The 140,818-nt window shown below is 46.0% G+C and overlaps 7 protein-coding genes and 1 pseudogene across 20 annotated transcripts in view; 4 read left to right on the top strand and 4 right to left on the bottom strand.

Moving 5' to 3' along the window:
• LOC311612903 (chymosin-like) overlaps positions 1-6,625 on the top strand; it is a 188,406-nt gene extending 181,781 nt beyond the window's left edge. The window contains exon 10 of the transcript XR_014793373.1: positions 6,611-6,625. The gene's annotated coding sequence lies outside the window, so the exon portion shown is untranslated. The remainder of the gene's footprint in view (positions 1-6,610) is intronic.
• On the bottom strand, positions 15-615 carry LOC311612926 (large ribosomal subunit protein eL24-like; annotated as a pseudogene). The gene has a single exon. The product of its transcript is annotated as a large ribosomal subunit protein eL24-like (transcript).
• LOC311612910 (olfactory receptor 11A1-like) lies at positions 1,272-2,538 on the top strand. Its single transcript, XM_084866280.1, has one exon. The coding sequence runs from the start codon at positions 1,356-1,358 to the stop codon at positions 2,304-2,306; it is 951 nt and encodes a 316-aa protein (XP_084722406.1). The 5' UTR covers positions 1,272-1,355; the 3' UTR covers positions 2,307-2,538.
• A 1,947-nt stretch (positions 6,626-8,572) lies between the features above and the next one.
• On the top strand, positions 8,573-24,151 carry CD53 (CD53 molecule). Its single transcript, XM_084866293.1, has 8 exons — positions 8,573-8,715; positions 16,525-16,604; positions 17,468-17,656; positions 18,857-18,931; positions 19,486-19,581; positions 21,043-21,123; positions 22,175-22,258; positions 23,328-24,151. The coding sequence occupies exons 2-8, from the start codon at positions 16,542-16,544 to the stop codon at positions 23,397-23,399; spliced, it is 660 nt and encodes a 219-aa protein (XP_084722419.1). The 5' UTR covers positions 8,573-8,715; positions 16,525-16,541; the 3' UTR covers positions 23,400-24,151.
• Positions 24,152-31,812: 7,661 nt separating this feature from the next.
• LRIF1 (ligand dependent nuclear receptor interacting factor 1) lies at positions 31,813-49,817 on the bottom strand. Of its 6 annotated transcripts, none has more exons than XM_084866199.1 (4): positions 49,270-49,817; positions 37,751-39,263; positions 36,347-36,607; positions 31,813-34,932 (listed from the first exon to the last, which is right to left on the bottom strand). In XM_084866199.1, exons 2-4 carry the CDS (start codon positions 39,248-39,250, stop codon positions 34,504-34,506), a joined length of 2,190 nt encoding a protein of 729 aa, XP_084722325.1. In that variant the 5' UTR covers positions 39,251-39,263; positions 49,270-49,817; the 3' UTR covers positions 31,813-34,503. The 6 variants fall into 6 exon arrangements, with proteins under 6 accessions (XP_084722325.1, XP_084722323.1, XP_084722324.1 ...); XM_084866197.1 differs by lacking the exon at positions 49,270-49,817 and adding an exon at positions 48,902-49,263; XM_084866198.1 differs by lacking the exon at positions 49,270-49,817 and adding an exon at positions 48,614-48,851.
• Positions 49,818-71,253: 21,436 nt separating this feature from the next.
• Positions 71,254-90,481, bottom strand: DRAM2 (DNA damage regulated autophagy modulator 2). 5 transcript variants are annotated; one of them, XM_084866282.1, is made up of 12 exons: positions 90,365-90,481; positions 89,004-89,125; positions 87,809-87,860; positions 83,810-83,913; positions 82,610-82,754; positions 79,174-79,241; positions 78,228-78,367; positions 75,336-75,513; positions 74,674-74,756; positions 73,573-73,665; positions 72,153-73,057; positions 71,254-72,110 (listed from the first exon to the last, which is right to left on the bottom strand). In XM_084866282.1, the coding sequence occupies exons 5-11, from the start codon at positions 82,738-82,740 to the stop codon at positions 72,950-72,952; spliced, it is 801 nt and encodes a 266-aa protein (XP_084722408.1). In that variant the 5' UTR covers positions 82,741-82,754; positions 83,810-83,913; positions 87,809-87,860; positions 89,004-89,125; positions 90,365-90,481; the 3' UTR covers positions 71,254-72,110; positions 72,153-72,949. The 5 variants fall into 5 exon arrangements, with proteins under 5 accessions (XP_084722408.1, XP_084722409.1, XP_084722410.1 ...); XM_084866283.1 differs by having other exon boundaries at positions 71,254-72,084; positions 72,523-73,057; XM_084866284.1 differs by having other exon boundaries at positions 89,004-89,122; positions 90,365-90,466.
• Positions 90,482-90,531: 50 nt separating this feature from the next.
• On the top strand, positions 90,532-120,773 carry CEPT1 (choline/ethanolamine phosphotransferase 1). 2 transcript variants are annotated; one of them, XM_084866248.1, is made up of 9 exons: positions 90,532-90,629; positions 97,230-97,639; positions 99,799-99,946; positions 102,137-102,278; positions 107,009-107,093; positions 117,857-117,988; positions 118,654-118,812; positions 119,310-119,435; positions 119,998-120,773. In XM_084866248.1, the coding sequence occupies exons 2-9, from the start codon at positions 97,301-97,303 to the stop codon at positions 120,115-120,117; spliced, it is 1,251 nt and encodes a 416-aa protein (XP_084722374.1). In that variant the 5' UTR covers positions 90,532-90,629; positions 97,230-97,300; the 3' UTR covers positions 120,118-120,773. The 2 variants fall into 2 exon arrangements, with proteins under 2 accessions (XP_084722374.1, XP_084722375.1); XM_084866249.1 differs by lacking the exon at positions 107,009-107,093 and adding an exon at positions 111,984-112,068 and having other exon boundaries at positions 90,542-90,629.
• A 1,091-nt stretch (positions 120,774-121,864) lies between these two features.
• Positions 121,865-140,526, bottom strand: DENND2D (DENN domain containing 2D). Of its 3 annotated transcripts, none has more exons than XM_084866240.1 (12): positions 140,351-140,526; positions 135,457-135,632; positions 134,159-134,271; positions 133,672-133,741; positions 133,040-133,117; positions 131,507-131,647; positions 130,188-130,336; positions 127,194-127,371; positions 124,323-124,364; positions 123,828-123,912; positions 123,044-123,283; positions 121,865-122,390 (listed from the first exon to the last, which is right to left on the bottom strand). In XM_084866240.1, the coding sequence occupies exons 1-12, from the start codon at positions 140,481-140,483 to the stop codon at positions 122,314-122,316; spliced, it is 1,482 nt and encodes a 493-aa protein (XP_084722366.1). In that variant the 5' UTR covers positions 140,484-140,526; the 3' UTR covers positions 121,865-122,313. The 3 variants fall into 3 exon arrangements, with proteins under 3 accessions (XP_084722366.1, XP_084722368.1, XP_084722367.1); XM_084866242.1 differs by lacking the exon at positions 140,351-140,526 and adding an exon at positions 139,998-140,229; XM_084866241.1 differs by lacking the exon at positions 140,351-140,526 and adding an exon at positions 136,160-137,458.
• Positions 140,527-140,818: the final 292 nt, after the last annotated feature.

Here is a 140,818-nt window from a genome sequence, read left to right as displayed (position 1 = left end):
TTGCAATGGCCTGCTTTTACTTTATTATTATTTTATTTTATTTTATTTTATTTTTAGTTATAGTCAGGTCTTTATTAAGAATTTCATCTGCCAACTTAGCGTTTTCCACCAACACGGGGAGCAGAAACCTTCACCGGCTTCACAATCTTTTGCTTAGGCGCTGCCTTTGTGGGAGCCTTAGCAGCAGCCATTGCTGTCTTTTTAGATGCCTGCTTAGCCTTTTTTGCTTCCTTGGCAACCCTGATAGCTTGCTCTCTCTGAGCTTTCCTAACTTCAGGCTTCTGGTTCCTCTTGGCCATTATATCAGCAAGAGATGATATAAATCCCTCTGGAATTTGACTGCACGGCGGGTTCTTTTCTTCTGAATTTCTTCCGACTGCCCCTTTTTGTGCTTCCTTCTGTAGAGCACAGTCCAGTTTATCTGCTGAGGATTCCTCTTGGAAAGGAATGCCGACTCGCATTTTGCGTTAAGAAACTGGAAAACCTTCCAGTCGGTCCTGGTGTAGCGCCTCCCGTGTCCGGGGTAGATCTTGTAGCCACTGAAGCTGCACAGCTCGACCTTCATGGCTGTGGCCGCCGGGGAGCAGGAGGTATGGTGAAGAGGAAGGAGAGCTTATTATTATTATTATTATTATTATTATTATTATTAGAAAAAGCACTCCTGCCCTTGTGTGACACTGGCGTGGGCTGTGACCTAAAAGTCAGAGAATCTCAAATCTTGCACCCAGGAGGATTTTTTCTTGATAGGATCATGGAAAACAAACAGAATGCACCAAGACGCTGACAGGAGAGGAATACATACTGGCTGTGCTGGGGACCATTTCCCTAAAGATAAACGTGCTTGAAGAGGGGGAGTAGGAAATTGGGGGAGTGGGGGGTGGGTCTCCTGTCAGGGAGTTTGCAAACCCTCAGAGCATCCCCACCTCCCTTTTAGATTTTCTTCCGTTCCTTCCACAGCTCCCCAGGCTGCCGAGCTCAGTCAGGAAGGGCAGAGAGCAGGGGTTCTCCTTCTTTCTTTTTCCTTCCTCCTTTCTCCTCTTTGCATTCCTCTTCCTGTTTCTTCCATCTCCTGCCAACCTGGTCCCTGATGAAGAGGAAAACAAAACAAACAAACAAAGCAGGTGGGAGAAGGTGGGGAATTTGAAGTGCTCACAAGTTCTAGTCCAAATTCTTTTGTTTCCCACTTCAGGCCTTGAGAACAAAGATGCTACTTCTCTGCCAAAGTCAAAAGAACTGCCAAACACCTGAGTGGGGATTGACCTTCATCGACCATCGGCCCCGGCTCTGCGTGTGAGCCAGCGGCGTCTGCATCCTGCGTGTTCGCTCCTGATGCTCTGCCCCCGGGGAAGCCAGGCATGGTGGCCCTGCCCTCGGAGAACCAGACGGCGCCGGTGCAGTTCATGCTCAGAGGATTCTCGTCCACTCGAGAGCTAAATGTTTTCCTCTTCCTGATGTTCCTCCTTTTCTACATCCTAATCGTTTCTGGGAACACCCTCATTGTCCTGCTGGTTGTGTTCAGCCATCACCTCCACACCCCCATGTACTTCCTCCTGGCGAACCTGTCCTTTCTGGAGATCTGGTATACCTCCAACATCGTCCCCAAGATGCTGCTGGTCATCATAGCTGAGCAGAAGGCCATCTCTGTGGCTGGATGCCTGGCACAATTCTACTTCTTCGGGTCGCTGGCCGCCACTGAGTGTCTGCTGCTTGCTGTGATGTCCTATGACCGCTACCTGGCCATCTGTCAACCTCTCCACTACCCCATCCTCATGACCGGCCCCCTCTGCGTGGGGCTGGCTGCCGGCTCTTGGCTCTGCTGCTTCCTCCTGACAGCAATCAGTATGGTTTTGCTGTCTAGACTGACCTTCTGTGGACCCAACGAAATCGACCACTTCTTCTGCGACTTCACCCCTCTGGTGCATCTCTCCTGCACGGACACCTCCCTGACCGAGACCATTGCTTACGCCACCTCTTCGGCGGTGACTCTGGTCCCATTTCTTCTCATCACAGCTTCTTACTCCTGCATCCTGGCCACCATCCTGAGAATCCCATCCGGCACAGGCCGGCAAAAGGCCTTCTCCACCTGCTCTTCCCACCTCACCATGGTCGCGCTGTTTTATGGGACACTGATCGCCACGTACCTCGTACCCTCGGCCAATTCAGCTCAGCTCCTGCGCAAAGGGTCCTCTCTGCTCTACACCATCCTGACGCCCATGTTCAACCCGATCGTCTACAGCCTGAGGAACAGGGACATCCATGAAGCCCTGAAAAACTGCTTGAGGAAGAAGCCAGGTTTCCTCAGGTGAAGCAAAAGGGGAAAGGGCCACATTGGCCCAAGGGCTGATGAACTGGATTGGAGAGCCAGTCACTTAGATTCTTCCTAAAGGGCCACTACCCAAACCAGGTGGCCAGGTGCCTCTGACTATGCTGAGGACACTGTCGAGTTCTGGCAGCTTCAGGTGAACTGATGTCCCAGAACTTACCAAAATGATCTACGTAGGACAAATTCTGCTCCATCATCCTCGAAAGAGCTGGAGCCTTCTATGACCAGAATGAGCTGGTAAAGCTGGGTACTCACTCATTCAAACATTCATTCGAGGTCTGTTCTACCCAGGGCATCATACCACATCTCAGTCATAAAAAAACAAAAACAGAGGCAGTCTTAGTTCTCACTGAACTCTCAGTCAATAGAGAGAAGACGGACATACATCTAATAGCTAATGTGAAACTACATACATAAATATAAAATTAATTCAAAATTTACAATAATAAAAGGACCACTATACACTTATTAGAATGACCAAAACTCGGAACACTGACAACACCAGATGCTGGCGGGGATGTGGAGCACCCGGAACGCTCATTCGTTGCTGCTGGGAATGCAAAATGGTACGGACACTCTGGAAGACAGATCGTAAGTTTCTTACAAAAATGAAACATACTTTGACCATATGATTCAGCAACTGCACTCCTTGGCATTTACCAAAATGAGCTAAAAACTTATGTCTACACAAAAACTGCACATGGGTGCTTCTAACAACTTTATCCATAATGCCCCAGACTTGGAAGCAACCAAGATGTCCCTCCGTAGAGGAGTGGAAAAATAACCGGACACGTCAGACAATGAAATATTACCCAGCATTAAAAAGAAACGAAAGAAACGAGCTGTGAAGCCATAAAAAGACATAGAGGAAACTTAAGTGCATATAGCACTAAGTGAAAGATCAGCCAACCTGTAAAGGCTACACACCATGTGATCCCAACTCCATGACGTTCTGGAAAAGGCCAAACTCTGGAGATGGTAAAAAGATCAGTGGGTGCCAGAGGTTGGGGTTTGGGGGAAGATAACTGGGCAGAGCATAGAGGACTTTTAGGGCACTGAAACTCTGTATGATGTTATAATGGTGGGTACATGTCACATGTTTGTCAAAATCTCTGGAATGCACAACACCAAGAGTGACCCCTCATGTAAACTGTGGAGTTCAGCGATTAGGATGTGTCCAAGTGAATTCATTGATTGTAACAAATGGGCCACTGTGGTGGGGGGTGTGGCTAGTGGGGGAGTGTGTGTGTGGAAAGTGGGGGTGCAGAGAGGGTATGGAAAGTCTCTGTACTTTCCACTCGATATTGTATTCTATACTTTCTCTTGCTGAGAACCTAAAACTACTCTAAAAAAAATAAACTTGCTTAAACCTAATAGTAGTCATCATAATTACAAGATGGTAATTATACATCAAGTATGTGGAGCCTGGCTGGCATGGCTCAGTGGTTAAACATCGACCTAGGAACCAGGAGGTCATGGTTCGATTCCGGATCAGGGCACATGCCCAGGTTGTGGGCTCCATCCCCTGTGTGGGGCGTGCAAGAGGCAGCCAATCAGTAATTCTCTCTCTTCATTGATGTTTATATCTCTCTCTCCCTCTCCTCTCTCCCTTCCTCTCTGAAATCAATAAAAATACACTAAAAAAGAAGGAGAAGGAGGAGAAGGAGGAGGAGGAGAGGTCTTGGGACTTCAACCTAAAATATATATATATATATGTGTGTGTGTGTGTGTGTGTGTGTGTGTGTGTGTGTGTTGCTTCAGTTCTTCCGCTGGAGTAGACTTGGCATGTCCTAATCTTTTGCTCTCTAGGACCTGGAAGTGGAAATGGAGATTTGAGGAAAGGAAGCGGGCAAAGGGCCCACACCAACCTCCGCCTCCCCTGCTGCTGTGGGGGCAGACTCCGCGGGCAGGGGGGGGCAGGGAAGGGGGCCTTCATTTTAATTAAGTGCCATCTCTTTGCCAGGCTCTCTGCCAGGCTCTTGCTCGGACTCGCTCCCGTGCTGCTGGCATCGGGTGTGGTGGACATGTGTCTGTTCTTTGTGCAACTCGGCAGAGCTGAGTCTACTTCAAAGCAGAGCAGCTGATGTCAGCGTCACTGGCGGAGGCGCCTGCCTCCTGCTGTGGCTCCTACAAGATGGGAGAGTCTCTTCCTAGACTTCCCCACCGAAGCTCTCTTCCTTCTTTTGAGTTAAGCAGAGAGATGATGTTGGCCGCTCCCGGGGGTTCCTCAGGGCCCTGGCTGAAATGGCACCCGCCCTCCTGGGTGTGTCTGCAAACACTCTCAGGCTGGGCCTCATGAAGTTAACAATGGCCCTCTTCTTGCTCCTCTTGTAAACAAGGAAAGTCAGAGTCAGCTCTCGGTTACCCGTCAGAGACTCCTCTGTGGCAGGTGTGCGTGTCCGATCAGCTCGGGGGAGCTGGGAGGCTGGATGGCACAGCAGGCTTCTGTTCGCGGGCAAGTGTACCCGTAAAGTCCGGGCGCTGCCACCTGCGGAGCTCAGAGCCCAGCCTCTCTCCTCTGTGGAGGAGGGAAGGCCACGCCTGTCTCACGGCCACCAAGCGAGAGCGTGGACAGCGCAGTCAGGCCCACAGGAAAGAGGAGGTCTAGTGCTAGTGCCCGGCTAGTGTGGCTCAGTGGTTGAGCATTGACCTATAAGCCAGGAGGTCATGGTTTGATTCCTGGGCAGGTCGCGGGAGGCAGCCTATCAGTGATTCTCTCTCATCATTGATGTTTCTATCTCTCTCTTTCTCTCCTTTCCTTCCTAAAATCAATAAAATATGTATTTTTTTTTTTTAAAAAAAAAAGGTCTTGAAACTCTTCCTGTAGCAAGAATTCATGTTTTACATTATAAAGTGATAAACCTTCAGAACGTTTAAGGCCCGGAGAGGATGTATGAAGTGGCTGGTCTCTCTTCTCTCGTGGAGAGGGAAGTGGTCCCTGGGGTGAGGGGTGGACTTTCGCTGGTTAATTATAAAAAGAGACTAGAATCTGGCACTTCCGCTTCTGAGTGCAGGCCTCTCTCCCCTGCACCACACCGCCTGCCGGTGGTGGCTCTTCTCCGTGGCCGGTGAGCGGAAGGAACTCCGCTGCAAACGCCCGGACTCCCTGAGGATCCCTGTCTGCTTACCTGTGGCCAGGAGCGGGGCCGTGCACCATGGCACCTGCCAGAGCCCTTGACCACCCCCCCTCCCCGGGCAGTCCCCAGTGCCACGCTGCACCTCCTCCGAGCTCACGGACTCCCATGGGTGGCACAGGCGCAGGATGCGGCGGCCAGCACGGTGGGCCTGGGCCGCAGCTAGGGGAGCACCCCCCGCCCTCCCTCCGCGGGAAACCACCCGCCGGCCTCCCAGGTGGGAAGAGGGCTCGCGGGGTGCAGAACTGGCTCCTTACTTCCGCTGAGACCTGTCTCGCAGCTGAAACACAACCCAGTCGCACCGCTGTCATTGAACCCGGACGCCGCAGGCAAAGAACCAGCGCCCTGGCCGCCTGACAGCGGTTTTCTGTCCTCAGAGCTGGGCCAAGGTGCCCAGCCAAGGTGCCTGGCCAAGGTGCCCAGCCAAGGTGCCCGAGGAGCCAGCAAAGAGCGGGGTGCAGCCTGAGCCCCGCCCCTGCGCTCCCCGAGCAGTTCCGCTTTATCTCTCTTACTTACTGCTGTGCTATTTACAACGCTATTTGAATAAAGACTTCTGCTGCTATAGATAGAGACAACACACACATGCGTCTTATTTTTAACGAGGCCTTCGTCATAGCTTCCCTTATTTTTCTTTCTGGAAAAGTATGCAAAAACACAGAGGTCCTGTTTGGCTAAATGTGTGTCCGGTGGGGTCAGGGAGAGCTGGTGTGGCCTAGGACCGCGGTCGGCAAACGGCGGCTCGCGAGCCACATGCGGCTCTTTGGCCCCTTGAGTGCGGCTCTTCCACAAAATGCCATGGCCTGGGCGAGTCTATGTTGAAGAAGTGGCGTTAGAAGAAGTTTAAGTTTAAAAAATGTGGCTCTCCAAAGCAATTTCAGTCGTTGTCCTGTTGATATTTGGCTCTGTGGACTAATGAGTTTGCCAACTGCTGGCCTAGGAGGAGGAGGAGGAGGAGGAGGAGGAGGAGGAGGAGGAGGAGGAGGAGGAGGAGGAGGAGGGGGTATTTAGAGAAGGCCACAGCTCCTGTGGTTGAGTGTGTGTTACGATCATCTCCCTGCCCTGCATTTACTAAGCCCCTGAGTCTCTATAACTGACTTCTCTTCTGTAAGTTGCACCTCACAGTGACACTTGCCAATGACTTCCCTGCACTTAGGAAGGATGCCCGCACTCGCCGGGCCCTGGACACCCCCCGTTAGCGTGGCCACCCCCTGGCGTGTTTGTTCTTGGAGGCTCACGAGTGGGTGGCTAACAAAAGGAGCCTCTTGTTGTCCAGACTTAGATCCCTTCTGAGGAGAAGCAAAGGGAAGGCTACACTGCGAACCGAGAGTTCCTGATGCGTGTCCCAGGGCTGCGCAGTCCTTTGCTGACGGAGAGGAGGGGCTAGAGATGTACATTCAGTCAAGGCTGGAGGGGGAATGGCGGGGTCAGGAGGAGATCACGGCCACTTCCATGGGTTGATTCCTGGTCAGGGCACATGCCTAGGTTGCAGGTTCAATCCCTGGTTGGGAGATTGATGTTACTCTCTCACATCAATGTTTCTCTCTCCCTCTCTCTCTCTCTCTCTCTCTCTCTCTCTCTCTCTCTCTCTCCCTCTCTCTCTCTCTCTCTCAAAAACATATCCTCCAAAACTACCATCATAGTGTTCTTGGAGTAGCATTTCTTGTGACCTTGACCTTGAGTCCCCAACTCTGCCATTTCTTAGTTGTAGCATCTGGAGGAAAGTAGCTCACTTCTTTGAGCCTCTATTTTTCCCCTGTAAGTGGGGTATTAACAGGAACTATTCAGTAGGGTTATAATTAGATGTTACTGTTAACCTAAAAATAAAGGCCAAGGTGAGAGGCAACAAGCGTTTATTGGCGATCCAATAGATCAGCTCTCTGGGGAGCACTGATTCAGGCAGAAACACAGGTAGGATTCTGCTTAGGGAATAAAGGTGAAGGGCATACATGAGAAAGGGCAGGGGACCATGTACATCAATAAAAGGAAGGGATTTCTATGGGTGCAGAGAAGCCAACATAGTGGTGCTATTTTTTATTTTATTTTTTTGGTGCTATGTTTTTAAATGTGTTTTTACTGATTATTTTAGAGGGAGAGAGAGAAACATTGATATGAGAGAGAAGACTCCATACAACTCCCATACACTCCCCAACCCCGACTGGCTTCTGAATCCACAACCAGGGCATGTGCCCTGACCCGGGAATCAAGCCGGAGACCTTCCGGTGCTTGGACGAAGCTCAGCCACTGGGCCACAGGGGCCAGGATGTTCAGGATGCCGTTTCTAAAGAATGTCTTTAACTTTCTGTCGGAGGCCAGGTTATCTTCCCTGTTATCTCAAACAATTGTTAGAGGTCAGACTGCCCAGTCCCATCATTCCAAAGGTGGAGGAGTAAGACGTGCGAGGCAGTCCCTCGGGGAGGGCAGCTCCGGTTCCATTTTAGAGTGGCTCCCTTCATAGTATTGTTATTTTTATATTAGAATGAATAACCTGAAGCCGAGAGGCTGAGATCTGCTTGGTCTCACTTGGTCTCTCATGGCTAACAGGTGAAGCTGGGACTGAGACCCAGCTCTTTGGGCTCTCCATCCAGGCTTCCCTCTCTGCACCCCATCTTTTCGACCCGTGTCCCTTGGATTGTGCCTTGGGGCTTCCCTCCAGCCTGAGAGGCAGATCTGGGAATGCCGTCCCATCGAACTGGAGACAGGGAGCTCCCGAAAGGCAGCTGGAAGGAGGGCGGGCGGGGAGAAGGCCGAGTGGCTGAACAGACATTCCTGTCTCAGTCTCAGACAACGTTCTAAAATACTGATTTCTGGTCTGAATGGAAACTGCTGGTGAGGCCAAACTCCTTCTCGAACAGATCCCTGGGTCACTCTGAGCTGCCACCTTGATTGAGCTTTTCCAGACAAAAATTCCAAACATCATCCAAGCGCCCACCGTGCTCGCGGCCTCATGCCTGAACCAACCCGGTCTTGGCGTTTTCCGGTTTCATAAAAGCCCGGTGCCGGCATGGGGTGGGTCACGGAGCAGATTTCTGAAAAGCCACGGGGAAGGAGCGCATCTCTGAGCCTCCGGGGGGCGGGCCCGCCTCACTTCCTCCCTCGCCCGCTCTGGGCTTCCTGTCCTCACAATGTGATGACATCCATCCCCCTTCACTTCTCCTTTCGCTCACACAGCCCCGGACAGCCTTGTCACCAGCTTGTCGCCGCCACCTCACAGACAGCCATCGGACCTGCCCGGGGCCGGAGGAGCAGCACCTGCAGGAGGTGAGACTCGGGACACGGTGGGCTGGGCTTGGGAGCAGAGGCCTGAGCCAGGCCACATGGGGTAAGGTATTATACCTTCTCCGGAGCCTCCAGGCCCCGCTCTGGTCACCCTGCCATCCCCTGCTTCACGGATATTGCACAGGAAGTGGAAAGATCAGCCAGATCCCGGTAACCTCCCCAGGCAAACCACGGCCAGGAAGGCTTTTCATGAATCCGGTTCCCAGGATCTGACCTGGCTTTGGGCGGGTTCCTGACACTTGGGGCCCTGGGTGGGAGAGGAAGCGGGGCCACCTCCCGGGGCCTTGGGAGGTAGGTGGGTCTTGTGATGTTCAAGGGAGCAGAGAGCCACGGCCAGAGCCGTCTGGGAAGGCAGCCGGGAGCGCAGGTCTTCTGCGGGTGGGAAATTTCCAAAGTCAAGTCAGCGGCTCCCACCACCCTGATGCCTCAGAGCCGCTAAGTGGCAGGACCACCTCGAACCCCAGCGCCCGGCTCAGCTTCTGGGTCTCACAGTGAAAGGTGGCATCCCTCAGGGGCGCTTAGATGGGCGGTTTTCCAGTGGCAGCAAGGGCGCTGTGGCCTCAGAGTCTCAGAAACTTCTCCGCGGGGCACAGAACGTGACTGCGAGTACATCTGCCATGGGCCTGCCAGGGGGACGGGACGTGGCAAAGACACGCCCATCACTGAGGACGGGGTCTCGCGGACGCAGAGAGGCACAGGGTGTGACCGCCGTCCCGGGGGGTCAGGGCACTGTGGGGAGCTCTAGACCAGAGCCCTCTCCCTCCAGGACCTCAGGGGTGTCTCCTGGCGGGCAGAGCGGAGTTCCCTGGGACGGCCACCTGACCCCGCACCTAGAGGGAGGGGAGCTATTGAACGTTGAATTAAAAATAAAGACTGGACTGTTTAACGAAGTTACTGAATCGTCAGGAGTTAGGAACATTCTGGGCCAGGCACTGTGCTTCGGAAGATGCTGGGGGGAGAAGAGGGTGGGGGTGGGGGTGCCTGGCCAGGTGGAGGGTGTTTGTCCAGACTAGCGCCCCGCCCGTAAGGCCCGCCCAGAGGCGATAAGAGACATTCCTGACTTTGCTGGTGTTTTGGAGGCCAGTTGAGCAGAAGCAGAATCTTAGCCGCCGGCTACACAGAAGTTTTGCTTTCTCAATCGCCCCCAGAGCCTGCCCTGTTTTGAAACTGCGGTTGAATCGGCGCAGAGGCTGAGCTAAAACTTGATTTCCTGTGGAGTTTCCTGTGGGGCCGGGTAACAATGTTTAGCCTTAACATGGGAGGATCGGGCTCCTGTACACCCCGGGGGAACGGCTCAAAGCCCCTCTCCTCACAATCCCCCGCTCCCGAGGCTCCACCTTTGGGAACCGAGGCGGAGACACCGCCTGGGACACACACTGTGGTCCTTGCTTCTTCCGTCCTCAGTCCGACCTCTGACTTCGGGCCGAGGCCTGTTCCTCGCCTCACTCCCAGGGCCTGGGCACAGTGCTCGGTGCTGGAGACAAGGCTGACTGATGCATGTGGATCTCAGGTACAAGGCGTTCGTAGAGTCTGGCTCGGAGGACAGACACACACACCCCACAGGGTGTGATCTTTCCGACAATAAGGGGGACAGTGCGCCCAGGATGGAGGCGTTGGGGAGCGTGCCCCAGACTCCCTGGGACAGGGGGGGCGCTTGGGTCCCTTTTCAAAGCAGCCTGGGTCTGCTGCGGAGCCTGGGAATGCATTCCAGACAGAGCCCGCCACCGGCAGCTCAGAGATGGGAGAGCCCCAGGCCTGCGAGAAAGGAGAGCAAGCCAGGCTGGGACGTAAGGAGCCATGGTTGTGGCCTCGGGAAGTGGGAATCTCTTACTCTTACTTGGGTTCTAGCATCCCAGCCCCTGGGGGAAGGCAAGGTCGCTAGCCAGGCAGGTCCTCCGCCTCGCCCTGGGGTCTTCCCTGAGGCAGCCACGGGGCAGCACGATGGGCTGTGGGCTGACCGGAGGGTGAAGAGGCAGGTGCTTTCCTTCTCGACCCAGATTCGGCCTCGGTGGAGCGAAGGGCGGAGCCGTGTGTGAGGTCACAGCCACTCTCTCCCTCGGCTGCTGCTCCAGGAAGCGGTGCTGGTTCGGTTCCGGTGGTTTGGTTCAGGCTCCCACATCCCTCAGTCCACAGCCCTTCCTGTACCGAGTGAGCGGTGATGCATGCCCGTCACCCTGCGCACTTGTCCGAGGGAAGCTCCAGGGCCCAGCTGCCGCTGCAGGTGCAGGCGCCGAAGCCAAGACACAGGGAGAAAACGAGATGGCAATGCGGAGTGGCCGCCGGTGGCTGCAGGGGCACAGGAGCAGAGATGGCAGCCGGAGGGGGTGGGGGAGGGAGGGGCTTGACAGACGAAGGTGGGAAAGAGGCAGACGATGGGTGTCTCAAACCAGTGGGTAAGATGCAGAGGCAACCCTCGCCCACTCCCCATGTCACCAGCACACACGGACATAGAGAAAGGAAGCCACCAGGATTCACTTCTAGAATTATTTAACATAGCGGTGTTGTCGTCCAGGTGTTTATTAGGATGTGGTTACTTAGTTTGGAGATGGTATAGGTTCAAATAAAAGCACCCAACTCATAGTGAGAGCCCAGCACCGATTAGCCAGGAGGACATTCCAATGGACTGACTTTTCAGTTAAGGTGAGTTGTCCAGAGCCATAAAATCCCTTAACTATTTAGGATATTCCGAGTGTCCGTGGACCGCCCGTTCCTCCACACAAACGCTGCTCCCTTTCCTCACAGGCTTCTCACCAAATAGGCATCACTGGACTGCATTCCTTGCTCACATAAAGGCATTTCCCATGCATTTTGACATAAGCAAAATAAAAATATAACCTAACTATAAATCCAGCTGATTTGAGATTGATATTTTTAATAAGTTAAGATCCTATATTTAATGTAGATTTAATCTGTCCAACTTCTGTTTGACATTTCCCATCTCAGAACTAGTTGAGGAAGGATTCTGACATCTCACAGCTTTTGAAAGGTGTTCAAGTAAATTTGAGCTCATGGCTTCGTATCACTCTGTATCACAAGCAAACGGAGGCATTAAAGAACGATCCCACGGCTTGTCCTCCTAAAAGAAGGTTCTAGGGTAGAATCTCAGTCTTTTAATCCCACTGACTTCTAAGATTATTTGACTGGTCCATCCCTCTCATTCCCTAGTGCTGGTTTGTCTGTGTTAGAGGGACACCTATGAACATCTCACAAATGTCAGTCAGCGTGACCCCACGGCTGTCTTGCTGTGACTCAAGACTGGGCTCTAAGATTAGATCACATAGGGCTGGAGATCAAGGACCGTTAGTTTCTCAAAACTTCTGTCCAACCTTAGCCACAGCTAAACTGGGTTAAACTCAAGACCCAGATTAGAGGGAGCAGGGAGGGGTCAGAGAAAAGACAGAGATTGGGCTAGAAGGCCACAAGAGTCTGCCTGCCCCAGCTCTCTGCGTGGAGGAAAGCATGGGTAACTTCCTCTGTGGCCTCCAAGCCGGGCCGTGGGCGGTGACCACAGCTGGCAGCCGTTCAGTCTCGGAGCTTTCCTGGAAACTGATGTCACAGAATTACTTTGCAGAGCCCTGGGTCATGGGGCTGGGTGTGGCGTCCTTGACTGTGGAGAGCGTGGGTCTTCCAGGCAGTGGGGTTGGCAGAGTGAAAGGGCGGAAGCTCAATAACTGGCCCGTCACAGTGAAGGAAGGCCAGGGGTTAAGGAGGGGCCCCGTCTCTGGGTTAACCAGAGAACTGGGGCCATCAGTGCTGATGGTGGCAACAGCAATGCTGATCTTCACCAAATGGGCAGCCTTCCTCCTTCAGTTCACGTGCGTCTGAGTAAGTGGGAAAACCAGAGAGGAGAAAGTAGAGGTCCTTCTTCCCATCTGTGAAGGAAAGAATCAGAGAGGATAGTCCCAGGTTTTGGGCACTTCCTCAGCAGGTACTCCGTGGACAAGGCGATGACAGGGACCTGGAGCAGTTGTAACAGGATCCCAGGTTGATGGGGAGGAGGTGATTCCAGGGGGCATCTGGCCCCATCTCCTTCTGGGTAAGCTATTTGCCCGTGCCCAGAAGGTTAGCTTGCTGGCAGAGTAAATCTCAAGCTCCTGAGGCTGCAATGTCATGGTCATCCCACTCACCAGATTACTTAGGGTCAATGAAGAAAATATTATACCAGTCATTTCTTCAAGCAACAATCTTATTTTTAAGAGTAATCGGGTTCTGTGCTAGGCCTTGAGGGTTCGAACGTAGATAAACTAGCTCCTCTGCTCGAGGAGCCCCCATTCTAGTGACGGGAGAGATCATTACAAGGCAAGGTAGACGCTCAGGACGGAAACGGAGCTGCATGGGGAGATGGCGCGCGCGCTGTGGGAGTGGGGGTTGGGCACGAAGAATCAGGCAGAATCGGAGAAGGCTTCCTGGGAAAGTGACAACACGTGGCCTGAGTCTCAGGGTGATTAACTGCTAACCCAGTTGAGTGTCAGAGAGAGAGAAAGAAGGGGGCAGTTCCAGGAAACTGGTGAGCAAAGCTAAGGAAGGAGGGGTAGTGACAGTCAATGTCCCTTGTTGAATTAGAAAGGGTAAGACAGGGACTGTTGCCACAAGTTTAGAGAGATGGGCAGGTGCACATTAGGAAGGGCCTTTGACATATGTGTACATGCTAAAACCATCCCTACAGTCAAGATAGCATGCATCCCTCCCCAAGGAGTATTTGTGGTCTTTTGTAACCCTTTCTCTTGCTCTTCTTACTCCCCCTCTGCTTACCTCTCCCCACTCTTCTTTACCTCCACCTCCCAAGCAATTATTTATCTGCCCTTTGTTGCTACCGGTTAGCTTTCATTTTCTAAAATTTTATGTAATTGGAATCACAGAGTATGTATTTTTTTATGGCGAGCCTCTTTCATTCACCATAGTTATTTCTGAGTTCATCTATGCCAGTGGTCGGCAAACTCATTAGTCAACAGAGTCAAATATCAACAGTACAACAATTGACATTTCTTTGGAGAACCAAATTTTTTAAACTTAAACATCTTCTAACGCCACTTCTCCAAAATAGACACGCCCAGGCCGTGGTATTTTGTGGAAGAGCCACACTCAAGGGGCCAAAGAGCCGCATGTGGCTCGCGATCCGCAGTTTGCCGACCACGGATCTATGCGGTAGCATGTGTCGGTAGTTCATTCTTTCTTATTCCCGAATAGTTTACCTTTATATAGTTGTACCACAGTTCATCTGTCCCCTCGCCTATCGATGGGCCTTCTGGTTGTTTCCAGATTTGGGCTCCCACAAATAAAGCTGCTATAAACATTTCTATACAAGTCTTTGTATGGCCATATGTCTTCATTTCTCTTCGGTAAGGACCTTAAGTAGGGCTAGATCAGCTCAATAACTGGGCTAGATCCTGTGGTAAAAGTTACCTTTCACTTTTTACTAAGCTGGCCAACGGTTTTTCAAAGTGGGCGTACCCTTTTCCCATTCTCACCACAGTGCATGAGTCCAGTCCCACCACATCCTCATCTACACCTGGTCTGCTCAGCTGTTTTTCTTTTCTCTCCTTCTAGTCATTCTAGGAGGTGGGTCCTGGTACCTCGCTGTGGTTTTAATTTACATTTCCTGAATGACTGACTGAGTAGAGTGCTTTGTCATTTATACTTATTTGCCATCCGAGTATCTTTGGTGAAGTGTCTGTTCAGCCCTTTTGCCCATGTTTAAATGGCGTTGTTGGCTTTCTTGCCGTTGAGTTTTGAGGGATGTCTGATGGCCAGTGTCTTGCAAGCAGTCATTGTATATCTTGTACCTTCATTGGTTGCCTTAGGCAAGAGAGTTTCACTTGCCATGGTGTCAGCTACCTATGGTCAACCACGGTCTAGACATATTAAATGGGAAATTCCAGAAATAAGTGATTCGTGAGTTTTTCAATGCACGCTATTCTGGTAGCATCCCACTCTGTCTGCCTGGGGCATGACTCATCCCTTTGTCCAGTGTGTTCGCACTGTGTCTGCCACCTGCCCATTAGTCTCTTGGTAGACATCTCAATTATCAGATCGACTGGCACAGTATGGGAGTGCTTGTGTTTAAGTCACCCTAACATTATGTCACATTATGTATGTCATTCACCTCACTTCCTCTCAGCACATAGGCATTGTATCATCTCATATCGTCATGAGAAGAAGGATAAAATACAGTACAATTCAGGCATTTTCAGAGAGAGAGACCACTTTAACATAACCTTTGTTACAACATATTGTTATAATTGTCCTATTTTATTATTTTATTGTTGTTAGCCTCTTACTGTGCTTAATTTTAAATTAAACTTCATCCTAGATATGTATGTATTTAAAAAAAAAAAGCCATAGTATAAATAAAGTTCAGTACAATCTGGGATTTCAGGTATCCACTGGGAGTCTCAGAACATATTCCCTGAGGCTAAGGGAAACCACTGTACATCCAAACACCCTCATAATTTAATTAACTTTATTTTAACTTGATTAAAGTAATGGTGATGAACTAAGAATAATTTTGAGGGTCAAGACAAGAAGGAAATAAAAAGAGGACAAAGTAAAGAAAAAGGAAAACAGTATGAAATAGAATTTGATCTTTTCAATGGAGAGGATTACTCTACCGTGGAACAGAAGTAGCTGCTCCACAGCCTGGAAGAACCATCTGATGAGCCTCGAGACCATCTGCTTTCTGGGCACCTTGACACTGCAAAGAGGGTGCAAAGAATTGTACAAGCAATATGTGAGCTGAAAAAGGCATAGTTCTAATGTAAAAAAAAATTACATTCTGTTTCTATATTAGTCTCATGTATAGTTTTATAATATGAATCACTCTATGAACCCCATTACCACTAAGAGAAATCAAAAATTGTGTATCTGAATCTCTAGAATTGAGGACCAGACTTTGGACACTGATGACCTCATCAAGAAAAATACAACCACAAACATTTATTTTTTAAAAGTTCAAGTTTCGCCTGGCCAGCATGGCTCAGTGGTTGAACGTTGACCTATGAACCAGGAGGTCATGGTTCAATTCCCTGCTGGGACATATGCCTGGGTTTCAGGCTTGATCCCAGTAGCGCTCACTCGCTCGCTCTCTCTCCCCCTTCTTCTTTGAAATCAATAAATTAAAAAGTTCAAGTTTACATAGCTGTCTTCCTTCATAGTTCCTCTGGACAGCTGTTGGCCAGTTTTAGCTCTACTGTAAGATTGACAGCTCCTGAAGGGTAGTTACTGCTTGGTTACAGTTGCTTCTCCCACAGCATCTTAGAACAAAAAACACCATCAATGTCTTCAGTAAAAGAATAAGTGAGGCGTAGTATGTTCCCCCACTTCCATGTGAAGAGGTATGGAGACTACATGTAGTTTATAGGTGCGTTTCATAGCACCTGAGGGACTGGTTGATCAAGGCACCAGCCATGTCCACAGCTAATTGATCAGCTTCGCCCTGACCTCAGGGCTGCCTTCTTGAGTAAGTGTCCAGGCACTAGTCGCTGAGCACTGGCTTGGTGTGTGTCCCCGTGACTTGCCCTTCTGGCTCCATTGCTTACTCCTTCAGTGCTTAATTCAATGGTAAGCATCCTTGGCTTGATGAATTGAAGCAAAAGTGAGTGTCCAAGATGAGCCAATTGGTACCTCAGTTCAGAGAGTAGGATGGCAGGAGGTTTGGGGAAACTTCCCGGAGAAGGTCACAGCTCAAACCCGAGGTGAATGGTAGAGATCCTTGAACTGAATGTTTGTGCCCCTTTAGAACCAACCTACAGAGCCAGGTCACTTACGTTGTCTCTATTTCCTTCCACTTTTTAGTGCAAGAATATCCCAGGATGGGCATGAGTAGCTTGAAATTGCTGAAGTATGTCCTGTTTTTCTTCAACTTGCTCTTTTGGGTAAGTGAGTCTCTCCTGAGCATGGCTGAGTGCACCTCGCCCCAGGTATGCTCTGTTTCTCACTCCTCTGCTGAAGAGCGTCATGCGGAGGGAACCCATGTGCGCCTGGGTCATGTGCAGTCCGCCTAGCCTGAGAAGAAGAGAATGACCCTTTTCTCCCCTCTCCGCATCCTGCCACGGTATAACCCTGCAGCACGGAGAGGCATCAGTGCAGTTCGTTAGGAAGGGGACGCTGTTTCTCTGGGGACATTAGGTTATTACAGCTCACTGCTGCCATCTATGCATGAGAAACCAGAGACTCTACCCTGTGTGTAGCATGCCTCTTTTTCCCTAGATGTTATTGTATATGCCCCCTGGACATCTTAGAAGAGCTGATGGAGAGGAAAGCCACCTTTTCTGGGGAGGTTTCACTACCACACTTAGCAAATGAATTTCCGAGATGAGTCAGTACTTGTGTTTCTGTGAGAATATGCTTAGAAGTGGGCTTCTCCAGTTTTCCGCCTTGCAAGGTGAACTTCTGAACCAGGGCCTCCACTCCACATGGTCGTGGTTCCCAAAGGGAAGACCATGTGCAAGCAGCTGAGGGGCAAGGAGTGGGAATCGGAAGCATGAGAATGCTGTGCTCCCCACAGTAGTGAGCTTCCCCTGGTACTGACATGGGTAGGATGAGGCATGCATGGGGCGTGGCAGGAGGAGGCTGGGACCACCCCTTTTCCGGGGGAAAGCTGGGGACAGAGGTTGTTCACCAGAGACCTGAGGAAGCCAATGGAAAAAGGTGATTCCAATCTCAAGTAAGGGAGACGATGAGGAGATCCCCGAGAGCCATGCTTTCTCTCGGAACGTTGTGGGCTTCCTCCTTTCAGTTCTGCGGCTGCTGCATCTTGGGCTTCGGGATATACTTCCTGGTCCACAACAACTTCGGGGCCCTCTTCCACAACATGCCGTCCCTCACGCTGGGCAACGTGCTCATCATCGTGGGCTCCATCATCATGGTGGTCGCTTTCCTGGGCTGCATGGGCTCCATCAAGGAGAACAAGTGCCTGCTGATGTCGGTGAGTCTCTCGCAGGAGACGTGGTGCCCTGAGGAGGGGTGGGGTGGGGACATCATGGCTTAAGGCCCAAGCAAGATGTTTTTTGGCAGCTCACCTATGGGCACAGGGAAATCAGGGGAGCGGGAGATTGGCACCTCGGAAACCCAAGATTGGCATCAGTCTATGTTTTCAGTCACTAACTAATGGAAGATCTAGTCACTAAATTCTTCTGAGTGCTGTGACCCTCCTAAGAGGGCAGCGATGCTTCCCTATCTCCTGTCTGCACGAGATGCGCCGCAGCGGGCATGGCCTGGTTTGGGCGTGGCCTGGTTTAGGCGTGGCCTGGTTTGGGCGTGGCCTGGTTTGGGCGAGGGCCTAGGCTGCAGCCACGTGAGGGCGAGCAGAGCTCTCAGTCATCCTTGGTCTGCTAACTCCCCAGAGGAGCACCTTTAAGCTCAGGGGTAGCCTCTAAGCTCTTGGAAAGAAGAGCTCCTTGTTTCTCTTGCGTGCCCAGATCAGAGCCTCGTATGATTCCCAATCACTTAAAGAAGAATCACTTCTTCGTTAAGTCATCTGGCTCATCTTCTTTCCCTTAGGGGTCAGCTCTGAAACTGGAGTCCAGCGATAGAATAAGAAAGCCCCAGTTCTCAGATAGTTCCCAGACTAATGGCAAAAGGCGGAACCTACCAGGCATGGGGAAAGGTTTTGAGTAATCAGAATTCATGTTGGGGGAAAGAGGTAAAGGAAAGAGAATAAGTAAAAGTGTGAATGTGGTTAACACAAAGGGAATTGGCATCTAAAGTTGGAGATAAATATGAGTTAGAACCAGGATTACAGGTTGTAATTCACATCCTCCCATCTGTACAAATAGCCCTGCTCTTGCAGAAAGGACCAGGCCCCAAACTCTAAAGACACTGTTTAGCCAAAATGGTTTCATTGCTTTGACAAACGGTATTGCCTAATACCTGGAGCTCAATACACACCTGGGAGGGATGGGAACAACAAAGAAGACAGCTGATCTGCCCTCTAGAGTCTTGGAATCTAGTTGCAGGAAAAGAATACGTGTTCCTCACAAGGCAGGAGGGGGCTTGTGAAGGCCCAGCAGGCAGGAACGAGAACCTCCCGCACATGGGTAGAGAGGTGACTGGATGCTCCCAGGATGCAGTGGGAATCCGGGGAGAACTGGGATCTGTGCTATGAGCATGTCTCTGCTTCCCCCAGTTCTTTATCCTGCTGTTGATCATCCTCCTCGCTGAGGTGACCCTGGCCATCCTGCTCTTCGTGTATGAGCAGAAGGTAAGTGACACAGAGCACAGCTCCCTGTCCTATTGCAGAGAATGGGGAGCGGGCCGCGGAGAAGAAGTTGGCACGAAATAAGTTCTACAATTGGAGGTAGAAGCAAAGTGGGAGGATGGAGGAAAGGGATTAATCATAATTGGGAAGATAAAAAAAAAAATTCATGAAGGATATTGCATTTGTGTGGTTCTTGGAAGGATAAGAAGGAAAAAGAGTGAAAGCCAGTCTATCTTCCTCCTGCCTACTTTTCTCCATGTGTTGGCAATATGGAATGGGGCCTGGGAGCCACGGCTCTGACTGGCCCTTTCCACCTTAAAAAATCAGAGTTCCGGAAGCACAAGTGACCGCTGTGCTTCCTCTTTCACAGCCATCTCACCCTCAGCACTTCTTCCCATGCAAAAAAAATCCAGGACCTCCCCGCTCCCTTCCTTAGCGCTGAGAGACCATTCGGAAGGGAGGGGTAAATGGGACTGCTCAACTGTCCTAGAAATTCCTTGTTCCTTAAACTCACCTGCTTTTTACACTGTCTCCCTGCTGGCGTGTGCCCTGTACAGTTGGGCGAGACGGTGAGGGAGGGCCTGACTGACAGCATCCAGCGCTATCACTCGGACAACAGCACCAGGGCAGCGTGGGACTCCATCCAGACATTTGTGAGTGCCGATGGGCCCCTCCCCAGCTCAACCCTGACTCCATTCTCTCACCTCGGTCCCGGAGGCTAAAAAGCACCTCCTTCCCTGGGAGTTTCAGAATCTAAGGCCCGTTGCCCCTAGGTCAGGTCCAGAATATGCTTGCCAAGAATCACCTTGGTTCTTCCTTAAGTCATCTGGGTAATCTTAGTTATGTTGTGGGTCATAACATAAAGATTAATTGGGTTGTCTGCTGTCTCTCTCTCTCTCATCCTTCACCACTCAGATAGACTCATGGTTTAAGTCCTACTAAGGAAGACCCAAACATGTCATACTTGATTAGTTTGCACCTTTTCCAAAATTTCCCTGGAAACAGAAATGATATAATACAAGAAATCTCTTTTGAATTCCTAAGTAGCCCAAATCCTGCTTGATACCTACCCCATCAGCATGCCATTCCTCATTCCCCCTCCCATCCACAAACACCCGCAGTAACTCTGCATCCCTGCCGTGGTGTGTTGGGGGACAAAGAAGGGCGAGGGAGCCAGCCCGGCGCTGGCATAGTCTGTGTCGCACACACCACTGTGGCCACACGGGCCGTGGCCCTGCTGTGCCTGCTCAGGGTGACGCAGCAGCAGCACAGGAAGTAGAGCCAGACCAGGTTTGGGTGACCTTGTGGAAGTCACGTAACCTCTCCGAGTCCCCACTTCTTTATTTTTCAATTCGCTTTAGAAGTCTCTTTATTAGAGAGTTTTCTGGCATATCTAAACACTCACAGAATAATAGCAAAATGGGTACATATCACCCAGCTTCAATAGTTAATGTTTTGCCACTGTCTCAGCTAATCCCCTCTGCTTTTTTTTTGCTAGAATATATTAAAGCAAATACTAGATGTTACCTCATCTTACCCACTCAAATATAAATAGTCTCTTTTTTTTTAAGAACTTAATTTTTTTAGAGCAGTTTTAGGTTTAAACAGGACAGAGAGAGGTACAGGGATTTCCCATATACCTTCTGTCCCTTCACATGCATTTCCCCCGTTATCAACAGAATTATTCTTTAAAAAAAAAAAAAGAATCAATCTATATTTACACCTCACTATCACCCATAGTCCATGGTTTACATTAGAGTTCACTCTGTCTTGTATATTCTATGGGTACGGACAAACGCATAATGACACATATCCATCATTCTAGTATCATACAGAGTAATTTCACTGCCCTGATCCCTCCGTATTAGAGTCCCCTGTGTGTCTAATTTTGGATCTATAAAGTGTGAATAAAGTAAACGTGCCCTCTCAACTTCAAGGAGTCTATGTGAATGAAATGGTGTAATGGACTTGAAAGCATTTTGTCTCAGGAGCTAGAGTAGTCAGGCCAATTCTGGATTCTCTGCTCTTCAGTCAGATATGAAGGGCCCACTTTTCATTCCTTTTCATTTTGTTGACTTTCTAACTATCATATCTTCGGGGGGCTTGGTTTTCAGCTGCACTGTTGTGGTGTCAATGGCACAAGTGATTGGACCGGCGGCCCACCAGCTACTTGCCCTACAGATCCACAAGTTAAGGTAATTTGGGACAACTTTTCTGTTATTGCCTCTTCACTAGAATGTTTAATTACCTTAGAAACTCCAGTCACATAGGACCTAGTCTTCCCAGCCAGAAACAGGGAACCTTGAACAAAATAGAGACCAGGGAGACAACCAAGGTAACTAGACAAATCAGAAGACAAAATAACAAAAACACAAACTCACTCAGACTAGAGACATCATTAAGAATTGTGCTGTCCTACCCTATTACATTAGAGGGCCACATTTATGTGCTGGTGGCAGAGGATTATGTCTAGATTCCTCTTGAGCAAGAAGAACATCTCCTTAAGGTTGAAAGTGAAGCTTCTCCCCCTACCAGTTTCTCTGCTCTCCTTCCTTGGAGATGGCAGCATCCAGCCCCTTAGTGAAATGAGTCATCAGGGAAGGAGTCCGGAGTTGGGGGAGACAGAGTTGGCGCAACTGTTGAAACAACCTGCCCACTTGATTCGGACCTCCAGACTAGGCCCAGAGAAGCAGCCAAAATCATCTTCCAACCCAACCAAGTTGTCCTTAAGGTCCCGTTACCCCATGTTACCCACTCTTGGGGTTGTTTGGAAATCTCTGGAATTTTTTAGGTGTCTGAAGAAAGACTGGGACACCTCCCAACCAGCAACTGCCCTGGAGCTTGGTAGGACCCTGATAGGTTTTACTGGCTTTTGAAGCAGAAGCTGAAACACAACCAATCCTAACATTGCATTGCCTACATTTCTGTTTGTTGATTCCAAGTCAGCAGTAAATTTTCAAAGAACACAAAGACATCTGTTGCTGACATACTTTTCAGGAGTTAGTTGGACTCACATGTAAGGATTTAAGACTTCTACTTAAGGTATCATTGTAATAACAACACCACCAAAAAAGTCCTTAATATTCTCTAGTTTATGACTGTATTTTTATATATAAAGGAAAAAATATATAACAACTGGCTTAAGTCTCTTGGCATAAAGCAAAAGAAAAAAATATCTTCCCAAATAAGCCCCTTGATAAAGTTGAATAATATAGTGGTATCATTTGTACCTGTAATTTTTTCTAGGGTTGCTACATAAAAGCAAAATCGTGGTTTCAGTCCAACTTCCTGTATATCGGCATCATCACTATCTGTGTATGTGTAATCCAGGTAAGAGCTTAACCATAGAACTACTTTCAGGATTAAATGAGTTATGCCATATAAAGTCTTGAACAGTACCAGTTACATAGTATGTACTCAATAAATGTGAGCTCCACAAGTCAAGTAGCAAATAATGTTATTAGCAATTTCAAGCAGACAGAAAATACGCTATAAGAGCTATCTGGTCAACTTATCCTTAAGAGAAACACTTGTAATAGACTGGAAAAATTTGGCTTTATATGCTAAGAAGGAATTGGTGATGAAAAGTATAGTTAACTAGTAGCCCTGCACACGAATCCATGCGCCAGTAGCTCTCTGCGGGGCCTGGCCACTCTGTGCCCAGTGCCCAGAGGCTCTCTGCCAGGCCACTCTCGCTGCCTGCTCTCAGCAGCCGCCCCCTGGGACTAGGGGACTTCTGCGGGGCTGAGAGGACTGGGTGCCACCATCTTGTGCCTGTGGGCACCGCCATCTTTGTGACAGTGATGGCTAATTTGTATGTTACCCTTTTATTAGATAGGATTTCCTTGTTTCTCTGCTTAGTTTGACAAGTCAGGAATCAACTGGAGATAGTTCTGTCCTCTTTTATATTATGTGATATTTCTACCATTTTTATACCCCAGTGTTTTGGGTATGCTAAGACTTAATCGAGAAGCTCAGAGAAAAACCAGTTTTCTCTGCTTGGAAACCAAGGAGGATTAGAGCACAAGAAGAGAAGACTCATTGCATGAAGCACTGACTTGTGCAGAACATGCCTATTCCAGCAGCAGGGCTTCTTAAGCTTTCATATATATAATTTTATTGATTTTTTTACAGAGAGGAAGGGAGAGGGAGCGTTAGAAACATCAATGAGAGAGAAACATCGATCAGCTGTCTCCTGCACACCTCCCACTGGGGATGTGCCCACAATTAAGGTACATGCCCAAGGAGACAACACCCGAGAAGGAATTTGAAGTGATAGCAGGAAAGATGGTCTCAGTATAACGGATATTTCTTTTACTTTGGGGCTGATGCCAGAGGTTGTGGGGGAGATGGCTCCTTCTATTATATAAAGATCTCCTATTTTCCCAACTCTTCTCAGGTGTTGGGGATGTCCTTTGCGCTGACTCTGAACTGCCAGATTGATAAAACCAGCCAGGCCCTGGGGCTGTGACCTGCTACTGCCTTTGCCGAAAAGACTTGTTTCATCTCTGGAAATCCCAAACCACCTACAGCATGAAGGCCTAAATGATCACCTCCCGGACTGACATCTTTGTCCCCCTCTCATCTCTTCCCTGTTTTGGTACCTTTCTCACACAACCGGAGAAGAGGGTGTTGGACAGGCATTTCCCATCTCTGGAAGCAGGATATCATTCACCCACTCATGGGGCAGCCATGCCACTCGAAGTGGTGACACTAATACCTAAGCATTTTTCAGACACGAGAGACCAGGAGAACCTGTGGCGCCAATGGCTAAAGATCAAAGAATGGGTCTAGGACTCGAATTTCTGCATCTTCCCATTGTCAGGTCCCTAGTCTCCAAATCATGCCCAGTTCACTCCAAAGTCAAGCAAGAGACAAGCTGAAGGGACACCTGGGCCCAGACTTACTGGATCATTGTCTGTGGGCCGTGGCTACGGAAATGACAGAGTATTCTCTCTTCACAAACAGTGGGGCTTCATTTCAATTTCATATTCATTCATTCTGTCTTTCCAAAAGGAACTATGCAGTTATTCATATCTTGACTTCAGCCAATTTCTTAGCCTCTGATTTATGCAACTGTGGAAGAATTCACCAGGACCAGTATCTCTGGTGGTTCAGATGATAATCACATTCAGAAGAGTTCTGATATTTTTTTTCATCACATAAGGTTTTGTTAATGCGCTATTTTAACTCTTTAATAAATAAAAGAGCATTTGATTTTGATCACTTATGTTCCCATTCCCTTATCTTAAATGCATGTTCCATGGATCAGACTGATTGCCTTGCCAGTAAGCCAGGAATACTAGTTATCTATTGCTGCATACAAATTCCTACCAAGGTTTCTCTAGTACTATAAAGTTTAATATTACTGAGGTCTTTCCAAGTATGAGACAATGTCTTGACAACTTTACATGTTCCCATTTAAATATTCCCATTTAAATAATGACAAAATGTCGCCTGTGTGCACCTCCATAACTAGCACACACATAGAAACTTTATAGATCTCATCACATCTTATTTGAATAATTTATATATTTTCCTCTTAACCTTTGGCCTGATCAAGTCAGAAAGAGGAAAAAAAAATGTACAAATGAACTGTAAATAAAAATTGGACCATAACCTCAGATACAGCTAAGATTTTAAATCCTGTAACAGAATATGATTTTTTAAATTTCGGCCAATCACTTTTTTAAATATAAGTGCTACAGACAGTTTTCTAAAATAATAAAAATCATATAAATAGATTAAGAAAAGGAGTTCTGTTTCTGGTAAGACAACAGACAGTATTACTAGACTAAGCTTCCCATCATAAACAACTAAAATGCTAGATTTAAGCTTTGAAACATTTTATGAGGACCACTGTTGTGCTAGAAATAAAATAAGAAATACACAAACCAGAGACCTACTGATGGTGTGAACCAGAGAGGTAAAAGAAATTTGAGGGCATTTGCCAAATTGGGTCAACATGGGTGTCCGTTTTCATGGCTCATGGCACATAAAGTGTGGAAGGCAAATTTCAGTGTCACTTAAGGTGGGGAGTTTAAGTAGAGATCTTTTCTCTTTTAAGTCAGAGGCCCCAAAGGCCTCCACTTGAGTGTAAGAGTGAACTATAAATACCACTCCTTTTCACCAAAGATGACATAAAAATTTGTTTATAAGTTAGCAAATTAGCAGAGGAAGGGTAACATCTTAAGAAGTGGAATCCATAGTCTGGTTATCATGTTGATGTAAAGTGTAAATGTACAGTGTCTGCATCCTCCTCAAATTCTCAAACTAAAAATGTAAAGTATCCCCAAACCAGAAGTTATCCCAGGCTTCGGCAAAAACGAAAGTCACACATTTTCTGAAGGAACCAACTTAATACCAGGTTTCCATAAACATCAAAAAGCAAATTTTTTTCATTTCATTAAAAAATGAACTTAAACTACTCGGTCAAATTCACTAAACACACGAGAAAATTAGACACTATGAGTAGTATGTTCCCTTTTCTCCACATCCTCTCCAACATTTGTCACTTCTTGTTTTATTGAGAATAACCGTTTTAACAGGTATGAGGTGGTATCTCATTGTAGTTTGCATTCCCCTAATAGCTAGTGAAGTTGAGTGTCTTTTCATGTCTGTTGGTCATCTGTATGTCTTCTTGGAAAAAGTGTCTGTTCAAGCCCTCTGTTCATTTTTAAAAGATTCTTTGTTTTTTGTTGTTGCTGAGCTGTGTGAGATCTTCATATAAATTGGATACTAGCTCCTTATCAGAGCACCTTTTGTAAATAGAATCCTCATACACTACTGATAGGAATGTAAATGGGTACAGGCTCTATGGAAAACAATATGGAAGTTCCTCAAAACATTAAGAATAGAGCTACCATATGCCCAGCAATTCCTCTTCTGGGTATCTACCAGAAAATTTGAAAACACTCATATACCCCTATGTATTTATTGCAGTATTATTCACAATAGCTAAGATAGGAAAATAACCTAAATGTCCTTTGACCAATGATTGGATAAATAAAATGTGGTACTTATATACAATGGAATACTACACAGCCATAAAAAAGATGAAATATTGTCATTTGTGACAACATGGATGGGTCTTGAAAGTATCGTGCTAAGTAAAACAAGTCGTATGAAAAAGTATCAGATCTACATAATTTTACCCATGTGTGAGATATAAAACAAAAAGCAACAAGTGAACAAACAAAACAAACTCATAGACACAGACAACAGTATGGTGGTTACTATAGGGAAAAGTGGTGGGGGTTGATAAAGAAGGTAATACATACAGTGACAAAAGTAGACTAGACTTTGGGTGACTAGCACACAATGTAATATAGAGATGATATATTATAGAGTTGTTCAACTGAAACTAAATAATGTTAATAAGCAATGTTACTCCAATCTATAATAATAAAAGCATAATATGCTAATTAGACCAGTCAGCTGAGCAGCGGAACGACCAACTGTCCGGATGACCTTCCAGATGAAGCCGGGGCTGCAAGGACCTAGCCCCTTGCACAAATTTTGTGCATCAGGCCTCTAGTAAATTTAAATAAAAATGGGAAAATAAGGCCCTATGAACCAAGGGAAACAACAAATGATAGAAAAGGACCCACAGAATATAATAGCAGTATTTTTCTATTTACAAAAATAAAGAACAACCTTAAAATATGTGCACAGAAGGAACTAAAGACTAAACATTTTGAAAACCGAAAATATAAAGTTAGAAACTCAAATGAATATGTGAATCAGATTGGATACAACTAAAGAGAGATTAACAAAAAGAAACATGTGTATGAGGAAATTAATCAGAATGTAGCTGAAGTGTTTTAAGTTATGTCCTCAAAAAGATATGTCCAAACGTACAACCAAGACAACGTTACCCAGTAAGGCTATCATTTAAAATGGAAGGAGAAATAAAGAGCTTCCCAGGTAAGAAAAAAACAAAGGAAATTTATTACCATCAAATCAGTATGACAAGAAACATTAAAGGGCTTGGTTTAAGAAGAAAGAAAAGGGAAGAAAAATAAAACAGAAGAACATAGTTAAAAGAATAAAATGGCAATAAATATGTACCTATCAATAAACTTTAAATGTAAATGGCCTAAATGCTCCAATCAAAAGACATGGTATATCTGAAGGAATACAAAAAAAGACCCATATATATATATGCTATCTACAAGAGAGCCATCTCATAACTAAAGATATACAGAGACCGAGAGTAAGTGGATGGAAAAAGATATTTCATGCAAGTGGAAATGGGGGAGAAAGCTGGGATAGCAATAATTATATCAGTCAAAATAGGCTTCAAAACAAAGGCCATCACAAAAGACAATGAAGGATATTACACCTGTGGCCAATGTGACGCAGTGGTTAGAGCATCAGCCTGCACACTGAAGGGTCGAAGGTTCAACTCATGGTCAAGGGCAGCGTGTACGGCTTGCAGATTCAATCCCCAGCTCCAGTCTGGGAGTGTGTAGGCGGCAACCAATTGATGTGTCTCTCTCGCATCAATGTTCCTCTCCCTTTCTCCCTCCCTCCCTCTCTCCCATCACTCTCCCTAGAAATCAATGGAAAAATTGTCCTGATCTGGCTCAGTAGCTGAGGTTCAACTTATGAACCAGAAATCTGGCCATCTCACCTTCTTGTGAGGGGCTGTTCTCTTTCGATCTGATTCTGGAACTTGAAGTCCGCAGGGCAGAAAGTCAAAAAGAAAAAATGAATGCCGCATGAGGGAGAAGAACTAGCTGGAACACACTGGGACAAGCTGAAGGCCATGGGGCAGATTGATATCTGTGCCATTTCTTGGTGTCTATGACCTAGATGGTAGGCATGTCCTTCAGAAGACTGGATTCTTTGTTACAGAGATAAGCACAGTCAACTGACCAAGATGTAAGAGAGGCTAAAGAAAAATCCAGATGTCCTTTCAGACTTGGTCATGCCTCAGGCCAAAAAAATGAGCTAGTAGATCAGAGACAATGTGTGTTAGCTACAGAATGCTGCTTCATTTTGCCCTTCAAGTCTTCCACAAGTGTCTCGAACTAGAAATATATGCAAAGGGGAATTCTTGGAAATGTAGTTCAACCTAGCCAAACTGACAATACAAGACTCCCAGAGGTAGAAATATTTTTCTTAAAGAAGACATAATGAACAGTTGTATAGTAATAGTACATGTTTAAGTCGTTTTATTTAAGAAAGTAGGTAAGCATATGTCCAAGGCTCTTGAATATTTGAGAATATCTTTTTTTCTCTTTTTCTTCAATCCTTACCCAAGGATATTTTCTTCCATTGTCTTTTAGAGAGTGGAAGGTAGAAAGAGAGGAAGGGAGGGAAAGACAGACAGAGAGAATGAGAAACATTGATGTGAAAGAAAGAAACAGATTGGTTGCCTCCCACACAAGCCCCCACTGGCGCCGGGATTGAACCTGCAACCCTTAACCAGGAATTGAACCAGAGACCATTCAGCACTCAGGCTGGTGCTCTAATCCATGCTGGCCAGGGGGAGAATATCTTTTTCTTGATACTATCATATATCATTCAAAACTTAGATATTTAGTAAAGTCTCTACTTACATTTTACATCTCAGAACTCTGTAAAAGTTGTTTTTTTCCCTTAGTGTCATTGAAACAAAAGTAGAAACTCAAGAATGATTCTTACTCCCTTTTAGGTAACATTAAGGTTTTTTGTCTGAATAGTTCATATTGATTCATTCTTTGTTCTTATAGCCTAAACCTTTCATCAGAACCTTACACAGCCCAGTAATCCAACACTATATGAAAGGCTCTGCTTTCCTAATGTTTCACCTCCTTATTACTTTTTTCCTGTTCTTGAAACTAGAATGAGACATTTGGAGGTAAAGTGCCTTCATATGACTATATTGTTGTCAATCGCTACCTGAAAATCCTCTAACAGCGTTTTTATATATTTCAGTGCTCCCATATGGGGGGCACATATATTTACCAGGGTTATATCCTGTGCATCACTCCCTTTAGTATTATGTAGTGATCTTTATTGTCTCTTCTTATGGCCTTCCTTTTGAAGTCTATTTTTTAGATATAGGTATTGCTACCCCAGTTTTTTTTTCATTTCCATGGGAAAAAAATTGCCATCCTTTCACTCTCGTCCCTGAGGTGGGTCTCTTGTAGACAGTATATTTATGGGTAATGTTTTCTTATCCATTCAGCTACCCTATGTCTTTTGACTGGAGCATTTACATTTAAGTTATTGATAGGTACCATTTTTATTCTTTAAATCTATTTTTCTCTCTCTCTATATATATATATATGTGTGTGTGTGTGTGTGTGTGTGTGTGTGTGTGTGCGCGCGCGCACACACACACACACACACACACACACTAGAAGCCTGGTGCACAAAATTCATGCACTCGGAGGCAGGGGGGAGTCTCCTCAACCCAGATTGCAAGAGGGCATAAGCCAGGCCAAGGGACCCCACCATTGCATGAGGGCTGGGGAGGGCCAGAGAAGGTGGGCCAGGGGAGGGCTCGAAGGCGTGTCTGGCCTGTCTCATTCAGTCCTGATTGGCTGGACCTCAGCAGCAAGTGTTTGCCTCCTGGTGGTCAGTGCACATCATAGCAAGCGGCTGAGCAGCCTTAGCATATCATTAGCATATTACACTTTGATTGGCTGAATGGATGACCAGACTGGACATTTAGCATGTTAGGCTTTTATTATATTTATAAAAGACTAATATGCAAATCGACCCAATGGCAGAGCGACCAGTAGCTATGGTGCTCACTGATCATCAGGGGACAGACGCTCAGCACAGAAGCTACCCCTGGTGGTCACTGTGCTCCCACAGGGGGAGTGCCGCTCAGCCAGAGGCTGGGCTCACCGCTGGCGAGCACAGTGGCAGTGGTAGGAGCCTCTCCTGCCTCTGAGGTAATTAGTGCTAAGGACCCTTTGGGGGATCCCAGACTGCGAGAGGGCGCAGGCCAGGCTGAGAGACGCCCCCACCCCTCAGTGCATGAATGTTGTGTATCAGACTTCCAGTGTGTGTGTGTGTGTGTGTGTGTGTGTGTGTGTGAATTAGTCCTTTTAACATCTTTTGCAATGCTCATTTGGTGGTAATAAACTCCTTTAGCATTGTTTTTGTCTGGGAAGTCCTTTATTTCACTATATATTTTTGAATGACAGCCTTTCTGAATGGTCTAAGTTTCAGATCTTTGCTTTTCATTACCTTGAATACTTTATACCATTCCCACTGACCTGTAGTTTCTGATGATAAATCAGATGGCAGCCATATGGGAGCTCCTTGCTGTGTTCTCTCCTCATGTGGCCTTTCTTCGGTGAGCATGCTCGCTCCGCAGGGCATTCATGACGATGGTGGTTGGTAGTGGAGGCACTCTAATGTCTCGTAAGGACACTAATCCTATTTCATCAGGGCCCCATCCTTCTGATCTCATTTAACCTCAGTTACTGCCTTACAGGCTACATTTCCAAGTACATGTTAATATCTGCATTCTGGTTTGGGTTCCCCTTCCATTTCCTAGTTGGTTTTAATAATTTGCTTGGGAGTATGGGAAGGGTATGCAACACATTACTGTGATTTTTGAGTTGGAACTATAGAAAAAGTTTAGAGAAATGTTGCTCTACAACATAATCCCTGCTAACCTATTCCCAGCCCCCTATTCGGTCTCTTTTCCTTTGTCAGTCTCATTAGTTTTTCATTTATCTTTTCTGTATTTCTTTCACATAAATGAACATATTTTTTATGGCTTTTTTTTTTATATGAAGGGCAGCATGCTGTAGCCTCTTTTGTACTTTGCTTTTTTCATTTTACAGTATATCTTGGAGAATTATTACATATCAGCTCATAGAGCTCTTCCTCATTCTTATAGGTACTTAGTATTCTACTGTGTAGACATACCATGGATTTTTCAACCACTCTCCTATCAATGGGCATTGGAGCTGTTTTCAATACTTCGCAAAAACAAAATTGTAATAAACTTTTATATATTTTTTTTTCATATTGTTGGAGGCATGTCTTAAAAATACGATTGGTGGTCTTATTGGTTGAACGGTAAATACATTGCTTTGTTAAGACATTGCCTAATTTCCTTCCCAAAGGATGTACCAAATTGTATTCCCATAGCAGTGTCCTCACAGCCTCGCAAACACAATGTGTTGTCATATTCTTAAATCTTTTCCAGCTGACTGAGAAATGGCATCTGATGAATACCATTAAATCTTTTCCAGCTGACTGAGAAATGGCATCTGATGAATACCATTTATCCAATTTTTAACTTGCCTTTATGCAATTTTGAATTCATTTTAAACATTTTCATGCTTGAAGACCATTTTTATACCTTTTATGATGAATTATCTGTTCATGTATTTTTCTCATTTTTCTGTTGGGTTTCAGTCCTTTTCCCTTCCTTATACTTTTAACAAAATCATATGGCTATCTTGGTTGAGGCAAATTTTGGGTGTGGATGATAATTGGAAGCTGGTCCGTGTTAACTTGGAGATACCCATTAGACTTTTAAGTGGAAATGTCAAGAAGGCTGTTGGAAATACAATGTTGGGAGTTCCCAGATAGAGATGGCATTTTGATCCATGTGAACCAGATGAGATCAACACATGAGTGAGTACAGATGTAAAATAAACTCCAACATTACCAAGATCATGGAAAAGGGAAGGAACCAGCCAGAGATTAAGAAGGACCAATATGGTAGAAGGAAAACAAGAATTTGGTGTCACAGAAACAGAGCAAATAACAAATTTCAAAGACAGTCTGATAAAGTGTCAATTGACCATATGATAGCAATTGTTAGAGACTTTGAGGGGGGAAAAAAGCTTTAGTGGGGTGGTAAAGATAAAACCCAATTTAAGTAAAATTCAGAATGAGGAATAGGAGTTTGAGACCATCAGCATATTTAGGGAATTTTGTTGTAAAGTATTCAAGCCACATTTTGGATTATAAAGTACAATGGAAAGAATTATGAGTGATTGAGGATTTCATGAGCAGCAAAACCGTAATAAAGAAGCAGAAAACTCAAAAGGAGAAAGTAGGCTGAAACAAATGAGTTAAATAAAAAGAAGAAATCAAATGGAAAGTGGATGCAATGTCCTTAGGATAATTTTAGTTTAATTTTTTTAAACGAATACTGATATATTAATCAGGAACTATTCAAGATATAATTATAATTCATTTAATATTCTCTTCTTCTAATCTTCAAAATTCATTTCATTGGGTGTTTTTGTTTTTTTCCAATTTTTAAATGTACTCAGACATTAGATGAGCCCACAGTTTTATTGTATTTATCCTATTCTCCTAAGGGATGTTTATCCATATTTATGACTTTCATTAATATTTATTTACTGATAGCCTTTAATATCTACTAATATTTTTAGTTTAGTGGGAATATAAAGTTCCAACTTTTAATACTTTAGCTTATTGTATTTTCTATAACATACATGTGTTGCTTCTTTAATAAAAAAAAAAAATGTATTTTTTTTAAAAGGAAGTAATGACTCATGAAACTATGTCCTCCCTGATGGATAAATTAAGATGATGAATTGAGAAGACTGACAATTGATCACTAGACCTAGCTACATGGAAGTCACTGGTGTCCTTGACAAGATCCATTTTAACACAACCTGACTGGAATAGTTTGGTGGCTTCTCAAAATGTTAAACAAAAGTTAGGATATAATCTAGTAATTACTCTCTCAGATACCCGAGAGAATTGAAAATTTATGTCCACACAAAAACTTCTACCCAAACTTTCATGGCAACATAACATCCTAGTAGCTAAAAGTGTAAACGATCCAAATATCCGTGAGTAAGTAAACAGAGTATGGTATATATCTATACAATGAAATATTATTCAGCAATTTAAAAAATTAAGCACTGCTCTAGCTGGGTGGCCTGGTTGGCTGGAGTGACATCCTGTAAACCAAAAGGTTGTAGGTTCAATTCTCAGTCAGGGCACATAATTAGATTGTGGGTTCAATCCCGTCGGGCATGTACAAAAGGCAATCAATGTTTCTCTTTCACATCGATGTCTCTCTCTCTTCCTCTCTCTAAAATCAGTACATATATCTTTGAATGAGGATTTTTTTTTTAATCTAAACAAAGAATTTAAAAAATTAAGTACTAAAGCATGCTAGAGAATAGATGGACCTTGACATTAGCTGAGAGAAATAAACCAGTCACTAAATAAAATATTTTGAATGATTCATTGCATGTATATGAAATGTCCAGAACAAGCAAATCTATAGAGATAAGGAAGTGTGTTCATTGTTGCTAAGGCTGGAGGAAGGGGGTTCTGGGGAGTGATTGCTAATTCATATGAGGTTTAGGGTGGGGGGAGGTGGCAGTGATGAAAATATTCTAAAATTAGATGTCTATGTTGCAAACTGTGAATATAGTAAAAGCCACTGAAGCATATACTTTAAAAGAGTGAATTTTATGATACATAAATTATCTCAATAGAACTATTACAAAAAATAAAAGGCAGGAGAATCTAGTTGATGATCACTTTGTATTTGTTCTGATCTACCACCAAAATCTAAGCCGTTTGTGAAGAATCTAAGAATTGAACTCACAACCTAGTTATGTATCCTGATTGTGAATATTAGAAGAGAATATTAAATGCATTATATTATATCTTGAATAGTTCCTGACTAATATATGAGTATTTTCTGTTTTCTATTTGTCAATGTACAGGTTTTATTTGACCTTACTTCTAGGGATTTATTTATCATTTTTTAAATAACATTTTCTTCTTTCTCCCTTATCCCTCAAAGATAACCAAACAAAGATAACCAGATAGAAAACTGTTTGACTCTTTTAAGAAAAACCACAGTTTACATTTTAAAAAAGTATTAAATGTGGCCATTGTTCACATTTACTTTTCACACAGTCCAAGTTACATATTTCAAAAAAAGCAGCATTTGCTTAGAAATAATGATACATCATGTTAAGCAAACAATACATTATATAGCCTGAATTCTAAAAAGTTTGGATTATGTAAAACTATTTTGTAAAAGTTACAAAACAGGTATCCCTCAGTCTTGGAAAAAAAAAAAAAAAAGTTGTAATTTTTAAATAATGCTGCTCTATTTTTTTCATGATTTAAAACAAATTTACAGTGGTAAGCAGAAGATATCATCATTTCATGGGTGAAGAAACTAAGTGAGCACATACACAAGCCCAGTGGCAAAACTAAGTAAGTTTTGGAACTGATTTTCTCTATTGGATTGTATAATTTCAATAGTATACCTTAGCAATTTAACTAAAGATACAAACAATAATAAAAATCCTGCACAATTATTCAAATTTTGGGAGTTCTAGTTAAAAATAACAAAACAAAAACATTAGGCAAATTTTCCTGCCAAAAAAAAGGATAAAAATTTAGATAGCCCATGAACATGATTGAAGTTATATGTGAATCAATCTTTTCTGCATTCCTTAAACAAAATTTTATAGTCACCTGATGAAAAAACAAACTTCATATTCAATGACACTTTCAGAATGTATCTATAGTTAACTTAATGCAAAAACGTCTGGTAAAAACAGAGTTAATTCACTGAAGTCTTTAAGTATGGCAACATTTTATTATTTTTGGTGCATCTTCTTACGCATTTCTTCAAGGGCTGCTTCTTTCTCTCTCAGCATCTGTTTAAGTCTTCTTATTTTTTCATCTCGAATGGTTTCTTCTAACTCCGGTGGTCTCATGGGAAAAATATCTTCAGTATAATTTCTGGTAAAGGAATGGCTTTGTCCAAAATCTGCATGTGAACTCAAAGCGACTGTCTCCTGGTTTTCACGGGTACAGTGTTCTACTTCAGTTCTTTCTTCTCTGGTTTTATTGCAATTTGTGATAACATTATGATGTGATACATCTGAAGTTGGTAAAATACAGCTAATTCCTCCATTTACAGCTGTGTTATAAGCACTCTCGATTTTTCTCTTCTTTGCACGATCCATCTTCTTCACGGTTTTTGCTTTTCTTTTCTTATCAAAACCCTGTTGCAATGCTGAGTACTATTCCAATGGAAAAGCAAATTATTAGTGCCATATATAGAGTGTGCTCTGAAATTTAACAAGTTTGAAGATACAAATATACAGCAATTAAATTCAACTCAACAAAATATATTGAGAACAACTACAGCAAGAGATTAATATTTATGATACCAAAAAACCAGCAATATCCTAATGATTTTAATTGAGAATGAATTGCTGAATTCACATTTTCCTTATGTTAAGTATTGGAATCTATACTGATCTACCACCAAAATATAACAGCCATTTGTGAAGAACCTGAGAATTAACTTACATTTTTCCCCCCTTGCATGGTAGGCACATATTGAAGACTTTCATTGGAAAAGATAGAATGATCTCTGATCTTATAAGTAGAATGACAGTAGGCAAAGTTACGGGGATGCTTCTTTTTATCATCATTGATCATGAAGATTTCTTAAGATGTTAGTAGTAAGAGTAATATTGTAATAAACATCTGCATGCTTATACTTTCCCTACACTTGGATTATTTATTGTAGACAGGGTCTTCAAAGTAGTATAATTAACCCTTTGCACTCCGAACCATTCTGGACATTGGCCACCAGCTACTCGATGCTAACGGCGGAAACGTGCGTTGAATTAACTCAATTCCCCGTAATCACTAATAAACTGCAATGTCCCCTGAGAGGGGACATCCGAGTGATATGCTAGAATTCTGATGTCCCCTGAGAGGGGACAGCGGAGTGCAAAGGGTTAAAAAGCTATGGCCATTTTCTTATAACTTTATGATGAAAAATAAACAGGTGAATAAAAACACTTGAAACATCATCATTAATTAACCATGGATGCATTTTTACCTATGCATATATAGTTCTTTTTAACACCATTTTGGTATAATATAAATATATGCCAAGTTGGTAACTATTATTTATATTAATACATAAAAAAATTAATACAGCCGAAACTGGTTTGGCTCAATGGATAGAGCATCGGCCTGTGGTCTGAAAGGTCCCAGCTACAATTCCGGTCAAGGGCATGTACCTTGGTTGCGGGCACATTCCCAGTAGGAGGTGTGCAGGAGGCAGCTAATCCATGTTTCTCTCTCATGGATGTTTCTAACTCTCTATCCCTCTCCCTTCCTCTCTCTGTAAAAAATCAATAAAATAGCCGAAACCGGTTTGGCTCAATGGATAGAGCGTCGGCTTGGGGACTGAAAGGTCCCGGGTTCGATTCTGGTCAAGGGCATGTACCTTGGTGGCAGGCATATCCCCAGTAGGGGATGTGCAAGAGGCAGCTGATCAATGACTCTCTCTCATTGATGTTTCTAACTCTCTATCTCTTTAAAAAAAAAAAATCAATAAAATATATATATTTTTTAAAAATTAATACACTCATGCCTCTGTGGAGTACCTACAAAGAATACTTTAAAATCTATTACCTGTTTTTTCTCTTCCTCCTTCACTGTAAACTTTGTCTCTTTGTCACTCTTTACCAAATTCCTAAAGGAATCAAAATCTCCGGCACCCAAATGGTCAGGAATCCGAGTAAGTCTTATTCTCAAATCTTTAGTGAGACCAAACAGCTTTTTAAATTCAGCATCAGTCTTCAGATGTGCCCTACTGCTGCTCCCTTGAGAATTTTTCTTGTCATTTCTTTCTTGAGCATCTTTTTGTAATGTTGATGCCATCTCATTCTGGATCTGAAATTAGGAAAAGAAAACACACAAACAATACTACCCATTACTTAAGCTATTTTAACAGACTGGTAACTAAGTGATTTCCTCATCTTACTTCAAGCATGCTTTAAAGTCCTAAATGATTGGTTTGCATTACCCTTGCCTTACCACCCACTGCACTGAACTGAGTCAAATAAATAATGTTTCCATGCACTTTCTTACTTTATTTCACTTTCTTGCACTAGAAAGGTTATTAAATTCTCAAACAACTGAAATGAGAACACACACTAATAACAAGTTAAAATAATCTAAGTGACATTAGAAATTGGAGTAGTCTGAAAAAGTCTTATGCCTTTAACCAATCTTATAGTCAAATCAGAATTTACTTCCTTATATCTCTCGAGTTCAATAAATTCTGTACTGAAAGAGAAGAAACACTGACATTAAGTAGATCTCTAAGTAAGAAAAAAGTGTGGGTACAAATATTTAATGAGCACAGAAACACACATCTTAAGTAGAACAGAAAGATTCCTATGTGGATATGTTGGATCATTGGATGCAGAGTCAAAAAGTAGGGCTAAAAAAGGGGGGGAAATTTATCTACTAAAAAAATAATTCAATCGAAGATGTTGATAAATCCTATTTCCACAAATGACTTAAAAGGTACTGTATGGCCCTGTCCTACTCCTTACCCCTTCCACTATCTAGCTTTAAAAATATTGACACACATACCACCACAAAACAAACCCCCAGCTCTTCTATATGCATAATATTGATCTCATTACTAAAAAGTAGGCTATTAAATATGTATGTATACATGCATATGTAGGAATGTGTACAAATGTATGCATGTATGCACACATAATTTTACTAAGCTTTTAATTCATTTTATCCTTTCCCAACTCTTCTAAACCCTGTTGCTCTGTGATTTTGTTTTGACTTCATTTTAAAGACAAAGATACCGCGTGGTTTCTCTCTCAATTATATTCCTCCTCAAACATTTCCTTTGGATAAAAGCTCTGACTTAGCATTCACATGTGTATGGTGTGTGTGATGAAGTGAAGGATGGGAGAAGAGGGGAGAAAGATATAATAGAGAACTTTTGAGAATGAAAAAAGAAAACTTTTCTATACAAATAAAAAGAACACCCTGACATGGGAAAATTACCTTTGGTTCTTGGTCTCTGAAAACACACTGTTGTGAAGGAATACTTGTTGCACCAACAGAGGAATTTATTTTCTCTATGCTTTGGATGGTATTTTCTTTTGGGGGGGCATTTTGTCCTGTACTAAGTCCATGTGGAAAGTCTGCCTTTAGGAATAAAGTCTTACTCTGGTTTAAGTAGTTAATGGATGGGTTCGTATTATTTGGGTGTAGGATAGAAAGAGATGGTGTCTCCACTTTTTTATTCTTCTCTGCCCTTAGATTGGCCATGGAAGCAGGCTGGGTATTTGAAAATGATTTTGTCTCCATCTGGGAAGATTTATTTTTAGCCAAAACAAAGTTTACAACCTCTCTGGATAGTTCTGTTACTGGACTTGAACTCACTATCTGTGATATATCTTTTCTTGGTGGAATATCAGGAGAAACAGAATTCTGTTGATCAATTTGTGATGACAAAACATCTGTCCCCTTTTTAGCCAACAGATAGATTTTCCCATTACACATAACCAACGCGTTATCTTTAATAGGCATACTTTTGGACTGTGCCCCACTAGGACTGCTGGTACTCAATGGTGGCATCTTTATAGCATTACCTCCCACACTTTTCTTTTCTACAAAACTTTTTAAAATCTGTGAAGCCACATTATTTGAAGACTTAACAGGAACAAGAGATGGAGTACAAGGCTGTCGATTGTCTTGAAAAATCCATTTCACTGGAGCAGCTTGAGAATGCTGACCACCTTTTAATTGTGTCTCTTGTGCAACATTCACTGGAATTTGTGTGGCATTTAGTATCACTGGCTTGGCTATTTCTGTAACAGGTTTTGGATAAATGTGTTGCAAGTTCTTGGTAGCTACATTTTTCACTGTTTTTACAGGAGATACGTAAATAACAGAAGGTATTTGGGAGGCCTCCACTGTTCCTGAGGAGCTTGTGGTTGCCGTTGGAAGTATCTTTTGCTGAACTGAAGGAGGTAATGATGTCGCTGGTACAGATTTCACTTCAGCATGGGCTGGAATCTGTAAATGATGCTCAGAAGGCAAAACTGGAGGTTTCACAGTCATTGGAAGGCTCTGAGTATTTACTAAAATATAAGATGAATCTTTTTGTGTTGAGGAGGAAGTGACAGCCAATGTTTGCATGGGGAGTCCATCAATTTTCACACCATGACTCTGAACTTTAGAAATTGATGAGGTAAAAGTCTCAGTTCCCACAGTAGTAACTCTAACTTTTTCTGCTGTATCTACTGTTCTTGTAAGTAAATAGTTTGGAGAACTGGCTGGCTGAAAAATGGGCAATTGAGCTGTTGATGAACTTGTGGAAGAGCTGGAAATCTGAGTCTGAAAAGTAACTTGAACTGGGCTTCCTGTATTCCCTTTCAAAGCATCAGACATAACTGAAGATTGAACTAGTGGTACAAGATTTCCAGAGAAATTAGGAATTGGAAGTAATTGCAGGAGATTTTTTCCATCCGAGCCAATCGTCTGAACTACTTGGTACATGCAGCCTGAAACACTTAAAAGAATACGAGTAATAAATACAAAATACTTCATGATACATACATTTTATTTAAAACCAAATTATTTTCAAATATTTTCAAATATTTATATATAAAATATAATGAAAGTATATCATTTGTCACTTTGATTTTTCAAAGTGACATATTACAAAGTAAAAGTTTTGAAGAAAAAAATAGTCAAAGAAATGATCACAAACTTTAGATTTCACATTAGGCAATACATATGAGATAGGAACATTTACTCTAAAACTGTATTTCCCACTGTTTCACCCTATATAAAGTCATGTCTGCTACTAGAATATGCTCCTCTTAAACTACTGGCATCCTCCCTCCTCCTTTTCCTTGAATTCGTTCCTTTTGTCCGCCTTTTATTGACGAGAATTCTCATTTCACTACCATTTATGCTTATCCTATTTCCCTCACTCTTCCCAACCCAATCTGTTGTATTCTTCCCACTGACAATGACTTCCAAGTTCTACTGTTAGCCATCCTTCTTTTGCTAAGGCATCTCTATGGTAATACCTTGGTGTGCCACATTTTCAGAGACTAAGCTGAGTTACTCTTGTGGGAACCATTTTCTTCTTTGATTTGTTGGCTCAGCACATCTGAAATTTGGTGCTAAGCAGTCCTTAGTATGGCAATTACTCATATGAGTTCCAATTGCCTACCAGTTCATATATAACTGAAATGACATTTTAGCTGAATGGTTTTCAATGAACATGGAACACATTAAAAGTAACTTTTTACAAATTTTTTTATTTACTTATTTTAGTAATATTTTTTCATCTAACCAATTTTGATCTGGATAATTATGAGCTATTTTTTAGTACAGATTGTAACATTTTTTAAAAATCCCATATCAATCGCTATATAATCAATTATTTGTAGATTTCTTAAATGTAGGCTCCTCAAACTATTTAGATCTAAAACTACCTTTCAGTTCCTGAAAAATATTAAGACCTCATGGAACTCAAGGCCATCACACATACTGTTTCTCAACCTAGATACTCCTCTCCCACCCACATAACTCAGATCTCAGCATGAGTGATCTTCCCAAACATCTGTCCACCTTAATTACCCTTTCCCTCCTTCACAGTCTACAATACTACCCCTGCTGATTTCCTTCATGGTACTTATTACAAGTTGTCATTAAGTCTTAATCTCATGCTCAATTCTAGCAACATGAGTACAGATCCATGTCCTATAAAACTATCAATAGTATGCCTTTATATGACTAGGATCAAATAAAGAAAAAAATGTTAAGGGCAAAAGAGTTCTCAAAAGTGTAAAGCTGTGTATTACTGCATATACTAGTATATGTTTTTAAACCTCAGGTATTAACAAAAAGGAAAGCCAAAATTGTATGCAGCCTAGAAAGCACTGGCTCAGTTTTATCTTTCTCTAAACCAAAATAACATAACTGCAGCTTACAAATATTTGAAACAGCTTTCTGGCTACTTGATATTGCTTCAATAGGTTATATTTACTTTTAGTAAGTGAAAAGTTAATCTCTAAAGAGAAGCACAAACATAAAGTATAAGTTGTTGCATTCAGGGCTTGAAGAGGAAAACCAACCTTACTTTCCCACCCCCAAAAGTACATATAAACTGGATCAGAACCTAATGCCTGTTAAGGTTCAGGCACCAGCCTCAGTTTTAGGGAAAGGGTCAGTAAAATAGCCTTTGGACCCCTGATTTTATATAGTCCACAAGCTAAGAATGGTTTTTAAATTATGATATTTAAAAAACTCTCAATATTTTGTTATGTGAAAATTTTATGAGATTCAAATTTCGTGGTCCATAAAGTTTTATTAGTACGCAGATGCACTATTTTTTTTTTCATGTACTGTATATGGCTGCTTTCCTGCTGCAACAGTAGAATTGAGTAGTCACGGCAGAAATCATATGGCCTGCAAAGCCTAAAATATTTAATATCTGGCCCTTCACAGAAAATGTTTACTTGCCTCCAACCTAGTTCATCCCACAATCCCTATGAGAACTTAAACTTCCTGGTTTATAGACATGTAACTACCCTGTTTCCCCGAAAATAAGACAGTGTCTTATATTAACTTTTGCTCCCAAAGATGAGCTAGGTCTTATTTTCAGGGGATGTCTTATTTTTCCATGAAGAAGAATACGGTACACATCTATTGTTAAATGAAAATAAAGGAAATTTATTACCTCTATACAGTACGGTAGAACGGTAGTTGTCAACACAAACCAGACAAACTGTGAATCCTACAATATCAAGAATTTACTCATTTATTCAATGACAATCATGTCATCATGTTCTGGAACATCATAACAATCCAATTCCTGAATGTCCTGGTGAATTTCTTGTGACTCCATTTCTTTCAGAATCAGTGGACCAAATCTCTCATGGTTAGTCAAGGGGGGGTCTTATTTTCGGGGGGATGCCTTATATTTCATTCAGAAGGAAACCTGTAAGTAGGTCTTATTTTCGGAGGATGTCTTATTTTCGGGGAAATACGGTAGATGAGTAGAACTGAGGTAAATGATGTATTTGGATGAGTATAAAAATGCCTGCTGCACCTTTTCTTAAAACATTCTCTTCCCAAGGCTTCCTAAATATGACACTCTCCTACTTGTGTAGTGACTTCTTTGGTCTTCTTTGCTAATTCATCCTACTTGAATCAACCTTCAAATGTTGGAATTCACCAAAGCTTAAACTGAATTCTTTCTACTCTGTAAGATTTCCCTAGATGATTTCTTTTACATGTATGGCTTCAATTAAATTACCAATTATATATCAACAAATCAAATATTCATACCTTAGCTTGCTCTTTTGAAATTCAGACTTAATATCCACCTTCCCTCATGACATTTCCATTCAGAATCTCAAATGTACCTAGAACTCAACATGGCCTTTTCCAATGTCTCCCTCTGCCCTTTTTGATAAACAATATCCATTTACCTTATATGTTAAAGTCAGACCAACTAATTCCTGCTTTCTTACCATCTATGTTTAATTATGAAATTCTGTTGCTATTATCTTCTCTATCTCCCTTGATCTTCATTTCTTTTCAAATTAACTTTCTTCACTCTAGTCCAAGCAAACATAATCTCTGGCCTCGACTATGATAGTAGCTTCATAACTGGTCCTTTCTTCTGTCAAATAAGTAGTCCCTTCCCTGCTCAAAACATTTCAAAAGCTTCCCACTTTCCTTGAGGAGTAGAAAAAAACAACACACCAAAACACAAAGAGAGTTTGATGCAATGGAAGCCAAAGGAAGAATTTCAAGAACACTGGGGAATTCTTACTTGGAGAGGCCAAGTAGGATACAGATTAAAAATGTACACTGGAGCCCTAATTGGTTTGGCTCAGTGGATGGAGTGTCAACATATCAAAGGGTCCCCGGTTCGATTCCCGTCAAAGGCATGTATTTAGGTTGCAGACTTGATCTCTGGCCAGGGTGGGTGTGGGAGCAATCAATCGATGTGTCTCTCTCACAACAATGTTTTTCTCTCCGCCTCCCTTCTACTCTTTCTAAAAATCAATAGGAAAATATCCTCAGGAGAGGATTAACAAAAATAGAAAAGAAAGAAGAAAGCAAGAAAAGCAAGGGGGGGGCGGGGGACGGAGGGGAGAAGGAAGGAAGGAAGGAAGGAAGGAAGGAAGGAAGGAAGGAAGGAAGGAAGGAAGGAAGGAAGGAAAGGAGAGAGGAAAAAAAAGAAGAAACAAACTTTAAAAAAGGATATTTTAAAAAAGTACACTGGCATGAATGACATGTGTCATTGATGGCCTTAAAGAGCACTTTAGTGGAGAGAGAAGTTGCTGAGGCGTGAATAGGAAAAAAAATTGGAGATAGCAAGTATAGACAACTCTCTTATGAACTTTGACTATAAAAGGGAAGAGAAAGACTGGAAAGCAGCTGAAGGCTAAAAACAGGGTCAAAGAAGACATCTTTTTAAAAAAGCTTAGATGAACCAGAGCATGTGTAAATGCTCAGGTGAGTCATCAAGAGGAAGAGACTGGCACTAAAAGAAGAACGCAGGATAATTAAGTACAAGGATTGGTGAGGAGATAGAAAATGGGAACCAGAAGACAGGGTGGAGGGACTGAACCTTAGAGAGAGCTGGAGAAACATCTCCTTCCACTGGAACTGAAGAAAGGTTAGGTGCACTTTCAGGTAAGTTTATAGCTTTGGGATCAGAAGGTTGAAGTAATTCTGATCTAAAGACTTTTTTTCCCCTCTCTATAAAAAGGGCATGATATCATCTGTTAAGAAAAAAGAGCAAAAACGCAGAGATCTGAGGAGAATAAAATGATTTGGATGGTCTTTGTGTAAGAAAAAGATGAACTAAGAAAATCTATTTCCAAATGTCATCATTTTCTCTCCTCTCTTCCCCTCCAAAAGGGAAAGAAAAATACAGCTTCTTCTATTTTAGTAGAGATTCACATAATCTACCAGAGACCATAAATTCCTTAAAAGTAGATTATCCAATTTAATCTATATCCTCTACACCTCATACAGCTACTGGCATACTGTAGACACTGTTAGCTAAATTCAATTCTACAAGCTATAATTTTAAAAAATCCATGATTTCCTAGTAACAAATGGAATGAGTTCTAAAAAATTACACTGAAATGCAAAATGCTAAAGAGATAAATGATAAATCAGGGTGAAATTTGTACTTCTTCAATCAATATCTTTTTTTCAGATCTAGAAGAGACATTCCATTTAAGAGATTAACGAAAAACCCTATAAAGATTCTGTTTTCTTAAAGATCATATTCTGTTAGCTAAAGTCAGAACTAAAACTAGATTGATTCTGCATCCCATGCTCTGGTTGGCCACTTAAAAAGAATAATCAACAGGCTAATTATCTTAAACCAGCTGGGTTTGAACTGAGATACTACATTGGAAAAATAATTCAGTTTAAGGCTTTAAAAGAGAAAATAGGAATAATCTTAGAAAGATTATGGGTTTCTAATCTTGGCTCATCCAATTACTAGTAGATTGGTAAATTTACTTAACCTCTTCGAATCTCTGTCTCTTCATCTGTAAAATGGGAAAAATGGGCTTGCTATGAGAAGTAAATGAAGGAACTGACTGGGATTATAAGCACCCAATATATGCTAGTTATCATCTTTCATTAAAATATTTAATTGGTGCCCAAGAATAAGCAAATGAATCAGGTAGTCTTGAAAATGTGAGAAATTAAAAGAAGTTTAATAAAAGGTATACTAAACATATTTACAATATTATAAAACTGACCTTTTTACAGTTAAATAATATTGTAATACTGATGTGAAGCATTTACATATTAGAAATGAAATGATAAAAATTTTTCAGGCTAATGAACATTTTGTAGATACTTTTGCAAAATATATTTTTTCAACTACTAGGAGACCTTTTTTCATCTTACTATCTATGATTTCACTTTATTTTATTTTTTTAAATATATATTTTATTGATTTTTAATGGAGAGGCAGGGAGAGGGATAGAGCATTAGAAACATCAATGAGAGAGAAACATTGATCAGCTGCCTCCTGCACACCCCTGACTAGGGAGATGCCCACAACCAAGGTACATGCCCTTGACCAGAATTGAACCTAGAACCTCTCAATCTGCAGGCCGATGCCCTATCCACTGAGCCAAACCAGTCAGGGCTGATTTAACTTTAATATACATATATAATATATATAAATACATAATGTAATTATATATACCATATTATATATATATGTATATATACATATTGGAATCTATTATAAGTAGCCCAGCAAGGTGGGTATTGCTGTTCCTATTTTATAGTTGAGAAAATGGAGGTTGTTCTGAATAATCTATTCAGAAATACATGCTCTCTAGGGCAACCCCATCCATTTTTTGTTTTGTTTACTTTAGCATAAGCCCAACATACCAGGGTCCAAAAATTCAATTGCACGAATTGAGAAATTAATGAAAAATAGATTTCAGATAGTCTGTAATGGTATGTCTGTCTCTGTCTCTGTCTCTCTCTCTCTCTCTTACATACACACACACACACAAAAAAAAAAAAATCAATCACAAAAGAAAACATAATACCTACACTGTATATAAAACAAAATACACACTGAATTCACAATAGAGCATTATCTAACCAAAGCAAGCCACCTGCTAAGGACACTAGTTTTTAACTTCCCATTTTAGAACAAAGGGTTAAGGGCGGATAGAAGCCAACTGACAATCACAGGACACCCTAATTCCTATTATTACAGGATGCATTATCATAGGCTTTTATTATAATACTTCTAAGCTGATGATTCACATCTTTATTTTCAGCTCCGAGCCTTGAGTTTCAGATTCAAATATCTCTCAGATGGCTTTCCTGGTGTGTTCATCTCAATTTACCAGTATCTACCCAGAAAACTGGCATCATAATTGATGGTCTTTTCTTCGAGTCAATTCACTGGCAAGGTCTGACTATTTTCCCTTCTGTATTCTTTGAATCCAACCCTTACTGTGTATCAGGCAATTCAAGCCCAAGCATCTCTGAAAGGATAACTAACATGGAATCTCTAGATGCCTGATCCCTCGCCCCCAAATATAGATAACACTGGTTATCTAAAACGCACAGGTGACCAAGTAGTCCTTTTCTTAAATCTCTTCAGCAGGGCAAACAGAATCAAACAATAAATGCCAACTGTTAGTAATAAAGACATACTGGTACTTTATTTTACCAATTCTCTCTGCCTAGACATAGCCCGTACTCTTTTCATGTTAATCCTCACCCGAGGATATTTTCTCCCCATTGATTTTTTATAGAGAGAGTGGAAGGGAGGGAGGGAGAAGGGAAGAGAGACAGAGAAAAGCATCAATGTGAGAGAGACACGTCGATTGGTTGCCTCCCACACACACCCCAATCGAACCTGCAACCTAGGTACGTGCACTTGACGAGGAATGGAACCCCAGACTCACAGCCTTTCAATATGCAGCCAATGTTATAACCATTGAGCACACTTGCCAGGGCGCCTGTATTCATCTTTAAATTAATGGCTGATACTTACATTCCCCAACTCAACTGCTCCAGAAACCTTTCCTACAATTCCTGTTCTCGATGCCCTCACAATACCCTGTGCACAACACTTAAAAAATATAACACATCATCTCCCTTCTAGACTGTAAAGTTTTTCACAATCATGGCCCATATCGTATTTTTTAGTTTGTCTCTCCATTTTGCACAGTCTATCAGAGTAGGCACTCATTGAATGCTACCAGATGTTTGAACTATACTGATAGTATTAAACTAGGTCTCAATACCTTCTTTCCACTATCCTTTTCTGACTCCTGCTGGGCTCTTTGTTAATAAAGCCCAAGTCAAAATAAACGCCATATTTACTATCTCAAATATCTTCCAGATTTTTCCATTGTATACAATTAAATGTGAGTTTTACATTTTAAGCACTGATGAATTAGAAATACTTTAAACAATAAACTTTTTGTATCACATTAGTAAAAATATTATAAAAGAAAAGCAGTAACTCAAGAAAATTCAAGTAACTGTAGAAAAATATCATAGTAATTTAAAGGTTTTTTTACTACCATAAAAAATATCAGAAAAATAAAACACTAAGTTCCCAATAAAGAACCTTAATCAGCCAAAACCGGTTTGGCTCAATGGATAGAGCGTTGGCTTGGGGACTGAAAGGTCCCGGGTTCGATTCCAGTCAAGGGCATGTACCTTGGTTGCGGGCATATCCCCAGTAGGGGGTGTGCAAGAGGCAGCTGATCAATGACTCTCTCTCATCGATGTTTCTAACTCTCTATCTCTCTCCCTTCCTCTCTGTACAAAATCAATAAAATATATTAAAAAAAAAAAAAAAAAAAAAGAACCTTAATCAAATGTCTTACAAAATTCTATTTGGAATGCAGATTGTTACTTACAAAACAGAATAGAAATTAATATGTAACCAATAACCAAAGTAAATGGTTTGAGAAAAAAAAATGCATTTGAAGATGATGAAAAGAATGCATAAATCAATGAGTTAATGAACTCCAAATGATTTATGAATGTAATAAAAACGTGGTTCAATCGGTAATGTGTTATAAAATGCCAAAAATAGATAGCCAAAGGGTTAAAAACAGGATTAAAAAGTTCAAGTACACAATAAATAAAAATACAAAGTTCTTCCTCTATCTTATTTCTGATATTAAAAACAAATGCAATCCTGAAACAAACAGATGTCATCAATATACAGATACTAAAACTCGAAGACAGTCATTAAAAAGTAATCCTACTTCTGCATATCCATACAGAGCACTGCCTCTGCCACTCCACCGAACTTCCACCAAAAATAGCCCAATAAGCAACATACATACACAAAAGCTGGCTCTTTTCACGATTCGAAACACAATGCAATCATTCTTTTTGGCAGTTCCTCAAAATCATATTGTTTCAGCGCACCCCATTTAGTGGCGGTCTCATTTTAGAATACTACGCATGTCTTTTCAAAGTCTTTATTACAATTCAGGTTTTGAATCTACTTATCATGAAAGGAAACCTACTCCGTGAGCCCCATTTCTACAGAAGTTGTGTTCTTCTAACATTTTAACAGTGCTTCGCTATTTCTCCTGTTTTACATGTATCCACTCTTTTCATCCTTAACCTACCTCTAGGTGGCCATATTTCAATAACGAAAACTGAGGTCCTTAGCCTCATGAAGCTAGAATCCCACCTAGGCGGTCTGATTTTCTTCATAAATCCTCTTCCATGAATTTTACATCTTAACTTCCATGCTTCCTTCTTCACCTTTTCCTTCTGCAGAGACCCGTTACCTTTTCCTCACCACTCATTCCTCATACCACCTTCAATATTCTATCGGAGCTAACAATTCTGTTCCCGTTTCATTTGCCGATTAACAGAAGCTTCCAGAAAAAACCAAAAACCCTACTGAGTCAGGGATAAACCATTTTCTACATTTACGAACAAGGAGGTCTTTAATCCCGGAATCTCCCTACATCAAATATCCTTCTTTACACAGATATCCAGGGAGAGACGGCATTCGCACTACCCCCGCTTCAAACACGCAGTTCCAAAAGATTGATTTTACAGGCGCATTTCCGGTTTTTCCTTTTTTTTTTTTTTCTTTCCTTTCTCTCCAAATAAAGCTGTGATTCGAAAATTTAAAATATTCGATTCCCTTATTCTAGGAAAAAAAAAAAAATTCGGTTCTGAATGTATAGACTCCTATCAATGACATAACTCTATCCTCACTCTTAAATTATGGTTATTTCCACGGAAGGTCCAGCGCCCCCTGGGTTGCACTTGCCGCGCAGATCGCTGCCTTTTTTTTTTTTTTTTCCTGCGAGTGCGCGCGAGAACCTTCCAGAAGGGTTTGCTCACACGGGCGCGTCGGCCATGTTGGTTTTCCTCTCCCGTGGAGCTCTATTCCGTCCGCCTAGGAGGTCGGAGACGCCGGCCGCGGCAGAGGCTGCCCGCGGAGGGTTGGGTCGCCGAGCAGGACGCGCTCTGAGGGCTCTAACCTCCAGGAAGACGGCGCGGAAGGCGGGGCTCCCCCCGCGGGGCGCCCCCTCGGGGCCGCGGTGACAGGAAACGACGGCCGACTCGACATCCTGCCGAGGGACGGGCGCGGGGCGGGCGTGTCCGGGGACGTGGGAGGCCCGTACTTACCAGGGCGAGGCGCTGCCTGGCTTCTCGTCGGCCGCTTTCAGGAAGACTCCCTGGAGGTTATGGGACATTTTACTGCTGGGGGGGGAGGGGCCCGCGCATCCAGGAGGGGGCAGTGTGGGCCTGGGGTCCCCTCAGGGGCGGAACCAGAGCGAGGAGAGGTGGGGCGGCAGTTGCCCCGGAGCGACTCGGAAGGGGTTCGAAGCTGAGAGGAGGGAGGACAACGGCGAGCTCTCCGCAGGGTGTAGCTCCGAACCTCGGAGGGAGGCGGCGCGGCCACCGGAAACCGGAAGAGTGGACGCCGAGGACAGAGACGGCCGAGCCCTAAGCTCAGAAAGGACCGGCCCGAGTCCCCGCCCCCCGAGGCTTACCCTTCGCTCCGCAGCCTCTCGGCGCCGGCGCGGGAGGTGTGGCCTGCGTGGCACCGCCCCTCGCAGTGCCGGGTCCCCGCGAAAGGCCGCGCCCACCGCAGCCGCCAGCCCTAGGAGAGCTCTGCCGGCGTCTCCGGGGACGTCATATCCGGTCGCTAACGTGATTGGCTGGCAGAAGCTCCGCCTTTGTAACGCGACCCAATCGCAAGTGACGTTTGGTATCTCTTCTTCCGGATCAAGGAGTGAATCGCCAAAGAAATGCCTCCAGTTACCTACGCGAATGAAATGTTTCCGGGGTCAATTGTAAATTTTCTGCCTTTGTGTTCTCCGCTAGTGTAGCTTTTCCTCGCCTGCCAGAGGCTGAAGGGCTCTTGGAATCGTCACGCGCTGGTGGCGTGAGGGAATTGTAGCCGCGTGACTGCAGCCAGCGCTGTATTATTGCTATTTTTGGAGGATTTATGGGTTATTTCCTCTGTCTTGAAGCTTTGCGTCTACACTTAACCTAATCACTTTCTGCACGCCCCTGCCTTGGTCAAAATTATTTGTCATATAGTAACTCATTCTCTGAAAGTTTCATTTCCCACATAGTTGGGGTTTTTTTGTTTTGTTTTCTTGTGGGTTTTTTGCATCTTTATTTGGATCTCCATAGAAAAGCTTTTCAGAAGTCTCTTGATCCCTGCCATTCAATCACATATCCAAGAAAGGTTCAGTCTTTGGTTTAAGGCAGTGGTCGGCAAACTCATTAGTCAACAGAGCCAAATATCAGCATTACAACGATTGAAATTTCTTTTGAGAGCCAAATGTTTTAAACTTAAACTTCTTCTAAGGCCACTTCTTCAAAACAGACTCTCCTGGGCTGCGGTATTTTGTGGAAGAGCCACACTCAAGGGGCCAAAGAGCCGCATGTGGCTCGCAAGCCGCAGTTTTCTGACCATGGGTTTAAGGGTCGGACAGTAGTTCAGCTGGGGCTAGAAGGAGGTTGTGGGGAGTGGTTTAAAGATCCAGTTTTATTAGGTACAGACTGGACCTATTTAAACTGACTCACTATTTAAATTTAGGAGACTGACATAAGGTAGCCAATTTTAAAGTTTATGTCGATCTTTAAACATGTTGGCTACTCATAACGTAATTCCTTAGCGATCTAATACTGATTAAAGGACTTTGTGTCCTGATACATTAACACGTTAAGCGCCAAACCTGTTTTGTCTTCCTTTACCCCGAGATACCTGATTTCACGGATATGCTGGTGGCTGGAGATTGTAGCGATCTAAATGGAAAGTATAGTGTCAGTCACCGGTGACTGACAATGCTCTTAATGTGTTAACAGAAAGTATGCCCTAGTTGGTTTGTCTCAGTGGATACAGCATCCACTGCTGGCAGACTGAAGGGTCCTGAGTTCGATTCCAATCAAGGGCAGATAGGTTGGTTGCAGGCTTGACCCCCACCCCTGTTGGGGGTGTGTGGAAGGCAACCAGTCGATGTGCCTCTCATGTTGATGTTTCTCTCTCCCTCCCTTTTACTCTAAAAATCAATGGGAAAATATCCTGCCCTAGCCAGTTTGGCTCAGTGGATAGAGCGTCAGCCTGCAGTCTGAAGGGTCCCAGGTTCAATTTCAGTCAAGGGAATGTGCCTGAGTTGTGGGCTCCTTCCCCAGAATGGAGTGTGCAGGAAGCAGCTGATCAATGATTCTCTCTCATCGATGTTTCTGTCTCTCTCTTCTGCTCTAAAATCAATAAAATACACACACACACACACACACATATATATATATATATATAGATAGATAGATAGATAGATATAGATAGATAGATGAAAAATATCATTGGGTGAGGATTCACAGCAACAACAAAAACACACCAGAAAGTAATACTTTCTAACTAGTCTTCTCTCCTTATTAAGGGTTAATTTCAATTATATAGAATCCTCTTTGTGTAACTGGCATCTATCTTTCAGTCAAATAGCTCCTATACTAAAGAGGGAGTGGGCGGTGAGCCCTAATACTGTCTTGTTTTTGATCATGCTCTTATCTGTGAAAGCAAAATTAAAAGTTACCCATTTTTGCTTTTTTCATTCTCCTTACTATTTATTTCTTTTTAATTTTTTAAATTTCTTTTTAAAAAGAATGTTTTTCTTGATTTTTAGAGAGAGAGGAAGGAAGGGGGACAGAGAGATAGAAACATCGATGAGAGCAAAACCTCATCAATTAGAAACCGGTTTGACTCAGTGGATAAAGTGTTGGTCTGCGGACTGAGGGTTCCTGGGTTTGATTCTGGTCAAGGGCATGTACATTGGTTGCAGGCATATCTCCGGTCGGGGGTAGGTGGGGGGATTGTAGGAGGCAGCTGATCGATGTTTCTCACTCATCGATGTTTCTAGCTCTCTATCCCTCTCCCTTCCTCTCTGTAAAAAGCCTCATCAATCAGCTACCTCCTGCATGCCCCCTACTGGGGATACGCCTCCTACTGGGGATTGAGCCTGAAACTTGGAAATAGAAACAACCACGTCTGATTCATGGGTGGATGCTCAATCACTGAGCACACCAGCCGGGCTTACCATTTATTTCCCACCTTTTGCAGATTGGCTTCTCATGTCCCCCATTACTTCCTATAAATAAAACTCATTGTCAGAATTGGGTTCTCTGGAAAGTAAACTCTTGCAATGGAGTTTAGTATGCAAGAAGTTTATTAGGAATCAGAATCCGTGGAAGAGAAGGAGAGGAGGCAAAAATGGGCAGAGGGATAAGTTAGGTTGTAATGCCCAGTCTTAACAATGCCATAGCCTAACCCACATTTCTAAAACTGGAGTTAACGTTCTTGTTTTTTTTTGTTTTTTTTGGTTTTTTTTTTTTTTTTTTTTTTGAGAGAGAGGAAGGGGAAAACAGAAATAATGATGTGAGAAACATCAATCAGCTGCCTTCCTAGAATGCATCCTGACGCAGGGGTCAAACCCACAACCTAGGTTCTGACCAGGATCAAACCCGACAGCTTTTGATGTATGGCAGTGGTTGGCAAACTCATTAGTCAACAGAGCCAAATAGCAACAGTACAACGATTGAAATTCCTTTTGAGAGCCGAAAACCGGCTTCTGCGCATGGGCCACGAAGTTTCAATCACACTGAACCTGCTCGCCCCCAGGTGGTATTTTGTGGAAGAGCCACACTCAAGGGGCCAAAGAGCCGCAGGTGGCTTGCGGGTCACCATTTGCCCACCACTGGTGATGGGATGATGCTCCAACCAACTTAGCCACTTAGCCAGGGCCTGAAGTAAACTTTCCAACTGCTTCCCAGTGGGGATTCAGGTTTTTCCAAGGAAGGTTGTAGGAACTTAGGCACTGAGCATCTCTTTAACCAAGGCAACTACTCAAGTAGGCTGATAACTGAGGCAAGTCTGCTGGCAGCACTCCAGCAAATGGTGGAATAAGATCATTCCTGAGAGGAGGACAGGGGAATGCATCACAGCATCCACTGTACTCATGAAATCACTCCTCCCAGCGGTTGCAATTAATATTTATCTCCCATCCATTCAAATCTTCCCTCGGTAGCACTTTTAATTATTCGTTTACTCTTGATGCTGTTGGCAATATATTTTGTTGGTTTTCCTCCTATTTTTAAATTATATATATATATATATATATATATATATATATATATATATATATATATATTTCATAGAGAGGAAGGGAGAGAAAGAGGAAGAGAAAAATAGAAACATCAATGGTGAAAGAGTCATTGATCAGCTGCCTCCTGCACGCCCCCTACTGGGCATGTGCCCTGACCAGGAATTTCTACCTCCTGGTTCATGGGTTAACACTCAACCACTTGAGCCACACTTACTGGGCTCTTCTTATCTTTTTGTCTATTCCTAATCAGTCTCTTTTGAGGATTATTCCTCCCTCCTCAGCCATTAAATAAGAAAGTTCCTTAGATATTGTTTTTTTGATCTGAGTATTTTTTTAAATACAATCTTTTAAATATATATATATATATATATATATATATATATATTATTGATTTTTCTCAAATCAATAAAATATATAGAGAGAGCTAGAAACATTAATGAGAGAGAAACATTGACCAGCTGCCTCCTGCACAACCCCCACCGGGGATGCGCCCGCAACCAAGGTACATGCCCTTGACTGGAATCGAACCTGGGACCTTTCAGTCTGCAGACTACGCTCTATCCACTGAGCCAAACCGGTTTGGGATATTTTTCTTTTTTAAAAACTAAATCTTTAGCCGAAACCGGTTTGGCTCAGTGGATAGAGCATCGGCCTGCAGACTGAAGGGTCCCGGGTTCGATTCCAGTCGGGGGCATGTACCTTGGTTGCGGGCACATCCCTGGGAGGGGGTGTGCAGAAGGCAGCTGATTAGTGTTTCTTTCTCATCGATGTTTCTATTTCTCTATCCCTTTCTCTTCCTTTCTGTAAAAAAATCAATAAAATATATTTTTAAAAAATAAATCTTTATTGTTCAGATTATTACAGTTGTTCCTCTTTTTCCCCCCAATAGTTTCCCTCCACCCAATTCCCATCCCACCTCATGCACTTAAATAAATTCCATTAGTTTTTTCTTATCTGGAAAGCTCTTTATTTCTCCTTCAATTTTATTTTATTTTATTTTATTTTATTTTAATAAATCTTTATTGTTCAGATTATTACAATTGTTCCTCTTTTTTCCCCCCATAGCTCCCCTCCACCTGGTTATGAATGGTCGTGACCCCTCTCGTCCACCTGTGGCACCTGGTACTCACCTTTCCCCTGTTTTATCAGCTGCCTAAAGAGCAAAAAACTAACAAAACAAAAACCTCATAGATACAGAAAACAGAATGGTGATTATAGAGGGGAAGAGGGTGAGAGAAGGACGACAGGGGAAGGGGGTCAAACACCATGATGAAAGGAGTCTAGACTCGGATGGCATGTTGCTCTTTTTTTAACAATTTGTATGGCAATTGCTCCTCGCCCATCTGTGCTCGCACTGCCCCCTGCAGTCGGACTAGAAGCTGCCTGTGCTGTTACTTTATATTTTTTTGGTCCCCCTTTTCCATTAAATGCTCGGGGTACCCTCGGGGAATGAGGCACACACTTCAGGCACATTTCTATACTACGGCGCCTGCACACTGTGGGCTCAGCACCCGAGTCTATTCTCCTTTCATCACAGTGTTTGACCCCCTTCCCCTGTCGTCCTTCTCTCACCCTCTTCCCCTCTATAATCACCATTCTGTTTTCTGTATCTATGAGGTTTTTGTTTTGTTAGTTTGTTGCTCTTTTTTTCATTTTCTTTATTAAGGTATTATATGTGTACATATCTTACCATTGCCCCCCCACTATACATGCCCTCCCTCCCCAGATTTTTCGTCCATTGGTTATGCTTATATGTATGCATACAAGTCCTTCGGTTGATCTCTTATCTCCCCCCATATCTCCCTACCCTCCCCGCTGTAATTTGATAGTCTGTTTGTTGCTTTACTGTCTCTGTGCCTATCTTTTTGTACATCCGTTTATAATGTTCTTTATTACCCATAAATGAGTGAGAACATGTGGGGTTTTTCTTTCATTGCCTGGCTTATTTCACTCAGCATAATGTTCTCCAATTCCATCCAGGTTGCTGCAAATGATAAGAATTCCTTCTTTTTTATGGCAGCATAGTATTCCATTGTGTAGATGTACCATAGTTTTTTAATCCAATCATCTGCTGACGGGCACCTAGGCTGTTTCCAAATCCTAGCTATTGTGAATTGTGCTGCTATGAACACAGGGGTGCATATATCTTTTCTGATTGGTGTTTCTAGTTTCTTAGGATATATTCCTAGGGGTGGGATTACTGGGTCAAATGGGAGTTCCATTTTCAGTTTTTTGAGGAAACTCCATACTGTTCTCCACAGTGGTTGCACCAGTCTGCATTCCCACCAGCAGTGCACGAGGGTTCCTTTTTCTCCGCATCCTCGCCAGCACTTGTCGTTTGTTGATTTGTTGATGATAGCCATTCTGACAAGTGTGAGATGGCATGCAGGCTCCTTTTGTTTCTGGTTTCTGTTGACATTCCCTATAAATATTGTATGGTCCAGCATGCCTGCCTGCCTGCCTGCTTGTTCGCCTGTTCACAGAAGCCCCTGTTTCAGCTACTGTAGTAGTCTACCTTCCCAGGGCCATTGTTCTGCTTCCACTACAGGTTCCTGCTCCAAGGTGCCTCTCAAGTTGCCCATTCCCCTTATGTTTCCCTCCAGTTAGCCTAACGTTTACTCAGACACATTGGGGAGCAGCCAGTTGTATATCCTGTTTGTATTGTGGTCCCAAAAAATACATTGTACAATCTGCTGGTTGCTGTTACAGCATAAAGAACATTCCAAATCATGTAACTTCCCTGAGTATGTGAAGGTGTATGTTGCAGCTAAGTCTAGTGGTCCCTCTTCTTTCCCCCTCCCCCCACCAAAAAAAGTTTGTATCCTCGAATAGTGGTTTGTAAACTTTCCCCTGGATCCAATCTCCCCTGACCCAGGCTATTCCTGCTAGCATATATTAGTTTCTCAGTCAGTCATCCATCATGAGAAAGAAAAAAAATACTGCTTTGGTGGTGATTAACTCCATTAGTTTTTCTTATCTGTGAAACTCTTTATCTGCCCTTCAATTCTGAATGATAGCTTTGCTGGGTAGCGTAATCTTGGTTGTAGATTCTTGCTATTCATCATTTTGATTATTTCTTGCCACTTCCTTCTGGCTTGCATAGTTTCTGTTGAGAAATCAGCTGACATTCGTATGAGTTCTCTCTTGTAAGCAACTACTTTTCTCTTGCTGATTTTAATATTCTTTGTCTTTTGCTCTTGGGATTTAATTATGATGTGTCTTGGTGTGGTCATCTTTGGATTCCTTTTGTTTGGGGTTCTGTGCGCTTCCTGGACTTGTAAGTCTATTTCTTTCATCAGGTGGGGAAAGTTTTCTGTCATTATTTCTTCAAATAGGTTTTCAATATCTTGCTCTCTCTCTCTTCTTCTGGCACCCCCATAATTCAGATGTTGGTATGCTTGAAGTTATCCCAGAGGCTCCTTACACTATCTTCATATTTTTTGGATTTTTTTTCTTTTTTATTTTCTGGTTGGATGTTTTTTGCTTCTTTGTATTTCAAATCTTTGACTTGATTCTTGCAATCCTCTAGCCTGCTGTTGGATCTCTGTATATTATTCTCTATTTCAGTCAGTGTATGTTTAATTACTAGTTGGTCCTTTTTCATATCCTCGAGGGACTGGCTAAATTTATCAGCCTTTTCTAGGAAATTCTGGAAAAAACCTTATAACTATGGTTTTGAATTCTATATCCAGTTGTTTATTTTCCTCCATTTCTTTCATTTGTGACCTGTTACTTTGTCTCCACATTTTCACTGCTTCTCTGAGTTGGTAGGGTAGCTTTGTGTGCTAGGTTTCCTATATGGCCCAGTGGGTCAGCCTCCCCAGTCACCTGAGGTGGACATTCTTGGTGCAACCCTTTGTGGTCTATGTGTACAGCCTTGTTGTAATTAAGTCTTGATTGTTGTTGGTATCACTGGGAGGAACTGACTTCCAGGGCAACTGGCTATGTGTATCAGCTGTGTCTACACCGGGAGACCTGTGCTGGACATAGCCGTATAGAATCAGACTTGCAAAATTTCAAAAGCCTCCATGCTCAGCTTGGATGGGGCAGAGTCTCAGAGCTGAGAAGACAGTCTTGGCTCCCCGTCAACCACTTCAGTGTTTTGCAAATATTCATTTACTCTTTGCAACTATTAAAGTTATTTATTACACACAGATGAAGAAAGCAAGGCACATAGAATAACATTACAGCGTGGTTGAAGGGATGAGAGTGAGACCAAAAACAAATTAAATCATATTAAAATATAGAACTAAAAATAAAGTGAAAAATTTAAGCAACAACTGGCAGGAGTAGATTGATAAGTCAACAAATGTAGATATGTAGATGATGATTTTATACATATAACTATGAGAAATTAATAGTTTAAGCAGACAAAAATAAGCAGTTATCAAATTCCTAAATAATACAACATTATTAGATATGTAATAATATAAGCTATTAGATATGTAAATAACTCTCCACTCATCAGATAGTTCAGATTCTTTTTGAGTGCATAGAATATGTATAAAAATAAACTGTATATTAGCTAGGGTTCTAATAGTATCATAGGAGAAATACTGTACAGTTTTTCCAACCATAAATTGATTAAATTAGATTATATGATGGATGGCTTTAAGACATTTAGAAACTAAATAACCTGTCACTAAAATACCCTTGGATTGAAGATGAAATCATAATGGAAATTAAGTGACTTAAATTTGTCATAAAGTAAGGTTAAAAACAGGTGAGGTAAGCATTTAATTCAAGAAGTATTGAAAGAAGTGGTGTTTGTGAATTGCTTATTGGTATCGGGAAGCCTGCACACACACATTGGGATTGGGTCCTGGAACCTAATTTAGTAGGTGTCAGTGATGTGAGATTTTGTATAATGGTTCTGGCTCATGAAAATATGATTTTTGAAGAAAAAGAATATAAAAGGGGAGGGAGAAGAATGATGAACTTTTGATCCCTGAATGGCCACCCAGTCACCCATGATATGAAACTACACCCGCACTGAAATCAGTTACTAAAGGTAGAAGTTACCAATGGAATTTATTTATTTATTTATTTATTATTTTTTTTTAATATATTTTATTGATTTTGTACAGAGAGGAAGGGAAAGAGATAGAGAGTTAGAAACATCGATGAGAGAGAGTCATCGATCAGCTGCCTCTTGCACACCCCCTCTGGGGATATGCCCGCAACCAAGGTACATGCCCTTGACCGGAATCGAACCCGGGACCCTTCAGTCCCCAAGCCGACGCTCTATCCATTGAGCCAAACCGGTCTTGGCATCAATGGAATTTAGAAATGGTAGTAGTCCCAACTTCCAAGGATATAGAAGGAAATACAAAATAATAAGAAACATACTAATTATACAATTCCCTAGTTATTATCTGTAATAGCCAAGAAGAAAAGAGGGATTCCAAGATGGCTGTGGCATAGATGGAAGCTACACTTACCTGCTCCTGGTGCCAAACCAGATTTACAGCTAAATTACAGAGCAATCAATCCGAATAACCAAATAAACCTAAAATATTATAACCAAGGATTTACAAAAGAAGTCACATGGATACTGGTAAGGGAGGAGACATGAGAAGGGATGGTCCCACACCTTCATGTGGTGAGAAGCCAGAGTGAAATCTCCACTGCAAAACTTCCCACCCTCCAGGAGTGTGGGGTCTCCACTCCATGCAGGGGAACCAACCTAGAGCAACAGAAATGGGAAGAGGAGCCTGCATATCACCTAGTGGTAAAAATCCATGGGCATTCAGTCTGCCTGGAAAAGGTACCAGGGTCAAGCACTCCTGTTGTTACAGTACTAGCCTGGGAAGTGCACTGCCCAGTCCTCCAACTGCTGGTGACACCACTCTGTTGTGCTCCGGTCCTGCAGAGGCGTCTGCAGGTGGCACCCAGCAGAGACCTTTGGGATGCTCTTTGTCTGGAGAATCTCTTGGTGGAGACTCAGGGATTGAACTGGGTGGCTTTGGAAAGGGGACCATTCTCCCCCACCTGGAGTGCACAATGGACACCCTTCCCCACCTGCTGAATCACTTGGCCTGATGTACTTACTCCCTGTGGCCCCACCCTGCTGAGTCCAGTCACACAGGCGGGTGCTTAGAGTTCTGTGCTAGGAGTTTCTTTTTCTTTCTTTTTTAATATATTTTATTGATTTTGTACAGAGAGGAAGGGAGAGATAGAGTTAGAAACATCGATGAGAGAGAGTCATCGATCAGCTGCCTCTTGCACACCCCCTACTGGGGATATGCCCGCAACCCAGGTACATGCCTTGACCGGAATCGAACCTGGGACCTTTCAGTCCCAAACTGGTTTCAGAGAAAAGCTCAAGCTCATTAAGAGGAGGTACATCCAAGATGGCTGCTCGGGTAGGCAACTAGCCGCAGCCGCACACAACAATTTCAATAAAATACAACTAAAATATAAAATGGACATTACCCAGAACTACAGGAAAGTCGACTGACTGGAAATCCTACAACAAGAAGCAAGGAGAAAACCAGAACGAAGCACAGAGGAGCTGTAAAAGCCCAAGGTACGGAGACACGCGGCACGCGTGGAGAGGACGGAGCCGGAGAGGAGGGAGGCCAAGTGCCTGGCTGGCGTTCCCTAGCGGGAAGCAGAGAAAAGCTCCGATTGTGCTGGGCCCAGCTCCAACTGCTCTGAACCCCAATTCTAGGCCAGACCCCGGGGACCCAGGCTCATCCAGAGGGAGCTGGGCTGTAAGGCGGAACCCGGGGAAGCGGAGAGAGGAGGTCCCGGAGGCGCACAGTGCGCGCAGAGAAGGGCCGGCCGGCTGTGCCGCGGGATTGCCCTGACGGGAAGGAGACAGGGGCTCCAGACTGCTCTGAACGCCACCTCCAACTCCACTTGCAACTGAACTGAACCCCAATACCGGGCTCATTGGGGGAGAGCACAGACTGTTTGGCAGCAGGCGAAAATCGAGGGCACCTTTCTCTCAGAGGTGCTTGCAACAAGTACTGAAGGACCCTGAGTCTCAGGAGTCGCATAGGGTGGGGCTGACGGAAGCCAAGGCTGTAGGCTCCACCCTGAAACCCCGCCCCATCAGGAAAGCTGCCTGCGAAAATGCCTAAACCAAATAGATCACAAACGAAAGAAATGGAGGACAAAAAGCGACTGGATATAGAGTTCAAAACCACACTTATAAGGTTTTTCAAGAGTCTCCTAGAAAAGGCCGATAAAATAAATGAGACCTATGAGGATATGAAAAGGGACCAACAAGAAATGATAAGGGATCAACAAGAAATAAAGAATACATTGTCTGAAATAAAAACTATTTTACAGAGTCCTAAAAAGAGAATAGAAGATCGCAAGAGTCAAGTCAAAGATGTGGAACATAAAGAGCCAGAAGACACTCCTCTGCAGAAGCTAGAAGGCAAGAGAATCCAGAAAATTGAAGATGATGTAAGAAACCTCTGGGACAACTTCAAACGATCCAACATCAGAATTATGGGGGTCCCAGAAGATGAAAGAGAGCAAGATATCGAAAACATACTGAAAGAAATAGTGACAGAAAACTTCCCCCACCTGGTGAAAGAATTGGACTTACAAGTCCAGGAAGCACACAGAACTCCAAATAAAAGGAATCCAAAGAGGATCACACCAAGACAAATCATAATTAAGATTCCAAGAGCAAAAGACAAAGAGAGAATATTAAAAGCAGCAAGAGCTAAGCAGGTAGTTACCTATAAAGGAACACCTATACGATTGTCAGCTGATTTCTCAACAGAAACCATGCATGCCAGACGGGAATGGCAAGAAATATTCAAGGTGATGAATAGTAAGAACCTACAGCCAAAGATAATCTATCCAGCAAAGCTATCACTCAGATTCTAAGGTCAAATAAAGAGCTTCACTAATAAGAAAAAGCTAAAGGAGTTCATCACCACCAAACCAGAATTATATGAATTGCTGAAGGGGGTTCTTTCAGAAGAGAAAGTAAATAAAGATAAAAATTATGAACAACAAATAAGTAACTATCAACAAGTGAATCTAAAAACCAAGGAAACTAAAAAAAAAATCTGAGGAACAATATTAACTGTTGAATATAATAGAATCAGAGGTATGGAAGGGGAATGAACTGATGATTCTTGGGGAAAAGGGGAGAGGGAGATGTGGGAAGAGACTGAACATAAATTGTGCACCTATGGATGAGGACAATGGGGGGTGGGGAAAGGACAGAGGGTGGGGTGAGAAGGGGGGGAAAGGAACATTTGTAATAATATGAACAATAAAAATTTATTAAAAAAAAAACAAAAAAAAACCGGTTTCAGCTGTGCTAGGAGTTTCACAGCATCATCTCCCATGGAGGCTTTTGCCCTGAATCAGATGGGTGAGTGCTAGCATGTATGCCTACATCACAAGGGGTAACTCCTATCTCCCCGGTGAGCTCAGCCCAAGCTATCCCAGGAAGGGGAAGAACTGTCTGCTCTCCCCCTACCCCCCCACCTACACGCTGTTGGGATCTGCCCTCCCAAGTCCTGTTAGCCCCACCCTGCTGAGCTCCGTTCCCAGAAGGGAAGGGAGAACTGCTCAGAGCTCAGGCATCTGGAGTTTATCTCCCTTAAAGCTATTGTCTGGGACTAGGATGTCTGGAGACTCCTTTGATCTGTCCCCCGATCCTCTGTGGCTCCATCCTGCTGAGTTTGCTCTTGCAGAGGGGTTAGCTGGCTGCGTTCAGCCTGGACAAGCAGTGCATGCCTCTTCTGCAACCCTACCCCACACGGGAGGGAGTGGACTGCGGAGAGACACTTGGTAGACTGGTATTGCTGCCAGCAATATGGACCAGCAGAGTGGCCAAATCTAAGGTCCCTTCAAGAGACGGTAGAAATAATAGCTGAGGGTAAGGAGATGCATAAGTGGATAAAGCATGAGGGAAATCCAACATTTATGAATATCTTGGGAGAGGTAGAGAGCAAAATATTGTGTCTTGGCTCAATTAGACCAGATGCCTGAGAGGGTGAAGCCATGACTGCTGAGACCACCCTGCTTTTGGAACCTGACAGCTGAATGGCAGCCTACAGACGTGTATTATCTTATCCTGGGAGACATTTTCATGTGATGTGATTGACTGGAGAGGTATTAATGACTAAATGAGGTTCTAGTGAGGTGCCAGTACCTTTTCACTCGTAATTGTTTTGCTGTGAAGGATCCATGATTGCAGACCAGGGGGTGGACTGCAATATTCTATTGGGTTTTTAGCCACAGTTGTTGGCTTACGAGGATTTTTTAGGTGTCAAGAGCCTTTCTAATAGAGTGATATTTGAGCCCCACTCCAGGGTGAGGGCTGGTTGTCAGGAGAATCAAGCAGGTGATTAGAGGTTTGGAAATTTCAATTCCCCAATCTCCGACCTCTAGGGAGACAAGAGGGGCTGGAAATTGAGCCCAGTTGTCAATGGCCAATGACTTCGTCAACCATGACTTTGTAATTAAGCCTCCCAGAAAAACCCAAAAGGACCTACCTGGTTTGGCCCAGTGGATAGTGTCAGCCTGTGGACTGAAAGGTCCGCAGCCGGGTCAGGTGCGGCCAGGCCCGGAGCAGCAGCAGCCAAGTCCAGAGCAACTAGGTCGGGAGTGGCAGTGACCAGATCCGGAGCAGCTGGTTGTGGAACGAACCAGAGCAACAGAGGCCAGGCCCGGAGCAGCCAGGCACGGAACAGCTCGCTCCTCGCTTGCCCCTGCCCCACGGCTACCTCTCAGACATGGCTGGAAACTTTTGCGGGAACTTGAGGGTCTGCTGAATCAAGTGATGAAGGCTTAGATCTTGATGTGTTGAGTTAATATAGCACTGGGGTGTTGATCTGAGAGTGCCTTGGGTGGGGCCTGGATGAGGCTGGTTGACCTGGTCAGAGGCATGTACTTTGGTTGTGAGCACATCCCCAGTGGGGAGTGTGCAGGAGGCGGCTGGATCGATGTTTCTAACTTTTTATCCCTCTCCCTCTCCCTTCCTCTCTGTAAAACATCAATAAAATATATTTAAAAAGCGGAGGATGCCTTTTTTTGGGAGACCTTCCCCTTTGGGAAACCATGTGCCACCCGGCTGGTCTCCACACTACACAAGGACAGATGCTCCTTTCCTTAGAGAGCCTGCTGTGTAATGTAATTTCAGATCCTCTTTTTTATGACTTAAGTGGAATGTTTTAGTCCACTTGTTTATGACAGAGAAGGGGGGGTAGGGAGGTGCTTTTGGTAGAAGTATAAAGTACGTTGTGCCAGGATGCCATGATCCTACACCCGCTATCACTGAGAAGCAGCCAGCAGCCCAGACGCTGAGGGGCACTGGTGGGGGCGTATTGATAAGAACTTCTGGAGAAGCAACTATGGCAAGGAGATATTTACACTATAAATACTGAGAATTCCTGAGGACTACTTGAAGTTCTGGTTTGGGTGAGGTGACTCTTTGATAACTTAAAAACTCTCTGCAGACCCTTGGGGCATTCATTCCTGCGTTGCCTAGGCATTCCTCCTGGACAGTGGGGATAAATCAAGCAGTGGCCCTGTGAAGAGATCATCCTGCCTAACAACACTGGCTTCTTCATTCCCTAGTAACCCACTCTAGCAACAGGGGATTTTTTTTTTTTTTTTTTTTTTTTTTTTTTTTTTTTTTTAATGCTGGCAGCTGGAAAGCAGCTCTTTAGTTGGTCTCCAAAGGGCTTACTCATATAAAAAGGCATACCTGGTCTGGCCAGCATGGCTCAGTGATTGAGTGTGAACCTATGAACCAGGAAGTTACTGTTAGATTCCCGGTTAGGACTCATGCCTGGGTTGTGTGCTCCATCCCCAGTGCAGGGTGTTTGGGAGGCAGCTGATCAATGATTCTCTCTCATCATTGATATTTCTCTCTCTCCCTTCCTCTCTGGTATCAATTAAAATTTTTTTTAAATAAAAAGGTACACCTCTATTAAATTTGGACATTATTCCTCTCATCTCCCCTGGCCTGGAATGATAGTGTGATTATTCTTTCTTTTGTTTGGAGTATGTTATCGTTTCACTAGGCTTATTAAGAGCTATTATTCTGTATGCTATTGACTTGTGAAATTATTATAATTCCCATAGCAAACCTGTACAAAATAAATTGTTGGCAAAGACAAAATTAGTCTCTGAGCATTATTTTCACTGCCACCCCAAACAACACATAAGCAAAGCAGGAACTCACCGCATGTATCTCATCTGTCAGTCGATTCATATCCTTTAATATCTTTTTAAAAATATATATTTTATTGATTTTTTACAGAGAGAAAGGGAGAGAGATAGCTAGAAACATCAATGAGAGAGAAACATCGACCAGCTGCCTCCTGCACACCCCCTACCAGGGATGTGCCTGCAACTGATGTACATGCCCTTGACCGGAATCGAACCTGGGACCTTTCAGTCCGCAGACCAACGCTCTACCACCGAGCCAAACCGGTTTTGGCATATCCTTTAATACCTTTTGTAACAAATTGGTAATTTAGTGAATGTGTTTTCTCCAATTCTGTAAGCTGTTCTAGCAAATTAAACCCGAGGAGGGGATTGTGAGCACCTCTGATGTGTAGCCAGTTGGTCGGTACAGGCAATACTTTGGACTTGTGGTCGCCATCCTGAGATGGAGGGCGTTATTGGAACCTCCAATCTGTACTGGTCGGTCAGAAGCACAGGTAACTAGGCCTGTAGGGGAGGACAGTTGATGGGGGAACCCAGACCTGCAGGGAAGGGCAGTTGGGAGGGACCAATCCTGCAGGGAAGGGAAGTTAGGGGGGACCAGGCATGCAGGTGAGGGCAGTTGGGGGCCACCAAGCCAGCAGGGGAGAGCAGTTAGGGGCAATGGGGCCAGCAGGGGAGGACAGTTAAGGGCGACCAGGTTGGCAGGGGAGGGCAGTTACGCATTGATCAGGCTGGCAGGGGAGTGGTTAGGGGGTGATCAGGCTGGCAGGCAGGCAGCAGTTAGGGGCAATCAGGCAGGCAGGCAGACAGGTGGTTGGGAGCCAGGAGTCCTGGATTGTCTGAGGGATTTCCCAGATTGGAGAGTGCAGGCTGGGCTGAGGAATACACTCGGCCCCATGCATTTATCTATTCTAATATGGATAAATTGTTTTTTCTAGCTATTTGCAATTTTTTTTGCCATTGTTTTGGGGAAGCTATGTCAGAATACTTTAACATCTTTTCTTGAATATTTTAAGGCCATGTAGGTAGTGTAACTTTATTTTGTTTTATTTATTTATTTATTTATTTATTTATTTATTTATTTATGACATATGAAAATTTATTACTACTGTGATTTCACCATCAAAACTTAGAATCTTGGTCTTTCCTTCTTGCCTTTGTATAAGTAGGCAGTGTAATTTTAAATTTCCCTTCACTTTTATTCTATGTCTATCGAAAGGGAGTCTCTTGTAGGCAGCATGTAGATGGGTCTAATTTTTTGTGTTTTTTTTTAATAACCCATTCTGACACACTCTTCTTCTTAGAGTTGATATGTCTGTGTTTTTTAAAAGTATGTTTTTATTGATTTCAGAGGAATGGAAAGGGTTAGAGAGAAACATCAATGATGAGAGAATCGATTGGCTACCTCCTGCACACCTTACTGTGGATCAAGCCCACAACCTGGGCATGTGCACTGAGTGGGAATCAAACTGTGATATCCAGCCAGGCATATCCTATATCTTTTGACTGGAACATTTAGTCCATTTACATGTAATTATTGATAGGTATATGCATCTAGTCATTTTGTTGTTTTTGAGTTGTTTTTTAATTTTCTCTGTTCCTTTCTTCTCTTGAGTTCTTTTAACTTGCTGGTTTTCTTTAGCATTTTGATTGGGTTTCTTGTCTTTATCTTTTTCATATATATATATATATATATATATATATATATATATATGATTGTGGTTACAATATATAATTTTAAAATTATCACAATTTAAGTTCAAATGAATTCTAACAGCATTATTTTTACTCTCCACTCCAATTTTGTTTGATTTCATTTTGCACTTTTTGTTTTGTGTAGTTCTAGCTATTCTTGCTAATTTTGTCTTTTAACCCTCATATTAGCTTTTTACTAGTAAATGGTTGATTCACTCTAGTTTATTATGTATTTGCCTTTACCAGTGGGATTTTTTCTTATAGGAATTTTTTTTTTATAGCCTTTTCTTTTCTATACAAAGTAGTTGGTTAACATTTCTTATAAAGCTGGTTTAGTGGTAAACTCCTTTAGTTTTTGCTTGTCTGGGAAATACTTTATTTCTCCTTCAATTCTAAATGATGACCTTGCTGGATATAGTATTTCAGGTTGTAGGTTCCCTTTGTTCAGCACTTTAAATATTTCCTGTCACTCCTATCTGGCCTGTAAAGTTGCTGCTGAGAAATAAGCTGATTTGGGTTTCCCTTGTATGTGACTTGTTTTCCTGCTGATTCAAGATGGTCTCTATCCTTAACTTTTGCCATTTTAATTACAATATGTCTTGGTGTAGGCAACTTTAGGCACATCTTCTTTGGAATTCTCCCAGTCCTGTACGTCCATTTCCTTCCCCAGATTAGGAAAGCTTTCAGTCATTATTTCTTCAAAAATACTTTTGGCCATTTTCTTTTTTTTTTTCTGTAATCCCTATAATACCAATGTTAGAGTGCTTGATGTTGTCAGAGGTCCCTTCAATTATCCTGTTTTTAAATTCTTTTTAAATTCTTGTTGGGTGACTTCCACACCCCTTATTCTGTCTTCCAAATCACTAATATGTTCTTTGGTATTATCTAATATTCATTCTTTCTAATGTATTCTTCATTTCAGTTATTGTATTCATCACTGATTACATTTCCTAACATTTCATCGATGTTTTCTCTGAGTCCCTCTATTTTACTCTCAAGATTTGAATTCCGTAACAGGTATATTACTTACCTTTGTTTCTTTACATTTTTCTCTGAATTTTTTTCTTGTTCCTTCATTTGAGCACTTAGAATACACCACCCTATTGACTTCTGACCTTCAAGAGTTTGGGAAATTAGCTGCCTTATTGAGAATCCTTGTATGTGATGAGCTGTTTTCCTCCTGTTGCTTTCAACATTCTCCCTTTGCATTTGTCCTTTAACATTTTTTTATTATAATGTTCCTCAATGTAGTTTCTTTGGGTTTATTGATCAAGATTGCTTTGGCTTTCAGGGTCTTTAGTGATTCTATAAACATTTTAGGATTAAATTTTCTGTTAAAATGACATTGTACTTTTGATATGGTCTCCTTAAATCTGTATATTTTTTTGAGTAGTATGGACATTTTAACAAAAACTTCCAATAAAAAAAACACAATATATCTTTCCATTTATTTATCTTCAATTTCTTTCATCAATGTCTTACAGTTTTAAATGTACAGATTTTGTATTTTGTTTTTGTAGCTACTGTAAATTGTATTACTTTCTTAATTCTCCTTCAGATAGTTCATTTGTAGTCTATAAATGTTTATCTGATTTTTATATGTTGAATTTTTATCCTGTAATTTCCTGATTTGTTGATTAGCTCTAGCAGTTCCTTGAAGTTCAGGGTTTTTCATATATCAGATCATGTCATTTGCAACATATGATTTCACTTATATGGGGAATCTAAAAAACCAAATAAACAAACGAACCAAACATAAACAAACTCATGGTTGCAGAGAACAAAGTGATGGCTGCCAGATGGTAAGAAAGTTAGAGGAATAGATGAAAAAGGGGGAGGATTAAAGTGTGCAAATGGGCAGTTATAAAAAGTCACAGGAATGTAAAGTACAACATAGGGAATATAGTAATAGTACAATAACTATGTAACTTTATTTTTTATTTTTGAGAGTTGCTTGTAATATGTCTTGAAGATCTCTTTGTTTATGGACCTTCATAATTCATGTACCTGGATACCAGTATCTCACCCAATTTGGGAAATTTTCAATGATTGTTTCATTAAATGAGCATTCTGCACCTTGCTCTTTTATCTTCTGGGACTCCCATGAGTGATTTTTTCTTATGATGATGTCCCATAATATGGTAGACTATCTTCAATCTTTTGTTTATTCTTGTTTTTCTTCTCTTGACTGGGTAATTTTTAAAAATTTATTGCTTGTTGTTAATCTTCTCCTGAGAATATATTTTCATTGATATTTACAAAGAGTGGGAGGAACAGGGAGAGACATGAAAGAGAAACATTGATGTGAGATATAATGATTGGTTGTCTTCCACAGTTCCCATGACCAGGGCAGAGAATTGAGCCTACAACCCAGGTACGTGCCCTTAACAGGAATTGAACCCAGGACCTTTCAGTCCAAGGGCCAATGCTCTATCAATTGAACCAAAACGGCTAGGGCTCTGACTGGAATAATTTAAAGAGATGTGGATTCAACTTCACAGATTCTTTCTTCTGATTAAGTCTGTTGTTGAGGCTCTCTATAGAAATTTTCATTACATTCATTGTATTCTTTAGCTTCAACATTTTTATTTGGTTTTTTAAAAAAATAATGTCTTTGTTGAACTTCATTTTGTTTATGTATTAATTCCTGAGTTCATTGAGCTGTTTGTGTTAACTTGAAAGTCTGTGTACTATTTTAAAATAATTATTTTAAATTCTTTTACAGGTAACTGGTAGATCTGTTTTTGTGTTTTTTGTTGGGGGGGGGGGGGAGAGAAGGGGGATGCCAGTCATTATATAATTATTTTGTTCCTTTGGTTTTGTCAAGTCTTTTTACTTTTTCAATTCCTTATTGCTCACTTATTGGCCCAAAATTAGTTTTTAAACTGCATAGGGTTTTTGTAAACATTTTTTCCCTTTCTTTTTTATTCTCATTATACTGAGTAGGACTTCTATTGCAACAATGAATAGAAGGCAAAGATTATCTTTGCCTTTTTTTTAAATTAGAGGAGAAATGGATTTAATATCAAACCATTAAACATATAGATTTTTATAGTTGCCCATTATTAAGTGGTGGGATTCTTTTTTGTTTCTGGTTTGGTGGGAGTTTTTATCACGAGTTTTCCCTTTTGTAATTTTTTTGTTCTGATTTTCCTCTTTTATGTTAAGCTGATTAATTATATTGCTAGGATAAAATTCCACCTGGTCTCACTATATCATTTCCCTCCCCCCCCCAATTGCTAAGTTCTATTTTCTATTATTTTATTAAGTGTTTTTGCATTAGTGTTCATGTAGGACATGAATCTTTTTCTTTTCTCATATTTGTCAAGTTGTGCTACTGGTGTGTACCAGACTCATAAAACAAGCTGAAAAGTTTTCATCTTTATTTCTTGAAAGAATTTGTGTAGAACTTGGTATTACTAACTTAAATATTTCACCTGTGAGGTAATCAGGATTTAAATCTTCCTTTTTTCTTCCTTCCTCTTTGTGTGAGATTACAAATTTCATACCGTAATAAATATGAGGCTATTTTTGGATCTTTTCTTTATGCATCACTTTTGACAAGGTATATTTCCAAAGATACTTGTCCATTTCATCTGAGTTGTTGAATTTGTTGGCATAAAGTTGTCCATAACATGCTCTTATTATTACCTTCAATGTCAAACGGCCAAATAATGATGTTCCTCTTTTCATTTCAGGTAATAATAATTTGTATTTTGTCTTTTCTTCTTGATCAGTCTTTTAAGTTTCCTAGACTGTCCTAATACATTCTCATAAACTGGGTGGCCTGAAACAACAAAGTTATCCTCACATTTCTGGAAGATAGAAATCCAAAATCAAGGCTTTCTTTATAGGCTATTGGAGACTCCTCCCTAGTTTCTGGTTGCTGGCAATCTTTGGCATTCTTCAGCTTGAGGCCACATTCTCCAATCTCTGCCTGTCTTCACTTTGTCTTCTCTATTTGTGTCACAATGTGGTCTTTTTATAAGGACACTAGTCATTGAATGTAAGGCTAATCCTGATCTAGTATGAGCTCAGCATAACTAATTCCATCTGCAAATACTCTTATTTTCAAATACAATCACATCTTGAATGTCTGGATGAACATGACTTTTGGTGGAATACTATTAAACCCATGTACTGGTCTTGCTAGGGTTCATCCATTTTAATCATTTTGAAAAACTCACTTGAATTTCTCTTACCATCAGTTTTGGAAGTTTTCAGTCAATATTCTTCCAGCATTTCTTCTGTACCATTCTCTTTATCCTCTCCTGAAACTCAATTATAAAATGGAAGGCCATTTGATTTTGCCTTCAAAACTCATATATTGGATTTTAATTTGCACTTTTCTCCTCAAATTTTTTTTCTTATTGAATTTATTGGGTGACATTGGTCAATATCAGTTTTATACTTTCAAATGCCTTATCTTCAAGTTTATTGGTCCTTTTTTCTATGTGTAACTGTCATATCCAACTGTAGAATTTTTTCTTCTTTTTCAAAGTTCTCATGTCTGTTGAAAGTCCCCATCTTTTGATGCAAGTTTTCTACCCTTTTTACTAGATCCGTCAGCACTTTTATCATGGTTAACTACATTTGGTAATTGTAGCAGCTAGGAAATCTCTGAGTTTGCTTTCATTGACTGTTCCTCTATGGATCAAATTTTCCTGCTTCCTTGCACGTCTTCTAATTTCTTACTCAACGCTGGATATTTTTTTATAAAAGAAGAGTAATTGTGAAAACAAATGTTATCTCCAGAAAAGGGCTGCCGTTCCTTTTTCACATCCCTAGAGTGGAGGCTGAGTTATTGGATCTATAGTTTTCTAAAAGTAAAAGAATTAAAACACCATCAAACTAATATTTTTGTTTTAAAATAATTTCTTTAATGTGCTATGTGTATCTCTAAGCCTGATAATCTAGTATGACATACAAGTCTACATTCTTCTCTGTGCCATCTTATCCACACATAACTTATAATTTTATTAACTTTGATTCTATCAATTTTCCCCTCACCATACTGTGATCTCCATAACTGAATTATAGTTTCCTTGATATAGAACAATCAGGACTGGATGTTGTATCCCATGTGTGGTTGCACTATGATTTGCAGAGATATAATAAAAATTATACTTTGTACCCATATTTTTTTCACATACCAATCAATCAGTTTATTGAAATGTCTCCCCTTTTCACTGCTGCTTGATATACATAAACAGTATTTTATTCTTAGTCCAGAAGTCTTTAGAAATATTATTTAGTCCCACTCTAGCAACTTATTCATGATCAAGCTCTGTTTCCACCATGTAACCATTTCCCCTTAAATTGCTTTCTTTTACACTTTAAATTTGTTCTCACCATCTTTTATTCTGGCAGTAGACCCATTTCTTCTAAAAAGATAAAGCTTGTTAATCTTCTTCAAGCATTCTTTTGCAAACCAGTTTGTCAGTGTCATCTTCCAGGTGAGCGTTTTCTCCTTCCAAATTTTATTTGGAATCTGTAAATCATTCTTTTTTTAAAAAAAATATATTTTTATTGAGTTCAGAAAGGAAGGGAGAGGGAACACGAGATAGAAACATCAATGATGAAAGAGAATCATTGATTGGCTGCCTCCTGCATGACTCACAATGAGGATCGAGTCTGCAACCTGGGCATATGCCCTGACCGGGAATCGAACCAGGACTAGAACTGGGACCTCCTGGTTCATAGGTCAACCCTCAACCACTGAGCTATGCGGGCTGGGCTATAATTCATTCTTTATCTACATAGCTAGAAATTTTGGTATAAGCTGTCCGATCACGTGCCATGACCACAGAGATGTATCACAATTATTTTATACCTAGTTTTTTCAAGTTGCTGTTTGTTCTTTAGAATCTGACTTCTACAAACATCACATCCCAGTAAAAAGGTTCAATATTTGCCTACTCAAGGCTACTTTTACAAGTAATTATAATTTGCTATAAAGAAAAATCTAAAAAGTTCTTGACTGTAGTTTAAGGTAACTATTATTAATGATATCTGCTGTTATTCACAAAGTTCTCAGACTCATGAATGAACACTAACCTTTGTTTTATGCAGAACATGATTGGAGTAAATTTAACTACAGCTGCTTCCCAGTTTTGATTAAAATCTCCTGTCAGAGACTAAGTTTCATGAAATGATAACCATGTATGACAGACCAGTTAGCATAATATCTGGCCTTGTGGCAGGAATCAATCCAATACCACTACCATCTCTCGTGCAAAACTAAGCACCGACAGTCCATGAATTCAGGTCTGCTTCCCTTCATTGGTGAATTCCAGGGGAAAAAAATTTTTTTAAAGACTATAAGAAATGTATTAGCCTTTTGCACTCCGCTGTCCCCTCTCAGGGGACATCTGAATTCTAGCATATCACTCGGATGTCCCCTCTCAGGGGACATTGCAGTTTATTAGTGATTACGGGGAATTGAGTTATTTCAACGCAACTTTTTGAGACAGGCGTCAAACCACTTATTACTGTCAAACATGCACTAATCAGCCTGCAATGCATATTGGGGAGTGTTTCAAAACTTATCATACTGTACAAAATTATAAACAATAAAATACTGGTTTTTTTTGCAAATATACATTCCTCGATGTCACCCAATTCTTATAAGTCCAATATCATTATAATACGTTACTTGGTTCCAAAATTATACTAAATAATACGAGGGTCTGTAAATGCACGTTTCCGCCGCAAAGTAGCGTCGAGAGTAGCTGGTAGCCAATGTCCAGAATGGTTCGGAGTGCAAAGGGTTAGTATTACCACAAAACCCAATTTGAAAGGAGCTGCTGAGCAATGCTGATTACTTGGTGTCCTGGGAAATGTCTTGCATAAGTGCTCCAAACAAAACATGCTTTTCAATAATTTCTAAAACGTGAAATGCTGGATTCTGCAGATGGCTCAGTGCACTTGTGGTGTTTCACTTAAAGTAGGGGAGAAAAACCTAGTGCTATCGTCCTTTGGTTTTATTTCCTGGAATAAAAAAAGTATAGGCAGAATGGTTTTACATGATCCTCTTGAAGATATCCCTTGAAATAATTTAGAAAATGGCTTACTTCATGATTCTTGGTTATCAGGACCCATCAATGTCAGCCTTGATTAATTGGTGGAAAATTTCAGAGCAGTAGTAACTTATGAATGTTTTCCCAATCCCTGAGAATCATAATCATCGAATAAATATTTCATCTTTTCATCATACATCTCTGGAAAGTAGGTGTGTTTGCTCGTTGTTAATAGGACAAGGAATAGTGTCATAGAGGGTTAATCCATGTAAATTGGTTTCCACCCGCAAAGAAATTTTCTGGAACAAAAAAAGAAAAATACTTACAGAAGTTTGCTCCTAATGACAGGTCACATCCTCAATATGTTCTGAGGAATATCTTTTGGGATTAGGAATATAAATCAATTATAATGAGTAAGAGGAATGAGACAGCTATTGAAATGCCAAAGATATTGGTAGTGTTGAGAGCTGAGAAGATCAAGTTTCTCTATTCAGATCTTCATTTTTCTTTCATTTCTATGAAGAATCAGTAAATCTAAATGTTAAGGATGGCCAACGTTCATGGAGGCAGAGTGGATGAAAATTCTGTCAAAGAATTTCTCAATGTGATTGTTTTGCAACCCGATTTCAAAACTGAATCTTGCCAGTAATACATGACTTGCGCAAACACAGAAACAATCCTGTGAAAAGTTCCTCTTCTGCCATCACTGCTTAGGAAGTTCATTTCGAAAGGTTAGAGACTAGCCTTCAGAAAGTTCTCGTACCCCATGTGAAAGGAAGTCTGACCACAGAAATCTAATCCTATGTCTCCTTACCTGAAAATCACGGATATAAGTCAGGAAAAAACCAAAGAAGGAACATGACATCGACCATTCTGCCGCGGTAGTGATCATGTGAAGCACATAGCCCTTGAGTGACAATGAAAAAAAAAAAGAAGAATTCTGTGAAATTTCGGACAAATGGTCTATAATTTCTGTCAAATAAAAAACCCATAATATTTATAAACCCTCACTTTTTTTTTTTTTTAACATATCTTGAGCATTCAAGGCAGGCATTGGAAAAGTCCTCTTAAATGATCTAGCTATCATCACGGTTTTATCTAGAACACATAAAGTTCCATTTGAATGACTAAGAGAGAACTTCTACTCGAATCAAGAAATTTTGGCCTTTCCCAAAACCAAAGATTCATAAAACAAACAAACACCCTTAAGTAAACAATGCTCATGATAAACTTAGTGCTATTTTAAAGCTTTAAGTAGTTTATGGATTATACTTCAGAAAATCTAGCAAATTATTTTATTCATTCATTTCCATAAACATGTCCTAATAAGACTGATGCTTGGTAAAAAAATTTAAAGTAAAATGCCACTGAGAGGTTTGTGAAAAGAGATGAACTCATGTTATCTATTTAGTATATCTCCCTCCTCCTTTTTTCTCGGGATCAAAGTTGCTATCTCTATACAGGTACCCACTATATTTGAATCCAAATGCAGAGTCCATAATAATATACTTCCAGGCAACAAAAGGTGGGCAAAGACATGTTTTCAATTCAGAAAACAAGTATTCTAATAATAAAAGCTCTCAGCTGGGTACACTGCATACTGTATCCTGATTGTGAGGAGTCCATTTCTGAGAAAACTCTTTGCTATCACAATTTCCTTCATATCTTGAAAATGCCCACAGACCACAGGTGACAGGAGAATACGGAGGATGCTACATAAACCCTTTCATATATTGAAAATAACCTTAATAACTGATTAAGCAGAATGTGCATTTAAAGAGACATTTCTTTAAATGCAACTTAATAACTAATTCTTCTACTGAAAATGTTTTCTCATTAGTGATGAAATGAAAAACACGCTATCAAAATAGTCATCTTTAATACAAAACTATGTTTTTTAAGACTACATTCTTACTTTATCCTCGGGGTTCCAGTGGAGCTTCTGTACTATATCTGAGCCAAAATGGCCACTGTACAGGAGTGAGGAGCAAGTCAGCACTATGAGGAAGGCCGGTCAAGGAAGATTCTCAGAGAGGAGCTGTAAGTTTAAATTAGATTCAAAACCAACATGGCGGGGGTGGGGGCGTGAGAGAGGGGTGGGGGGTTGAGGACAAATATGTGATACCTTAATCAATAAAGAAATTAATTTAAAAAAAACAACAACAACATGGCTTTAAAGGTCCAAGAGGATCACACATATATGCGTTTCCAAGGTCTAAACCCATCTTCTTAAAGACTTCCTGGTACACATGCCCAGAGTGCACTATGACGTGGCTCGCATCGTCAACCCCCTTTGTTAGTAACTGGGCACTTCTATCACCAGCTTCTGCTCCATCATTAACTCATCATAACATCTCTGAAGTGAGCATGATTACTCTAAACATTATCTTTGTTCCCAGTTCAGTTACTGAGTTCCTGTGTAAGATTTGAATTACATGTTTCAAATCCTAGAATTTGGGGTTACTGTTCCAAGAACCTCACTGTCCACAGGACTGCTGACAGTATGCCAACAGTGGTCACTTAGATTCTGTTATTCAATTCCCTCTGAGAGCAGCCACATCTTAGAGCAAAGGATACTGCTAAACGCGCTCACTGCGCACCAGATGACCAGCAGCAGTCTGACCCAGAAGACCTGCTTGCCGTGGATTTTGGGCTGCATCAGGTAGGAAAGGGCGGTCTGGACAAACATATACAACGAGCCCATACCGAAGGTGAGAACAGCTCCACATATATGGACGGCAAAAAAGGCTGTTTTCTGAGAGGCAGAAAGAAGAAAATAAAAGAGACTGAACACATATTGCCAATACAGTATTTAAGCCACAAGCCAGCAATGTCAATAGGACATTCACAGAGTAGAAAAGCCCTGCAGATTGTACAAATTACTTCCGGAGGCGATTTTCTTTCATAATGTTCAGCATAAACCTGTGGATTATAATAATTCAAATTCTATCACAGGCAGTAGGGATGGAATTACTTATCCATTTAATATGTTTGTTTATTTAGGTGCCTCTTCTATGTCAGCACTGTTTAGTACTCAGATATATTAGTAAAAAAAGAAAAAAAAGAAAAAAAATCTGGCCCTCACAGTTTACATTCAAGTGAAGCAGCGCAAACAATAAATAATAAACTTTAGAAATGAGTACGCCCCCGACCAGGGATGGAGCCTGCAACCCAGGCATGTGCCCTGGCAAGGAACTGAACCGAACTGGCAGCAACCTTTTGGTGCAGGAGACAACACTCAACCGACTGAGCCACACCATCCAGGGCTACCTTCCTCTTCTTACCAGTATCTCTTACATTTTACTTTTTACTGTAATACACTCTGCCTAAAACATGATGACAATAGCTCTCTAAGAATTCTACAGTCAAAAGTCTCCCTTTACACCAGTCTGTTTTTCTGAACTGATGCTGTGCTTCACCTGGTCGAGGAAGTGCAATGCTTGGCACAGAGGGTCTGACGGAGGGAGCAGACAGGCCAGGCCTGGTGCCCACATTTCCCAATCAGGCGCTAATGCACAAACACAGAGGCCAATGTTCTAGGCTGAAGATGTAGAAAGTTTCTAGAATAAAGAAATAAAATATAACAACTTATTTGCCAAAGTCATTGGTTTTCGTTTGGAGAGTGAAAGGATGACTTCAATGTGGTTTTGGTGCTAAACCTGGCAATAAGTTATGTGCACTAAGAAGAGAAAAAATGTATTGTCATTACCACTTTGTATAACAAAGATAAAAACGACACTCAGCGCCCACAGAATGTAATACAAAATGGTAATATTTTCTTAGTTCATAATGAGGTGGATTTATATCTATATCTATGGCTTAAGGCTAAAAAACGATACACAAAAAATGAAATTAATTATTATAGGGCTAAGAACAGGAAAATAGATAAAATTTTCTCCTTAAAAATATTCTCACTATACTAATGAAGCTAAATACAGACCCAGCCGGATCAGTGCCCCAGTGGTCAGTACACAGTCCTATCAACAAAATCCTGTGAACTAAAAAGCAAAAATAAAGAATGGAGCACATTCTATTTCTAATTAGAATAGAAGTATATTAAACTGGTTTGTGGTGTTTCGTTGGGGTAGCTCTAGGAAATGAACATAGATTTCTGCCTACTTCTCTCTTCCAAATTTCCCTGAGGATAAACTTTACCTAGAGAGAAAGTTGGCACTGAGTACACTTACCACATGTTTTGCTGGTTAATGATTAACACTACAGGCCCAGTGCATGAATCCGTGCACCGGTGGGGTCCCTCAGCCTGGCCTGTGCCCTCTCGCAATCTGGGACCCCCTTGGGGGATGTCGGACTGTCAGTTTCAGCCCGCTCCCCCCAAGCCAGGCTGACAGCCCCCGAAAGCGGCAGTCCGACATCCCTCAAGGGTATAGTAATTCGCAAAGTGGCAGGTGGCCGGGGACGAGCCTGAGCCTGGGCCAGCACTGGAGGTAATACCCCAACCGACTGGGAATTGAACCAGCAACGGAGATATATGCCCTGATTGACCTTTCAGTGTAGGAATGACGCTCCTACCAAATTGAGCTACAATGTGTGCATTTGTCTGACTAGCTATTAAATGTCTAACTAGGTTATCAAATGTCTAAATGGAAAGTTTAAAGGCTGTAGAGAGATTAATCAAAAGGCACCACAGGCCCAGGATACAACTGGTAGTACCAAAGCCTTATCTGAAAGAAATGTGGGGAGTTTGCAAACGTTTGGTGACAGCTGACTGGTACTTTAACGTTAAGAATTCCTGAGAGCCCTGACTGGTTTGGCTCAGTGGATAGAGCATTGGCCTGAGGACTGAAGGTTCCCGGGTTCAATTCCGGTCAAGGGCATGTACCTTGGTTGCGGACACATCTCCACTGGGAGGTGTGCAGGAGGCAGCTGATCAATGTTTCTCTCTCATTGATGTTTCCAACTCTTTCCCTCTCCCTTCCTCTCTGTAAAAAAAATCAATAAAATATATTTTTTAAAAATTCCTGAGAAAACGCTGAAAGAGCTACAGACCCTTCCTCTGCCTCCTCACCTAAGGGCTGGGCACCTAGGAGTGCATGTGATCAATGGGAGCATCTAAACAAGAATGCCAAAGAAGAAAATGAGTGTAATTTGTCAGGCATATTTTTTAAAAAGTTTAAATCTGTAATTCTCACTTATAATTTATATCAATTCTCTCTGGTCTTGGCGTAATCTCCAATTAAGTAGTGATAAAGAGTCTAGTAAGTAAAATCCTATAGATCCTTAAAATGACAGGATAATTTCTATTTAGTCAACAGATTAATGAGAACGAAATTTTCTAACTGTAAATGCAGCTGTTTCTAAGAGGGTCAAATGATTTCAAAGCAGTGGATTGTATTATGTGAACAAGGGCAAAGAAACGACAGCAGCATGTAACTGGGTGCGCCAGGTGTTCCTGGTCACGTGTACATTCAAGTACCTCGGAGAAATACCTGTGTTGGTTAGAACACAAACCTGGAAATTTGCCACCAGAGAAAGTCCTAAGCAACTCAGCAATCCAAGTACGAGGCCAGCCTTGTTTAACCTGGAGATGTATCTCCCTTCGGGATTCAGAGCCTGAACTTGCTTATAACGCACATAGATGGTAGCAATGCCTGAGAGAGAGAAAACCCAAAAAACAGGTCGAAAATAACTGAGAAATAAAGTTGCCAATAAAGAGTTCGCGGAGGTCACTGCTATCCAGAATCAGAGATCTTCCTTTATTTCTTATTAGTCAAGAAAGGGCTAAATCAGACTTTCCCTTGCAAAAACATTGCCAAAGAACACGAAAGTACAGAAAACACAGCAGAGCTATGCTTTTGTAGATATGTGCTTGAAAACTCGAGTCATACGCTGAAACATTTACTTGACTTTAATTTTTGACTTTCTATGAAAGAATGCAAATAGTTGCAATTGTGGAAAAAGCAATTCTTTAGCAAACCATTAATAAAAATTTGGTTAAAAAAAATTAATAGGAATGTAAAATACCGTAGAACTTCTTTTGGCATTAGAGTATTGTTCAAAAATCAAACCATGCTATCCTCAAACTTCGAAATTACTTACCCTGAAGGCATGTGGTAGGTGTTAGTTGCAGTGTGTTGACAGCTCTTGTCCTCACTGGTTGCTTAAGAGATCCACTTAAGGCCTCAAGGAATATTTGGCAATACTTTACAACTTATATTTGAATGAGTAGTTTAAAAGCTCTGTAAGTTTTTTCAAAGATTTATTTCCATAACTCAACATTTCTAGAAATTGTTTTTCTTTTAAAAGGAACATATCTATGTTCAATAATTTAGTGATAACATTCCCTTAAGTATAGTAACTAAAAAAGTAAAACAAGTAATACAGTATTGTCTAAAGAAGAAAGGGGTGATTTGGCTGCTATTTTTTTTTTTATCATTAAGACATTTTCATTACTTACATAAAACTGCAGCGAAATTTAACATTGCCCCAAACAGGCACTTTTCTGGAGCGACGGTACCAGTGTCACTGAAAGAAAAAAAAAAATGGTGTGTATTTCTACCACTAAATTTACACGTGTATTTCTTCTAAGGGATAAGAAACAACAGGGGTTACTTCAAGTCCTTTATCTTCTCATAAATCTATGGGTTCGACTCTTATAATTACATAAGGACATGACAATTTGAGCTCACGATATTTGTTTAGTTCACTTTTTATCATATCACTTAAATTACTTTTTCACATACTAGAAATCAATGTAAATTAATTAAAAAGCATGGTAAGAATGTTGTTACTGACTTTTATCACTCAAGGAGTATGATCATTTGTCTCTGAATATTCTCTAATATCAAAGATCCTTTCAAAAGTCTTTTGTTATTGTTCTTTAAAAAAAAAAAAAAAGTACATGCTTATAGATTTCAGAGAGGAAGGGAGAGGGAGAGAGAGATAGAAACATCAATCAGCCGCCTCCTGCATGCCCCCTACTGGGAAATGAGCCTGCAATCTGGGCATATGCCCTGACCGGGAATCAAAGCCTGGCTTCCTAGTTCATAGCTTAACACTCAACTACTGAGCCACACTGGCTGGGTTGTTATTGCTTTTGATTCTGCCTATAACTCAATTTACAGCTAATCATTTCATGATTAATCAAAAAAAAATCTTTATCAAGAATCTACCCTCTGCCAGACAGCATGTTAGGACAGGAATATGGTGTAAGTAAAGGAGACAAAGCCGTTGGCTTCCTGGAGCTTCCATTCCAGGCCAGTTTTGAGCCCCCACCTCCCTATGGCTGTGACCAACCCTCTGGCAGAATGCTGACTCACAGCATTCCGTCCACACCTCTGTCACAACCAGCTGCAATGCACTGCAATGCCCGCCGTTCAGGGCAGAGTGGTGTACACAGATCCAGGTGAACTGCCACCAGGTAATACTGTGGAACCTTGGGTGTGTTCTGTTGTCTGCAAAATGGAGCTATTACCCTCTTCCCGGCCTCACCGGATGGCCGTGAGGAACTGAAAGTGCATGTGAAATACCTACCAGAGTAGCAGGCACAGAGGAGATCCATTAAATGTTACTTCCTCTCTCCTCCCTCTAACTACTTGTAAAAATTAAAGAGACACGCTCTTTGGTCTCGAATTGAAGTACGTAGAAAAGAGACTAAAGATCTCAACTAAGACAATGTAATGGGAATAAAAAAGGAATGGAGCCTGGCCAGTGTGGCTCAGTGGTTGAGTAACAACCCATGAACCAGGAAGTTAGGGTTTGTTTCAGGTCAGAGCACATGCCCTGGTTGTGGGCTCAATCCCCAATGGGGGGCGTGCAAGAGGCAGCCGATTGATGATTCTTTCTCATCATTGAAGTTTCTATCTCTCCCTTTTGATTCCTCTTTGAAATCAGTAAAATTATATTTTTTAAAAAGTACTATTCTAAAAAAAAAAAGAGAGAGAAAGGAATGGAGAGTCATTTCTGGGAGAGCATCTGGATTGCGTTAATGAAAAGTACATTGGAAGGCCTGCTCCTTCCTACAACAAAACGCATCTTCAGAAACAAAAGCCTCTGTCCTCTCTGATCAAGTCCAGGGAGTGGGGATCATGTATTGTTGTTGCTGTTGTTCCTTCTACTTTCAAGTTTTCAAGAATGATGTGTGCGTATTATCCTTATCATCAGGAAAAATACACACAATTGTAAGCCGAGTTCCAAATGGTGCTCTTGCTCCGGATGGCCCCAAAAGTCACCCAAAGCTTCCGGGTCCAAGCCGCCGGCTGCGCGGGCTCCTTCCCTGGCTCTGGAACACGTGACACAGACTGGCCTCCCAATGCAAACAGCCCTGCCCCCGCCCGGGCTGCACAGCCCTCCACCCCGGCGGCTGCCCACGCTTGTGATTACACACCATTAAAAAGTGCTCATAACATTATGAACAGAAAGGATCCAGCTTAACAATCATGTTTTAGATATAAGGAAAGGAGCTTAAGAGTTTAAATATGTTATCATGCTGGGGAAAGACCCCAGGGCAGTGATACAAAGTTCACTGGGAGAAAAAGAAAGACAGAAGGGCAGGGGCAGGAAAGGAAGTGTCCAGGGGACTCTGGGTCAGGAAATCACATGCTGTTCCATCAGGGAACTGAAACTGAGAGAGCACTCCAGGGACCTCTAGACTATTAAAGCTCTTTCAAATGAAAGCGGACAAGTCCTCGAAGGGTCCTAAAAACGCTGAGGGACCCTCGTGAATCTTTTCTGTGTGTCTCCTGAAGTTACTACGGTGTGAACTGGCTTCTTAAACTTTTCGACCTCACGGACCACCAGTGGGCCGCAGACACGGGTTGGCAACCGCTGCCTTCAACCACACGCGCCCCTAGCAGAGCAGTAAACATTGGTGATGATCAGATTCCTAGAACTGGAACCTTAAATAAAAAATATCTTTTTGTTTTGTAAATCTTCCCCAAGATTGATATTCTTTGTATCATACCATTTATATATATATAAAAAAATACATTTAGCCTTTCAGTTTATCATCCTTTAAAAGGTTACTTTTTCAGAAGGTAAACAAATAAATAAAACAACTCCAACACCGAACGCGCCAAACTCTGAAAGGCAATCCACCAGCCCATTCACCGCGTGTGTGGAGGCAGGAACTCAAGGGAGGTTAGAAGAGGGAGGCCAACTTTGTGTTTTTATAATCACTTTGATATTGTTTAAAATGTGTTAGAACAAGCACACGTTACCTTTATAATTGAAAAGAAGGGTTATGGACATACAAAAAATTGAGTACTTCATTAGCAATTTTGAAATTTCAAAAATATTTGCGATAAATGTTGATACTTAATGTGTCAGAAAGATGTAGGCAACATGTCCTAAGAAGGAAGGGCGTGGCCTCCAGAGTCAAACCGTCCAGTGAAACTGGTTCTCGGTTCCGTCATTAACTGCCTTGTGCCTCTGACAGGAACCTAACCTTCCGGGACGGACCCCCTTTCCTCTCGTGGGGGTCGCAGTCAAAGGGTGGCTGTAAGGACCCACTTATCTAAGACTGAAGAATACTTAGGACATTACCTTGCACGTAAGTAAATCAACAAATGTTTGTCATTACTATGATCTTTCAATATTATTATTGTTGTCTTCAGCATTTTTATTTTAAGGTTAGAGTAACTCCAATTCTATCTCCCGGGACGATTTCGAATACTGGTTTGGAGGACAAAGCACTGAAGTATCACAAATGAATCTTAGCCCTCTGCCCCCACATTTCTCCAGCACGGAGGAGGAGCCAAGAACCCTTCCCTGTCATGTTCCTCCTGTAGTTGCAAAGCAAACGTAACATTTGAATTTCAAAATGCTGACGTTACCACTTGGCTTCGATGCTAAAATATGAATGAGAAGTAACCTATAGAATACATTTCACTGACCTGATATAAGGCAAAGCAGGGTCCACATGGTGCAGAACGATGGCAGTGATGTACGAAAATATGAAAGCAGCAGCCGTCCAAATGACCAGGGCTGAGGGCAGGAAACTGAGGCCTTGCTGAAACCACCACATCGCAGACGGGTCTTCTGAAGCAGAACACAAGTCCGACAAGATTATTCACACAAATCACATCTTTTCTGCTTACGCTGTCCACTCCCTCAACCTTGGACTTAGCACCCTGAGCTGGTCCCCTTCTGAAACCACCCCCTCACCACCTAACACCCGCTCTCCCTGGACTTCTCAGTAAATGAAGCGAAGAGTCACCCACTCGCCAAGTCCAGACTCCTTTCCCTCCCATCTCTCCACACAACATCAAGTACCAAGTGCCGTTTATCCCACCTCCGAAATTTCCTTAAAATCTAGGTCTTCTCTCCATCTGCACTGCCACTGCCCCACCGAAACCACCCTCATTTCTCGGCCAGCTTGTTATTATAACCTACTAAATGGTCCTCCTCTGGACTGGCCCACAACCAATCTAGACTCCACCCTAAGCCAGAGTGACCTTCTCATTCTCCAATACCAATCCGACCACCTTCTCCTCCCACAGAGTCTCTCAGGTCACCCCCGATGCCCTTATAAACACCTCCTCCTCCTCAGCACGGTCTGGGAGGCCCCTGTACTGTCTGGTCTCTACTCACTTTTTGTATTCCTCTCTGGCTACTCTCTTTGCTCCCACTTTCTTGCTCGTCACCTTCACCATCATTACAAAAGCAAACACAGTGTTGACTCTGAGTCGGCAATGTTACTAAGCACTTCACAGTAATACATGACCTCACTGACTCCTCACAACAGACATAGAGGTTACGAGAACTGCCTGAGGTCATGGGGAGGCAGAGACAGGAGTCAAACTCAGGCAGTTCCGTCCTGCCACCCGTCGCTGTGCTATGGGCCACAGCAAACTGCTTCCGGATCTTTGAATGTGGCAAGCTCTCTTGGGCCCCTCAGACCTTCCTGCACATGGTACTGTCTGGATAAGTAGACTGCAGTGCCCTCCCCGCTCCCTCCCGCTACCGCCAGTCAGCACCTACTCATCCATCTCCAAGCCTGGACTGCGGTCCTTCAGTGAGTGTCCTGCCTTGTTCCCAACAGCACCTCTTACCCCCTCCCCCCACCCCCACCCCACTCCCCACAGGACACTCACGCCACTTATCTGGTGCTTGCTGGTTTGGTTTTATCTTCCTCACTCAGCTTTAGGTTCTGGGAGAGCAGGAACCAACTGTTCTGTCCACCATTATATTCCAGCTCCTACATGAGGGGGGGAAAGAGAACCTAAACACACAAAGCCCACACATCACCACTTTCTCCCTTCCATTCCAGACAGAGGATGCTGGGAAATAACGAGTCAGTGATGTGAATCAGCAAACATGACGGTCTCTTCATGCATTTACTTTTAAATAATAAATATATAAGTACTTCCAAATGGTAAGAAATTACTCATATGTGTGTGAAAATAACTGCATGTCTGGAGGAGTAGCTTCTCAGAGTTTAATGGGCTGAAACTAAGCATTTCCCAGGAACTTTGCAAAAACTACAACTCTTCTCTCCACCCGTCTTCTGATGGGCTCAGCTCTCTCATCTTGAACTTTCCAAATAATGAAATCTCAGCTATTTTTGACTCATACTTGTCACTTACTCTGTCATCTGACTTATTGCTAAATGCGTGTATGTAAATCTCGCCGAGTAAGTTTCTTTTCCTTTGTTCTTAAAGCCATCATTATAGACTTGAGCAATTTCCTGTCTGAATTACCATACTCTTCTTTCCTGTCCTTTTCCATTGTCAGTCCTTACCACTCCACCAATTTTCTTCATCATGACAAATCCTCCCTAAATTCCGCAGCGTAAGTTTCTGGGACAATAATTCTCAATTTCTATAAATTTTGAGCTACATGCCGGGACCGGTTTGGCTCAATGGTTAGAGCGTCGGCTTGGGGACTGAAAGGTCCCGGGTTCGATTCCGGTCAAGGGCATGTACCTTGGTTGCGGGCATATCCCCAGTGGGGGGTGTGCAAGAGGCAGCTGATCGATGACTCTCTCTCATTGATGTTTCTAACTATCTCTCTCCCTTCCTCTCTGTATATATAAAATCAATAAAATATATTAAAAAATTTTTTTTTGAGCTACAGTACTTCTAAAACCTTTCATTTTTCTCCTTCCATCTCTTTAAATGTTATTTGAATTTGTTTCCGATCATCGCAATCTAAAATCCTTAGGAGTCCGGCACCATATGTGCTGGGTCTGCCATCCCCTGCACAGGGGGTTTATGGTTTTTGAGGAAGAGCTCGCCTGGGAGTGTCCTCAAGGCTGAGATGAGGGTGCCCCATGGACCGCAGTAGAATGTTCTTCAGCTTTCCAGGTGTGTCTCCTGCTAGGCGCTCTGACACAGAACCAACCCAGGCCACCATAATGTCTTGGCTTCAGGCTTGTCAGTGCAGGTAGGGATGTCCGTTTGAATCCTGACTCTGGGCGAGGCGGGCCCGGTGGTCTGATACAGCCAGCAGAGTGGGCAGAGCAGGAGCCGTGAGCCCTGCTACAAAAGGTCACCAGGCAGAAAGCCCTGCAGATCCAGCTACAGGCAGAACTGGGAGGACAAGTACTGCAGGTGGACCTCGCCCCCAGGTGGCCTTAGACCCCCCCCCCTCCCCCGACCTTTCATATCGCAGGTCATGGTCAGACCCTCCCCTGACATGGCATTCCCCTGGAGGAGGAACGGGGCTGGAGACAGGCCTCCTAGGGCTCCCAGACAAACCCTTGGCAGGACCACTCCCATCAGCATTGAGCCTTCAAGACAACAAGGTTCTGACCCGCATCAAATCATCTTAGGAACAAAGCCCCAGGCCCGCTGGCCAAAGAGACGAAAGAGAATATCTAGGCCTCAGCTGTGTATCCGCTCCAGGCTCAGAAAGTATCAAGGCCAGGCAGGGCAACAAGGACCAGGGCTGACATCAGGAGCAGCTGTGATGGATGACTAACGCCCCTGCCCCGGGGCTGGCCCAACAGTGCAGACCACAACCCCCAGGAGACACACCTGGAAAGCTGAAGAACATTCTACTGCGGTCCTCCCCTGAGACCTCTGGAGAAAAGCCCTAAGACAAAGGACCAGCAGGCCCGTGCTCGCGGGCTCGCTCTCTCTCTCTCTCCCCCTCCCTCTCTCCCTCTCTCTCTCTCTCTAAAACTTTCCCCTCTCCTTCCCCCAGGAGTGTTTCCTCTGCCTTTCTGTCTCCTAAGCTCCAAGGACCTGCCTTTCCCTCTGTAACCAGTTTCCAGAGTTCGAGCCTCTCACTGCTTCCCCGGCTCACGCTGTCGGCCTGAGCCTTTCCAAATAAACTTCACTTGTGTTTGCGTTGCTTGGCTCTGAATTCCTTTCTCAGCTGCACTCGAGAACCAGGGTCTGACACCTGGTGCTGCTCCCTGTTACAGTTTCTGTTCTCCATGAGCAGTCTGTTCTGGTACCTTCACTTCCACCACCTGGAGCTGCGTGAGAACAGCGTTTCTAGGTGACCTCCCTCTGTCAAGGTCTTTTTCCTCCCTTCACTGAGCTTGTGAAGATTTTTGAGGGTTCTCGCTAAATTTGGGGGGAGGGGCTTGTCCAAGGCCATGAGTTGTACAATTTCAAGTAGAAACATTTTACTTTTTATGGAAAAGTCATCCCTTGAGACACAGGTGCCATTGACGTGAGTAAACTCAGGTACTGCCACGTGAATGGCGCCTCCAGAAGTTGTACCCCCTGGGAGGTCAGAGGGAAATGACTTTCTCTCTCTGCTTTGGGGGGGTAAAGGGGGCCGAGGGGAGGAGCCTATCACCCTCCCCCAGCTGTGCTTCATTTCTGATCAGCCAAACGCCCCCAAAGGAGACGCACTGCTAGTTCACTGCTCCGGTCTCAGCTCTGTCTTTGACTTTTTGGCCCCGAGGATCTCCCTTTCTTTCCTGTAAGACCTGCTACGCATCTAAAGGGCTAATATATAATTTATTCCGCATTTAGGTGTTAGGGCAACATGGATTTTCAAAACACTTTGTCCAGCCATTACTAGAAGGATAGCCTCCTCCTCATTTGATCCCTTTAGTATGTCCAAATCCTTCCTAGTCTTCAACATCCAGCTCAAAAGCCGTTTTCCACCCACAACCCCTCCCCTAATCCCTTTGCACCTGAAATAAGCGCCCGGGGCCTCAGAGGACTCTGAGCATTTGCACCTGTCTTACCGCTCCCTCTCCTCCACAGCAGGAAAACGTAGGAGGGTGCTTTAAGTGGATAAAACACTTAATGGGGACGCCACTTCTCTATCTACGCACAGCAGAGGGCGTTGCTCAATAAATATTTTATGAATGAACAAACAGCCCAAACCAAATTCTCTCAAACCCCAAAAAGGTTCGTAATTTTTCTGTTTCAGTAAACAGTATTATCATTTTGCCAGATTATACAGATTTCCAAGACCTCAAAGTAACCTCAAAGCTATTTATTCTACCTCCAGTCATTTGCAACCATTCTTCCTACCAGTTCTCAGGTCAGAGCTTCAACTCTCTCTCTGTAACTACATTCTTCCTTCCCCTCCATCCATATTATATGCACTGCCAAATTAACATTCCTACAACAGTCTTTTGTCCAAACACTTGTCTTTATAAGATTGTACAAACTTGGACAAGCTTCCTTAACTTCTCTGAACCAGTTCTTCCTTTGAGAAATGGTGTAATATTATTGGCAAAGGCTGCACTGTCCAACACAGTAATTAGTAACCACAGGTGGTTATTTAAAATTTCAACTGACTAAAATAAAAATTTTAATTTCAGTTCCTCAGTCACATGAATGACATTTCAAGTACTCAAAAGCCACACGTGTCTACTGTATAGGACATATAGGACAGTGAAAATAGTACATTTCCATTCTTGTGGAAAAGTTCTATTGGACTGTGCTAGAATGTTATTACGGGACTGCTCTGACATAGCACAAGTAAAGAACTTAACACACTGTGAACATAAACAGCAGCTTATAGAATGAACTGTTAAATGTTCTAAAATAATACTTGCTTCACAGAGGTTTATTGAAGAATTAAATGAGATAATAGATGTAATAGGTGATATGGATAATATACTGTCAGAGGGGTCAATAAAAGTTTGTTCCTCTTTTAGAATATAAAAGACGAATTACCTGTTTTAGTATCAGTCTTCACATCTGCCCAAACCTGCCCCTTTTGAAGATTCTGAAAACCACAAAGAAAATCAGAGATTGGTAAACCCACATGATTTAAAACACATACAATTTCTAGTCAATGCACCAATATTGTTCATGGGCAGAACGCTATGCTATAGGATTATTAATATGTTATTTTCCCTATAGAGTTGATACTTGTGTGTTTCATGATGTTGTACCATCTAGAAATAAGTATTTTAAGTCTAAGATATCAATTCTCTGTTCCTTTTTTATATTAGACACCTTTCACTGACCTCAGAAAGGATAAAAGAAAATACAAAAACAGTAAGTTTCCTCTACAGGATATACAAAAATGCAAAAAAGAATCATAGCTTATTAAGCAAGATAAAGCACTATTTTTTTGTGATGCAATGGAAAGAATGCAGCTGTGTTATCAGAATTACCTAAGCGCAAATCTTAGCTTTGTAATGTTGCAGCTGTATAATTTCAGGCAAGTTATTTAGCTTCTCTGAGTTACAGTATTCTGACTTGTAAAGTAGCAATCTCAAAGGTTTTTTCTTTAGAGTTGAACCCAGTAAACATAAATATAATAATGACAATTTTATACAACCATAACTAGCCACAAGGATGGGAAATGACAACACTTAATTCTTTGAATACGAGAGTCATCTTGGATTCGTATGTCCTTAGGTTTTGAGAGTTCCAGTTGTTTCCACTGACAATTTAGAGAAGTAGGGCTTGAAATGGTTGCCCAGTTTGCTGACAACAGAAATGTCAGCGCACCGATTAGGGAAGATAAGTATTGCCCTTGTATTTTCACACTGAAAACTGGAAGCATGGCTGCCAACCAAGCAGAATAAGAATTTTAATGGTTAAGAATTTAAGAAACCTGCTCAGCCAGTGTGGCTCACTGGTTGAGTGTCCACCTATGAATCAGGTCACGGTTCAATTCACGGTCAGGGAACATGCCCGGGTGGTGGGGTCAGTGTGGGGTGTGCAGGAGGCAGCCAACCAATGATTCTCTCCCATCATTGATGTTTCTATCTCTTTCCCTCTTCCTTCCTCTCTGAAATCAATAAAAATATATTTTAAAAAAGAATTTAAGAAATCTTTTAAAATCCTCCAAAATATGCAGGAATAACAACCTTCACGTGGCACGATGAGTTTAAGAAAATGTTCTTGCATCTCTCACCTATGTTCTCTGCTTTCTTTGGTGATCCATGGATTAGAACTGCAGCTACAATTTTCATAAATGTTGAAATGCCACTGGTAATAAGATGAATTTCTTATGCTGTCTCCTTTAAGTGGTGACTGCTGAGAAACGATAAGAAAATTCTACTTTTATTTTCATAAACCTTTTTTTTAAAAAATCTTCCCTAAGGATATTTTTTTCCATTGATTTTAGAAAGAGTGGGAGAAAGGTGAAAAGAAAGAAATATTGACGTGAGAGAAACACATTGACTGGTTGCCTCCTGCACGGGCTTGGTTGGGAAGGAGCCTGCAACCAAGGGACATGCCCTTGCCGGGACTCGAACCCGGGAACCCTTTGGTCTTCAGGACGAAGCTCCATCCACTGAGCCAATCTGGCTAGGGCAAGAAAGAAAATTCTAGATGTTCCAAGTGAAGACAGAAAGCCCTGGAGATACACAGACCCACCAGGTCCAAAGCATAATAGAAAAATGATTATTTTTCTAAACTCTACGTTGGACTTCTGACACATGAAATATCCTTGTAATGGTGTTCAATCCTAGAGTCGATCACGCAACTTTTAAAATAAGTTGGATCAAACATCACTGGTAATTGGGGGGAGAATCGGATGCATTGCAAATGACAGCACTGCCTCTGGGGGATCTGGGAAAGAAACCATGTGTGCTTTGCACACGTACCTTACAGGAAAGCGGTGCCGTGGATACAAAGCCTTGCCATTTACCTGTCAGTGCTGGGCTCACTCCCCCACCCCCCAGGATAGAATTGCGGGCAGCAGCCCCGATGCCCGAGCTGCGCGTCCGCACAGCGGCCTCCACAGATCTCCATTTCACCCCGTCCCCGGGCCGACACCCCCCTGTCCAGGAACCGGAGCCCCGGAGGGACGACGGGAACGCAGACTCCACCGGCTTTCCGTGGGACCGGGGCAAACGATCCCGTGGCCGCCGGAAACACACGAACCGGGGAGCTGCCCCGCCAGACCGCCGCCTTCCCGGGCGCGGGCGCTTGGATGCGGACCAGGGCTCGGCTGGCCCGGCGCCCGGAGAGGATGCGGGAGGCGGGGCCGGCCCGGCGCGGGGCAGCGGGCACAGGGGGGAGGAGGGAAAAGGTGGGGAGACCTAGGACCGGGCCGGAAAGGTGGGGCGCGGAGGCCTGAGCCCCGGCCCGCACGCACCCCCAGAGCCCCCCTCCGCGGCCCCCGCCAGCCCCGCGCGCGTCCCTCAGAGCCGTTCTCCGAGGCCCCCCGACCCGGCCCCCGACCCGGCCGCCACGAGGGCCCCCGCTCCCGCCGCGCGGCCTCTGACAGACACACACCCCCGGGGCCGCCCGCACCCCCTTCCCGCCTACCTCGCCGGCGGAGCCCGCGGAGGCGGCCTGCGGGGCCCGGCGCCTGCGGGCAGGACGGAGACGGGGCGGGCCCCGCGCCGCGCGCGCCCGCGCCTCCAGACCCCGCCTCCAGGCCCCGCCCCCGGGCGCGCTCCCGCCGCCGCCGCCGCCGCCGCTCCTTTACGGCCGTCGCGAAAGTGTCGTGAACGCGCTGCCGCCCATCAGAGTCACCCGGTCGGCTGGAGTCGGAGTTATCAATACTCGGGGTGTGCCTGCCGGGGTCCGGGTAAGGCTGCGGCGCCCGGGCTCGGCGAGACACGGTCCGGGCGGGGAGGAGGTGCTGGGGGGACACGGCTCTCCAAGGCGGTGGAGGGAGGGGTACGGTGTGCTGGGTGGGGCGTGGGAATGGAGCGGAGGGTGGACCCGCGCGAGGCGGGCGCCGTCCTTCCCCCCGCGGGGTGGCCTCGCGCGCGGCGATGTGGGGAGGGCGGGGGGCGCTGCCCCGCTGGCCGCGGGCGGAGAGGTGCCCGCGCGGGAGCCCGGGGGCTGCTGGGGTTCGAGGGGTGGTGGTGGGGGGGGGTTGGGGAGTCGGAGTGGGAGAAATCGGGGAGCAGGGCTGGGCAGACCGGAGCCTGGGGGCGCTGCCCGCGCGGAGCCGACCTTGCCTGCCTGTCGGGTCCCCCCGAGCCGCGGTGCTGCGCCCGGCGCCGGGCGGGTTGCCTTCCCTTTGGAATGCGATCCCGGTGCTTCGTGGACGGGCCCCGCTCCTCGGGCAGCAACTTCTGCAGACGTGTCCGCGGGTCCTGGCCGCCCCGAGGCCGCCCGCCGGGTGCTGGCTCGCGGAGCCGGGCGGGAGGGGGCCCCCGGCTCCCGGGAACGCGGATGAATGGGACCTTCACGTCCGGCCGCCGTAACTTTCCTCCCGTTCGGTGCCCGGCGCGTTGGCCTTTCTGCATCCTTTGGATCGGCTGTATAGTTTTGCTCGGAAGTCACCGTTCATGAATGAATGCATAGTAAGGTCGTAGGCAAAGCCTGAGCGATCTCTCCACCGCATGAGCGTCTCGTCTTGTAGGTGGACAGAAACTGTCCCGTCCCCGGGCGAAAACGAGCAGGAATGTGCTCGGTGACCGCACCAGTCAGGCTGTGGGCAGGACCTTTCCAGCTTTTCTACTGGAGAACCCTGATCGTCCTCATAAAATTCCAGATAGAGGGAGGGGGGCTCTAAAGCGTGTTGCTGCCTGTGGGGTCTGTGCTGAGAAACATTAGCCAAGCCCCTTCCTTGTGCAGTCTTTCCGATCCTTCCAGGTGGAAAAGCGAGTTAGAGAAATCTGCCTCTTGGACGAACCCGCTCAATAGAGTATTACTGGATATTTACAGCGATCGTCTTATAAATTTATTCTCCTTCCTCGCCCACAACCGGTCTCTCTTAAAGTCGGCATTATAAACACCAGTAAGTGTTCGATACATAACTCTAAACTTTTTACAGCCCCAATTACATTTTATTGCATTGTCGATGTGTTTTCTAGGCAGCAGTGGACTCCTTTGAGCCCGCGAAAAGTGCTGGTGATGTTCTTTCTGAGGGTCATGCCGTGCTGTGGTTTCTAAGGGAATAAGAAGATCATCTATAAAATGCTAGGTTGTTGCTTCTTCCCCCCACCCCCACCTTCCCCACCCCCCTCCTCGGAGGGAGTTGTTCCTGGTTTTAAGGAATGCAAGATTTCACTTCAGCAAAACAGTAGATGTAAATTGTATCACACAGTACTGTTTCTGCTTCCAAGGCTACTGAAAAGGCTTTTGTTTTTGCTGGCTTGTTTTGTGTATCACTTGTTAAATAATGCTGAATGTAATCCACTGATCTTGTTGGCTCTCTCTGTCTCTCTTTCACTTGCTTTTTTAATCTGCTCTGCCTCCCCAATCGTGCTGGCCATGAGAATTTTCCTTCAGGAGCGCCATGAAGGCTGTGTAGTCACCAGTATCTGTGAGAGGTTGTACTAGTAAACATATTGCTGAATCAGTGCAGCTCAAAACTTGGCACACCTAGGCCTGGGAGCTGGGAATTCTAGAATCTCCCACTGCAGGTTGGGTATTGTGTAAGCTTCCCTTACGCTCTGCTGAGCAATGGAGATTCCTTTTTTCGTGTGATCCGTGTCCGATGCTCCCCGGCGCTGAGCACAGGAGTGATGCAGGCTGCGTGCCATTGTCCTCAGTTGCTCTAAGCACAGTTGTTTTGCATCTTAGGTTTAAGTTCCACAACTTGTAATTTTAGTGAAGGTATTCATTAAATATCTCAGATTGTATTTTTGTACCTTTGATGGGTTTTCCCCATTGATTTTGAGAGAGTGGAAAGGAAGGAGGGAGACAGAGACAGAGAGAGAGAGAGAGAGAGAGAGAGAGAGAGAGAACACACAGATATGAGAGAGATACATCAATTGGTTGCCTCGCATGCATCCCAGCCTGGGTGGGAAGGAATCTGCAACCCAGAAATTGAATCCACCACCCTTCAGTGCATGGACTGGTGCTCTAACCACTGAGCACACCAGTCAGGGCCCTTTGTTGGACTTTTCACATAAAAATATGCATGCCTGCCCAAAGAAAACTTTCTGTTAGCTCATCCGGGCCCCCTCCTCTGGACTCCCACAACAGTTTGTTTCCTCGGCTGTTTGGGCATGGATGGCATATTTCAATCTTTCTATTTCCTCAAGGTCTAGAACCACTAAGTGATCATTAAATACTAGATGAATCACATTTGCTCATTGTTCCACAAACGAGAACTAATTGCCTACTTAACGTTAGCTATGCTATGAGATTCTTGGGGGAAGAAAAACAAGGTTGCATAGATATGGCCCCACACTCCAGGTGCTCACAGGCCTGGTGGGGAAAGACCAAAACACCATCACTGCCACCAATAACAATAACCAAAAGAAGCTTACAGTGTGGTAAGTGCTATGAAAGGTTATAGCAGAGGAGGGGACTGTGCTAATTAGAAGTGGAAAGGGCCGAAACCGGTTTGGCTCAGTGGTAGAGCGTCGGTCTGTGGACTGAAAGGTCCCAGGTTCGATTCTGGTCAGGGGCATGTACGTTGGTTGCGGGCACATCCCCAGTAGGGGGTGTGCAAGAGGCAGCTGGTTGATGGTTCTCTCTCATCGTCGTTTCTAGCTCTCTATCTCTCTCCCTTCCTCTCTGTAAAAAATCAATAAAATATATATTAAAAAAAAAAGAAGTGGAAAGGTTGCGATAGCTATCAATAGGCCTGTGATCAGTGTTATTCAGGGGGTGGGAAATTTTTACTTTAAAAATTTACTTTTACTATTACAATTTATGAAAACACTAGAGGCCCATTGCATGAAGATTTGTGCAATGGGCCTTCCTTTCCCTGGCTGCCGGCACCAGTTTTCCTCCGCTCCAATCACAGCGGAGAAGCCAAGCCTCTTCAGTCTTCAGTCTTCGTGCTGCTTCTGCATATGCAAATTAACCCACCATCTTTGTTGGGTTAATTTGCATACACACCCCTGATTGGATGGTGGTTGTTGCAGAGGTACAGTCAATTTGCATGTTTCTCTTTTATTAGTGTAGATTTCCTCAGTTAACAAATGGACTGTGCTACAAAATTACAGGTTTCTTTAAAAGCTCCTGGATGGCTTTCTATAACATCAGAATGAAAACTCTGTGCTGTGGACCATAATCCTCTGCACTGTCTGGCTTTTCAAACTTCATTGTATTCCACTCTTTTGGGGTGGGGGGTGTTGTTATTGAGATATTGTTAACATATAACATTAGATTAATGACATATTAAAATATGACATAACTATATAACATTATATTAACATGATGTGAGTTTCTAGCGTGCAGCATACTGAGTTTACTTATGTGTATGTTGGAAAGTGATCGCCACAGTAACTCTTTGATTTGGTTTACGGCTGCCCAGCCATACTGATCTCAAAGGTGCCTGTATGAGATAAGTTTTTTCTTGCCCCAGGGCCGGTTCCTTTTCTGTGGATGGTTTCTGCTGCTCTTGGATTTGGTATCTTCTGTATTTGGTATCTGTGCTGCCTCTTCCCAGAGTTCAGCCACCTTATTCACTCCGCGCACCTCACTCCACTGCTTTCCGGCTCCACACTTTGTTTTTGTCATAGCACCTATCACAGTGTGTCATCTTACTTGCTTGTTTACCTGTTTTTAGTTCTTTTCCCGTTGGATGTGAGAGCTGGGACTGTGTGTGTGTTTTGTTTACGAATCTTCGTGCCTCGGGCTTCTAGTTTTCTCATAAAAACTTACGACTGGTAACTAGGTTTCTCTAGCCAGTGACAATCTTAATTTTTTTCTTGGTCACTTTTTTCTTTTTTAGTTCCTTGTAGTGTGGCAAGAGAATATTTTCTTTTCATCCTTTGGCCATAGACCTGGCGTAGGCAAAAACCCCAAGTGGCCGAATAATTTTTGTAATATTTGTGCCTCTTTTTCATATCTCCATCCCACGCCCTTTTCCCCTTTCTCTCCATATAGTCTGATCTTCCTACCGTAGTCATCTACCCTGTCCTGCCCCCTTGAAATATGAAATTTGCTGAAATTCATAAGCTCCTGTTTTTTCCTGAGATGAGTTTCCCGTCAATAGCCCCTGCGTTTCGGGTGTGATGGAGGGAGGTGGGACTGTGGCAGTGACTGCAGCCCCTGTGGTGGTCTGGACATGTTAAAAGCATAGCATGTCAGGGGCCACGCGTATCTGAATGTGTTTGCAATCTTGTTGCTAACAGCTTCATGGAGACAACCTTGCCAAATTGAAATGTTCAAAAATTTTTGCCCCCCCCCCCCCGCCCCTGGGTAAATTAGACAGTGGCTAGGCCTAGAAAGGTTTGTCAAAATGTAGATTTTTTTCTTTTCCAAGAGAGAAGTAGAGGGTTAAAAATAAAAAAATCTAGGTCAGCAAGGGAAAACACCCAGAAGGAAAAGTATCAGTTTATCATACGGTCCTGCCAAAGGCTCAAACTTAAAACCATCAGGATCGGTTGCTTGTAGCTGTCAGTGCCAAAAGTGAGCCAGCACCCTCACTGTGTTACCTTTAAAAAAAGGGGGAAATGGGGGGGGGGGGTGAAATATTATAATAATAAAATATAAGTTGGCTAAACTTTTTGTTCCAGCTTTAAGCGGAATTCCTTGAGAGCATACCAAATATAAAAACGCATCCTGAGTTTGACTATAGAAAAGCTGGTTACCGTAAAGCTAAGTGTTTTGGTGGTTATCAGTCTGCCACTTGATCTAAAATGATCTTGTAACCGGTTGTTTGGCATTATATAAGCGTTGCTTCCAGTTGTAATCAATCGGTTTGGGACACAAGTCGACGTAAAGGAATGTCCGAACCTGCAGAGAACTTTCATGGATTTATTTGAGCCAAACTGACAGTTGCCAGGATGCGAAATCTCAACAGATTGAGGAGATGCTCCAAAGAATGGTAGCTTTGCCGTTTATTTTATACATCAGACCCAAAGGAGGTACAGGGGTACACGAAAGTCATCGGTGGGAGATTTGGAAGGTGGGAGAAAGCGAAGCTGGGAAACCTCTGAGATCGGATGAAGAGTAAACCATGGAGACACATACACTATTTCTGTATATATAGAAAGAGACAGACCTCCATGTGAGAGTGAAACATTGATCGGTTGCCTCCCATGCATGCCCTGACCAGACATCGAACCCACAACCGAGGCAGGTGCCCTGACCGGGAATCCAACCTGCGACCTTTCATCGCACAGGCGGTACTCCAGTCAACGGAGCCATACTAATTTTTAAATGTTCTCACTCCTCTCTCTATTCTGATTAGTGTATATCTATCCTATTAATCTTGAAAATGCACGTCATTATTTCCTTACACTGCTTAAAAACAATAATTACGTTATCTCTGATATGTTTTGAGTCACACGCACGTACTTCAGGGATTACATTCAAAGTCCTTTCTGAGTAATCACCAATACACAGAGCCTTTTTTCTTATCACCTCAGTCCTTCGGTCATTGTCCTCTGAAAGTCACCTTCTCGCTGCTGTTGCCCCCACCCGGAATACTGTCTGTAGAGAATCCTTTCCTACTGGTGAGAAGTTTTATCTTTCATTTTAGCTCAAACAGGAAGCCTGTGTTTGTCTGAAGCTCACCAGTCAATGATCAGCCTCTCTTTGCCTTAGTTTCACTCGGTAAAATAGGTATAATTAATAGTCCTTTCCTTCCAGGGTGGTTGTGAGGACTAAATGAGTTAATATAGGAAACATGAAGGCATGCTTAAAGTTTTTTGTATATAGTAAGTGCTCAATAAATGTTAACTGTCAGCATGAAATAAAAAAAATCTAGTTTAAGATCCACAATGGAAATACTCCTTTGCTAGCTCTTGGGGTATGCCTTCGGACCTCCGTGTTCATGTATTTGAAATGATTCGATCGTTTATAAGATTTGTCCCCTGATAGGACTGAAGGGAGTGAGATAACAGAGACCGTGAGCTCTGAAGTCACTCGGTGAGGCAGCAGGAAGCACCGTCAATAAGAACCGAAACTAAAAGCAAACCCCTGGCTGAAACCGGTTTGGCTCAGTGGTAGAGCATCGGTCTGCAGACTGAAGGGTCCCAGGTTCGATTCCGGTCAAGGGCATGTACATTGGTTGCGGGCACATCCCCAGTAAGGGGTGTGCAGGAGGCAGCTGGTCGATGTTTCTCTCTCATCGACGTTTCTAGCTCTCTCTCCCTCTCTCCTCCTCTCTGTAAAAAAAAAAATCAATATAATATATTAAAAGCAAACCCCTGGTTTTCTGGTCCCGGTTTGAAAGTCTATTACCAGTTTGACTTTCATTATTTTAATTGATTCATGTAAATAATGGCTGACAAAACTTTTGTGTCGTCCCCCCGTCCCCTCCCAGGTAGAGACCCGCCACCAAAAGCGGTGAAGCCAGACAAAGCCTTCTCTCCGAAGAAAGGAAAGCCAGAGCCCATGAGCGGCCCGCGGTCATCCAAGAAGCGATGCGGGGACTCGCGCGCAGAGTCCCCCGTGGGCTTCGGGCCCGCGAGCACCCCGGGGTGCGTGCTGAGCAAGCTGTTCCAGCTGCCCACGCCGCCGCTGTCCAGGCACCAGCTCAAGCGGCTGGAGGAGCACCGATACCAGAGCGCCGGCCGGTCCCTGCTGGAGCCCCTCATGCAGCGCTACTGGGAGTGGCTGGTGGGGAGGGTCCCCTCCTGGATCGCCCCGAACCTCATCACCATCATCGGGCTGTCCATAAACATCTGCACGACGGTCTTACTGGTCTTTTACTGCCCCACGGCCACGGAGCAGGTAAGGGGTGTCTGCAGCCCGGGACCACATCGCTCACATACCGGAAACACTGTCATTGGGTTTCTAGGTAACGATCGGGTACCCTGACTGTCAGCTGTTTCCAAATATCCGGTCCCCTAAGACACTTTAATAAAACTTGCTACGGCAACCTTCCTCATGGGTACGAGAAACCATACGGAGAGGGGGGACTCTGATTCTGTAGGTAAATTACCGTTAGTGGAGATGAACACATAAAACATTCCTTTAGAATCGGTAAATCTCAGTTCTTTACAAAAGAGTTTGCTTTCTTTTTTGGGGGTGGAGGGAGAGGGAGATGGCTGAATAAAGCCTTAGCAAAGTTTAAAACCATCAGAGAGGGCAGTCTGGCGGTGAGGGGGCGTGCTGTCAGTCAGTCGCATCCACAGTGTTACCCTCTTCCGTCCAGAGCGATGGTTGAGGATCGCTCTTCTCTCCCGTAAACACCTGTGGCTGACCGATATCTCTGTGATCCTAAAAGGCAGGAGCAGGGTAAGAACAAGTCCCGGAATGTCTCTCCTGCTCGGTGTCCCGCCGGGGCAGCCATTCCGAAAGGAAGCGTGGACCTGATTGGGGACGCCCGCCTGGGGCCTCGTCAGATGCAGCGTCTGCTGCTGCTTCCTCTGTTTCCCTCTGAACTCACCACATAAAACCAAAACCGAAACCAGGACCCTTCATCAGAATGGGCAAATTGTTTACTTCGTTGGCTTTAAAAATTTCCGTGTCGGAAAGTGAACTGCGGTAGTCGGGCGGAGGGAAGAATCAACCATTTGTTGCGCCCGTCCATATTAATCAGGACGGTTGGTCACACGGAATCCAAGAAAATAGAAGGTGGTTCTCAACTCAAGGTGTTAAACGTGACCCTGAACCATGCGTCATAATGGCCACACATTTCTTGTATGTTTTAAGCTTACAGTAACAATTTTCTAAGTAGTCATGTCATATGATTTGTCCTTAATTAAAGATGACATTGTCGTCATCTGTCCCTTTCTGTTTTCATCAACTCATAGTTGATTTTTTTCCAGAGCTCATTTCCCCCTCATCCTTGAACAACTAGTTTAATTCCTCTTGGACCATACAAATCCATACAGAGTGTATGGACATATTTCTGGTTTTTCCTCATTTTCTTAACTATCTTACTTTACATCAGGCAGGAGACTTAGAAAACAGAAACCAGTCTAGCTTTACATAAGACGGAAGACAGTTTCCCAGGGCAGGACGGAAGGCTCACGGAGAACAGGGTGGGAGGCACAGGGTTACTGGGTGTGACCCGCTCGGTAGGGGCAGAGCACGGCTAGTTCCAGGAACCAGCTGACAGGGGAGGGGATTTCCCGGAAGCCACCTCTGTTGTGGCCCGGCGCCGTCTGGACCTGGCCAGCAGGCCCTGCAGTGGTCAGGCAGGGACCTGCATGAACTTGTCTCCTCCACAAATATGTCCTTGGGTTCTTTAAAAAAAAAAAAAAAAAAAATATATATATATATATATATATATATATATATGTGTGTGTGTGTGTGTGTGTGTGTGTGTGTGTACATATTTATTGATTTTAGAGAGGAAGGGAGAGAGAGAGAGAGGAACATCAACGATGAGAGAGAATCATTGAATAGCTGCCTCCTGCATACCCCTACTGGGGATGGAACCAGCAACCTGAGCATGTGCCCTTGCCCGGAATCGAACTTGGGACTCTTCAGTTGCAGGCCCACATTCTCTCCACTGAGCCAAATGGGCTCGGGCTGGAATGGACTTCTTTAAGCCAGTGTTTCCCATGTGAGTTTAGCGGGAGTTTTTTTTTTTTCCATGTAATCCCTGTAAACATCTTGAAAGATACAATTTGGGAAACATGGTACTACATTATTCACTCATTGACTCTTAGACCCTAAATGTTAGAAATTACTGAGTCTTATGGATCGTGGGATTTCTGGAATGTCCCTAGGACGTGTTACCCATTTCCTGCTTGAGCACAGGCACTAACTAAGGAATTTACTTCTTTCACAGTTCGGATTGTTTCGGGATGTTTTTCATGGTGTAGCACCTGGATCTTCTCTCCCAGAGCTTCCCACCAGTGGAACATGGAGATGAGACACATTAGCCAACCACAGTCCTGCATGTGTGTTAATCTTGCTTTGCTTGTGTTGTCGCACAGGCTCCTCTGTGGGCGTACATCGCCTGTGCGTGCGGCCTTTTCATCTACCAGTCTCTGGACGCCATAGACGGGAAGCAGGCGAGGAGAACCAACAGCAGCACTCCTCTGGGAGAGCTTTTTGATCATGGTTGTGATTCACTGTCAACAGGTACTATTGATTTTTTTTAAATATTAATGATTAATAGTGACAAAGGGGATGTGACAAACAGTGCTAGAATAAATAGGAGGTTTATGGTGGTATAATGGTTATCAGAATGGGGATTTTGTGTAAGTTTCAGGATTTCCCAAAAAAATGTAGAACTGGTTCATGTTTGTTCGTTAATAGCTGTATTGGGAAATTTAGAAATTATATTAGTTTCCACTAAAGTTCTTTTTAACCGGAAGTGTTACTGTTTTGGCACCAGTTATTTTTCAAAATCTTATGGCATTGTTGTTGTCGTAAAAAAAAATCTCATAAACTATAGATGTGAGTACAATAGTGGGAGACTAGGAAATTCCTAGCCTTTATATTTAGATGGATATTTTGTAGACATTTAAAATTATATCGTAGATATGGGGTACAACTATGAACAAAGGACTAGAAAAACACTAATAAGCTAGCGATAGTTGAGTTACTGTAGTTAGATTATAGATGATATGTCCTTTTGTACTGTGTGTAAAATAATATCTCAGTATATTTTTAGAGGCCAAAACAAGAGATTTAGGAACTAAAAGTTTCTAACTAGTCTCCTCCCCCCACCACCACCCACACCCTTATTTTTAATTAGTTCTTTAGTTGGTTTCTTGTCATTTGGCATAGCAATGAGAAGATTTTAAAAGGAAAACAGAACCCTCCATGGTTTTACCTCGTGGACTCAGATTTGCAATGTGGGTGCACATGAAAGCTGCTGTCTCTGTGTGTCCTTTAAGTGATAGCCAGTTTTGCTCCGTGGTTTGAGTTGGAAACGCATAGGGAAGTCCATCACGGTATCTGCTAAGGAAGAAAAGATGGCTCTCCATCTGAAGCAAGGAGGTCCCTTTGTGAATTATTTTTCCTTTTATTTTCTAAAAATATATTTTTATTGATTTCAGAGAGAAAAGGAAAGGAAGAGAGAGAGAGAAACCTCAATGATGAAAGAGAATCATCAATCGCTGCCTCCTGCACACCCCACACTGGGGATGGAGCCCACAACCTGGGCCTGTGCCCTGACCACACTCACCAGGAAAGGAACTGTGACCTGTTCATAGGTCAGCGCTCGACAACTGAGTCATACTGGCCAGGCTAGTTTTTCTTTCTTTTTGACTCTGCTTTGTCTTTCTTTTTTTTCCTTTTTTTTTTTTTATTGCTTATTAATACAGTATCACTAAATTGGGAGAATACTCCAAAACAAAAAACAAAAACAGCCGGGACCAGTTTGGCTCAATGGATAGAGCGTCGGCTTGGGGACTGAAGGGCCCCGGGTTCGATTCCAGTCAAGGGCATGTACCTTGGTTGCGGGCATATCCCCAGTAGGGGTGTGCAGGAGGCAGCTGATCGATGACTCTCTCTCATTGATGTTTCTAACTCTCTATCTCTCTCCCTTCCTCTCTGTACAAAAATCAATAAAATATATTAAAACAAAACAAAACGCTAACGTATTTTAGTTGCTTTCATAAACTTAGTGTCACTAAGTGGTGTAGAGCAGCGGTCACCATCCTGTAGAGATTGAAATACAGGGTAGCCCTCGCTGGTTTGCCCAGTGGATAGAGTGCTGGCCTGTGGACTGCAGGGTCCCGGGTCCGATTCCAGTCAAGGGCACATGCTGGGGTTGCTGGATCCATCCCCAGTGGCAGGCGTGCAGGAGGCAGCCGATCAATGATTCTCTCTCATCACCGGCTGAGATATCTCTCTCTCTTTCCCTTTTTCTCTGAAATCAATAAAAATATATTTAAAAAAGAAAAAGAAATTCCAGGGTAAACTATAATGTAAAAGATTATATTCTTTCTTGTTTATCATTGATAACAGATTATACATTTACAGCATGTCTTTATTTTTTTCTCCTCTAAAATCATTACAGCTGAGTGGGGATTTTTTTTGTGTGCGTTTTTTTAATCCTCATTCGAGGATATTTTTCCATTGATTTTTTAGAGAGAGTGGAAGGGAAAGGGAAAGAAAGAAATATTGGTGAGAGAAACACATCAATTGGTTGCCTCCTGCACTCACCCCAACTGGGAGCCCAGGCCAGGGAGGAGCCTGCAGCTGAGGTACGTGCCCTTTTGGTCCACAGGCCAGCGCTCTATCCACTGAGCCAAACAGGCTAGGCCAGCTCAATGTGTTACTCAGATTGTTCAAGTGTTCATTGTGCTCTCTCTTTTGCAGTGTTTGTGGTTCTTGGAACTTGCATTGCAGTGCAGCTGGGGACAAATCCTGACTGGATGTTCTTCTGTTGTTTTGCTGGGACGTTCATGTTCTATTGTGCGCACTGGCAAACATACGTCTCTGGAACGTTGCGGTTTGGAATGTAAGTAGCACTTAACGGTTATTCTGTTTTATCTTTCAAGCAACAAGAATGTTGCTCGTAGGTATTTGAATATCAGGTACTGGTCAAATTACAATATTAGTTTAGTAAATGAAAGAAGTTGACAACCCTCATTAGTCTAGTTATTACCTAAAGGTCTCCATTATGTGTCATTCTTTCACAGTATTTTTGTTTTTTATTTTTTAAAATTGATTTCAGAGAGGAAGGAAGAAGAAGAAAGGAATAGAAATATCAGTGATGTGAGAGAATCATTGATCGGCTGCCTCCTGCATGCCCCCTTCTGGGGATCGGGCCCGCAATCCAAGCATGTACCCTGACCAGAATTGAACTGTGACCTCCTGGTTCATTGGTTAACACTCAACCACTGAGCCACACCAGCCCGACCTGTGTTTTATTTTGATCTATGAAAACTCGTTTTCAGGAAAGAAAAAGATACTTAATAAGAGCAAAGAGCAACTCTAATTTCTAAATATTGTAGCTTAATAAGGTTTTGTTCTTTCACATTGTTTTATTTATGAATCTATAAAAATATAAGCTCTTGGTAATTTGATTGACATGAGCACACCATATAGGTTATTACTGCCAACCAAGTGCCTAAGAATTTAAAAACTAAAATACAAAAACTCCCTTCAAAGTGAATAGTTCAGCGTAGTAATCCATAAATATTAATGAGTAAACCAGTCTCGGAATGAGGTTAAGGGTGGAATTGACCAACTGGTGTTTAAATATTACAGATCCTATTTGTACTGCTCAAGGTAGTCTCTGACTTTTTTCATGGTATAAGGTTAAAAGAGAAAGAACTTGAAAAAAGACTCAGAATGCATCATGAAATGTCAAAATAAAAATCTGATGGTAAATGAAAGAACATCCTGGAGTTAAGATGAATCATTGATGGAGTTTTGAATTTTAGATCCATAATGAATTTAGTTGGTGACGTTTTGAAAGATACAGAGCGCATAGAAAGTCAGGTGTTCTCTACAAGTTTAGTTGAGATGACTTTTGCTAAACTTATTTAAATATAATTTAAGATGTTTTTAGCTTATGACAGTAACTAAATAACTATTAATATTTTGGTTATTAACTAAGAGACATGTCTCAGTCATTTCAAAATAAAGTAGTTTAGAGAACATGTTTAAGGCCCATTTTAAGATGTTATCCTTATTACAAGAGACAATAGTGGATGTGAATGTCTAATGGAAGGTGGTATACATTGATCAGCAGTTTGAAAACGATCAGTGCTCAGAAAATATCTAAAATTTCTGATATTTTTAAAAATACTGTTTGAAAATATTATGTACCTATTTTTTCCCCCTCAGACTTCTACGATCACTTGGTTTGCCTTAATTAAGTGATGGTACTGTTTTCAAAGGTAGAATTTTTACTTTATGGATTTCACATAGTTTGTGTTTCATTGGTATGATCTCAGAGTTAACTTTCAGGCCCTTATTTTGAAACAGTATTTATCACCTAGCCCTGATCTGTTCTCTTTTCCTTTAAGTAAAGCAGCATCAGCCATTGGTGTGAGCGCTGAAGGAAGGAGAGAGGAAGCCGTGGATACAGGGGAGGTGTCAGTGGGCATCGTTTGCTATTACAGCTTTCTGTTTGCCAGGCTTAGAGTTCTCCTGGTGGCGTATTTCTTTGATGAAATACATACTTGGAGGACTGCGGGCAGGGCCATACATTAGTGCATCGGATGCCTGTGGGCGAGAGGCAGGGGATAGGGCTGGAGGAGACCCCGGAAACCCAGGGCCTGTGTCCTGCCGAGAAGTGTGAGTTTGGTCCTGAATCTGGGGGAACCTCTGCAGGGCCTAGCGCAGGGTCAGTCTGACAGCACTTTGATGAGCGGATTGGAGTGGCTGTGCCAGGAGGAAGGAGACCCCTTAGGAGGCATCAGCACAGTGAGTGTGCGGAATGAACCGGCACCAAGACGGTGCTGTGGAGAGGAAGGGGAGGGTGGAGATTGAAGAAATGGAGACTGTGGGCACCTCTGTCTGGATGTGGAGAGTGAGAGCGAGCGGAGGCTGCATGGCTCCCAGACCACCTCCCAGGTGGCTGGGCGGAAGGTAGAGAGAGGCACGATAGGGAAAGGAGCCGTTTGAGAGAGAGAGAGAGAGAAACATTGATTTGTTCCACTCAATTATGCATTCATTGATGGATTCTTGTATGTGCCGAGAGAGAGAGAGAGAGAGAGACAGAGAGAGAGAGATAGAGAGAGAGAGAGAGAGACAGACATTGATTTGTTCCACTCAATTATGCATTCATTGATGGATTCTTGTATGTGCCCTGACCAGGGATCGAACCCCAAACCGTGGCATGGGGATGACACTCCAACCAACTGAGCTGCCCATCCAGGCCAGAGGGGCCTGCTGAAGGGAGAGTTCTACCTAGAAGGTGTTTCTGGGGAATTTCGGATGTCCGATAGGATAAGAATAGCAGAAAACATAGAAAGCGAGCCTAGAAAGAAGCCCATGAGATCGAACAGCCGGAGTAGGAGGCGGCATACCAGAATGGGTTTTGAAAGAGAACAATGCTGAATGCTGCCAAGACTCAAAACGAGGACAGAAGCGCGTGCAGTGGATTTGGCAGCCTGAGGCCGGCAGAGTGGTTTCTCTGTAGCGGCGGGCAGGAGCCAGATTGGGGGATGACGAGCGAAAGGAATCCATAAGCACGCAGCGCAGTCACGTACAGAACGGGGGGCTGTGGTGGGCTCAGAGGAGGGAGGGTTTTATATTTTGTAAAAGTCAATTCCCATTAGTTTTTAGTGGGGAAGGTCCCAGCATGCACTGGAAGTCAGTCAGCTAGAGAGCACTGTAGGATGAAGACAGGGGCGCCTGGCACTGCCTTACAGTGGTGTGAAAACCCACAGGGAGATCTGAGGCCACTTTGAGTTTAGCATCTCAGTTTAAGTTAAATAGTATTTGTAAGGGATTGGTTTTTATTTGGGAAAATTGTATACTATTTTCTGAAATCCTGCATTCACATGAAGGCAATGCTAAATTGATAATTTTAAATTAAAAGTAAGTAACCACATTCATAGAAGTATGCTGCAAAGGCTTTACATTTAAGAAGATATTTATTTATCCAGAAGCCAGTGTATATGGAGTAATAAAGATATCTTTCAAGAAGTTCTGAAAAGGCCATTTGGAGTTCACATGTTTTGCGAGAGCAGGTAGGAGAGGAACGTGACTGGTGAAGTCCAGTCTGATCGTGGAGGAGGAGCCCAGCGCTTATTTTGTTTAATTAGGAAAGAGCAGGTCAACTCTCAAATGAAGTTTGAATAAAGGAATTTTTTAAAATCCCTTTTTCGCCCTGGCCGGTTTGGCTCAGTGGATAGAGTGTCCGCCTGTGGACTGAAGGGTCCCAGGTTTGATTCCGTTTCCCAGTGGGGGGGTGTGCAGGAGGCAGCTGATGGATGTTTCTCTCTCACCGATGTTTCTAACTCTCTATCACTCTCTGTAAAAGATTAATAAATTATATATATTTTTTAAATCCCTTTTTCTTACTCAGAAGAAAGTAGAAGCAGCCTTAGACCCCTTAGGAATTTTATTTTTAAATGTGTTTTTTTTTTTTTTTTCTTTTTTAATATAATTTATTGATTTTTTTACAGAGAGGAAGAGAGAGGGATAGAGAGTTAGAAACATCAATGAGAGAGAGACATCGATCAGCTGCCTCTTGCACACCCCCTACTGGGGATGTGCCCGCAACCAAGGTACATGCCCTTGACCGGAATCGAACCCGGGGGCCTTTCAGTCCACAGGCCGACGCTCTATCCACTGAGCCAAGCTGGTTTCGGCAAGAATTTTATTTTTAAGTACTTTTACTTTAATTATTTTATTTTGATGTTTACATGTGTGTGAAAAAAATCACAAGGATTTTTTTATATATATATCATAAATTTAGGTTGCTGTACCTTTAATAACCTTACAAAATAATTTAAGATAGAATTCTTTCTTAAATTACCATTTCAGAAAAAACAACCCTCTTTATTTTTAAAAAATATATATATTTCATTGGCTTTTTTCAGAGAGGAAGGGAGAGAAATACAGAGTTAGAAATATTGATGAGAGATAAAAATCAACCAGCTGCCTCCTGCACACCCCCCACTGGGGATGTGTCCGCAACCAACGTGCACGCCCTTGATCGGAATCGAACCTGGGACCCTTCAGTCCGCAAGGCCGACACTATCCACTGAGCCAAACCGGCCAGGGCAACCCTCTTTAAAAAAATTTATATATATATATATATATATATATATATATATATATATATATATATATGTGGGTCTGTGAAGGGATGCGAGACATCCGTGGTTTCCCGGACACACAGATGTCTGGGAAACCCCACAGGCCTGTCCGCAGAGGTCCCGGCCCTCCCAGACGGTGTGATGACTCGCCAAGCGTCGTCACCATTCCCAGGTCTCTCAGCTCACTCGGCGTTTTAGTTCTAGTGTTTCCAGCTGCCGATTTACAAGTCATTTACTCAGTGTTATGGTTTTAATGTTTATGCTCTGATACGACTTGGATTTGGGTAAGAAACGTCCATGGATGCCTAGGACAGCCATAGGATTGTATAAACTGTATCGTTGAATCTTTAGACGTCTTTATAAGGAGAATGCTACGTTTTAAACCTCGCGTTGTTACCTGTGTTAGTAGGGCTCTTGAGCAGAAGCTCTGAGTAAAGCTCTTTTGAAATGTTTGTTTCCTTATGCATAGATTCGATGTTACAGAGTCCCAGATCATAATTATAATATGCCAGCTTCTCACAGGAACCCTGGGACCTTGGTTCTGGAACTCCACGGTAACTGCTAGAACTTTCATGCTGTCCAATGAACAAATGGCGTGAACTCAATGACGACAGCACCTTTGTCATGCACAGAATAATTTTAAAAAAAAATCAAGTCTGGTGGTATTTCACAGGCAAACAGGTTATTAGAAAACGAATAATTTTAATATCTAATAGGGCAATAAAAATCCACCCTATTAAACAAAATTTTAAAAAAAATAATATTTTGATGATCTGATGCTAAAAACAACTCTCTCTCCCATTTACCTACTATAACCAATATCATTTTTGCTCTATAATATTTTTAAAAACAAATACCTTTCCACCATGAAATAGAATTCTTTGGGTATTTATATTTTGAAAACAATAAAGCAAGCAGAGTTTTCCTTAGATAAGTAAAAGAACTTTTTAAAGCGATGTAGAAAAAAATCCGTTTACTCTCTTCACTTACTTAGCGTATCACTTAAGCTCTGCAGTCCTGGTGCTTCTGCTTCTGTGTGCAGTGATTTTGTTTTTTAAAAATTAATGCTACAAGCTGTTCTTGCTTCTATTATGTTTACTATTTTCCTCTCTTGTGCTTTTAAGACTAAGTATCTTTAGCTTTCCTGTTACTATAGTCATTCTTGGACTACTTTCTTTTTTTAGGTGTGTGCTTTTTAATATTAAATACAAATTTCTGTAGTTAATGCTAAAGGTAACGTATCTTTTTCTTCAGATATTAAAAGTCTGATTTTGACCTTATGACTTTTAAAATTTCAAGATTTATTATTCCCACTAGAATAGGCCAGAATCCTTCACACTATAGAATGAAAGAGTGTATTTACAAAAAAAAAAAAAAAAAATAGAGCTTAGGTTCTGTTTATTTTGTAAATTTAGTTATTCAGTGGCAGTAATGATGACTTTGGGGACAAGCCAATAGTGAGGGATATTCTACAACTTTTCTTCCCCCCACAACCCCCTATCAAATAAATTTCGCATTTAGAGAATACCGAGTACTACAGGCATGTTTCAAGAACAAAACTAAAGCCATTTCCAATTGATTTCACCATATATTTTTATAATTACTTGTGGAATTCCATCCTGGGGTAGAATAATGTTCAGGATGTCCCTTCAGCATCCTTTCCTGGTCGCCTCTCTTTGGAACTTTCTCCAAAGATCTGAGGCTTCGGCTCACTGCAGCTGTCTAGATTTACCACTCTTCATGGCTCAAATGTTACTGTTAATTACATTCACCAACTATTCCTAATGAAATTCACAGTCAAATACTGACTGTATTGTTTACTTTCACCGGGTGTACCTGTGCTGACTAAGGGCCCTGTAGTTAGAGGTCCCTCCTGTTACAATGTCTGTGGAAATGAATGCATTTTCCTTTGAACATGGAAGATGCTTTTCCTCCACACACATCACCTTCCCTTCCCCCAGTTGCTGTGAACCTGCAGACGTTTTCTCCTGCTTTTGGTATTCGCCACTTGAACGGATTTGCTCACTTAAATAAAACTGTCAGATGTACTTTTTTTTCCTTACAGAGTTCAGGGGGAAAATAAGCTTCACAACGAGTGCTTCTTTCTAATGTATTCCCAAATTAATTTCATTTATTGGCATTGAAACTCCCTAGGTCAGCCATTGCCTGTCGGGTTGAGCCATTTTAGAGAACATTGTGTTAGAAGACGAGAAGCATCGTCCTGAAACGTAGAATCATCTCAGTGATAGCAAGTTAAACACCCGTGACAGACGTTTGTTGATCACAGTCTAAAATGTAGAAGAGTTTGGTCAGCATTGAGTAGGAACAACACTTATTGTCTCTGTCACGGCCATTGGAAGTCATTTAGCCTGACTTACAAAATTTCTCATCTATAGGATGGTGGGAATAGGTTCTGCCTCCTAGCGTGGTTTTGACGATTAAGAGTAAAATAATAATAATAATAATAATAATAATAATAATAATAATATGTTAACTATAGTGACTGACATATAGTAAGTGGTCATTACCATCATTATTAATTTTCAGACCTGTGTTAGTAACTCCCAGTGGTTTCCAGGTTTCTTCAGAATTGATGGTGCTAGTTTGAGTGGGATCCCTGTATTTAACTCCAGGATTACTGCTCAGTGAGGTGAGAGGACCGCTTTCCAGGCTGAGCCGGACTGGCTGCTCCCCAGCAAACGTGGGTCCCTCTTAGAGGACCTGCTCTGTGCTGGCCCTCGGCTATTCTCTTCTTCCTCAAAGTCACTAGACAGTTTGTTTTTTGTTTTTGTTTTAAGTCTTCCAAGATCATCTAAAGATCCAGGCAGTCATTCATGGGGTAGACAATATTGTTTTAGATAATTCAGCCTACCTCAGAAATAGACACTTAGACTTTCTCTGTATATAACACTTGAGTTTAAAATACTCATGGTTATCACTCAGCTGTGCTGGTAGGCATTATTTAGCGTTAACCTAAGCTTGCCTTGCCCAGTTTGCCCCTTATCAAGGGCAGGAAGTGAAATATCAGAAGGCAGTGCATTGAATTTGGAGCTAATCTTTGCTCCAGGCTGCCAGTCTTCACCCCACCCATGGTATTTCTGGTACCGCACCCAAGGAATGCCGTATTCTGGGTATGCATGTTCCCTAGCACCTCGGGTCCATTTATGAATAATCCAAATCTGTGGTCACCAGCAGTCTAATCTTTGAATAGGATTCCAGGCACCTTCACTGACTTTTTGAATCAAATGCTTTTGAAATAATGGCTCACAAGTCAAACTGTACGAATCAGGGTTTCTTTGGCTTGGTGAATGTAGCCCTAGCGCTTGTGTTAACCACGCTGGTAGCCAGCCCAGATTACAACAATATTACATGTGCTGTGTATAGTTTAAGAAGAAAAAAAAAAAAAAAAATATATATATATATATATATATATATATATATATATATATATATATATAAATAAATTTGCAAGTATATCTTTGAAATGCACACAGTACGTAAAACATTCCGGGCAAAGGTGATGAACATGCTTATCATCTCAGTTAAAAGTCAGTTAAATCCCCTCGCACCCTCATTTAATACCGAGTCGTCTTGGAATCTGAACCAAGTGCGTGTGGTAGGTATCCCCGTTTGGGGCTTTGTACAGATCTTTCATGTTTTCTATTCTCTTTTACATTTATCCGAGGTACAGATAATTGCATGAGGTTCCCTCCATTTTTATTTTGTAATTCTGTACTTCTGGCCCTTCCCCTCCCACAAGGCTGCTTCACATGTCCAGCAAAATGTTGTAAGATGTCTGCCCTCCACCCGAGACAGAGTCGATCATCTTTGACACCTGCTTAGTCTCCTGAGTCCGCTACTGAGTGTAATTTTCCTTATTGGCAACACCACTCACCAGGTCAGCGCTACGGATTCTTTTTAGCCTAATCCAGCCCATTTCCCCCCAAAATGTGTCTATCCGGATAACCGCATCCCTGTATGTTTGCTGCTTAATCAGCTTGTTTGAAAAACGTTCTTGAGCAAACAGAGATCCATTTTTCTTAGCGGCGAGAGACTGGTTTCCACCCAGGTCCTCGCTGTGGGTGTGAGAGCTTCCGGCCCTTCGCCTGTTGATCGTCAGGTCAGTTTTAGGAATGGGTGCTCGGCTCCGCTCAGGGCTTTGAGCCCCCTTGCCGTTGTCAATGTCTATTTTTCTTAGACTTTCAAAAAAAAAAAAGTTTACTTTCTTAACAGATAAATGATTCACTTTGTTTAAAAACTAATGTTATAGAAAGGTAAGCAGTGAGTCTCCCCCAGCCTCCTCTTCCCACGCTGCCCCCCGCCAGGTGACTGCTGCTCTCAGTTTACACTTTATTCTTCCAAGCATTTGGTACACAGTTAACGGCAAAAAAGGAAAAACAGAGTATTTTTTTATGCAGGAAAAGTAACATAGGCACAATCTAGACTAGAGCATAGTTCTGTTTTTTGTTTTTACCTCATGTGCTATTCACACGTGTCTATATCACTATGTAGGGAGCGGCCCCCTCTTTTTTAAAAAGCTACCAGATATCCTGTGGAGGCACCTCATTCTGGGACCACGCCCTCATTTCTAACTCACTATTATAATAACACGGTGGTGAGACACCGTGTGCGAACACTGTGCAGGCACAGCCGAAGGGTCAGTTCTCAGCATCCAGAGGCCTGTGGATCCAGGCCTCCGATGGGAGGCCTCCAGGTCTGACCGAGTGCCGGCAGGGAGGGACCGTGTAGGCTTCGCTCCTCAGTCTTTTTGCCCGAATTCTTTTTCCAGACTCTCGGCCTTCTCGTTTCTGCTGCCCTGTTTTTGTACCCGGGTTCGCCTCTCTCTGAGCGTAAGGTCCTTCATTTCCAGCTACCTCGAAGCTAACTCTCGGCTGCTTTCAGTGTCTTCTTTCCAGAGATCTTAGGGCAGTTGACCTCATAAACAGGAGACTCTGACACCTGGGGGACACTTTTTTCACCCCCGTGCCATGGGAGGCAGGACACGAGGCCGTCCCCAGGGCAGTCCGTTGCTCGGGGTCTCTGTTTCTCCCGCTGGACGCTGCAAAGCCGCATTCCAAGATCTGGTGTGAGACGGCGGCACAGCGCAACCCTCTGCTTGACACTCAAAATTGAATACACACACTTCGTTTTTTTCTTTTTGGTTGGAAAGGTGAAGCTCTAGTTTTCAGCCCAACCTCAGTCAGACACTCCCTTTGGAAAGGAGGGGTTTTTATTGCTCTGTGAAATTCATCAAATTCAATGAAAAGGCTCTGGATTTTACTTGATTTTGCTCGTAACCAATTTGTGACACCTCTTCCCCTTTCCTCGATTATTTGAGATTTGTGTCGATTGTGCATGATAGAGGAACGCTGCTAAGCTTGCAACTAATGAACTTGAAATTGTTTTGAGTAATTCTGCTTTTTTGGCTTTTTGTACCTAATCAGAATTGATGTGACTGAAGTGCAAATCTTCATAATAATCATGCATTTGCTGGCAGTGATTGGAGGACCACCTTTTTGGCAGTCTATGGTAATTTCGTTCACATTGTGTATCCCCTGTCATGCATGTTGTGTTTTGCTTGTGTTCTAACATAGGATAACTCGGTTACAGGGGGAAATGTAAGGTTACTTGGTTCTTTCTGAAAACGAAAGGCACACAGCAGTCGGACCCCAGCTTCCCCCTATGGCCCAGGGGATCGCACCAGCACAGTCACGTGATGCCTCAGGTGCCCCCGGGCTGGTTTCCAAGGCGCTCTCCCACCGTGACGTGTCCCTCCATGTCACAGCGAGGAAGCGGCAGGGAGCGTATGCGTTAACCAATGACAAGGCTTATCCTCTTTCTGAACGCAGTTTTTTTTGTTTGTTTTGTTTTTAAAATATATTTTGTTGATTTTTTACAGAGGGATAGAGAATTAGAAACATCGATGGGAGAGAAACATCGATCAGCTGCCTCTTGCACACCCCCTAAAGGGGATGTGCCCGCAACCAAGGTACATGCCCCTGACCGGAATCGAACCTGGGACCTTTCAGTCTGCAGGCCGACGCTCTATCCACTGAGCCAAACCGGTTTTGGCAGAACTCGGTTTTTTTGTCATATGCTTAAAGCTGAATGGCAAATTTGGGGTATTTAAGAAGTTAACTCTGCCCCCCAAACTGAACAGATGCTATTGAAGCCAGTGCCATAGGGTTTGTGTGTGTGTGTGTTTTAACAAGCCACACCCTAGATTTTCAGCCTGACCTAATATATAGGCTCCCCTGCAGTCCCAGATTCTTTCCCAGAAGCCTCTGGGAGAGGGACTGTGCTCTGTGTGACATGGAGGTGGAGGACACGGGCTCAGGAGCCCGCCTGCCTGAGCAGGCCCAGCTCCAGTCTCCTGTGGGGCTTCACCTGCCCGCTCCCTGCTGCTGGCTCCCTCCTCTGTCCAAGGGACAGCAGTCCTGGTCCCATCGGGTGGTTTTGTGGATTAAATGAGTAAATGTGCGTAAAGCACTTAGAACGGAGCCCATCACATAATAAGTTTCACATGTTGCTGCTCTTAGGGTTAGAATGACCTTCCAGATCTGATCCAAACTGGTTTGTCCTCCCTGGTCTGGTTAACCACAACCGCTCCCACCGCCCATGCAGTATTTGTCACTTACCAGGTTACCTTACCAAAAGGTTTACTGCTCCTGCACAAACAGAATTCTCAAAAGCCGGATTAATGTGAAGGTATAAAGGAAGCTCACCTCCCCTCAGTCACTTTATGCTGGAAAATTAGATACTCAGGGAAGTGAAATTAACACACTCCCCTAAGTATGTGTTGCCAGAAATTATCTAATGCCCTTTATTTGGGGGATGAAGGGATAAGACTAATCCACAGCCAACCAGAAAAAGCTTGAAAACATTCAGTCATGCACATAATACCGTTCAGATCCACCTTTCCTCCATGTAGTCTCAGAGCCAGTACGGTCTTTGGTGAAATCTGACATCTATGGATTTCACCAAGGAATTTTATTATTTTTACTCTCCACTAGGTTAATAATTATTTTTTAAATATGTCAGATTTATATCACTGCATTTTAAAAATAATTCAGCCATAGAAGAAGGCTTTTTCTTTTCCTATAACTAGATCATAAAGCCTCTAAAGCCTACCCCCACTTATATGTGTTATATGGCTTTGTGTTTTACACCCAAATCTCCCCACACACACCCCCCACCCGCAGTCTGAATATCTTAAACAGATAAATAACCGTAGTTTTAGCACACTGGTGACAGAAAGGAAATGGGATTCTGGCTTGGCCATCCAGAGACAAGCCAGCATCAGGTATGCACACCCGTCATCCAGTTACCAGTGTGAAGTACGTGAAGCATGTTGTATGGGGGTTACATACCCACTCCGGCCACACACATCTCAGTTTGGGCTTTTGCCTGGCAGTCAGTTTGCTGCAGGTATACTTTGCTGCCTTTTTAAAACTAGGATGTATGCACACATCACTTATGTAGTTTTTCTTAAAGGATCAGATATTTTGCCCTATCTTTATTGATAATTAAGAAAGTATAATCATCCTTTAGTGGTTTTACAAGGGACCCACAGGTCCAGCGTCAGGGTCAGTGAGGTCAGTGTCAGGGTCAGTGAGGTCAGCGTCAGGGTCAGTGAGGTCAGTGTCAGGGTCAGTGAGGTCAGTTGCAGGGTCAGTGAGGTCAGTTGCAGAGGGAAGCCCACGCCCCGTCTTATTCGCATCCCCGTTCCTCCCGTCACCGTCCCCGGATGAAGGGGAGGACTTCGCCTCATGGTGCTTTTGGGGGCGCAGAGAAAAGGTCTGTGTCCCCTGAGCGGTCCCCAGGGGAGTCCCATCACTGACCCAGGCCACTGTATGTCACCGTTTTCTTGGCCCTGAGCATCTACTGCTGCATCTGTTCGTGCAGGAGGGATGACCATGTGCGGTGCTCCCACTTCTCTGTGTGCCAAAGGGAGAGATGGTTTGCTCAGGACCGAGATGTGACATTTCCATCTCTCCTGAGGTTGATGTCATAAAGTGGAAAAATGCTTCCTAAATCTCATTCAAAAGCTTTTGCTAATATTCAGAAAGCAAATTTACGGCAAACAAAAATAGCGCCGAGGTCCTCACAAAGCTGATCACAGGCGGTCAGCTCCCGCACAGGTAAGTGGTCCGTGTCGCTGCGTGTGGAGCACACGTTCCTGCCGCTCTTCCTCCTCGTCACAGAGGAGGTCGTTCTTCCTCCTCGTCACCACGGTGGTCGTTCGTGGTGGTTGGGTTTGGTTGGGTATTTTTTGTCTTGTTTTTCTTTTTTCTTTTCTTTTTTTAGGAAAAAATATTTTTATGCACAAAAGTCCACTAGCGTGTGGTTGACATGTTGCAAGAAATAAAATAACACATTTTTGTGTGTGTTACTTCCCAAAGGATAGATCCGTTTGGACTGCCTGGGAACTCTCTGTTATCCGATCACTCTTTTGAAATGGGGGGGGGGGGCGTGGCATACAACTTTGAAGGGGACCCATAAATAATCCGCACATGGTTCCTTTCACTGACATTTGATTCTTGTTACATGTCCCAGTTGATTAAATGTGTGTATTAAGCCATGACACACCTTATTCATTAGGTAGAGCTGAAGACATATAGGTGGTGTAATTTATATCTCATTCTCAAACTAAAAAGGTGGACACTAATTACTGTTGCATTGTCTTTTCATAGAATTCACTTATATTAAAAGTATTTACAAATAGTCATAGTCCACATTCTTTGAAAGAACGTATCTATATTCCATAGTACTTTCTATTTTTGCTGAGATTTATAGAACCTATAGGAACACTTTATTACGCTCCTGAGAAAACTAGTGTAACAGTTAGTAACCCAAACCATTGAACCATAACATGGGTCCATTGTCAGTCTGGTACATTGGAGGGTTTGAGATCCTTTTTCCATTTCCAACCTTTTAAGACATAAAGTACATTAGATTGGCATTACTTTGGATGCATCATTTCATGGCATGAATGAGAGGGTTTTTCCCTGGCTGTGGGCAGGCCCCAGGCCCCAGGCCCCAGGGGAGACTTGTCCTGGCCAGTCTCGGAGGCTCCAAAGCCCTGGAGGCCTGAGCTGAAGGGTTTCGAGCAGCTCTCTGGCTGCTCCTGCAGAGTGGGTGCACCTGGGCCACCCTGGATGGGTCCCAGGAGGACAGAGAGGCTGGGAGGGACAGAACGCGCCACCCTCCTTAACCTTGGGTGTGAGGTGGCAGCGCAACACCTCTGGGGCCTTTGTAAGCGGAGCAGTTGGTGCCGATGTTGGAGGGATCCCTGGGAGCGGCTTGGGGTTCCGCTGGCCCTGCTTCCCCTTCACTCTGCCTCCAGTCTCCTGGCAGCCTGCTTCCCTGTGCCCTGAGTGTGGGCCCGGCGTGTCCTCACTCCCTCAGAACTAATTCCGCATCGAGAGGAAGAGAGGGGGTCTTCCTCCAGCAGGTGCCTGCAGAGCCCTAGAGAGAAGACACAAATGAGCTCGAACACAGCCCTCCCCCCAGGAGCTCGTCCTGGTGCGTGCAGCCATCACACAGGGCGGGAGAGCGTCCTCAGCATGTTTCCGCCACTTGCTTCTGAGTCTGTTCTTGCTTGCTCACTCCGTGGTCCAAGCCACTCACTAATGCGCCTGGCTTTTTTAATGCATCTGCTGCCTCTCTCTTCTTTCAAAAAGCTGCCGTTTCCATGATCTTGAAGCATTTTCCAGGTTTCACGTACAGCTGTGACACCGTCCAGCCAGCTGTACGCAGCTCTCTGCCCCTGGCGCTCATCCCGCCGGCCCACGCTCAGGCCGGCCCCTAAAGCCTGGCTGCTTCTGGAATGAGGGAGAGGGTAGGGTTTCCCTCCGGCCAGGCAGGGCCTTTGTCCCGGGAGGGGACAGGGAGCCGGCCAGCATTTGGAGTTTCGGCCAGGTGCCTCAGGTTCCCTCTGCAGTGGCTCTGGCTTTCTGAACCGGAGCGGAAAAACTACCTGGAATGCAGGCAGCCGTGGTGTTGGTTTTCTCTTTTGTTGAAAACAAGTTTTGGATTGGTCTGTAGGGCTTGGAGATCAGTTAGGGAAGGAGGACAGCATTGAGGATGGGCCAGAAAGGTCTGGCTTGATTTTGAAGTTGACCTATTTCATGTCAGAAGCGTAAACACCACCACGGTACAGCTTGAAGCTCCAACAGTTGATTCCAACTTTTTTTTTTTTTTAGAGTTGCAATTTTGCAAGAGGTCATAGAGTTGTGTAAACAAAAAGAGGTCTTAAGAATTTTGAAGAAATTGAGGATCTAAACATTAAGAATTACATCTACTAATTTTACTGCAGTTTTATCCATAGGAACAAATAGAAGATCTCAGGTTTCCCATTTGGTTTTTGAACGTGTAGGCAGATGGCAGCCTAAAAAGCATTAGCAGCTCTCAATTGTTTTCATTGTAGAAACTCATTGCCTGCTAAGCCTGGGCTTTTGGAATCTTGTTCCTATGGTCATTTATTTCTATGTTTAGACTCATCACAGTATTGTTGCTTTCTTTCAGTCTATATTGGACAAAACTTGAGACTTTAGAAAAGCTACAGGGGAGGTATAGGAAAGGAGAGATTCTTAAATGATTTTAAATATTAATGCAAGTATATGTCATTTTAAATGATGGACTTGTATTCGCAAGATTACCGTAAATACATGATCTCAATCCACTCAGCCTCCTTGTTTTAAATCCGTCCTTCTCCTACTTGATGTGCTTGCCATGTTCGTCCCCCACGCGTGAACGCCTTCTCACGTGCCCTCTGCTTCCTAGCTGCTTGCATCCTAACAGTTTGGCCGTGGGGACTCTTCTGAGTAGGACTTTTGTCTTCCATCCTCTAGTTTACAGCTGTTTGTTTTCAATCCAGTTGCAAATATTTTTAGTCTTTCATCATCCACACTTGATCGTAACAATGAGTAACAAATTACGGATGTGGGGGTAGAGTTTTTAAAAAGTGCACAAAGAAAAAGACAGAGAACTCTTTGCTAAAAACACCAGAAGACAGCCCAGTTCACTGTTGCCAGGCTTCTGGGATGTGTTCAACACATAGCTTCTGACTCAAATTAAGCAAGTTGGATCAGTTATTTTCTTTTGCAGTGAGATTAGTTTCTGTGTAGCCTCCTCTCCTGAGACTTGTTATATTGCTCATAAAGGAAAGGAGAGAGAAGCTTCCATTAGTTTAAGTATTTACTAAACTGGAGGGCACGGAGAACATAATCGGAATATGAATTGAGTATGTGATTGTTCTGTCTTCCTATTTCAGTTTGTATATATTTTAATTGCTCTTTCTCTCTGCCTATTAAAGATTCCAGTGCTGAATATTCAAGTGAAAATTTTTCCTGCACTTTGTACTGTCGCAGGGACCATATTTTCCTGTACGAATTATTTCCGTGTAATCTTCACAGGTGGTGTTGGGAAAAATGGATCAACGATCGCAGTGAGTATCGCTTGTGCTTCCCAGTGATGGTTTATGCTAGGACTCAGTGTGGGGGTCCCTTGGTTTTTCACCTGAATTATATGGAATCGCCCGGCCAGCATCACTCAGTGGTTGAGCTTTGACCTATGAACCAGGAGGTCACAGTTCAGTTCTGGTCAGGGCACATGCCTGGAATGCGGGCTCGATCCCCAGCAAGAGGGCATGCAGGAGGCAGCCGATCAATGATGTTCTCTCATCATTGATGTTTCTCTCTCCCTTTCTCTGAAATCAATAAAAATTGTACTGAATTATATAAAATCACTTGTCAACTAGGAGTTTCCTCTTAGTCTTAAAAATAGTAACATCCAAAACTTCAGTTTTATTTTACATGCATACAATGACGTGCTTGTATTTTTGTGATATGCACAAACTTAATGCACCTGTATTATTATTATTTTTTTTTTTTAAGTGTGGCCTGCTTTATAAAATAAGCCTGGCCTCTTAAAAGTGAACTCCTCAGTTTGTGCCTTCCCAGGCCGGGGGCTGCTTCTCCTGAGCTGTTCTGATGCTCCGTTGGCAACTAGTAACAATAGAAACTGTTGGCTGTCAGATTGCACAAGGTTCTTAAAAGCTTCAGTTGGTCGGTATCAGATCCCACTAATCTGCCTCCTCTCTGCCCTGCCCAGGGAACAAGTGTCCTTTCTCCTTTCCTCCACATTGGGTCCGTGATCACGTTAGCCGTGATGATCTACAAGAAGTCCGCAGTCCAGCTTTTTGAAAAGCATCCCTGTCTTTACATACTGACCTTTGGTTTTGTATCTGCTAAAATCACCAACAAGCTTGTGGTAAGCACAAACGTTTTTGTTTGTTTTTAATTTTCATCTCATTCTGGGTTTAGGGCCGTAGTTTTCACCCCCTAGTGTCCCGAGAAGTTCCAGAGTTTGCCCTCCTCCGATCGGAATCTCCCGACATCAGCCTGGGCGCTGTTGGGGTCTTCTGTGAAGCGACAGCGGGCTTACCAGGAGCTCCGTGAGCCACCGTGGCTCTCCTCTCTCCACAGTGTCACGTGCTTAGTTTGCTCACCTGCATTCTTCCGTCTCCGTAGACGCTCACACCGGGCTCCTGGTGAGAAGAGTGGTTGGGGGCCTAGTTGATGGCAGAGCCCTGGGGTGCGTAGCTCTCACACACACTTCATGTTGTCAGGTTTTTGGTTTTAGAAATGAGCGCATGTGGCTGAAGAATTCTTGAGACTTGATGTTGGAGCACAGTCCTGGTTGTCTGTGTAGCTCACAGTTGCTCCAACACGGAAATGCCCATGCCATTGGTTCCCTTTCCTTCCTAGGTGGCACACATGACCAAGAGTGAAATGCACTTGCACGACACAGCCTTCATAGGCCCGGCACTTCTGTTTCTGGATCAGTATTTCAACAGCTTCATCGATGAATACATTGTGCTTTGGATTGCCCTGGTAGGTACTGTATTTCATGATGTGGAGGCTACTTGCTTGTTTCAGTGGGCCAGTCCTGAGAGAGCGATCTTACAATTGGAATGATTTGGAATGTCAAAGCCTCACTTATAGGACTTTGTTCCTTGTGGCTTCATCTCTGAACCATTTTCTACATTAGTTTTTAATTCTGCCCACATTAGGGCTTATACATTCCATATTTCTGACTATAAAGCAGGAGTTGGCAAATAATACCCAGGCTGTCAGTGGCCTGGTTTTGTAAATAAAGTTTTATTGGAACACAGCCATGGTCATGCATGCATGTATTATCTGTGGCTGCGTTCATGCAGCAATGGCAGAGTTGAGCATTCATGACGAAGCCTGAAATAATGACTGTGTCTCTAAGAAAGAGTTTGTTGATCCTTGCTGTAAAGGAAGAATCAGTGAGTACTGGTGTGTTAAATTGTATGGATCAGAGGGTGACTCTGAAGAGAGAGGGAGAAAGCCAGAAGCCATGCCTCTGCACTGGTAAGCTGAGGGTAGCCTACGCAGGTCAGGTGACTCTAATCATCTCGTTTCGTTCCAGGTCTTCTCTTTGTTTGATTTGATCCGCTACTGTGTCAGCGTCTGCAATCAGATCGCATCTCACCTGCACATACACGTCTTCAGAATCAAGGCCTCTACAGCTCACTCGAACCATCACTAGGGATGGAGCCGGTGTGGAATAGGAAACTCGTGCTTTCTGCAGGAAAGAATCTGAACATATTAATGAGAGTGGGGAGGACAAGAACAAATATAATTTATAATAATCAACGTGGTATAACTTTTATCCTTTGTTACTGGTAACACTCCTTAACGATCCTCTGTGAGAACGGGAGTTTCAAGTCCTGTCCCGTACGTTGTTGTACATGTCGATGTACAGGCTTGGCCAAGCGAGTGTGCGGGGAACAATGCCATGTGCTTGTCAGCTGTCCTGGATTCGGAATAAGATTGTCTTGGGGGGCTGATCCCCTGCAGTGGAGATTGCTTAGGTAGAATATTTGCAGGCCAAAAGTCGGTTGCTTTATAATTTTAACAAATCATCATCTTTTAGTGACATCTTTGATTCATGTCTTCTCAAGCTTTCTTTGCAAAAGAGCTCAGCTCAGGAGATGTGGCCCACTGGCTTGTGTGGGGGAGCGAGTGGCCAACACCTGGAGTCCGGAGGGAAAGGTTTCCGATCTTTACATTGTCGGGGAAGTCACTTTTTTATTGCTCAAGAAACGGAGTGTCTCGTGGGCTGGGAACCCTGTCAGCATGCGGAATAATGTACCTTTGTCGATTCATTTTATTTTTTTAAATAAATACATGATCTGAAAGCCAGCGTTTTTCTCAATTTTATTCACTGGAAAAATAAAACTACGTTTTAATGTCATTTTTCAAACTGGAAGCAAAATTGATTTCTGTTCTTTAATAAATAAGAAAATTTGGTCAGCCGCATTGTCGTTCTGTCCTGTGACCTTTCTGTTTTGTATAAATTATTCAACGTAAAACATAGGACTGTATTCTTTTCCCCTCCTGATAGTTTTTTTGTTTTGTTGTTGCCATCGTTACCCTGTCCCGCCTTTCAAAGACATTTGTGTTCTTTGTGTAGGATTCAGGGACCTTTGAGGGACATACACACACACACACACACACACACACACACACAAATGATGCAGTTCTTGGCCCAGCCAGCATGACTCAGTGGTTGAGCGTTGACTTATGAACCAGAAGGTCCCAGTTTAATTCCTGGTCAGGGCACATGCCTCAGTCCCCAGCGTGGGGCTTGCAGGAGGCAGCTGATCAATGAATGATTCTCTCCACTGATGTTTTTTTCTATCCCTCTCCCTCTCTGAAGTCGCACAATAAAAATTTAAAAATGCAGTTCTTAAACAAAATGCTTCTGAATGTTCCCTGTCCCTTCCACTGTTTCTGCAGAAGGTACGAGAGGTGTGGAGGGAGAGGGGACTAGGGGACCCCTAAACTTCCGACTCCACGGCTCTCTTTGCTCGAGAGAAGAAACTGTCAGTTCGGGATCCCTCCACCTGTAGCTGAAGGGTTGGACCGGGCTTCCCAAAATAGCAAGTAAGAAGTAGGATGTTGAAAACAGAGCTTCCAAACGAGGTGGTGGGTGGACAGGGCCTATTTATGGACGCCTCTGGCTCCTACTCACTGACATTCCCGCCCTGCATGAGCCCAGGCCACAATCCTTCCCTCTGGCTCAGCCCTTCCTCCAGGAACCTGGAAAGCACACCTGCCCCGTCCGGTGCTGCTGACACACCTGTGCCCCGACCCCTCCCGGTGCGGGGGAGCTCCCGACCCCCAGAACGTGGCCACCAGCACCCGGTGCCCCTCTTGCGGTCCAGTTCATCCTCACATCTATTCCTGTCTCTGCTCCTCGCCCAGAGTGCAAGTCACAGACACAGAGAAACCACAGGAAGTTCTCGTTTTATTCTTATCCTCGCGTGTCCACGGCCCTTTCTTTTCGCGTGGAGAGCCGAGCCTTCGGGCCGGCTTTCTCTGGAGGATTCCGTTAGTGGTTCCTGGGAGGGGGCGGTTCCAGCTACTCCTATGTGTCTGTGCCACCCGTGCTCCTGTTCCGCTCTGCGTCCCCCGCCCCTGCATGAGGTGCGCCCCGCTCTGTCCCCCCGCACGAGGCGCGCCCGCTCTGAGCACAGAGGCCAGGGCCTTCTGAAGTCTTGAGGAAGCAGGTTCCGGGGACCCCACACTCGAGACGCCAGCTCGAAGCAAGACCTGGCTCCCAGGACTCAGGAGAAGACTGGGTGCGGGAGCGGAGAGCTTTCGCAGACCCTGCCGTGCTGGCAGGGACCAAAGTCTACCACTGGCCTGTAAGTCTGGTCACTCCCGTTCGCCACAGTTCCTATTTCACAGATTTCCCCTTCGACTTCTTCTGTTTCTTCAGTTCTTCATAGTCACGGATCTTCCGCTGGAAATAGCCTGTGGGGTCAGAAGCAGGTGTTAGAGGCTGCGCTCTGGCTGGGTGGACGCAGGAGCTCGGGGGTGAGGGTCAGAAACAGCCTTTCTGGCCTGGCGGGCGTGGCTCCGTGGCTGAGCGGCGACCTCTGAGCCAGGAGGTCAGGGTTCGGTCGCAGGTGTGGGCACAGGTCCCGGCTGTGAGCTCCATCCCCGGGGACGGGGGAGGGGAGGGTGCAGGAGGCAGCTGATCTATGATTCTCATCATGGATGTTTCTCCCCCTCTCCTTTCCTCTCTCAAATCAATTTTTAAAAGTTTAAGGGGGGGTGGGGGGAATTTCCTGCCTGCTCCCCATACCCCACTATCCCCACGTTCTCAGGGAATTCCCACACCTCACAGGCCTCTGGAGACCCAGGATCCCATTAGCCCCCCACAGGGGCCTGCAAAGCATAATTAGCTCCAGTCTCAATGAGCACAGGGCCTCCTGCGCCTGATGGATAGAGCGACAGGGCCTCCTGCGCCTGATGGATAGAGCGACAGGGCCTCCTGCGCCTGAAGGATAGAGCGCCAGGATCCCAGCGTCCCGGGGCCTCCGGAGAGAAGCCCCTTCCTCCCCTCCACCCCGGGCCGGGCCCGGGGACCCTGCAGCCCCGGCGGCGCGGAGGCGGCCGCGCACCTGCAGGCGGGCTCTTGCTCTTCTCCGCCTCCTGGATGAAGAGCGAGAAGAGCTGCGTCTTCACGAACTTCTTCACGAAGCGGCGGTTGGCCTTGGAGGGCAGCGCCTTGTAGAAGGCCCGCTCCTGGAAGCGGCCCGGCCCGCCGGCCTCCCGCCGGATGTAGGACGCGTAGTGGCCCACGGTCTTGACGAAGAACTGCACGAAGGGGCCCGAAACGTGCTCGTTGATCTGCTCCGGGGCTGCAGGGACAGGAGACCCCGCTCAGGGAGGAGCAGGAGGACGGACGGCCCACCTTTGTCTCTAAGGGGTGTCCCTGCAGCCTGGGCGCTCCAGGGGTGGGGGCGGGACTGATGGGCTCTTTAAGGTGGGAGGCTGGCCGAAACCGGTTTGGCTCAGTGGATAGAGCGTCAGCCTGTGGACTGAAGGGTCCCGGGTTCGATTCCGGTGAAGGGCATGTACCTTGGTTGCGGGCACATCCCCAGTGGAGGGCGTGCAAGAGGCAGCTGATCAATGACTCTCATCGATGTTTTTAACTCTCTATCCCTCTCTCTTCCTCTCTGTTAAAAATCAATAGAAATATATATATTTAAGGTGGGAGGCTGGGGATGGGTTCTCTACCATGGCTTAGGAAGAATAAGAACTCGGGCTTGCCCTCGGACCCAGGCCTCTGGGGCTGGCCCAGGCCCGCTGAGCAGGTTCGCTTTGGTTCTGGAAGGGGGTGTTTGGGAATCATGCCCTCAGGGGCCTTGGGGACCCCCAGAGGAAGAGGGGCCTAGGACTCACTCTGCTGCTCCTCCATCCCCTGAGCGAGAGACTCCAAGATGTCTTCCTGAAGCTTGGGAGGTAGGATGTCTTTCTCGTCACCCACCTAGTCAGGGACAGAGTCGGGGGGGGGGAGGGGGAGAAGGTGTGACGTGGGGTGTTGGCGGAGAGGAGGGTGTGTCTGCACCCCCCACTCACCCCCAAATTAAGACTCGGCCACACAGGAGAGAAACAACGAAGCCGTTCCTTGGCCTTCAGCCGGACTCAGTGTCAGCAAGTCTCCCCTCCACCCCGTGGTTCCGGTTGGAACCCCTGCTCTAAGGCACGGACACTAACTGCCTTGCCCTGAGGTCGGCCTTCTGTGATTTCGCCTGCCGTGGGCCCCCTGAGAGGGAGAGGTCTTAGCAGGGGTCCTCGCTCAGCAAAAGCACTTAAGTGGAAATGCGTGGAGCCGGGTGAGACCGGAGTGACTGGGTTGGTGGAGGGCCTGCAGGGGGTCTGAGCCCAGATACTCACTGACATTAAGAAGGTTCCTTCACAAAGATTCACCAGCAGGACCTGCAATAAATGCAGAATTATCTCTTCCCCCATCCTCACAGACCTCAGGAGGCCCTGCCACCTCCATTTCAGCCCAAGAAGCAAGCAAACCAGCACCTGCAATGCTCATTTTAGTCAAACACTCCTTTCTCCCCATTCCCGTTTGGAAACCTCAGTCCTTTCCTGGGGAAAGGGTGAGAGGGAATAGGAAGAGGGATGGGAGGGAGCAGAGGTCGAAGGGGAATGATGATGAGCAAACCATGGCTGGTCACTCCCTTCATGAAGCCCTGAGTAGACTAACTGCTTCTAAATGAGGGACAAGGAGAACACGCTTATGGCGTGTAATCCGCCCCGCAGTCCTGCGGAGGCATGTACCGACCCACCTCGCAGAGGCTGCCTGAGGCCCCGCTGCTAACACAAAGCAGAGCCAGCGGCCGCGCCCACAGTGCCCTGGCCTCAGGACGGCACCCCGCTCCCCACACGCCCCTTCAGCTCCCTCCCTCTGGTCAGCTTGGTTTCTCCTCCCCATTCTTGCAACAGCCTAGAAACTCCCTCCGAGCTTAGGGAAACAGCGAGAGAAGGAAATGAGCGCGGGGTCATCAGGGAGAGGGAAGGAAAGGCAGTGAGGAGACCAGGTGTCTGCGGCTGCAGGTGGGACAAGCACGGGGCTGGAACTAGGGGGCCTGGGATTCGGGGACCCTGAGCTCTGGTACCGGCTCCATCACTTGCCTGAGGGGCCTTCCGTCTAGACCAGACCACACAAACAGACATCCCACTGGCTGGATCCCCACCTGCAGATCTGTTTCCTGGATCCTCAGAGCATTCTCAAATAATGGACTTCATTTCCAATGTTTGCACTGGAACATTTCACATAAAATTTGGATTGGGGGCTTCTCCTCCAAAGTGTGGCCCAGGTAACCACCTAATGGGCATCAAGCCCTGGCCAGTGTGGCCCAGGTAACCACCTAATGGGCATCATCCCGTGCACCGAAAGGTTGCCGGTTAGATTCCCGGTCGGTCAGGGCACACGCCTGGGTTTGGGCTCTCGATGCCCCTTAGGGAGTGCACAGGAGGCAGTCGATCGATATTTCACTCTCACATCAATGTTTCTCTCTTTCCCTCTCCCCCTCTCTTTCTCTAAAAAATCAATTTAAAAATATTTTTAAAAAGTCAGGAAGTCTAACACTGGCTCTCATTTCTAAAGGACAACATTCAGAGAGAACTGAGTGCGGCTGCCCCCCTTGGCACGGGCTCACCAGTTTGCCATAACCCCCGCCCCCAGCCCCCACCCACACCTGCTGGCCACCGAAATGCCTGCTGGACTCCTCTTTCCCGTTTGCTCGTGACAATGGGGTGAATGGTCCCTCCGTGCTCCCTTCTTCCAAATAAAAGGGAAAAGAGGGACTGGCAAGCGTGCCAGGAGACAGAGCTGGCTCTGTAATTACCCGTCCTCGGGGGAGAAACGCCGAACCAGTCCGGGCCTGAAACCCCTGTGTACACTGGCTCAGGTGCCTTCGCGCAGGGAAGCCTGCTTGTTCTGGGGGTTGGGAGCTCAGATTGTGGGTGAGGAATGTTTCTGTGAAGTCGTGCCCCCAAATCTTCCTAGTATGTAGTCAAATGATCCCTTCCAGAGACCTTATTCCCTGGTCCCCCCCTTTCACAGGGCAGCTGCTGAGGCGGAACACAGGCCGGGCCCCGGGATGGCAGGAGCCGGTCCCGCTGGCCTCGGGATGTCTTCCTGCCGGGCCGGCCCGGGGAGGAGCCACCGCTTCTGAGAAGCTGGGCTGCAGCGTCAGGAAGTTTCATAACCGCTGCTGGTGTTGGGACACCGAAGTCTTATTGCTGCACACGGGCTGCTCCCGTCCCACTTAGTCACGAGGCACAGGCTCGTTCAAAGGGCGTGTGTACTCAGCACTTCTGAGAAGGGCTGGGAGGCCAGGAAGCACGTCTTTCCTCCCCAGCAGCGCTCCGTGGAAGAGGGCCTTGGGTTCCGCTCCCTGTGCTGCGTCCCTGCGTGGCCTCGGAAATGCCCACGGAGTTCTCCGGCTTCTGTTACATCCTGCAAATGGGGGACAATCTCCCCGCAGGGCTGGCTCCGGGCCTCTGAGCAGCTTGCTTCTCGCCTCTCCCCGGGGCTGGCCCTTGGTCCGCACAGAGTCGAGGTGAGGCAGTGCGGGCATCCCCGCTTCTCTCTTGGGGTGACATGCTCTCCCTGACACTTCCCCCTGGCCGCTCCAAGCAGGACCCGTGTTCTGAGCTGTCCTTCCAGCACGGGAGGCGGATGCACGCTACGAATGCCCATTTGGGGGCCACTGACAGCATCGAGGGGCTCTCTCCTGGTTGCCAGCTGACCTCTCAGCCACTCAGAAAGACAACCCTGCTCCAAAGATCTGCTGGGCCAGGGCTCCGCTCTCAGCGGGGCTGCAGGAGTGAGCTCAGGCCCCAGGAATGTGAGGGCGCTCCAGTGGGCTGCGCGCTGGGAAAGCCAGCTGTGCTCTCCTTCCAGATGGGGCCGGGGACGCCCAGGGCCGGCTCAGGGGGGCCCGCTGGCCCAGGACAGGCAGACGGCCCCTCAGGGAGCTCCGTGCTGGACGCCCAGCCGGAAATCGCTCGGGAGCAGAGAGCTGATGCTTATGAAGCATCAACTATGTGTCAGGCCTCAGGTGGGGAGCTTTATGCAGGTGATTTCCCGCCCGGAACCCAAGGCACCGGGCCCTGTCACCCCCGTTTTACAAAAGCAGCCGCTCAGGCTTACCCAGGGGCAGCCACTTGCCCCAGATCGCACAGCCCGGAGGAGCGGAGCCGGCTCCGACCCCAGGTCTGCCCAGCGCGTCTTGCTGCCGGTCCTACCTCCTCCATGGGGCTGTCCAGAACCTCCTGCAGGAAGCGCATCTGCACGCCCACCATGAAGGGCGTGGGGCAGCAGACGGTGGCCAGGAGGCTCTCGGGGACCACGGGGATGTAGGTGTGCGCCCAGCTGAAGGGGTAGAGCAGGGCGGCGGCGGCGTGGATGCACTGCGACAGGGTGCTGGGGACGGCGATGGAGACGAGGGTTAGAGGGGCCTCCCGCGCCCCACCCCGGCACCCCCATGCCGCCCGGCACCCCCATGCCGCCCGCCCCCCACAGCTGGTGCAGCAGGCCGGGGCCACGCTGGTCCCGGTGATGCCTGCCAGCTGGGAGGCAGGGGCAGGGGCGGGAGGGGCCTGCATTGGGCCTTGATTCCTCATGAGCCGTCTCTCTAAGGAGCGGAGCGGGGAGAAACGCCTCCCCCGGATGGAGCCCCTTCTGTGCGCTCAGCACGGTCCTACCCGTGGGGATGCCAGGATCTGGGAGACAGGGCCCGGCTTCTTTTTAAAAATATATATATATTATTGAGTTTTTACAGAGAGGAAGAGAGAGAGATAGAAAGTTAGAAACATCGATGGGAGAAACATCGATCAGCTGCCTCCTGCACACTCCCCACTGGGGATGTGTCTGCAACCAAGGTACATGCCCCTGACCGGAATCAAACCCGGGACCCTTGAGTCCGCAGGCCGACGCTCTATCCACTGAGCCACACCGGTTTTGGCATGGCCCTGCTTCTAAGGCACTCGGAGGACAGCTGTGGAGGCAGACGAGTAAACACGGGTCAGAGAGGGAGGCCTGCTTCCTCCTCATCTCTCCAGTGGCCGGCCCGTCCAGGCCTTCCCTCCCAGCTCCCTCGGCCGCCCCAGGTTGGTGCTGAGTCTGCCCGGGAAATTCCTGGATTCCCGGAACCTCGCCCAGCAATTCCTCCCGGAAAGTCCCGCCGAGGGGCTCTGCCTTGTCTACGAAGCAGCCCCTGGTCCCCGCGCAGGGCCACTTCCTGCCACTCGCTCACACACGGCCCGCCCTCTCTCCTCTCTGTCCCCCGCCAGCTTTCACGGCTCCTCACTCCTCCTGGGTGCCCCCCACGCCGAAGCCAATCAAAACACGGATGCAGAAACCCTGTTCCAGTTCTTGGTATCAACCAGCATTCCCCGTGAGAGGCCGGCTCAGAGAGCCGGCCAAGGCCGAGGCTGCCTGGAAGTGCCCCCCCCCCCGCCCCCCAGCCCTGCGTTTCGGGGCTCTGACAGATGGTGTGGGAAGGAAGTGGGGAGAGGTGGGATCTCCCTGGAGAAGGTCAACGCCTGAGAGGGAAGTCCCACTGGCCCTGGCCCCGGTCCGGCCAGCTGACCCCTGCGGTCATGTTCATTTCCCAAGCTCCACTCTTAGGGAGAAAGGCCAGCACCCCAGCTCCAGCCACACAGACACGTCTTCCCCTGCAGGGCTGAGCGGGGGAAAGCTGGTTCCAAAGCGAAAGGTTACACCACTTCCCTCAGGACTAGCTCACAACCAGAGCCTTTCTGCTGACACTGACCTCGATAGCATGCTCAGCCCACAGACCCCACTCCCGGCCCGAGCTTCCTTTTCTCTGAGCGCCGTGACATCCACCTGACCCTCTCTGGCCTGAGAGCTGGGTCCCCAACATCCTGTCCTTCCTCTTCCCTGAAAGCCAGAGCCCGAGCGGTCAGCCGGCATCATCCGCCTTCTCCCTCCGCAGACACGAACAGAAGACCAACCACCAGCTCTTCCATATTGTTTTTCCTTCTCCATCCTGTCATGCCTCTCCTTGACTTTCTCAGACTCAAAGGCCCTAAGAGGTAGAGACCACCTCAACAACACACAGGGGTGTACTCCACTGCGAACTTATTATGAATAACAGCTCAGCTCGGCCGGCGTGGCTCAGTGGCTGAGTGTCAACCTATGAACCAGGAGGTTATGATTTGATTCCCAGCCCAGGTTGGGGGCTTGATCCCCCTTGGGGCGGGGGGTGGTGTGGAGGGGAAGGCAGCGGCCAATCAACAACTCTCTCTCCTCATAGATGTTTCTCTCTCTCTCTTTCCTCTCCCTTTATCTCAGAAATCAAAAAAAAAAAAAAAAAAATTTTTTTTTTTAGAAGATAACAGCTCACACTTACTAAAAACTGTACCTGGCAGGGTGCTAGCTGCCTAACGTGAACTATTTCACTCAATCCCCACCACAACCTTATGAGACAGACAGTCGCTTTCTCCATTTTACAGATAAGAAGATGATGACTTTTAGAAGTTAAGAAGCTAGCTTAAGCCCTGACCGGTTTGGCTTAGTGGCTAGAGAATCAGCCTGCAGACTCAAGAGTCCCAGGTTCGATTCTGGTCAAGTGCATGTACCTTGGTTGCAGGCACATCCCCAGTGGGGGGTGTGCAGGAGGCAGCTGATGGATGTTTCTCTCTCATCCATGTTTCTAATTCTGTATCTCTCTTCTTTCCTCTCTGTAAAAAATCAATAAAATATATATTAATAATAATTTTTTTTTAAAAAGCTAGCTTAAGGGAACCATGTAGCTAAGAATAGGACTTGAACCGCTTTCTGCTGATTCACAACCTACGCTTCCACCCATTACAGAACTCTGCATCCCCTTCAGGTCAAAGACCACGTCTGTTTGCCTGTGTCCTCCTGAATGCCTGGCATCCGACACACAGGTCACACACGCGTGTCTGTGGAATGAGCGAGTGCATGGTAGATGTGCTTGTCGTTAGGAGGATGGCCTTGACCGCCATACCACTGCGTGCCTTCCTGCCCTGAGCCTGTCAGGAGCAGGGTCCCATCTGCATCCACCCTGACGCTCTCCGCCCAGGCCGTCCCAGGACACGTCCCAGGACACGTCCCGGCCGTGTCAGAGGCCTCCTCAGGCCGAGGCAGCAAGCACGTTGGAGGGCAGAGGCAGGTGAGGCAGGAGGGCGCGCACACGGGCCCTACACCCCGGCTTCCTCTGGGGACCCCCCAGTTGTTCCCCTTATACCCACCTGAGCCCTTCGGCCAGGAAGATGATCCTCCGCTCCAGCACGGCCGAGGCGAAGAGCTGCAGGATCTGCTCGAAGCTGAGGCAGCGCAGCAGGGAGCTGAAGTCCACGTGCTCCAGGTGGGAGTCCAGGGGCCGCGTCAGGGAGATGAACTTGGGGAGACCAGAGAGGGCGTCATCGCACCGAAGCCTCCTCACGCAGACCCCAGGACGCTGGGCCTCTGCTGGCCTCCCCGGTCCCCGCAGGAGTGAGCCCCATCCTGCCTCTCCTGTGCTACACCCACCCGAGGTGGCCCCCTGCCCGGGGGCTCACACTGATGTCACCCCGGGCCCAGCCCACGGGGTCCTGCCTCCCACCCACCTCCTGGTCCGCTTCCCCCATCACCTCCTTCCTGCGCCCCGAGCACATCACACTCTTTCCGGCTGGACGTCCTGCACAGGTGAGGCCCCTGGACCGCCCTCCTCCCTTCCTTCTCACCGCCTCTCCCCCTCCCTCCACCCCCTACCCCCAGTCTCAGAGGCCCTCCTTGGCCACCTAAAGCAACGTGTGCTCTCCATCCTTTCTCGGTAGCATCCTGGTTTCATCAGATCACACAACTTTTAATTATTCGTTTGTCTGTTTCCTTATTGAACGTCCGTCTCCCAGCTAGACGTTTAGCTCCATGAGGTCAGGGGTCACGTTCATGGTAGTCACCACTTTACAGCCAGGAAATCGATCCGCTCGGGGCCCAGCAAGCACCCCCTACTTATTTTCTGAGCAAGTGACAAAGCCCAGCCCCCACCCCCTTGATTTTCTAGGAGAAGCCAAGGCTCAGAGGGACACGGATTCCCCAGAGGAACAGGGGTCAGCGCTGGAATTCCTAAAACAATGTTCTACCTCAAAGCAGCGGCACCCGGCGGCCTGGGTGGGGACCCAGGGGCAGGGATGGTGATAAGAAGTGGACAGCTGAAGGCCTGGGGCAGAGGTAGAGCGCAGACACCAAGGGAGGAGGGTGGGGTGTGGGGGCCCCTGGCGGGTTGGGGGCTGGGGGCAAAGTCCACCTAGCACCAGGAACCTCGGCCTACGTGGTTTGTTTATCACAAACGAAAGTCTCGGTGGTGGCTTGAAGAGAGAGTGACTGGGTCTGGTGAGCCGCCCGCTGGGAGGATGGATGGGAAATTTGGGTTTCACGTTCAGCTCTGACGATAATGCAAGCCAGACCCCGTGCCCGCCTGGCTGCGTGTCTGCACGTTAACCAGGGAGTGAGGGGCTGGGAGGAGCCGTGCTGCCGCAGCCTGCCCCCTGCAGCCAGAGGGGCCCTCTCCCCTTCCCAGTGCACCCACCTCGGTGCCCGAGTCGGGGATGAAGCTCTTGAGGGTGACGGTCTTCCCAGGGGCGGGGAAGGCCGCCTCCCGCAGGCCCTGCATGAACGGGTAGATGACGGCCATGGAGATCTGGTGCCGCTTCTCCACCTCGTCCAGGATCTGCGGGAGAGGCCGGGGCGGGCTCAGAGGTGCAGCGGGGAGGGCGGCAGAGAGCCCGGGTGTGTGTGAGGCAGAGGCCCCGGGTATGTGTGAGGCAGAGGCCCCGGGTGTGTGTGAGGCAGAGACCCCGGGGGTGGGTGAGGCAGAGGCCCCGGGGGTGTGTGAGGCAGAGAGCCCGGGGGTGGGTGAGGCAGAGAGCCCGGGGGTGGGTGAGGCAGAGGCCCCGGGGGTATGTGAGGCAGAGACCCCGGGGTGTGTGAGGCAGAGGCCCTGGGGGTGTGTGAGGCAGAGACCCCGGGGGTGTGTGAGGCAGAGAGCCCGGGTGTGTGAGGCAGAGAGCCCGGGTGTGTGTGAGGCAGAGACCCCGGGGGTGTGTGAGGCAGAGACCCCGGGGTGTGTGAGGCAGAGGCCCTGGGTGTGTGTGAGGCAGAGACCCCAGGCGTGGGGTCCCGCGGGTCCAGCCAATCTTCCCGTGTCTTCCCTGCCCCTCCCCCGCTGGTCCTCTCTCCTCCCTGGCGCAGACCAGTCTGCTGCTTTCTCCTGGCCTTCTCCTCCTCCTCCCTCCACCGACCCATATGCCTCCCTTCTCCCAACCTCCACATAAGCTACCACCTCATCCACGTGACACCACACTCATCGAGGTGGATGGAATGAGGGCCGACAAGGCTGGTTCCTCTTGGCACCCCTCTGCCCCACCCCAACTTTCGCTGGATACTGCCCGGGGCCAGGGCAGCCTCTGTCCCCCTGAATGCATGCTCCACCCAAGCAAGGCTGACCGAGTCCCCGCCTTCACCCTCCCAGGGCCTGCGGGGGGCAGAGCACGCCAGTCCCTTGCGTGGCCACCAAGCCCCGCCTCCTCCATTCTGAGGGCCCTCTGACCCCAGCTCGGAGTGTGGCTCTCAGCGAGCTCCCGCAGAAGCCTGGACGGAGCCCGGCACCGCGTAATAACCGTCTCCATCTCTCTTTAGAGCTCGCAGGTCACCTGGCTCAGCCTCACACCACCCGTGGCACAGGAAGGTGCGGGTCAGCTATGCATCTGACAGACCAAGACACGGAAAGCTCCCCTCTCCTCCCCTGGCTCCTCCCTGGCCCTCCAGACCCGAGCGGGAGGAGTGGTCCCCCACGTTCAGTTCTCACTTTCCTGTGGAATCAGGTCCAGCCCGAGCCCCTCTCTGCCTCAGTTCCCCCACCGGGGCCTCGCCTGACCCCTGGCAGGGAGACACTCGCTGAGGCTGAGGGAGCACCGGCAGGGCAGGCAGCTGGGCAGCAGAACAGGCCCAGCAGCCCCAGTGACCCCGCTCTGGCCCTAAGAACAAGCCCAGCAGCCCAGGGACCCGCTCCGGCCCCACCTCGGGGAACAGGCCCAGCAGCCCAGGGCCCCGGCCGGCCTACCTTGGAGAACAGGCCGAAGCAGCCGATGCAGCTGATGATGCAGTACACCTTGGGGAGCCGAGGGCCGCGGCCGGCGGGCTGCGGGGGAGAGAGCCTCCTTCAGCCCCAGGCCCCAGGCCCTCGCCCGCCCGCCCGGGGACGACGGGGCCCGAGCTGGCGGCTGGGGGGCGTGTGGTGACAGGGGGGCCGGATGGAGGACGGCCTGGACAGGCGCCAGGAGGCCAGAGCAGCCGCCAAAGTGAAAAGCAAGTGGCTGTGACGGGCCTGGGGGGGTCGGCAAACAGAGGGGACCGGCGTGCTGCAGGGATGGGGGCATGGTGAGGGACGACAACACTGAGCATTCTGAGAGCCCAGGGCAGGTGTTCGAATCCCGGTCTCTGCCCCGGGGGCTCCCGGGCGGGGACGTGGGGAGAGCAGAGACCACCGGGCCCGCAGGAGGCCCCTGGGCAGGCGGGTGAGGTGGGCACGTGTCCCTGCTGTGCAGGCTGCAGAGGGCACCAACATGGCAGCGGGCGCTGGCTGTGCTCTCTACCGCCGCCCTGCCAGGGCCCGGCCTGGGCAGTGGAGGCCGGAGCAGGCCCGCTGAGGAGCGGCGGCTGCAGAGAGGAGGGGCAGTTCTGAGCGGCACAGACCAGGAGGCGCCGGCAGTAGCCGATCTTCCTGCTCCCGTCCACGTTGGTCAGCACGAAGGAGAAGGTCTCCCTGAGGAGGAGAGACGAGGGCCATGAGCTCCTGAGTGTACAGCCAAAACTCGACCTCAGACCGTCGGGTCCCAGGGCCCCCGCTGGAAGGGACATTGCTCTGTCGCCTTCTTAGAGGCCCCGGGCCTTTGTCTAAGTCCGGCTGCTGCCAGTGGCAGAGTCAAAACCCAGAGACGCCCCTCCCAGCACCAGGGAAGCCTGCCCTTCTCTGCTCAGAGGCAACTGGGCAACCTGTTGGCCAAGATCCTTGGTCTTAAGGGGCCCCAGGCGAGATGGCCATACGTGACTGCACGGAGCCCCTCCCGCCAGGAGGAAAGCAGGTAAGAGCTGGGCATGCACGCCAGTGAGGGGCCGCAGGAACCCAGGCTCACACTGGCCCTTCTCCCCATCCCGGAGGCCCCGTCGGGGCGGCCGTTACCTGGGGTACTCAGTGAGGGGGGCCCACTCGTTCCCGTCCGGGAAGCAGAACAGGGGGATGGCACTGAGCAGCCGCTCCTCCTCCTCCTGTTGGCCCCGAAGCAGGTTCTCCCGCTGGAAGGACAGGAAAGGAGACACGCCGATGGTGCATGGAGGGGCAGCGGGAGGGGACAGGAGGCAGGGGCAGCAGGAGGGGCAGGAGGGGCAGGAGGCAGGGGCAGCAGGAGGGGCAGGAGGCAGGGGCAGCAGGGGGGGCAGGAGGGGCAGGAGGCAGGGGCAGCAGGAGGGGCAGGAGGCAGGGGCAGCAGGAGGGGCAGGAGGCAGGGGCAGCAGGAGGGGCAGGAGGCAGGGGCAGCAGGAGGGGGCAGGAGGGGCAGGAGGCAGGGGCAGCAGGAGGGACAGGTGAGGCTCCGTGTGGTAGGGAGGGGGCCAGGCCACCCCTGAATGCAGAAGGGCCCCGAGACCCCTGGGCTTCCCGCGAGGACCCCGTCCCGGAGGGAACCCCTCGGGGAAGAGCGGCGGCCGGTCACCTGCCCGCTCTCAGGGCGAAGGAGACTCTCAGTGGCCCGGGGCAGGGGCAGTGAGGAGCCGGGGTGTTTACGTGACCACGGGCTGCCCCCCCCCCGTTCCCACGGGGGTACCTGGGAGGGGGTGCCTGGGAGGGGGACCCTGGGAGGGGGAGCCTGGGAGGGGGACCCTGGGAGGGGGTGCCTGGGAGGGGGAGCCTGGGAGGGGGAGCCTGGGAGGGGGTGCCTGGGAGGGGGAGCCTGGGAGGGGGAGCCTGGGAGGGGGCCTGGGAGGGGGAGCCTGGGAGGGGGTGCCTGGGAGGGGGACCCTGGGAGGGGGCCTGGGAGGGGGAGCCTGGGAGGGGGTGCCTGGGAGGGGGAGCCTGGGAGGGGGAGCCTGGGAGGGGGCCTGGGAGGGGGACCCTGGGAGGGGGAGCCTGGGAGGGGGAGCCTGGGAGGGGGCCTGGGAGGAGCTCGGGCAGAAGGCAGGCTTCTCCAGCGAGAAGGGTGACTGGGCTGGAATCGGGAGGACCAGGAGGCCCCCGAAGGGGAGAACTAGCCTAGTTTCCCGCCGGGAGCCTAGGCCAGCTCCTCCCTCAGAGGCCAGACCTAGATTCTGTGGGTGATAACAGGAAACAAGAGCGGGGAGCTCGGGCCCCTCCAGCCCAGAGCCAGCCCAGGCCAGGGAGGAAGAGAGGGAGCACCCCCTTCCCCACCCCCGTTGCCTCTCAAATACCCCCGTCTCTGTCTCCCCCCACCCCCACCCCCACACACCCCCTCCTGCAGGCCGTACCTTGGGAAACTGGTAGGTGATCGTGGGCTCATAATCCTCCCCTGACCGCCTCCTTTTGAGGGAAACCACCAGGAGGTACTCGAAGAAGTGCTGGCCCCCCGCGAAGGTGGGCAGGCAGTGCTCCGGGGCCCGCTCCGGCTCCTTGGCGGCCTCCCCGGGGCCGTCCTGGGCGGATCCTGAAACCAGACAAGGGCCCACTCGGATCTCACAGGTCCAGGCCCGAGTGGAGACTGCGAGGCTCCTGGCAGCTTCCGTACCTCGAGGCCCGCCCTCCCCTCTGCCCGAAGCCGGCCCAGCACCCAAGGCCCTGCGATGGGATCAGGGCCAACAGGGCCGTTTCCACGCCCGCCCTGGGAGCCGTGCAGCCACGCGGAGCCAGGGGAGGGAAGGAAGGGCTGCCCTGGAAGCCGAGGAAATGTACTGGGAGGCCCCGGGGAGGCCCCGCGCCCCAGGCACTGCCTGCCCTCAGGGCGCCCTGTGCTCCCGGCAGCACCAGAGGCCCGAGGGCCACGTGGCCGTGACCACACCAACCCCCCAGGGGGTATGAGAGGCTCGGAAAACCAGCCGGGGGGCCTCCCCGCGCCGTCACATGGGTGGAGGAGATGGAGATATAAAAGGAAGAAAAAGAAGTTTTAAAGGGAGAAACAGCCCCACCGAGGAGAGCCACCCGAGGAGAGAAGGAGGTGGGCAATCCAGTCCAGACCTGCTGGGATTCGGCTCAGCCATCCGCGGACCTGCCTGAGCATCCCGCCTACCACCGGTCCTTCCACCGTCCGGGGCCTGCGGGGCATGGAGCTGCCCTGGCCCACGCCCTCGCCGACCAGCCGGCTACAGAAAGCCCCGGGAGGGAGCTGCCGCCTCAGCCTCTGCCCCCGGCGCTGGGCAGACGGGCCCCACGCCGGCCCCCGGAGGAGGGAGAGCAGTTTCCATCCCGGGCGCCCAATGGGTGAGCAAGCCGGCTGTGACAGGACCCAGGAAGGAGGCAGGAAGCCCGAGCTGACACAGGCAGCATCCTGGCAGGGCTGCTCAGCTCGCGGCTCCTCCCAGGAGCCGCGGGGTGTGGTGAGACAAAAGGTCGCAAGCAAACACCTCCAAGGCCCCAGCTGCCTCTGGGCTCAGGGCTCTGGCTTCTGGGCCGGAGGCTGTACCTTGGGCTTATTTACCATCGGGGGAAAGTGAAGATAGCATCAGGCTGCGGGCACCGGGGACTCCGGGTCCTCCCGGCGCTTTGATTTGTGGCCTTTCACTTCCCTACTGGGTCAGCAGCAGCCCCTGACCCCTGCAAGGCCACCTGGAACTTCCTGGACCGAACACGCCCGCAGCCAGCATGCCACTCCGTTCCGTGGCATCTAAACGGAGCCATTCTTCCAGGAAGAGGGGAGCCTGGACATCCAGACGCACCCAAAAGCCTCCTCTCCTGCTGGCGGGGCAGAGAAAGGCCGCATCTGAGCCGCAGGGCTCCTGACGGGATGGGTCTGCGTTGCAGAATCTCTCCCCCCTGCAACGCCTCCCGAGGCAGGCTTCCCTCCCTGGGACCTGTTCCCGGTCCCGCAAAGGGTCCCTCTTGCAAATAGGAAGCGCTGACTCAGGACCTTCTCCCTGGCCTACCGGAGGGAACTGGCTGCCTCAGCAGCCCGGTGGCCGCTCAGGGACGGCAGAAAGCACCGGGGGAACTCCGCTCCACCCCCACTCCTGCTCAGTCTTCTGTATTTTAATACATTTTTACTGATTTCTGAGAGGAAGGGAGAAGGGGAGAGAGAGAGAGAGAATCATCAACGATGAGAGAGCATCATTGATCGGCTGCCTCCTGCAGGCCCCCCTCTGAGGATTAACCCACCACCCGGGCCTGTGCCCTGGCCGGGAATCAGACCGTGACTTCCTGGTTCCGAGGGGGACGCTCAGCCACTGAGCCACAGCAGCCAGGCCCGCTCAGCCTTTTTATCTCCCTGTTGGGCCAGGTCAAGGGCTCTCTGCCCCAGCTAACAGCGGAGCACCTGGCCCCTGGGGCCCTCGTGGGGTCGGGGGGCAGCCATAAGTCACTCACAAGTCTCGCCTCAACCCCTGAGCAAGCACACGCACAAGGTAAGAGACAAGGACTTTGGCCGGGAAGCTGCGTCTGACCGAAGCCAGGAGGCCAAAGTGTCTGAGGCCAGTGTCTGCCACTCCCGCGGAGAGCGAGCTGCCCTCTGGAAGACAGGGGGCCCTGGGAGAGAGGAGAGCTTTGAACTTGGCCTTCGTGGGACCAGTCAAAGCCACGCTCAGTGGCCCAGCCGTGACTCCGGGGAGAGCCCCCGTCGAGGTAAATAAGGATGTGACGCACACGGCCACGGTGAGAACAGTGACCCAGATCACGGAGCACATACGCACACCACTCCTTGCTCGCAACCTGCTCGGACTTGTTGCTGTACAATCCTCACCGTCCGTCTGAGGAATAAGCGCCTTGCAGGTGCAGATGGGGAAACCGAGGCACAAAGAAACCCAGAGATTATGCACAAAGAAGCCCAGAGCTTAGCATCCGTAGGGGGTGGGGGCGGTGGGAATTCTGTGCCCGGGCTCCCGCCCTCCGGACGCAGCACGCACACAGAACGTCGCACCCAAGTGGGATGCCTGGTGTTTGCCATGGACCTGGAGGGCCCATGTCTTTTCATGGATCATTCCAGAACCTCAGGAAATTACCCCTTTCCTCAAATCGTTCGCGCCGCCGTTTGCAGCCCACTCCTTCCTGCTCTGTGAGGAGAGCCCAGAGAGCAGCCAAACTCGTAAACTCAGGCAAACAAAGCGGCTCCACCTTTGGGGTTGGGCCCAGGAAACCCAGAAGAGACCGCCTCCTCCTGTCTTCCCCAGGGGGCTGTCCGCTGGGGGAGGACACCCATCCTTTTATATCCTTTTATATCATACAGGTCACCCCGTTTCATCCCCAGAGGAATGACGAGCCTGGATTTTTAATTGAGGAGGGAGCCACCCTTTCTAAGGAAGTCAGGAGTCTGGTTACACTTGTTCCTCCACCAGGAAGCTCCGCCCACAGCCATCGGAGGAAAGTCCCAGAATCTGCTAGAATATAGGTGAGGGGAGTTTCTGAAACCGGCATCTGAAAAAGCTGGTCCTTCCTCTTCTAGCTCACCTGCCTTTGAACCCGGGGCTGCCCCCCACGGCCACGCCTCCCGCCAGCATGACTGACACATCCGTGTGTGTGTGTGTGTGTGTGTGTGTGTGTGTGTGTACACACACGCCCTCCTACCACACAACTGCCCTGCAGGGAGGGGAGCTTCCAGGGAAGGTGGAGGACAGATGGCAGGCAGGCAAGATGAGGCGGGCACACGCTCCTGGCCTGACAGGTGCCCGGCCTCAGCACAGGAGGTCCTTCAACCGCCAGGAAGCTCCTCCGGGCACCATCCCCACCTTGTCAGCGGGGCCAGGGCGGCTGAGAACAACCGAAATGTCTCCTGTGGCTGCAGGGATCAGACCCCTCTCACCCACACCCACGTCTCGGAGTTGAGGGAGACCAGAGAAGAGCGGCCAGCAGCCCCACCCTGCACTCAGCCCCGCCCCTGCAGGGTCCAGCCCTCTGTCCCCACCCGTGGTCTCGGAGCCCCCTGCCTCCGTGGGGGTGAAATGGCAGATCCTGGGACCCCTGGTTAGGGAGAACAGCCACTGCTGGGCTGGAGGGCCAGGCGATGGCAGGAGCACTGACTTCACGGGTCTCCCCAGCCCTGGGGTTGGACTTGGGACCTTGGCTTCCTTCACGCAACCTTGCGATCTGCCAGCTAGAGGGGTGGGCTGCCCGGCCACTCAGCTCCTTTCTTCTGGGACAGCGGGACCTGAGGGCAGGGGAGCTGAGGGTTCTGGCGAGTGGAAGAGGCAATAAATGTTTGCAGAATGAATGAGATTTAAAAAAAAAATAAATGAATTCCTAATCGCCCTCCTTCCCAAGCGCAGGGCCCCTGCTGAGCAGGAAGGAGCATGGACTGAATGTGACTCCCCACGACACGGAGGAAGGATCCCCACTTCGCACGCAGCCCAGGGCTCCGGGAGGCGGGGCTCGCCCGGTCCCCGCTAAGGAAGCCGGGGAGCAGGCGCCACCCCAGCTCTGCAGGGCCCGGGGCGGGGGCGGGTGGCACGGAGGCCAGTGTTGCTGGCCCGAAGCTATTTGAGGCGCAGAGGCGGGGCGGGGGCGCCCGGCCGAGGCGGGGTCCCCCCGGAGGGCGCTCCGAGCGCTCTGCGGTCTCACCACCAGCTTCCTGGCTGGAAGGACACGTGGCCCTGGGGCCCCACCGCGCTTCCTCTGCCCCGTCGCCTCCCCCTGCACCCCGGGGGCCTGGCAGCCCCCTGACCTCCGACCCTGTCCGCACCTGGCCCTGGCCACCCACCTGCGCACCGAGCTGCCCGGCCCTCCCGGTGCGCGGCGGACGGCTCCCGAGCCCGGCCCGACCCCCCGACCGCCGGCCCGGCCCCGCGCCCCGCGGCCAGCGGGTGCCCCGGCCCCGGCCCCGCTGCCCCGCTGCCCCCGCGCTTTGCCCCGCCCCGCCCGGCCCCGCACTGACCCCCGCGGCCGCGCTTCAGTCGCAGGCTGGCTCGGAGGCGGCGGCCGAGCCCATCCATGGCCCCTCGGTGCCCGGCGCCCGCGCCCCGGTCCGCGCCGCCCCGCCCCCTGCGGCCCGCGCGGGGCGACACTTTCACTTTCCCGCGGGGGGGGGGGGGGCGGGGCGGGCGGGGCGCGCACCTTCCGGCCGTGGCCCGGCCCCGCGCACCTGGGCGGGCCGCGGGGCGCGGGGACAGCGGCGCCGGAAGCGCCCGGACGGGGCGGCGCCCTCGCCCCAGCTCCCGGCCCCCGGGGCGCGCCCTCCTCCCCAGCCGCGCGCTCCCCAAGCGCGGGGCCCCCGAGGCCGGCGCCTACCTCCGCAGCCCGGGCGGGGCGTGCCCCGCGCCTTCCAGGCGGCTCCCCACGGACCCCAAAGGCGGGGAGCTCTGCAGCCGAACCGTCCCCGCCGCTCCGGCTCTCCCTCCGGGACGCGGCGATCTTTGGCCATGTTTGTCCTCTGCGCCCCGGGCGCGGGGCGCGTGGGCCCGCCTGGCTCAGCGCCACTTCCACTTCCCCCGGCCGGGCCGAGGGGAACCAGGGTCCTGACCCCGCGCTCTCCGCGGCCTGCTTTGTTTGTTTGTGTTTAACTGGCTGGAGTAACATTGGGTAATAGTAATCTAAGTTTGAGATGTGCAACCTTATAATTCAATATCTACATATACCCTACTGTGTGCTCACCACCTGGGACAAGTCTGCTCTCCTCCCATCACCGTGTATTTGACCCCCTTTGCTCTCTTCCTCTCCACTAGCCCAGACCCCCCTCCCACACAGACACACACACAC

The sequence above is a fragment of the Pipistrellus hanaki genome, assembly GCF_964339955.1.
Source record: "Pipistrellus hanaki genome assembly, chromosome: 18".
In the NCBI taxonomy this organism is placed as follows: Eukaryota; Metazoa; Chordata; class Mammalia; order Chiroptera; family Vespertilionidae; genus Pipistrellus; species Pipistrellus hanaki.
Note: the sequence above shows the minus strand (reverse complement) of the source record. Positions and strands in the feature narration are given on the sequence as shown.

What these genes read in the sequence shown, in the direction of transcription:
- LOC311612910 (XM_084866280.1), top strand. Translation starts at nt 1,356, where the DNA reads ATGGTGGCCCTGCCCTCGGAGAACCAGACGGCGCCGGTGCAGTTCATG.
- CD53 (XM_084866293.1), top strand. Translation starts at nt 16,542, where the DNA reads ATGGGCATGAGTAGCTTGAAATTGCTGAAGTATGTCCTGTTTTTCTTC. An exon ending in ACAAGTGCCTGCTGATGTCG is followed by an intron (nt 17,657 to 18,856) that starts GTGAGTCTCTCG and finishes TGCTTCCCCCAG; the next exon opens with TTCTTTATCCTGCTGTTGAT. An exon ending in TCTTCGTGTATGAGCAGAAG is followed by an intron (nt 18,932 to 19,485) that starts GTAAGTGACACA and finishes TGCCCTGTACAG; the next exon opens with TTGGGCGAGACGGTGAGGGA.
- LRIF1 (XM_084866197.1), bottom strand. Translation starts at nt 48,969, where the DNA reads ATGTCCCATAACCTCCAGGGAGTCTTCCTGAAAGCGGCCGACGAGAAG. An exon ending in CCAGGCAGCGCCTCGCCCTG is followed by an intron (nt 39,264 to 48,901) that starts GTAAGTACGGGC and finishes TATTCTTTTAAG; the next exon opens with TGTTTCAGGCTGCATGTACC. An exon ending in TCAGAGACCAAGAACCAAAG is followed by an intron (nt 36,608 to 37,750) that starts GTAATTTTCCCA and finishes TCCTAATTTCAG; the next exon opens with ATCCAGAATGAGATGGCATC.
- DRAM2 (XM_084866282.1), bottom strand. Translation starts at nt 82,740, where the DNA reads ATGTGGTGGTTTCAGCAAGGCCTCAGTTTCCTGCCCTCAGCCCTGGTC. An exon ending in CCTGCTTTGCCTTATATCAG is followed by an intron (nt 79,242 to 82,609) that starts GTCAGTGAAATG and finishes TTTTTCTTTCAG; the next exon opens with TGACACTGGTACCGTCGCTC. An exon ending in AAATTTCGCTGCAGTTTTAT is followed by an intron (nt 78,368 to 79,173) that starts GTAAGTAATGAA and finishes TCTCTCTCTCAG; the next exon opens with GCATTGCTACCATCTATGTG.
- CEPT1 (XM_084866248.1), top strand. Translation starts at nt 97,301, where the DNA reads ATGAGCGGCCCGCGGTCATCCAAGAAGCGATGCGGGGACTCGCGCGCA. An exon ending in CTTGGTTCTGGAACTCCACG is followed by an intron (nt 107,094 to 117,856) that starts GTAACTGCTAGA and finishes TGCCTATTAAAG; the next exon opens with ATTCCAGTGCTGAATATTCA. An exon ending in AAATCACCAACAAGCTTGTG is followed by an intron (nt 118,813 to 119,309) that starts GTAAGCACAAAC and finishes TTTCCTTCCTAG; the next exon opens with GTGGCACACATGACCAAGAG.
- DENND2D (XM_084866240.1), bottom strand. Translation starts at nt 140,483, where the DNA reads ATGGCCAAAGATCGCCGCGTCCCGGAGGGAGAGCCGGAGCGGCGGGGA. An exon ending in GCCCCGCCCGGGCTGCGGAG is followed by an intron (nt 135,633 to 140,350) that starts GTAGGCGCCGGC and finishes GTCTGGTTTCAG; the next exon opens with GATCCGCCCAGGACGGCCCC. An exon ending in AAGGAACCTTCTTAATGTCA is followed by an intron (nt 123,913 to 124,322) that starts GTGAGTATCTGG and finishes GTCCCTGACTAG; the next exon opens with GTGGGTGACGAGAAAGACAT.